At 43.5% G+C, this 121,896-nt stretch overlaps 2 protein-coding genes and 1 non-coding gene across 6 annotated transcripts; 2 read left to right on the top strand and 1 right to left on the bottom strand.

Moving 5' to 3' along the window:
* Nucleotides 1-3,053: 3,053 nt before the first annotated feature.
* On the top strand, nt 3,054-3,160 carry LOC133259958 (U6 spliceosomal RNA). Its single transcript, XR_009740622.1, has one exon. It is a non-coding gene; the product is annotated as a U6 spliceosomal RNA (small nuclear RNA).
* Nucleotides 3,161-8,672: 5,512 nt separating this feature from the next.
* On the top strand, nt 8,673-67,595 carry RASSF2 (Ras association domain family member 2). Of its 4 annotated transcripts, none has more exons than XM_061436585.1 (11): nt 8,673-8,975; nt 41,326-41,416; nt 42,852-42,927; nt 44,937-45,088; nt 48,612-48,700; nt 54,199-54,359; nt 57,881-57,982; nt 59,771-59,822; nt 60,313-60,434; nt 61,828-61,925; nt 63,089-67,595. In XM_061436585.1, the coding sequence occupies exons 2-11, from the start codon at nt 41,358-41,360 to the stop codon at nt 63,156-63,158; spliced, it is 981 nt and encodes a 326-aa protein (XP_061292569.1). In that variant the 5' UTR covers nt 8,673-8,975; nt 41,326-41,357; the 3' UTR covers nt 63,159-67,595. The 4 variants fall into 4 exon arrangements, with proteins under 4 accessions (XP_061292569.1, XP_061292572.1, XP_061292570.1 ...); XM_061436586.1 differs by lacking the exon at nt 8,673-8,975 and adding an exon at nt 17,057-17,261; XM_061436587.1 differs by lacking the exon at nt 8,673-8,975 and adding an exon at nt 17,093-17,112.
* A 40,272-nt stretch (nt 67,596-107,867) lies between these two features.
* On the bottom strand, nt 107,868-112,921 carry PRND (prion like protein doppel). Its single transcript, XM_061436582.1, has 2 exons — nt 112,824-112,921; nt 107,868-111,088 (listed from the first exon to the last, which is right to left on the bottom strand). Exon 2 carries the CDS (start codon nt 111,075-111,077, stop codon nt 110,541-110,543), a length of 537 nt encoding a protein of 178 aa, XP_061292566.1. The 5' UTR covers nt 111,078-111,088; nt 112,824-112,921; the 3' UTR covers nt 107,868-110,540.
* Between the last annotated feature and the right edge of the window lie 8,975 nt (nt 112,922-121,896).

Raw genomic sequence — 121,896 nt, 5'->3', positions numbered from 1 at the left:
AGAGCTTGCTCAAAATCATGTCAGTGATGCCATCCAATCCTCTCATCCTCTGTCATCCCCTTCTCCTCCCACCTTCAATCTTGCCCAGCCTTAGGGTCTTTTCCAGTGAGTCAGCTCTTCACATCAGGGGCCAAAGTATTAGAGTTTCAGCTTCAGCATCAGTCCTTCCAATGAATATTCAGGACTGATTTCCTTTAGAATGGACTGTTTGGATCTCCTTGCAGTCCAAGGGACTCTCAAGAGTCTTCTCCAACACCACAGTTCAAAAGCATCAATTTTTCAGCAGTCAGCTTTCTTTATAGTCCAACTCTCACATCCATACATGATTACTGGAAAAACCATATCTTTGACTAGACAGACATTTGTTGGCAGAGTAATGTCTCTGCTTTTTAATATGCTGACTAGGTTGGTCATATCTTTTCTTCCAAGGAGCAAGCATCTTTTAATTTTATGGTTGCAGTCACCATCTGCAGTGATTTTGGAGCCCCAAAATATAAAATTTCGGTTTCCATTGTTTCCCCATCTATTTGCCATGAAGTGATGGGACCAGATGCCATGATCTTAGTTTTTTGAATGTTGAGTTTTAAGCCAACTTTTTCACTTTCCTCTTTCACTTTCATCAAGAGGCTCTTTAGTTCTTCTTCGTTTTCTACCACAAAGGTGGTATCATCTGCATATCTGAGCTTACATATTTCTCCCAGCAATCTTGATTCCAGCTTGTGCTTCATCCAGCCTGGCATTTTGTATGATGTACTCTACATATGAGTTAAATAAGTAGGGTGACAATATACCCTTCCTAATAAAAGAAAGGTGGATTTATTTTATTTATTTTCTTTAATAAACTGTGGAAAATTCTTCAAGAGATGGGAATATCAGACCACCTGACCTGCCTCTTGAGAAACCTATATGCAGGTCAGGAAGCAACAGTTAAAACTGGACATGGAACAACAGACTGGTTCCAAATAGGAAAAGGAGTATGTCAAGGCTGTATACTGTCACCCTGCTTATTTAACTTCTATGCAGAGTACATCATGAGAAACGCTGGGCTGGAAGAAGCACAAGCTGGAATCAAGATTGTCAGGAGAAATATCAATAACCTCAGATATGCAGATGACACCACCCTTATGGCAGAAAGTGAAGAGGAACTAAAAAGCCTCTTGATGAAAGTGAAAGAGGAGAGTGAAAAGGTTGGCTTAAAGGTCAACATTCAGAAAACAAAGATCATGGCATCCAGTCCCATCACTTCATGGCAAATAGATGGGGAAACAGTGAAAACAGTGTCAGACTTTATTTTGGGGGGCTCCAAAATCACTGCAGATGGTGACTGCAGCCATGAAATTAAAAGATGCTTACTCCTTGGAAGGAAAGTTATGACCAGCCTAGATAGCATATTGAAAAGCAGAGACGTTACTTTGCCAACAAAGGTCCATCTAGTCAAGGCTATGGTTTTTCCAGTGGTCATGTATGGATGTGAGAGTTGGACTGTGAAGAAAGCTGAGCGCCAAAAAATTGATGTTTTTGAACTGTGGTGTTGGAGAAGACTCTTGAGAGTTCCTTGGACTGCAAGGAGATCCAACCAGCCCATTCTAAAGGAGATCAGCCCTGGGTGTTATTTGGAAGGAATGATGCTAAGGCTGAAACTCCAGTACTTTGGCCACCTCATGCGAAGAGTTGACTCATTGGAAAAGACTCTGATGCTGGGAGGGATTGAGGGCAGGAGGGAAAGGAGACAACAAGAGGATGAGATGGCTGGATGACATCACCGACTGAATGCACATGAGTTTGAGTGAACTCCAGGAGTTGGTGATGGACAGGGAGGCCTGGCGTGCTGCGATTCATGGGGTCGCAAAGAGTTGGACACGACTGAGAGACTGAACTAAACTGAACTGAACTGACTAGACGGACCTTTGTTGGCAAAGTAATGTCTCTGCCTTTGAATATGCTATCTAGGTTGGTCATAACTTTCCTTCCAAGGAGTAAGCATCTTTTAATTTCATGGCTGCGATCACCATCTGCAGTGATTTTGGAGCCCCCAGAAATAAAGTCAGCCACTGTTTCCACTGTTTCCCCATCTATTTGCCATGAAGTGATAAGACCAGATGCCATGATCTTTGTTTTTGAATGTTGAGCTTTAAGCCAACTTCACTCTCTCACTTTCATCAAGAGGGTCTTTTGTTCTTCTTCGCTTTCTGCCATAAAGGTGGTGTCATCTGCATATTTGAGGTTATTGATATTTCTCCTGGAAATCTTGATTCCAGTTTGTGCTTCTTCCAGCCCAGCATTTCTCATGAGGTACTCTGCATATAGGTATTTTAGATGCTATGGCGGATTCATTTTGATATTTGGCAAAACTAATACAATTATGTAAAGTTTAAAAATAAAATTAAAAAAAAAAAATAAAACTTCTTATCAGTGGATAAAGTAAACTCTTAATTAAGATAGTCCTTCCTCATGAAAGATAAACTTGTGGCGTTCAATGACAAAATCTTTGTTACTAAAATGTCCTTTAGTTCCTCCATTTATGAGAACAAATGGGATCACACTAACAGTCATAAATATAAATATTATCAGCTCACTCAGGCTTTGGCCATCTGACAATACCTCTGTATTGCTTTGGAAGGGGGTGTGTGTAGGAGGAGAGTTCCCCAGGTGCATCTCTCTCACAGGCTCATACATAATCCAGAGGACTCCAGACTTGTGTCCACTAATAACCCAGTCATGTCAGCCATGGATACTTTATCCTATTCTTTTTTTTTCTTTGTATTAAAGACTTTCATTTTTGGTGTTTCCTTTTTCCCCAGGTTTATTGAGGTATAATTGACATATGGATTTAAGGGGTACAGTGTGATGATTTGATGTATATATATATATTGTAAAATAATTACACCCATAAAGTTAGTTAACTAATCCATCACCTCACACAGTTACCTTTTTTAAAAAATTCCGCTACATTCTTTAACAGTTAGCTACTGCCATGTAACAAACTGAGGCAGGAGATAGATGGGCCCCAGGCTGAACAGTTTCTCCCCTGTGTATAGAAACTCTATAAGATAGTGCTCGCTTCGGCAGCACATATACTAAAATTGGAACGATACAGAGAAGATTAGCATGGCCCCTGCGCAAGGATGACACGCAAATTCGTGAAGCGTTCCATATTTTTAGATCAGTCTTATGGACTCTGTGGGAGAGGGAGAGGGTGGGGAGATTTGGGAGAATGGCATTGAAACATGTACAATATCATATATGAAACGAGTCGCCAGTCCAGGTTCGATGCAAGATACTGGATGCTTGGGGCTGGTGCACTGGGACGACCCAGAGGGAGGGTATGGGGAGGGAGGAGGGAGGAGGGTTCAGGATGGGGAACACAGGTATACCTGTGGCGGATTCATTTCGATGTTTGGCAAAACTAATACAATATTGTAAAGTTTAAAAATAAAATTAAAAAAAAAAAAAAAGGATGATGGAGGAGGCTGGGCCCTGCTCAGATAAGAGTAAAAGACAACATATTCTTCATTCTCCAAGTTAAGGAGACCTCCTGACTACACATGTGCCAGAAGACTCCTTGGAGGTCAGAAAGGGAAGGGGCAGCACATCATTGTAAGTGATGACAACCACCCATAAGCCTCTTCACTAGAATCCATCTTGACTAAGAGATAAACATGCACATATGAGAGGTTCTTGAAACATACCAACTGTGGCCTCAGAACCAGGCAAATCAAAATGATTGGCCAAAGGAAAACTGGAAGAAATTCCCCATAAAAGTTATTCAAATTGCCACTAGGGTGTGACTCAATGACACGAGTCTGCCCATGTGTCTATTCACACATACTGTACTCTTTTTCCTCCTTGTTTCACTATTTTCCATTTTTGTAGGAATTTTTTTTCAGCTGATCACTAGTCCAATGGCTAGGATTTGACACTCTCGGCACTGTGACCTGACCTCAATCCCTGGCCAGGAACTAAAGTTCTGCTTCGAGTTGCTGTAGGCTGAGGCCATCCAAGATCAAAACTGCCTCAAATTTAGTGACTTAGAATAACAACCATCTATTTACCTTATGCTTTTATTGGTTGGCTATTTGGGCTAGACTCAGCTGGGCTCCCCCATGCATCGGTGGTCAATTCTGGGTTGGGTAAGGGGCTTTAGTGATCTTGTTTGTAGTCTCCCATACATCTGGGGCCTTGGATGACTAGCTGGGCTGCCTTTTCTCTGGGACATTCTCCAGCCAGCTAATGCACGTTTATTCACATGGCAGAGCAATGTTCCAATAGAGCAGAACACTGCAAGGTTTCTTGAGGCCCAGGTTCTGAAGAGGTACAGTATGACTTCTGCCACATTCTAATGTATTGGCCAAAGCAAGCTGCAATGTCAACCCAGATTCAAGGTAGATAAGGAGACTCTACCTCTGTGAGAGGAACTGCCAAGTGTATGCAGAAAGAGGATACTTGTAATCATTCTGGCAATCCATCTACCACTTTCTGGGTAATGTTGTCAACATACCAAGATCTTGAATTTGAGAAGCTGAGTGTTAGAGTGTTGTTACCTTAAATATTACTTAGCAGCAGGATCCCCAAGCATGTCTGGTTGAGCCCCAGAGTATCCCTGAAGTTTATGACCCAATCTGTTCCTTTAAGTTATGACTTAGAGCCTCTTTTATCTTCTCAACCCCTCCCCTCACTATTTGTCGAGGGAATCAGGTTGGAGGCAAAGCTCAATGACAACCTCACCTCCTTTCTTTCAACTAAAGCTTTGTTACTGGGTCAAACTTGGTTTCTTCTTTCTCTAGAATGAAAATTATCTCCCAAGAGGGCCTTTTTTTCACCTCTCAAACAGATTTCTAGATAGCCCACTATGCTAGTGTGCCAGACATGTCCAGATGTATTAGGTGCCAGGGGCAGACCTCACTTAGGCTTCCCAATTTCTCTATTAACTCACTGGATCCTCCTTTGCAGATTCTCACCTCCTACATAGCATATGGAAAAAATGGAGTCTGATGTGATAAACAGTCCTGCTGGTCTCCTTAGTTTAAAAATTCTGAGTTATTCCTCTCTTTCCAGCTCTCTCCAAGGTGGATCTTTAGGGGATATTCTCTTCCCTTCTCAAGGCTAGTGCCTCAGCTCCCTTGACTGCCCTGCAGAGGGACTGCTTTGCACCATCCCTTGAAAGCAGAATGCTGAGAGGTGGTGTCCCCATTCATCAGTGTTTGGTTGGCAGATACCGCTAATATCTGCAGCTTGTATACCTCATGGTTTGGGTGCTCCATTCTCCTTCAGAGCTCTGCAGTGCTCCCTGTCTTCTCTAACCTTAACTCAGCCCTCACCAATGGTCCCTCTGAGTCCCCATCAGCTTCCAGGGTCAACTTGCCCTCTCCGAGTTGGGTCTTAGAGCAGATGTTTTGTGTCACCTTCCCGCAGCCCACTGTTCACTCCCAGCATAGCTAGGGTGGGCAGCTCCACGCACAGTAGTTCCTCCTACCTCAAGTGTCAACGGCAGTGGTTCTGGCTTTTCTACCTCAGATGTTTCCTTGAGATCAAAGATATTCACACAACCAGGAAGTAAGAAGAGGTAAACTTTCTTGGGAATAATCCTCAACTGTTGTGGAATGAGAGTCAGTGGATAAATTTCCAGCTGCCTGACCTTCAGAGAGAACAATTCTGAGGTGCATTTTAGAGTTGCTTAGAGGCCCCAAAGGAATGCAGGACCAGTTGTATATACTGTATTAACTTTTTCTCCTTGTTTGTCTCATGCCACTGCTTTCTGAGATCTACTCCTAAGTACATGACTTACACCCAAGTTCCTCACATTCTGCTTGAGGAAGCTCAAACTAAGATAGGTGCAACAGAAGGGCATGGTTCACCATTTAGCTTTCTTCTGAGGTCCCTGGTCCTTGGGAGCAGGTGAGAACTCTACATCAGTTCCATGCCATGCAGGAACTGTGGGTGACCCCAGAAAGCTAAACCCAGGCCCTCCCTTTGGGTAACATAAACAATCCACTAAGTTGACTTTAAAGAGGCTCCCCTCCACCCTCGGGTCAGTGTCTGAGAACCTTGGAGAAAGAAGGAGGCAGCCAGTGAGGTGATCTCCTCTATTTTATCCCCAGAACTCCCTTTGGTCCATCAACATATCTTCGCACTCTGGTTGAAATCACAAACAAAGAAGTTGTAGCATTTCCTACTGTCTATATCCCCTACTTCTCCTTCCCTTCCCCCAGAAAACAGTGCAATTGAAGAGTAGGCTCTGGACTTCCTGACTTCTCTGCATCTCCTGCTTTTCTTCCCAGGCACAAAGTAGAACTCTGATCTTGGTAGGCAAAGTCTGCCTCTTGAGATATTACAGGGGAAGATAGAACAATATTGAAAATCATTTTCTCCGACCATGCTTGATACTTCTGTCACTGTTTCGCTAAAGAGAAAAGGGAAATCAGCTTTGAGACTCCAAGCTCCTCAGTGACCTCCTTGCTCTTTAAATTTGTGCAGTCCCAATATGGTAGCTACTAACCACATGTCACTATTATGCACTTGAAATGTGACTAGTGGAACTGAATATTAAGTTTATGTAAGCTTAATTGTTAAAACAAATTTAAAAACTGATAATTGTTGGGAAATTTTAAGCATGTTGGAACAACTTGGGTACATGTGAATATACTTTTTTCAAGTGAAAGTTTCATAAAACCTTAATACAGATCAAGTATTTTTAAATTTTTATTTCAAAATTTAATCCTCAAGTTGAGAGTTTCTGAAAAGACCCTGATGCCTGGAAAGATTGAGGGTAGGAGGAGAAGGGGACAACAGAGGATGAGATGGTTGGATGGCATCACCAACTCAATGGACATGGGTTTGGGTGGACTCCAGGAGTTGGTGATGGACAGGGAGGCCTGGCATGCTGCGGTTCATGGGGTCGCAAAGAGTTGGATACAACTGAGTGAGTGAACTGAACTGAAGTGTAAATACATACCTGATTTCAACCTTAGTACAAAAATGGAATGTAAAATATTTTATGAATATCTTTATATTGTCTACACATTGAAATAGTAATATTTTGGTTATGTTGGTTTATATAAAATATATTATTAAAATTAATCTCACTTTTTTTGTTTTTTACTATTTTTAATGTGACTACAAGGTTTTAAATTGCATCTGTGGGCATGCGTTGTATTTCTACTGGAGGATGGCTCTAGAAATACTTTTCTGCTGCTTCTTTGAGGTCATGTGCCTCCTGGGGGTAGAAGTTTGCAAGAAAACATGAAAAATTATCTGGCTGCTTTCTTCAACAGGAGCGTAAGCCCCAGTGATGGAAGTGATGGCCACTCTTTGGCATATGTCTGGGGTGCAGGGAAGGCCAGTCTATGATGAAAGAGAAGAGTTGGCTTCTCAGAGAAGACCTTCTGGGTTACTGGAAGCCCTTCAAGTTCTGTATTTGCTTCTTATGGAGCTCTGCCTGTAATTTTGACCTTAATGTTGGAGGGAAATCCTCATGTCCTCAAAATACATTTCCCTGAAGGTGCTCCTATTACTTGCAAAGCAAAGAAGCTTACTGAGAATTAACTCCAAAGTTTGGGGGGTGGGGGAGGGGGGATTAATGATTGAGCTTTTGTGTTTTACAGCTCACTGGGAAGGAACCAGAAGAGTTTTTTCCTATAGAAAAAGTTCATCAGTGGTCTCCTTGTCCTGGGGTAGCTGACACAGTTTTCACCACTAACCTTCAGCTGCATTTTGGATTCAAAAGACTTTTGTGGCCAGCCTGGGAAGCAGATCACCATTTATAACATTGTTTCTAAGGGAAACACATTGCATGCACCAAACAATGAATTTATAAAGTGTGTCTGGCTTCCAGGAGGGATGAGCTGACCCAGCTGTACCCTGAGGTATAGTTTAACCCTTAGTCTCTGACACCAAAAGGCCTGGAGATCAACTTTACAGGGCTGGAGTATGTATGTTAGTCGCTCAATCGTCTCTGACTCTGCGACTCCATGGACTATAGCCCGTCAGGCTCCTTTGTCCATGGAATTCTCCAGGCAAGAATACTGGAGTGGGTTGCCATTCCCTTCTCCAGGGGATCTTCTTGACCCAGGGATAGAACCCAGGTCTCCTGCATTGCAGGAAGCCCATAGTATGTTTGTGGGGCTGGGGGAGAATTGCGATAAGGAGGGAACAGATAAAGCGCCCCTCATCTGGGGTACTCTAGGGATCCCTGTACACTGAGAGGCCATGGAGGCTCAGGGATGACTAAGAGGGGGAGGTGAGAGGAGGACAAAGAAACTTGGCCTGCATATTGCTGTCATGTGTGCCAGCCCGCGAAAGCCCGCGAAGTCCAAAGGGCCTTGCTCAGCTCAAACCCTTTCTGGAATAAGCAGGTGTTAGAAAAAATATCCCATATTCTCTGCTTGGGGAATCCAGGGCGCTCGACGAGGGCTTCGCGGGGAGTGGCTATCACGGTCCAGAGCGAGCCAAGGGCCAAGACTACATCCCTTTCGGAGGTTTTGGAGAATGCAGTGAGTGAGCCAGCTCATCCTCCCCACCCTCTTACTTCTACCCCTCCACCCCAGGCCGGAAGAGGCGCCTGCAGCCTGAGCCCTGACTCGCAGGAGGGAAGGAGGCGACGCGCAGCCACAGCTTTGTCTGGGAGGGAGGGGAGAAGCCCCGCCCCCAGGGGGCGGGGGGCCGCGAGAGGAGGGGGAAGAAGAAAGGCCAGGGAAGCAGGGTGGAGGGAGAGGTGGAGAGCTAGAGAAAAGAGTAAGGGAGGGCGGTCAGATCCGATAGAGGCAGATAAAGACAGAGGGGCAGGAGAGAGGACGAAAAAGGGCGGAGGGGGGCGGGGCGCCCGACCCCCAACTGCGCGGCTGCAGCAAGCTCTGCCGAGCTGCTAGGGAGCCTGGCCCGCCGACTGCTGAACGAGCTCCGCGGCCACCCCCGCCCCCCTACTTTCCAATTCCACGGTCCCCGCAGCGCGCGCGAGATGCAGCCGGTTCCGGACGCAGGCAAGGCGCGGGGCGCGGGCGGCTGGGAGCGAGGCTCCCGGAGCAAGTTGCGGGGCGCGAGGTGTGGCGCACTGGGCGGTCCTCTCTCCCCCGGCGGAAAGTTTTCTCGCAGTGTCCCCCGCTTCCTCCGTGTCAGCCCCTCAGTCCCTCAGCGCCTGTTCTCCTCTCTCCTTTCCCAGACGCTGGGGGTTCCAGGGCGTGCGGACTCCGCTGGGGCCGCGTGGGCGCGGAACCCCGGCCAGCCCGCCTCCTGAGGGACAGAGTGGTCCAGGCTCGTCCTTCCCCCTCGATTCCCTGGGGGGTTCTTCCTTCTCTCCGCGCCAAGGGCGGCGTCAGGAAGCCCTCCCTCGCCCCCCCCCACCCCCCCGCCTCGCCACCTTATTCCCGGGGTCCCCCGGGACTCCCTGGCGAGAAGTTGCCGGGCGGGCAGGTGCAGGGACGTCAGGCCCCGACAGCCCGGGGGCTTGGGTGGGTGGTGGTGTCCGATCCTAATCCGGTTCTCTTCTTCCCGACTGAACCGAGGGTTCCCTGGAGGCGAGTCCCAACCAACAGCGCCTGAGCCTCCCTTGGCCTTCAGAAGGGCGTTGGACGCCTAGGGCCCTGGGTCCTCCTTGTACTTCCCCTTTGCCGACTCTTGGCCTGCCTCCAGAGCCTGAGGTCGTTGAGAACCTCAGCTTTGCGTCCTCCCTCACTGAAGAGGCAAGTGCCTTGGGCCGACTCTGGCCACCACTGCATTTTGAGCGCCTGCATTGCACTCAGTTCCTAAGCTGGGAGAGCCCTAGGGACAGAGAGAGGCACAGTGGCCTGACAGGGAGACATGCGGCTCCATTTTATCCTGGGGCGCTCTTTGGGTCCTGAGTTGCTCACTGCACCTCTGCCCCTCAGTGACAGAAGGAGCTGAGGGCCAGGCTTCTGAACCCTGCGATGCACTTTATTCCCAGGTGTGTGGAATCTGGATCCCTAGAGCTTGTTCTCCCAGAGAACAGAGTTGTCTAGAGCTGGCCAAGTTCATAGTATGTACTTTACATGTGATGAGTGAATGTAGGCACCAATGAGCTGACAAATAACAATTCCTGTCACAGTTGATCTTGGTACAATGGGAAGAAAGAATTAGAAACAATGATTCTTTTAAACAGCTGTGAGACAGAACCAGGGGCCTTCTTTCCAGAGCATCTGGTTGAAGAATCTGGGGATGGATTTATTTTATTCATCAATCTACATTTACTTACTGGAAACTTTTTCTTCAGGTGGTCTGAAGAATTAAACCTCTTGTGGCTAAGCTATATTACATTGTTTGAGAAGAGGTTTTGTTTGTTTGTTTGCTTGTTTTTGTTGTTTTGTTTTAAACTTGTGTCCAAACTCAGTGTTTTAGGGACTAAAATTGAAGTCAGCCTGCGAGGTGCCCATTTGGGATGAGAGACTCGAGTAAGGCCATGAGTATGGGCAGCAACTGTGCTTTCTCCTCTGAACAGGTCAGCCTGATGCCTGGGAGCTGCAGCAATCCAGTGGGTCTCAAGGGGATGGAAGAGGGCCTCAAAGGATGGCTGAGCTCAGAGAGGCAGGGTAGCTTTAGAAAGAGGGTAGTTCTTGCCCTGGGGTAAGGATGTAGAGATGCCTGGGAGTCTGGGCTGGTTCAATTCAGGATTCCCTGGGCTAAGAAAGCTGGAAGGTGAATCCTGCTCCTCCTTCAGAAAAAGGGAGAGCAGAAGTGGAGTACTGAGTAGATCTTTGACATGCAACCTAAACACACCCCATGTTCCTCTGTCCTTGTTTTTATGCTGGTGAAATCCGGTTAGAATGATGAGGACACCTTTGGCGGACCTGGTTGAGAGAAGGCCAGGGGACCTGGAGCCCCTAGTCACATCCTTGTCCAGGGGAAGGTAATATGCCCTCTGCACCTGGCCGAGTAGGCCAGGGCCTGCGCAGTATCTGCCCCTGCTGTATTTCTAGCTGGCAGCATCCCCACCCTCCTGAGAGTGGTTTCACCCTGCTAGTCCACTTCTCTGGGGTTCATGCAGAGGTGGGACGAGATTATCAGAGAATCCCTTGGAGAGCTTGGGGAAACTGGACGATCCCGAGAGCAGTCTCAGGATTTGTCCACGTTCCTTTTCCTCTGCCCAGAGTGAGAAACTGGGAAGGTCTCAGCAGTGTTTTGGGGGATGGAACAAGACATCCAGTCTGTCTTCAAGCCATAGTTGCAATTTATAGGGTTTATAAAACTAGGGCAGTTGTCCTTTTCTGCACCTCCTCGCTCATCCCACTACTCATCACAATATGGTCCAGTTATTTATCCCAGTGACATACCGTGCTATTTAAACACTCCCTGCCTCTCCAGAAGAATTTTAAATAAATCCTTAAGGCTGGGTTAGCTACCACAGGCCCATGATTGCTGACTTCAATTGTTTGATTATTTGTGGGTTCCTATGGAGGACGTGGTGGGGGAGGGGATGGAGCGGGAGGCAGAGGGGAAGCAGAGCGCAGTAAACAGGAACATCCTCCAGATTCCATTGGCTAGGTGGCCAGGAGGTCATTTTTAATCATCCCTTGGATGGTAGACTCTGGAGCCTGTAATCAGAGGTTGATGCAGCTGCTCAAGGACGACTGCTTGAGGCTGTAGAATTCCTGTCCAAGGCAGCTGTGACTGAACTAGAGAAGGCAACCTCTCACTGAAGAAAGGGCAGGGAACGGGCATTTGGTTAATTCTTGTGGGATGAGCAAAGTGACTTAGAATGGCTTTTCCTAATCCTTATGTTGATAAAAATTAGCAAAAAGATACATTTTATTTCCTTGGACATATTACACCGAGGTCATTTGGCAAATACATTTACTTTTACCAGCATGGCACTTTGCCCATAGTCTTAGTTTGATTAACTGCTCCTTTCTATAATGAAAAAGGTATTGGATTTGGAGTTTGAATGACTTTCAGATTTTCTAGCTGCATAATCTTGGGCAATGGAATAGATGCTGTCAGCATCCATTCTGTGTTCCCTTGACCTCAACCAATGCTGTTGGGAGCAAGTGTATAAGTGCTCCAGCCCCCTCACTTCTCTGCTGGGGCAGCTTTGGGGCATATTCTATGCTGTCTTTCAGAGTTGCTTAGTAAGACCATTTCACAGTTGCTTATAATAATAACTGACTCCTGTCACTGGCTGCCTTCCCTTCCCTCTTTCACTTTCCCACTCCCTTTCTACTTGGACTTGAATCCTTGTCCTATGGTCAACCTCTGGGGGAACCAACCTAAGTCTTTAGTTTGTAGTTAAAAGTCATTTTAAGTCTTTGCCTCTCCATAGAGAATAGATCTTGCCAAAGGGGAGGAGTGCAGGAGAGGGTTGGATTAGGAGTTTGGGACCAGCAGATGAAAACTATTATATGTAGAATGGATAAACAACAAGGTCATATTGTGTACCACAGGGAAATATATTCAATATCCTGTAATAAACCATAACGGAAAAAATAAAAATAAACCTTGGTTCTGATAAAAAGTGGAAGATTCCTCCCACCCAGCAGGACCTGAAAAGCTTGGGGCCACGTTTCCAGTTACTTCCAATGTCACTGCATCCAGGAATTGTTCCCTGACTGTGCCCCATGGGAGTATAGCCCCCTCTTTTGCATTCTCATTCACATTTTGCCCATCCCTTTCTTCCTTGTTCCATTGTTGTCTCTCTCTCACCTTGTGCAATTTGAGAGCTGAGTCCTTGACTGATACTTCAGTAGCATCCTGCAAAATGCTTTTGACATCTTGGATTCCTTTTAAATATGGTTGAGTTAATAAAAAGTGAGAAGAAAAAAAAAAAGGCTCTGAGTCTCAGTTTCCCCAACTGAATGATGGAAATGATAACTGTCTCACTGTGATACGTGCTCAGACACAGCGAGCATCCGGCAAACGTTTGCTGGCTCTTTGAATAGTACAGGTGAGGCTGTGATGGATTTGGGAATGGGTATTGTGGTGGACCATGAAGAATTATGCTTTGGAGAGAGAGGCTCGAGAGCCAGTAGGAGCCAGCTCCAGCACACACCTGGCCTTGACTGGACTGGGATGTGATCAGTGTCTTAATTTCCGATTTTGTACACAGGTGAGGAGGATAAGAATTACCTAGGTAATTACTAGGAGAAGGCGATGGCAGCCCACTCCAGTACTCTTGCCTGGAAAATCCCATGGACGGAGGAGCCTGGTAGGCTGCTGTCGATGGGGTCGCAAAGAGCCAGACACAACTGAGCGACTTCACTTTCACTTTTCACTTTCATGCATTGGAGAAGGAAATGGCAACCCACTCCAGTGTTCTTGCCTGGAGAATCCCAGGGACGGGGGAGCCTGGTGGGCTGCCGTCTGTGGGGTCACACATAGTCAGACACGACTGAAGCAACTTAGCAGCAGCAGCAGGTAATTACTAGATAAAAAGAAATACTAGGTGTCGGAACTCCCCTGGCAGAGTCCAGTGGTTAAGACTCCACACTTCTAGTGCTTCCACTGCAGGGGGTGTGGGTTGGATCCTTGTTTGGGGAACTAAGATCCCAGAAGCCATGCAGCATGGCCCAAAATATTTTTAAAAAAAGAACTGTACTAGGTGTCAAAATTTGGGTATGTTCAACTGTGCCCTAAACTGACTGAATCATTGTGTATGAGACACTTATGGGGTTCAGTTAAAAATTATTGAAGTGTCTATGCTATGAGTTTTGGGGTGGAGCCTTGATTTCCTCTCCTCCAAGGGTAGAGATTAGATCATTCCACAGGTCCCTTCTAATCCCTGGTCTCCTCAAGAAGAGTCCATTGCAATCTCCTTCTGTCCATACAAAAAAAACCTTTAACAAAAGAAAACCTTTCATGTGTCTACACAGAGGTTACTCACCATGGGGCACCCAGCACTGGGCCATCCTAGAGTTTTAGTTTTACTATAGTCTTTCCTGCTGGCACAGGAGATTTCAGTGGAACCATCTCAGTAAATTTTGCTTTCCTTGTGTGCCAGTTTCACTTAATGACCTAGGCATGATATGTCCCCAGGAGGACTGGGGAGTGGGTAAAGAGGATATGGAAATGATACGCCCTTTCCTGAACCACTGTGCAAAGTTGTAGACACCCACATGGAATCCAGGAAAAGTTCATGTGGAAGAAGAGACTTCTATATGACAGAATTCAGCCTTCCTGGTTGGGTTTTACTCATAAGGCTCTATTGATAACCCTTCTGAGGGAGTCCCTGATTCAGCAATTCCACCCAGAGGAATTGGACACGTGCAGAAAAATAAGTGCATGAGCAATGTCCTGTGAAATATTGTTTATAATAATAATAAAACCAAAAATGGAGACTAAATGCCCCCAAATAGTAAATTTGTTAATCATGGTGTATCTCTACATTAAAATACCGTGTGATTATAAAATATTTAGGATATAGATATGTATCTGTTAACATGGGAAAATATACATTTGTAAAGAGTAGGTTACCAAACATTGTGCTGTTGTTGTTACTGTTCAGTCATCCAGTTGTGTCCAACTCCTTAACGACCCCATGGACTGTAGCCCACCAGGCTCTGTCCATGGGATTCCTCAGGCAAGAATTCTGAAATGGGTTGCCATTTTCCTCAATTGCCATTTCCAAACAATGTGCTGGTTTTGTAAGGTCCATTTATATTTGCCTCTGTAAGGGTATATGGAAAAATATTAACAGTGATTGTCGTTGACTGGTGGAATTTTGGAAGATTTTAATCTTACATTTTCTTATATTAAGTATTTTCAGTTTTTTATTGTATTTAAAATATGCACAATATAAAATTCACCTTTTTAACCATTTTTAAGTGTACGGGTCAGTGGCTGTCTTAGTCCGTTTGAGCTATGTTGTATAACAAATGCCACAGAATGAGTGACTTATAAAAAACAGAAACTTACTGCTCACAGTTCTGGAGGCTGGGAGTCAGATCAGGCTGTGAACATGGTCAGGTGAGGGTCCTCTTCAAGATCACAGACTTACTATTATACACTCCTGTGGCAGAAGCAGCTGGGGGTCTCTTTTAATCCCATTCATGGCTCTACCTTTGTGACCTAATTTACCTCCCAAAGCCCACCCCCCCCACCCCTGCCCCTAATGCCATCATAGGATTTCAGCATATGAGTTGGGAGAGGACACAAACACTCAGACCATAGCAATGGCATTGAGTGCATTCACTGTGTTGTATGACCATAGCCACTATTCATTTCCAGAACTTTTCCAGAGACTCTGTACCATTGAACACTAACTCTCCATTCATTCCCCTCACCCCAGCTGCTGGTAACTTCTGTTAACATCTTCTTGAGTTTGCCTACTCTAGGTTTCTTTTAAGAGTGGAATTGTACTGTAATTGTCCTTTTGTTGATCTTAATCTTTTTGCTTTTCTATATCTTTAAAATTAAAAAAAAAAAATCCGTTTTACTCGTATAAAAGAAGAAAAGGAACAAGGAAGCCCTGAAGAGAATTGTGGTATTTGGTCTCTTGCATTTTCATTTCAGACTGGGCCACAAGGACCTGGCCATCCTTGTTGCTTCTGCTGCCATCACCTGGGATGGGGGTCAAGGTCTGACCTCCATCTCAGCCAAGCAGAACAAAGGTGGACAGCCAGTGGGCATCACAACTAATCACATTTGGGACTTGCTGGTTGCTAGCAGCTGGGCCTTGGGCCCCAGGCCTCTACTACTAAATCATCATATCCCAGGGTTTTTTGTGTGTGGTGGTGGGACAGAGAGTGTGCTTGGGGTTTACTGTGCCTTAAACCTAACAGCTATCCTGTAGTGAGTAAGGTCCAAACCAGATGGAAGTTGGATTGTTGATACTATCTTACTTAAAGAATGAGAATGAGAGCCTCAGCCTTTCTATTTGAAACATCCTTTGTGTATTCCAGATCCTGTGGCTCAACTCAACTTACTAAATACCCACCATGGCACCTGTGGTGGCTGCTGAATGCTTTGTCCACAGGCAGGGTCAGCCTGCCTGGGATGCAGAGAAGACTTTAACTGGTGGAGTCCATGAGATCCTAAGTACTCTGGGAAAAGGGTAGTGGCCTCAGATAATCAGTGCCCTCTTCCTAAAGCTCCATGCAAGCTTTTATAGACATCTGGGCCAAGGATTGCTCTCTTGTGTGTATGGTGGGTTGTGTATTTGACAGGATAATCAGGGACATGGAGCAGAGGAGTGGAGGCAGGGGAGGTGGTATGTATGTGTGTTTCAGTCTGGTCTGAGGTGAGAGGACATCAGGAAGCGTCAGTCCCCAGAACCTGGGTACTAGGTTGCGTGATTGTATTCAGGGATCAAGGGAGTAGGTCAAGTGGCTTTGCTGTGGGATGCCTTGTTCTATGGAAAATGCTTTAAGTTCCTCATTAATCAAGCTCCCAGAGGAAACTGCCCGCCCTCCAGCAAGTTGCTGAGAAAATGTAGGTCTGGGAGGGACAGATGTACGTACTGTGCTCTCTGGAAATTACTTTACCTGGCTCTGTCTGTTTTCTCTCTGCCCAGCTGCTCTTTGAATCCCAGACAGTGAGGGGGAAGTGAAAAGACTTTACAGAAATGGCCTTTGAAGACCATTTTGAGAAGTTCAGTTTTTCATGGTGCTGATTTTTCTTTAGGTTAGTCAGCTGGTTGCAGGACAGGAGGAGGAGAGTGTGAGTGTGGTTTTGTGTAAAACTTCCCCTGAGCCTCCTGGAAATGTTCTGGAAACCCCTGGATGAGCTGTCTCTCCTGGGTCCAAGATCTGCTGTGTGAGGCTGAATTTCCCTGCCTGTCTATACTGTAGGGTGTTAAGGAGGTTAAGAAAGGGCTGCCCCCAGGGGGAGGCTCAGTACTCGCTGGACCCTCCTCTGCCTGCCCTTCCTACTGCTTCCAGGGGCAAGGAACCTGCCCATACCTGGGGGTGAAGGAAGCCAGCACTTGAGGCTTTTGCGTTTCCTATCCTGGCTCCGGGGAAGCAAGGAGGGGAAACCCTAAGATCTCTGCACACAAAGCTGAGTCTCAGTCAGTAGCACCAAAAAAGGGAAGGACCGCTGGGGTATCCTTAGGAAGGGGATGTGAGGTCAGAGATGAGTCTCAGAGAAGCACTCAGTAAACAGGAAGTGTGGCCAGAGAGAAACCTGTGCTTGTAGGAAGTGGGGCTTTGGCGGCCGCCTCCCAGCTTGGCCTGGGTAAGCCAGCACTCCCTGCCGAGCTGATGGCAAGTGGAGGCTCAGAGCACGAGGGGTGACACAGATCTTGGGCCCTCCCTGTGAGACAGGGCTCCACTTGAATCTTGTAATTATTGGGCTGGAGGAGAGCTTAATTTGCCCTTCGGAAGGTAGGACTTTAAATATCCCATAAAATAACCCTCGGTTTTGAGAAATGCAGGTCAAGGAATGTTTAGTCTTATTTGCCTCCACCAACTTCCCATTCTTTGCTCGTGCCAAGTCAGTTATATGGAATTTTGCACATCGTTGAGTTTTATCCTGTGAGGGGACACATCTTGGCAGAACCCCTTTGGGTGAAGGTGATGGAGGTGCTGCTTTAGGGAGGAAGAGGTGACTAGGCCCTTCCCTGGGGGCCTGTAGATATTGGAAGTTATCTTTCTAAGTCTTGTAGGTTCTCTGAGCTATAGTCAAAGTTCTTTACACACACACACACACACACACACTCTCCCTCTCTCTCCATACACTCTGTCATACACCCCTACCTACACATTCATTTGCACACTTACACTCTCCCTCACACCGATACTTACACATTTACACATGCATACTCTCTTACACATTTACACCTATACATTTCCTCACACATCTACACCTACACATTCACACACACAGAGCTTTTTCTGTATGGAGTTTTTGCTTCCTTTATGTCTTTTTGGTCCCATTCCAACACCCTGCTTATTTGACATGAAGCTAAGGGTCTTTGGGTTTCCTTCTAAATATGCATCCAGAAAGTCAAAAACTTGGGGATGTAGATGAGACTTCCCTATAAACAAGTAGTTGCTCACCTGGGCCTGTGAGGTGATTGTTTAGGAGAGCGGGATTGTGGGGGGCAGGGGGTGTGGTTGGTGGGGGGGGTTTGTTGTGACTCTCCAGATCACTCATCTGGGCCTGTGAGGTGATTGTTTAGGAGAGCGGGATTGTGGGGGGTGGGGGGGTGTGATTGTAGGGCGGAGGGGGGGTTTGTTGTGACTCTCCAGGTCACTCACCTGGCCACCTGCCTACTAGCATGGGAGTAGGAGACAGGTCTTCTTAGCAGGAAACAGACCATTTCCTCAGAGCTTCCACAGGCACACTGAAGAATTCAGACCAGTGTGCAAAAGGCCTGAGCAAGAAGGATCAATGCCCAAGCTGTCAGTGGAAGAAGCTGGGGCTTTTGCAGACCATGCTCCTGGCACGAGGGAGCCCACTTGACCACCTGCCGAATCTCATGTACTCGTCTGGCAGGTGTACCAGACAGAGGCTTCTCCGGGGATAGGAGTGAGGTTCCCTGTCAGCAGGGGCCTTGGAGCTATTGTTAGACCCCCAGGCATTTTCCAGAACGAGGAACAGACAGTTTGTGGGGCCCATGAATGTGAGGAATAGCTTGTTCTGTAGACAGAGGGTGAGATATGTCTGGGCATTCATGGCCCTGTGACGTTGCAAGTACCCAGGTCTCTGGGTGGGATCTCTATCTCCTGCAGGGTCTGCTTTTCCTGCAGGTTGTCTGCCAGGCCAGTCACTGACTCACCTGTCTTCCCCAGGACTCTGGGGCATTCTGTGGCCAGCAGCTGAAGCCAGCCTCCAGCTGCCTGTCCTACTTGGAGCCTCTCATGCCCAGTGCTTAGCCAAGGCACCAGAAAAGGAACACTGTTCATGTCAGCTCTGTGACCTGGGACAAGTCACACAACCTTCTGTTTCCTCATCTTTAAAGTGGGAAAGTCCTGGCTGTTCTTTTGAAGAAACGATGCTAAAGCTAAAACTCCAGTACCTTGGCCACCTCACGCGAAGAGTTGACTCATTGGAAAAGACCCTGATGCTGGGAGGGGTTGGGGGCAAGAGGAGAAGGGGACGACAGAGGATGAGATGGCTGGATGGCATCACTGACTCGATGGATGTGAGTTTGAGTGAACTCTGGGAGTTGGTGATGGACAGGGAGGCCTGGCGTGCTGTGATTCATGGGGTTGCAAAGAGTCGGACACGACTGAGCGACTGAACTGAACTGAACTGAACTGAAAGTGATAAAAATAAAGAGTTCTTTTAAGGAATAGGCGAAAGCTTTTAGAGTCTTGTTACCAGGAGCACCAGCAGCATTTGGAAGCTTGTTAGGGATATACCTTCTCAGACTCCATTCCAGAAGTGTTGAATCAGAAATTGGGGGGTGGGAGAAAAGGAATCTGTATTTAATGAGCCCTCTGGGGGATTCTTTGGAAGGAATGATGCTAAAGCTGAAACTCCAGTACTTTGGCCACCTCATGTGAAGAGTTGATTCATTGGAAAAGACTCTAATGCTGGGAGGGATTGGGGGCAGGAGGAGAAGGGGACGACAGAGGATGAGATGGCTGGATGGCATCACTGACTCGATGGACGTGAGTTTGAGTGAACTCAGGGAGTTGGTGATGGACAGGGAGGCCTGGCGTGCTGCGATTCATGGGGTCGCAAAGAGTCGGACACGACTGAGCGACTGAACTGAACTGGGGGATTCTGATATATATTTCTCTAGAATATGGCTGGGTCAGGTGATTTTTAGCTGAAAACTTCTTCACTGCAAGGCAGCTGTAGTAAATATAAGTTCTGTTTTGCATCAGACAGTCCTGAGTTTGAACTCCAGCTCTCTCTTCCTCACTGTGTGTCTTTGGACAAGTTATTAATACTTAACTTCTTTGTGCTTCGTTTGCTTCATGTGCAAAGTGAGACTATTAAGATTTCTTTCTACATGGGGTTGTTATGGACATTAAATGAGTCAAAACAGGTAATAGCTAGCCTGTAGTAAGCTTGCGTTTCTGTTAGTCATCTATTATTCACATTTGTTGTTTTATTATTAGCGTAGTAATATTGTTGTGATTGTTCTGTTCACTATTTGTGAGGAAAACGGGTGATCAGGGCTTCCTTTGACTAGTCTTCTGTTAGTTGTTTTTGCTGCCTGCCTCTGCATGAAAGTGCCATCCCTCCTCAGGCAGGACGCACCAACCTCTTAGTTATTTAGGTTGGTGCAAACATTTTTGTGGTTTTGGACTATAAATTTTTAAATTTAAATCATTGTAACTAGGTTCAAACACATCTTTATTAATCAAAATAGGTACCATTGCAATCACATTTTTGCCAATGAGAAATAAGTTTGTTTATTCCTGTAGCTTAAAAATCCCTGCTTTGGGATTCCACAAACTCTTGGAAAGCATTTTCTGTATGCTGTTGGTTGTGGAAGTATTTTCTCTGCAAAAAAGTGGTCAAGATGCTTGAAGAAGTGGTAGTTTGTTGCTGAGTGAAGTGAAGTGAAAGTTCCTCAGTCGTGTCCGACTCTTTGTGACCCCATGGACTGCAGCCTGCCAGGCTCCTCTGTCCGTGAGCTGGTGAGAGGGCAAGTGAATATGGCGGATGAGGCAAAACTTCACAGCCCAATTCGTTAAACTTTTGAAGCATTGGTTGTGCGACATGAATTTGGATATTGTGGTGGAAAAGAACTGGGCCCTTTCTGTTGACCAATGCCAGCGGCAGGCATGGCAGTTTTTGGTGTATATCATTGATTTGCTGAGCGTACTTCTCAGATGTTATGGTTTTACCAGGATTCAGAAAGCTATAGTGGATCAGACTGTCAACAGACCACCAAACAATGATCATGACCTTTTTTTGGTGTAAGGTTGGCTTTGGGAAGTGGTTTGAAGCATCTTCTCAGTCCAACTGCTGAGCTGGTCATCACGTTTTTGTCGCACGCCACAGTCCGATCAAGAAATGGTTTGTTGTTGTGTAGAATAAGAGATGACACTTTAAAGCGACAATTTTTTTGATTTGCAGTCAGCTTATGAGGCACCCACTTATTAAGCTTTTTCACCTTTCCAGTTTGCTTCAAATGTCAAATGACCATAGAACTGTCAATGCTGAGTTCTTCAGCAACTTCCCATGTGGTTCTAAGTTTCATTGATGGCTCTCAGTTGGTCATTGTCAACTTCTGATGGCCGGCCATTACATTCCTCATCTTCAAGGCTCTCATCTCCTTTACAAAACTTATTGAACCACCACCACACTGTTCATTAGGAGTTCCCAGGCCAAATGTGTTGTTGATGTTGCAAGTTAATAAGAAAATTGCTCGAATTTGCTTTTTGTCTAATGTCATTTCCATGATCTAAAATGAATATAAACAACAAGTAGTAAGTCATTAGCCAAAAATAAATAAATAAAGCAAGAAATATGCATTAAAATGATGCCATATAACCACATTTATTTAAGAATGCATTCCAGGATCAAACAGCAAATTTCAACAATACAAAAATTGCAGTTATTTTTGCACCAACTTACTACCTTCCCCTCTCCCTTTTCTCTAACTTCTAACATCTTTTTGGGTGCAGAGGGGCAAAGCTTTGTATTCGCAGTCATAATAAAGCTGAGGAAATGGAGTACATATACCCAGTACACTTGACCTTATCTCTCCTTTTTGTGCTGTTTAGTGCTCTTTTCTAGAGCAGAGTGACTGAGAGCCCTGTAGGTGGTTCCCTGGAGGCCTGGACACCAGGGGTGGGAAAGGAATGGAGGAGGCATGTGGGTTTGGCCAGAAAGTGGACCTTTTACTGAAGAAAGCAATGGAAGGGAAAGTATGCTGTTCCTTCCTAGGCAGTCCAGATTTTGCCATTGTCTAGGACAGGCTCAGGTGGCATCTCTTGTAATCTCTAGATCTTGGCAGGGCCCCAGGCCATAGCTCAAGTCTCCTTCCATATGTGGTGCAATAGGACTGGGGTTTCCTGTTTGCCATTGATACTTCTTCCTGCTGCCATCCTAGCGAGCTGAAGTGCAGAGGGGCAGCACTATCTCCTCTTTCACTGCTTGGTTATAAAGTGGAGTCCCTCTGGAGACCTGATGAAGCAGTGATCAATGCTCTAGTATAAAGCACCATGTCAGAGAGCTTTTTTCTCCAACCTTGGAGCTCCAGATTGTCCCCAGAGGGCAGGGCAGAGCAGGGTTCAGAAAAGGGGTAGAGAGAGGCCTCAAAAGGGGAAGCTGCAGGCCTCCAGTTGGTGTTTCATTTGCATCTGGGGCCTGTAGCTGACTTCCTGGTTTCTGTGGTGTGGTGCCCTGGTTTGCTGGATGGGGCCCCTTGCATCTGCTCTGTGCATCTTTTCTCATCCTTGGGGATGCTCTATGCGGTCCCCTCTCCCCTTTGAAGTTTGGTAATGGGAGGGGGGTGCAAAAGACAACTCATTTGTTTTTAGGAAATTCTTTTCCTTCCATTCTTGAAAGACTACTTTGAGATGCGTTTGGGGGTGTCCTCAGTTTATACAGCTCTATCTCCATCATATTTCATGGTGGCTCTCAGCCGTGGTTGTACATTGGCATGACGTGGGGAGGTTTTAAAAATGCTCATGCCTGGACCTCTTCCTGGAGGGTCTGAAGAAATTGGTCGGAGTTGCAGCCTCAACATCAGGAATTTCAAATCAACCCTCCTACCCCACTCCCTTGGCTTCCCACGTGGTGAGGTAGTAAGGAATCTGCCTGCCAGTGCAGGAGACACAGAAGATGTGGGTTGATCCCTAGATCAGGAAGATCCCTTGGAATAGAAAATGGCAACCCACTCTCGTATTCTTGCCTGGAAAATTCCACCGGCAGAGGAGTCTGCTGGGCTATAGTCAAGGGGGTCTCAGAGAGTCGGACACAACAGCACACACCAACATACCCCATTCCTACTCCAAGAGAGTCAGATGAGCACCCAGAATTAGAACCTCATAGAACCTCAGAGATGCTGTGTGTCTTGAGGTCAACTGTTACTCCTTTCCACCTAGGTTTCAGTTGAGGCCTTGCCAAGTGCATATCCTTCTCACTGGTCAGGGCATAGCTCCGTGGGGTTTGCCCCACTGGGAATGCTTTGTGGAATAAGCCCTCCCCTTTCCCAGCCTGTCTCCCTCTTCCAGTTATATCTTCTTAGAGACTGGGACTGCCTGGGTCCTATAAATTGGCTGTTGTTCCCTCACTCCCATCCTACCCGGGGAGCTGAGGTGGGAGTCAGGATGTGGGGCCTGACTCTGGTTCTGGAAACAGGAAGACAGAAACAAAGAAGCAAAGAAACCACTGAAGAGGTTCTTCGTCTCACTCTGGGCTTTCGTGCCGGGGGTTTCCCTGTTTCTGTTCTTTATTTGCCTTCTGGGACTTTCCAGTTGATCAATAAAATGAGAGACACTTGGTCTCTAGGCTGAATCAGAAGCTTTGTAGGGATTAGCCGCCTCCTGGCGATGCTCTGAAACCAGATTAGCTTCAGTGTGTTCTCTGGGCTCCCTGACAGAAAGGGAGTGAGGGCACAGGAATTTGGAGGAACCAAGAACCAAGAACAGACAAAGCTGTTCTTTTAAGACAATGTCGAATGCCTTTTCTACCTTCTTAAGCTTCCTAAGGATTTAATGCTTTCTCTTCTCATAGGAAGTTGAGCTGGTTAATTTCAAGGGCCTGGAGAGCCCCTTGTTTATTCTTGGGGAGTCTGGAAACACCTGTGAGTGGAGAGTCTGTGAAAAGAGAAAGGAAAAACTCCCTTGTGCAACAGCTACAGGGTAGCTGCAGGGTTTTTACTGGTCCAGGGCTCGGGCATCTGTCCCCGTTTCTGCAGCTCAGCCTTGCATTGCACCCATTGATGCTGGGTGGGCAGCTGTTTCCTCCCAGCTTGAGAGTGGGTGGAAGAAGGTGACAGAGCCAGGAGCTGTTTCAAGCCCTAACGTGGGGCATGTGTGGTGGTCGCTGCTGGTATCCACCCAATCTCCTTTATCTACCGCATGTTATAAGTGTGGACTATTGACAGGTCTCAGTTGCTCCCTAGTCTTGAGAACTGCTCTTCAGGGAATGCCTCGGCGCTCACCCCCTCCTCCCAGGGGTGACTCTCAGCCAATGACTGACTAGTGCCAGATACAAAGGCCTGGTCTGCCTCTCTTAGGGTGGGACAGTTCCATGAAGTTGTTCACACCCTAGAGCTCCCATGGGATCAGGCTGTGGCTAGGCTCCAGTTCCTTCCCCAGCCCAGTCTTGCTTCCCTCACTTCCTTACAGGTTTCTCCTGAAGTCACTTCCTCAATAACTCATGTGCACAAGAATCCTCTGCCTCTAGGAATTCCCTGACATAAAACAGCAGGCTAGCTTTCCTAGGGCTGACTGTTGAATCCATTGTTACCGAATAACTAATAATGAGAATGGGAATATTTTCAGGAGAGAGACACAGTGTGGGATCTGGGCCCCAAAGAGAGAAACCTCTAAGCTCAGGAGAAGAAAGAAACACTAAATGAGTGGTTTCTGTGTGGTGGTAAGTGCTGTGATGAAGGACGGGCTGAGGTGTGGGTGCCGTCCCCTCAACACTACCCAGGGATAGTGGGAACAGTTTGTAGGGGGAGGTGGTTTTGGCAGGGTTTAGGGAAGGTGTGAGTTTCCTTGGGTCTGAGAAGGAGGAGTACCCTCACAGAGCATGAAAAGCAGGCCCCAAAAGTTCTCTGTAGCTGGGATGTCATCATCTTCAGTAGCTTAGGAACCTTTGGTTTGTCAAGACATTGTCTTGGATCTTAGGGAAGATTGTGTCCTCAAGTTGTCCTGGGAGCAGGCAGGAAGGGTCTTCATGTGAGAAGTACTAGATTCTGCTGACAAGCTGCATGGCATCACACAGGTATTTAATGGAGCTGAGTAGAACCCAGAACATTCTGCTAGGGCATGAAGTGGTGCCAGAAGAGAGGACTGATTGGTTAGTGGCCTCAGCAAGTGTCCAGTGTCTAGGTGACTAGGAGGCTCATGTCCTGACTCTGCAAGCCCAATAGTATTCATGTCTCTAGACATTTTAGCAGATGCGCTTTATAGTTAATGGGGCTTCCCAGGTGATGCTAGTGGTAAAGAACCTGCCTGCCAATGCAGGAGACATAAGAGATGTGGGTTTGATCCCTGGGTTGGAAAGATCTTCTGAAGAAGGGCACTGCAACCCACTCCAGTGTTATTCCCTGTAGAATCTTATGGACAGAGGAGCCTGGCAGTTCATAGAGTTGCAAAGAGTCGGATACAACTGAAGCCACTTAGCACACACACATGCATGCATTCCATCTTTTAACGTTTTTCTAAAGAGAAGTTGTACTGATTTAGAATTCTTGAGGGCTAAGTGGTCGTGTTCACAGCGTGGGGGTTCAGTAGGTTTAAATATGTTTTAAATGTCAAAGATTATTTGTGTCAAATCTGCCCTTTCATTCCTGTCCCATGCTTTCTCTCTTCTCCTTTCTCTGTATGGGACTCAGTAAGCTGTTTCAGTTCTGTGCCTGAGATGCTGGCTGATGTGGGAAGCCCCCTCCTTCCCCTCTCTCTTACTTTCCCCTCTTCCAAGAGATGGTGAAGAGTTGTTCTGTATTCTCAAGGCAATGTGGAAGCAATGCTTGGAAATGATCCTTACAAGGCATTTTGGAGTCCAAAAGGGCTTCATAAATTCTTGTTAACAGAGAAGACAGAAGAATTGCAACTAGCTAGCTGAGCAGATCTCTCTCTTCAAGACTGTAGATACTGGTGGGCATCCTTGGCAAAAGTGTCCAATTGAATCCATATCCCAGCCCCATCAATCATCTTCCTCTGACTCTTCCTTGTATGAGAAGCAATATTCTGTTTAAGGAAGATTGGACTGAACTCTAAATTCTGGCCTTTTGTTTGCTCTGTGTTTGCCTTAAAGTGTAGGTAAATTTAGCTAGCTTTTTTTCCCCTCTTCTGCTGGCTGGGGGTAGCCAGTGATTTGTGGTGATGGTTGGAAAGTTTATGAAGACAGATGCAGATGTTATCCTTGAGACAGACAAAGAAGGGCTTGGGCCCTAAAATCAGTTATCTGCAATTTCAGTTCAACAATATGGTAGACTGTGTAAGTATTTTCCTAAAATTCCTAATCCAAGAAATGTAAAAGTCAAAACAAAAACGAAAAAGCAGGTGGGGAGAAGTCAGGCTGGAGACAAAGATTGGGCCAAATGAATCTCTGTGTGTGCTCCGTTGCGTGCAACTCTTTGTGACCCCATGGACTGTAGCCCGCCACGCTCCTCTTTCCATGGAATTTTCCAGGCAAGAATATTGCAGCAGGTTGACATTTCCTACTCCAGAGGATCTTTCCTACTCAGGGATCTAACCCACATCTCTTGCATCTCCTGCATTGGTATACCAGGCGAATTCTTTGCCACTGTGCCACCTCGGAAGCCTAGGTCAGACTTATAGTGATGGCCTTGTGAAATCACTCACTAGGGAGAGAGCGACTTAACTTTCGAGAATTCCCACATTTGGGCCATCAGACTACTTGATGGTTTTTATCAACCTGGTAAGTAAAAAAGTATGTATGGATGTGAGAGATGGAAAGAAGGCTGAACACCAAAGAATTAATGCTTTTGAGCTGTGGTGTTGGAGAAGACTCTTGAGAGTCCTTTGGACTGCAAGGATATCAAACCAGTCAACCCTAAAGGAAATCAACCCTGAGTGTTCATTGGAAAGGCTGATGCTGAAGCTCCAATACTTTGGCTACCTGATGAAAAGAACTGACTCACTGGAAAAGACCCTGATGCTTGGAAAGATTGAAGGCAGGAGGAGAAGGGGACAGCGGAGGATGAGATGGTTGGATCGCATCAGCAACATGAGTTTGAGCAAGCTCTGGGAGTTGGTGATGGACAGGGAAGCCTGGTGTGCTGCAGTCCATGGGGTTGCAAGGAGTCAGACACAACTGAGCAGCTGAACTGAACTGAATAGTGCTGGAGAGAGAGGACAGACATTGCAGAAGATAAACCAAGAATGGAAGGAAGAGAAGCAGCAATCAAAGCTAGTATAGGATAACATTTCCCTGGCTGGAGAAAGACGTGAATGTTCAGGATGAGGTCTGTCAATGGACAGGCACCACTAATCTGATTTCCACTCTATCTAAACTTAGGAACTGGCTCTGGCTGAGGTCCCTCATGACCTTATGTGGTAAATCAGAGACTGCTCTTTGTTTCTATTCCTTGGGTTCCCACCACCAGCTCCTGGCTCTGCTGATCACGGACTCCTTCCCTTGGTTTCCAAGATACTGTGTCTCCTCTTTTTCCTCCTCTTCCAGGGACTCTTTTTTTCCTGCCTATGCCTAACCTAGTGGGTTCATTGATCCCTGCCCTTGGCCCTGCCCTTTAGTCCTCCCTACTCTCTCCTTGGTGACCTTGCCACTCTCCTGACCTCCCTCCCCTCAGCAGGGCCAGGATTCCCTCCCTGGGAGCTCCACACTGGCTCTTTCCTGGGGCACAGACCTGGCAGGGTTTCCTGTCTTCAGCATCATAGGGTTCCGTGACCTGCCTCAGATTCGGCCCATATTCCTCACAGCAGTGTTTGTGACTGCATGGCTGCCTAGCAGCCCAGTGTAATGTGGGAATCTGGCCCTTTCCAAATCTTTTTACTGATGGAGTGTGACTTTTTTCTCTACCTCTTTAAACTCACTGGACACTGTTACTCCATCCCCACTGCCTGCTTCCCTGGGACAGGCCTCTCAATTGGTCCCTTTGCCTCTGTTTTCTTCCCTAATCCTATCTCAAAGTAAAGAGTAGAATGAGGTAATCATTCCAAAATTCAAATCAGATTACACCCTTCCCTTATAACTCCCCTTATTTTCCTGTTGCCACTGTAAAAAATGATCACAGACTTGATGGCTTAAAACAACAAAAATGTACTCTCTTACATTCTGGAGGCCAGAAGCCTGACATTGGTTTCAGTGGGCTGAAACCAAGGAGTTAGTAGGGTTGCCCTCCCTCTAGAGCCTTTGGGGAGGGGTGAGGGGGGAGGGTTAATTTCCTTGCCTTTTCTCGCTGTGTTCCTTGGCTAATGGTCCCTTTCTCCATCTTTCATCCAGAGTAGCATCTTCAAATATCTTTCTCTGTTGAGGCTGTCTGTAGCAGAATCTCCCTCTGACTTTCTTTTAAGGATACGTGTGATTATATTTAAGGTCCACTCAGGTAATCTAATTAGGCTTATATAAAGAAAGCTGAGCACTGAAGAATTGATGCTTTTGAACTGTGGTGTTGGAGAAGACTCTTGAGAGTCCCTTGGACTACAAGGAGATCCAACTAGTCCATCCTAAAGGAAATCAGTCCTGAGTATTCATTGAAAGGACTGATGCTGAAGCTGAAACTCCAATACTTTGGCCACCTGATGCGAAGAACTAACTCATTGGAAAAGAGCCTGATGCTGGGAAAGATTGAAGGCGGGAGGAGAAGGGATGACAGAGGATGAGATGGTTGGATAGAATCACCAACTCAATGGACCTGAGTTTGAGTCAACTCTGGGAGTTGGTGATGGACAGGGAGGCCTGGCCTGCTGAGTCCATGGGGTTGCAAAGAGTTGGACACGACTGAACAACTGAACTGAACTGATCTAGGTGGCCACCCACTCTGGTATTCTTGCCTGGAAAATTCCATGGACAGAGGACTATAGTGGGCTACAGTTCATGGGGTCATAAAGAGAGGGACATGACTGAGTGCACGTGTGCAGGTAATCTAGGATAGTCTTCCTGTTTCCAGATCCTTAATTTAATCACATCTGCAAAGTCCCTATCTTCATATAAAGTGACATGGACAGGTTCCAGGGATTAGGACCTAGATATCTTTGGTGGCCATTGTTCAGCCTACCACACACCCCATCCCATTGCACTTCAGAGTCCAAACTCCCTGACATGGTCAAGCTCCAGCATATGTACTACTGCGTCTTGGTGCATGCGCCTTCTGCCTGGACCACTCTGCCCTTCACCTTTGCCAGCTCCGTCTCGTCACTGAGGTCTCAGTTTAGAGTTCACTTCCTCCAGAAAGCACCTGGGACACCACGCAAGTCCAGATTAAGGGTGTTTCCTTGTCCTTTCCAGCTTCTAAAAGCCTTTCCCACATTTCTTCTGCTCACACCCTTCTTCCTCCAGCTTCAAAGCCAGCAGGAGTGCGTTGAATCTTTTTCACATTATGTCACTATAACACTGATTTTCTGCCTGGTTTTTCCATTTAAAGTTTTGTGGCAAAACATACATAAAATGTACCACTATAACCATTTGTAAGTGTACAGTTCAGTAGCATTAAGTACATTCACATGGTTGTGCAGCCATCATCACATTATCCATCCACGGAACTCTTCATCCTGCAAAATTAAAACTATACCCATTAAATATCAGTAGTAACTTGCTATTTCCCTTTCCCCAACCCCTGGCAACCACCATTCTACTTTCTTGTCTCTTTGGATTTGACCTAGGTACCTCATTTAAGCAAAATTATACAGTATTTGTCATTTTGTGACTAGATTATTTCACTTGGTGTAATGTCCCCATGGTTCATCCATGTTGTAACATATGACAGGGTATCGTTCATTTTTAAGTCTGAATTGTATAGATGTATTATTAATCTAGTCATCTGCTAATAGGTACCTGAATGGCTTTTGTTATAAATGCTATGAAGAACATGGGTGTACAAATATCATTTCAGGTCCTACTTTCAGTTCTCTGGGGTATGTACCCAGAGGTAGAATTGCTGGATTGTATGGCAGTTCTATTTTTAAGTTTTTGAGAAACTGCCATACTGTGTTTTTGTTTTGTTTTTTGTTTTTTATATAAATTTATTTATTTTAATTGGAGGTTAATTACTTTACGATATTGTATTGGTTTTGCCATACATCAACATGAATCCGCCACGGGTATACACGTGTTCCCCATCCTGAACCCCCTCCCACCTCCATCCCTGTACCATCCCTCTGGGTCATCCCAGGGCGCCAGCCCCAAGCAGGATAATTGCTTTACAACGTTGTGTTGGTTTCTCCCATTCAACAACATGCTGCTAAGTCACTTCAGTCGTGTCCGACCCTGTGCGACCCCATAGACGGCAGCCCACCAGGCTCCCCCGTCCCTGGAGTTCTCCAGGCAAGAACACTGGAGTAGGTTGCCATTCCTTCTCCAATGCATCAAAGTGAAAAGTGAAAGTCAAGCCGCTCAGCCGTGTCCAACTCTTAGCGGCCCCATGGACTGCAGCCCATCAGGCTCCTCCATCCATGGGATTTTCCAGGCAAGAGTACTGGAGTGGGAATGAATCAGCCATAAATATACATATGTCCCCTCCTTCTTGAACCTCCCTCTCTCCCACCCTCCATCTCATTCCACTCCTCTAGGTTGTCTCAGAGTACTAGGTTGAGCTCCCTGTGCTATGCAGCAACTTTCCAATAGCTATCCATTTTACATATGGTAATGTACATGTTTCATGGCTATTCTCTCAAACCCGTCCCACCCTTTCTTTTCCCCACTGCGTCCAGTCTGTTTTCTATGTCTACATCTCTGTTTCTACCCTGAAAATATATGTTCGTCAGTACCATTTTTCTAGATTCCATGTATGTGCATTAATATACAATATTTGTTTTTCTCTTTCTGACTTACTTCACTCAGTATAACAGGCTCTAGGTTCATCTACCTCAGTAGAACTAACTTAAATGTGTTCCTTTTTATGACTGAGTAATAATTCCTTGTATGTATCTACCAGCTTCTTTATCCATTTATCTATTGATGGACATCTAAGTTGCTTCCATGTCCTATCTAGTGTAAATAGTGCTGTAAGAAACATTGGGGGGTGTGTGTCTTTTTCAGTTAAGGTTTTCTCAGGGTATATGCCCCATAGTGGCATTGCTGGGTCATATGGTAGTTTTAGTCCTAGTTTTTTTTTGTTTTTTTTTTAAGGCATCTGCATACCATTCTCCACAGTGGCTATGTCAACATTCCCACCAACTATGCAAGAGGATTCCCTTTTCTCCACATATTCTCCAGGATTTATTGTTTGTAGATTTTTTTTGTTTTTTTTTGGTTTTTTTTGGATGATGGCCATTCTGACTGATGTGAGGTGATACCTCATTGTAGTTTTGATTTGCATTTCTCTAATAATGGGTGATATGCAGATGACACCACCCTTATGGCAGAAAGCAAAGAAGAACTAAAGAGCCTCTTGATGAAAGTGAAAGAGGAGAGTGAAAAAGTTGGCATAAAACTCAACATTCAGAAAACTAAGATCATGGCATCTGGACCCATCACTTCATGGCAAATAGATGGGGAAACAGTGGAAACGGTGACAGACTTCATTTTTTTCGGCTCCAAAATCACTGCAGATAGTGACTGCAGTCATGAAATTAAAAGACGTTTGCTACTTGGAAGAAAAATTATGACCAACCTAGACAGCATATTAAAAAGCAGAGACATTACTTTGCCAACAAAGGTCTGTCTAGTCAAAGCTGTGGTTTTTCCAGTAGTCATGTATGGATGTGAGAGTTGGAATATAAAGAAAGCTGAGTGCTATAGAATTGATACTTTTGAACTGTGGTGTTGGAGAAGACTCTTGAAAGTCCCTTGGTCTGCAAGGAGATCCAACCAGTCCATCCTAAAGGAAATCAGTCCTGAATATTCATTGGAAGGACTGATGCTGAAGCTGAAACTCCAATAATTTGGCCACCTGATATGAAGAACTGACTCATTAGAAAAGAGCCTAATGCTGGGAAAGACTGAAGAATCTTTCCCAGCATCAGGGAAATAGACGATGAGATGGTTGAGTGGCATCACCTACTCAATGGGCATGAGTTTGAGTCAACTCCGGGAGTTGGTGATGGACAGGGAGGCCTGGCATTCTGCAGTCTGCTGCTGCTGCTGCTAAGTCACTTCAGTCATGTCCGACTGTGTGCAACCCCATAGATGGAAGCCCACCAGGCTTCCCCGTCCCTGGGATTCTCCAGGCAATTAGGTTGCAAAGAGTCGGACATGACTGAGAGACTGAATTGAACTGAACTGAACTGAATAATGAGCAGTGTTGAGCATCTTGTGTTTGTTGACCATCTGTGTGTCTTCTTTGGAGAAATGTCTGTTTAGGTCTTCTGACCATTTTTTGATTGGGTTTGTTTTTCTGGTATTGAGCTGTATGAACTGCTTGTATATTTTGGAGATTATAACCTTTTGTCAGTTGTTTCATTTGCAATTATTTTCTGCCATTCTGAGGGTTGTCTTTTCAAAATTGTTCATAATTTCCTTTGCTGTGTAAAAACTTTAAAGTTTAATTAGGTCCCACTTGTTTATTTTTGTTTTTATTTCCATTACTCTAGGAGGCAGGTCAAAGAGAATATTGCTGTGATTTATGTCTGAATGTTCTGCCTATATTTTCCTCTTAAGAGTTTCATAGTTTCTAGCTTTACATTTAGATCTTTAATCTATTTTGAGTTTATTTTTGTGTATGTTATTAGGAAGTGTTCTAATTTCATTCTTTTACACATAGCTGTTCAGTTTTCCCAGCACCACTTATTGAAAGACTCTTTTCTCTGTTATATATTCTTGCCTCCTTTGTCAAAGATAAGTTGCCTATAGGTGCATGGGTTTATCTCTGGGCTTTCTATCTTGTTCCACTGATCTATATTTCTGTTTTTGTACCAGTACCATACTATCTTGATGACTGTAGGTTCGTAGTGTAGTCTGAAGTTAGGAAGGTTGATTCCTGCAGCTCTATTCTGCTTTTTCAAGATTGTTTTGGCTATTTGGGATCCTTTGTATTTCCATAGAAATTGTGAAGTTTTTTTGTTCTAGTTCTGCAAAAAAATGCAACTGGTAATTTGCTAGGGATTGCATTGAATATGCAGTTTGCTTAGGGTAGTATAGTCATTTTCACAATATTGATTCTTCCAATCCAGGAACATGATATATGTCTTTATTTGTTTGTGTCATTTTTGATTTCTTTCATTAGTGTCTTATAGTTTTCTGTGTACAGGGCTTTGGGCTTTCCAGGTGGCTCAGTGGTACAGAATCCACTTGCCAGTGCAGGAGGCACAGGAGACATGGGTTCAGTCCCTGGATTGGGAAGATCCTCTGGAACAGGAAATGCAACTGGCTCCAGTGTTCTTGCTTGCAATATTCCATGGACAGAGGAGCCTGGTGGGCTACAGTCTGTGGGGCTGCAGAGAGACAGATACCACTGAGAAACTGAGCCCACATACCCGTAGGTCTTTTGTCTGTTTAGGTAGGTTTATTCCTAGATATTTTATTTTTTGTTGTTGTTCCAGTGGTAAATGGGATTGTTTCCTAAATTTCTCTTTCTGATTTTTCATTCTTAGTGTATAGGAATGCAAGAGATTTCAGTGTATTAATTTTGTATCCTGAAACTTTAAGTAAATTCATTGATTAGCTCTAGTAATTTTCTGGTGGCATCTTCAGGGTTTTCTATGTATAGTATTGTGTCATCTACAAATAGTAAGAGTTTTACTTCTTTTTCAATCTGGATTGCTTTTATTTCTTTGTCTTCTCTGATTTAAATGGCTAGGACTTCTGAAACTATACTGAATAATAATGGTGAGAGTGGGCACCCTTGTCCTATTCATGATCTTAGAGAAAGTGCTTTCAGTTTTTCACCATTGAGAATAATGTTTGCTCTGGGTTTGTCATATATGGCCTTTATTATATTGAGGTATGTTCCTTCTATGCCCATTTTCTGCAGAGTTTCTTTTATCATAAATCAGCATTGAATTTTTTCAGGAGCTTTTTCTGCAGCTATTGAGATGATCATATGGTTTATATCTTTCAATTTGTTAATATGGTGTATCACTTTGATTGATTTGCATATACTGAAGAATTCTTGTACCCCTGGGATAAATCCCACTTGATCATGGTGTATGATCCTTTTAATGTGTTGTCAGATTTGTTTGCTAGTATTCTGTTCAGGATTTTTGCATCTATGTTCATCAGTGATATTAGCCTGTAATTTTCTTTTTATGTGACATCTTTACCTGGTTTTGGTATCAGGGTGATTGTGGCCTCATAGAATGAGTTTTGAGTTTTCCTCCCTCTGCAAGTTTTTTGGAATAATTTGAGAAGGATAGGTGTTAGCTCTTCTCTAAATGTTTGACAGAATTAAACTGTGAAGCCATTGACCCTGGGCTTTTGTTTGTTGGAATATTTTTGATCACAGTTTCGATTTCAGTGCTTGTGATTGGTCTGTTCGTGATTTATCTTTCTTCCTGGTTCAGTTTTGGAAGGTTGTACTTTTCTAAGAATTTGCCTGTTTCTTCCAGGTTATCCGTTTTATTGGCATAGAGTTGCTCATAGTAGTCTCTTATGACCCTTTCTATTTCTGCATTGTCTGTTGTAACTTCTTTTTCATTTTCAATTTTATTGATTTGAGTCTTCTTCCTTTTTCTCTTGATAAGTCTGGCTAATGGTTTACCAATGTTGTTAATCTTCTCAAAGAACCAGCTTTTAGTTTTATTGATCTTTGCTATTGTTTCCTTTGTTTCTTTTTCATTTATTTCTACTCTTATCTTTATAGTTTCTTCCTTCTACCAACTTTGGTGGATTTTGTGCTTTTTCATTTGCTTAGGTGTAAGGTAAGGTTGTTTATTGGATGTTTTTCTCATTTCTTGAGGTAAACTTGTATTGCTATCAACTTCCCTCTTGGAACTGCTTTCACCTCTTCCCATAGCTTTTAGGTCATTGTGTTTTCAGAAATTGCCATACTGTTTCCTATAGTGGCTGCACCATTTCACAGTCTCACTTGTGGTTCATAAGGGTTTCAATTTTCCTGCATCCTCACCAGCGCTTGTTGTCTCATGTCTTTATAATGATAGCCATTCTAACAGGTGTGAAATGATATCTCATTGTGGTTTTTTTTTATAATTTATCGAGGTATAGTTGATTTATAATGTCATATTTAATTATTGCTGTATAGTAAAGTGACTCAGTTGTACACATACATATTCTTTTTCATATTTTTTCCATCATAGTTTATCACAGAATGATGAATGTATTTCCCTGTGCTGTACAGTAGGACTTTATTGTTTATCCATCCTATATTTAGTAGGTTGCATAATCTGTGTTTCCCTGATTATTAGTGATATTGAGCATCCACAGTTAGAAACCTCTCAACAAAGGAAAGCCCAAGATCAAATGGTTTCACTGGTGAATTCTACCAAATGTCTAAAGAAGTGTTAATATTGATCCTTCTCAAATTCTTACAAAAAATTGAAGAGGATGGAACACTGTCAAACTCATTTTACAAGGCCAGATACCAAAGCCAGATAAAGACATTACAAAAAAAAAAAAAAAAAACAGCTACAAGCCAACTAATTGGAAAAGACCCTGATGCTGGGAAAGATTGAGGGCAGGAGGAGAAGAAGGTGACAGAGAATGAGATGGTTGGATGGGATCACTGACTCAATGGACATGAGTTTGAGCAAACTTTAGGAGATAGTGAAGGACAGGGAAGCCTGGCATGCTGCAGTCCATAGCGTCGCAAAAAGTCCAACACAACTGAGCGACTGAACAACAACCAAGGTCAAAATACTAGATGAATATGAATAGAAAAATTCTCAACAAAATACTGGCAAACTGAATTTCGACAGTGCATTAAAAGGATCATGCACGAATGGTCAAGTGAGATTTTCCCTTGGAATACAAGTATGGTTCAATATATACAAATCAATAAATGTAATTCTTGATTCAACTTATACATTTCTACTTGTTTATCTTGTTTAAAAAAAACCCAGCTCTTAGTTTCATTGACCTTTTCTATCATTTTCCCGGTTTCCATTTCATTTATTTCTGGTCTGATATTTGCTGTTTCCTTCTTTTTGCTAGTTGTAGACTTAGTTTTTTCTTTTTTAGTTCTTTAAGGTGTAAAATTAGATTGTTCATTAGAGATCTTTTTTTTTTTTTTTTAATGGAGGTATGTATTGCTATAAACTTCCCTCTTAGAGGTGCTTTTGGTGTATCTCATAACAGTGTGTTTGCTTCTGTTTCTATTTAAGATGTTTTTAAATTTCTTTTTTGTTTCTTCTTTGTCTCTTTGGTTTTTCAGGAGTGTGTTGTGTAATTTCCACGTATTTGTGAATTTTTCAGTTTTTTTCTACTATTGATTTTTAATTTAATACACTGTGGTTGGAAAAGATAGTATGATTTCAGCTTCTTAAATTGCTAAGATGTTTTGTGTGTAATTTACTTTGAAATGTATGAAAAATAAGATGAATTATTGAATGGATAAAGGGATGGACAGATGTGTGATAGTGTAAGAATAGTAAATGCTAAGGGTTCAGTTCAGTTTAATCACTCAGTTCTGTCCGACTCTTTGTGCCCCCGTGGACTGCAGCCTGCCAGGCTTCCCTGTCCATCACCAACTCCTGGAGCTTGCTCAAACTCATGTCTGTCGAGTTGGTGATGCCATCCAACCATCTCATCCTCTGTCGTCCCCTTCTCCTCCTGCTTTCAATCTTTCCCAGGCTCAGGGTCTTTTCCAATGAATCAGTTCTTCACATCAGGTGGCCAAAGTATTAGAGTTTCAACTTTAGCATCCGTCCTTCCAATGAATATTCAGGACTGATTTCCTTTAGGATGGACTGATTGGATCTTGCAGTCCAAGGAACTCTCAAGAGTCTTCTCCAACACCACAGTTCAAAAGCATCAATTCTTCAGTGCTCAGCTATCTTTATAGTCCAGCCCTTACATCCATACATGAATACTAGAAAAACCATAGCTTTGACTATTTGGACCTTTGTTGGCAAAGTAATGTCTCTGCTTTTTAATATGCTGTCTAGGTTGGTCATAGCTTTTCTTCCAAGGAGGAAGCATCTTTTAATTTCATGGTGGCAGTCACCATCTGCAGTGATTTTGGAGCCCCAAGAAATAAAGTCTCTCACTGTTTCCATTGTTTCCCCATCTATTTGCCATGAAGTGATGGGACCAGATGCCATGATCTTAGTTTTCTGAATCTTGTGTTTTAAGCCAACTTTTTCACTCTCCTCTTTCACGTTCATCAAGAGGCTCTTTAGTTCTTCTTCACTTTCTGCCATAAGGATGGTGTCATTTGCATATCTGAGGTTATTGATATTTCTCCCAGCAATCTTCATTCCAGCTTGTGCTTCATCCATCCCAGCATTTCATGTGATGTACTCTGCATATAAGTTAAATAAGCAGGGTGACAATATATGGCCTTGATGTACTCCTTTCCCAATTTGGGACCAGTCTGTTGTTCCATGTCCAATTCTAACTGTTGCTTTTTGACCTGCATACAGATTTCTCAGGAAACAGGTAAAGTGGTCCGGTATTCGCATCTCTTGAAGAATTTTCCACAATTTGTTGTGATCTACACAGTCAAAGGCTTTGGCGTAATCAATAAAGCAGAAGTAGATGTTTTTCTGGAACTCTCTTGCTTTTTCTATAATCCAATGGATGTTGGCAATTTGATCTCTGGTTCCTCTGCCTTTTCTAAATCCAGCTTGAACATCTGGAAGTTCACAGTTCATGTACTGTTGAAGCCTGGCTTGGAGAATTTTGAGCATTGCTTTGCAGGCATGTGAAATGACTGCAATTGTGTAGTAGATGCAACATTCTTTGGGATTGGAATGAAAACTGACCTTCCAGTCCTGTGGCCACTGCTGAGTCTTCCAAATTTGCTGGCATATTGAGTGCAGAACTTCAACAGCATCGTCTTTTAAGATTTGAAATAGCTCAACTGGAATTCCATCACCTCCACTAGCTTTGTTCTTGCTACTGCTTCCTAAGGCCTACTTGAGTTTGCATTCCAGAATGTCTGGCTCTTGGTGAGTGATCACACCACCATGGTTATCTGTGTCATGAAGATCTTTTTTGTATAGTTCTTTTGTGTATTCTTGCCACCTCTTCTTAATATCTTCTCTTCTGTTAGGTCCATACCATTTCTGTCCTTTATCGAGCCCATCTTTGCATGAAATGTTCCCTTGGTATCTCTAATTTTCTTGAAGAGATCTCTGGTCTTTTGCATTCTATTGTTTTCCTCTATTTCTTTGCATTGATCACTGAGGAAGGCTTTCTTATCTCTCCTTGCTATTCTTTGGAACTCTGCATTCAGATGCTTATATCTTTCCTTTACTCTGTGCCTTGCACTTCTCTTCTTTTCTCAGCTATTTGTAAGGACTCCTCAGACAACCATTTTGAATTTCTTTTTCTTGGGGATGGTTTTGATCACTGCCTCCTGTACAATGTACAATGTAATGAACCTCCGTTCATAGTTCTTCAGGCACTCTATCAGATCTAATCCCTTCAATCTATTTGTCACTTCCACTGTATAATCATAAGTGATTTGATTTAGGTCACACCTGAATGGTCTAGTGGTTTTCCCTAATTTCTTCAATTTAAATGTGAATTTAGCAATAAGGAGTTCATAATCTGACCCACAGTCAGCTCCCGGTCTTGTTTATGCTGACTGTAAACAGCTTCTTCATCTTCAGTTGCAAAGAATATAATCAATTTGATTTCGGTATTGACCATCTGGTGATATCCATGTGTAGAGTCCTCTCTTGTGTTGTTGGAAGAGGGTGTTTGCTATGATGAGTTGTGTTCTCTTGGCAAAACTGTTATCCTTTGCCCTGCTTCATTTTGTATTTCAAGGCCAAACTTGCCTGTTACTCCAGGTATCTCTTACCTTTGTACTTCTGCATTCCAGTCCCCTATGATGAAAAGGACATCTTCTTTTTGTGAAAAATAAGATGAATTATTGAATGGATAAAGAGATGGACAGATGTGTTATAATGTAAGGATAGTAAATGTTAAGGATAGACTAGCCAAAATTATATTGGTATTCCTTGTCTTCTTAAATTTCGTTTCTGAAAAATTTCAGAATAAAATACTTGAGAAAAATTCTAATAATACTGTTACCTGAGAGAGCTGGCCTTTCATTCACTTACATATACGTATGCCAAAAGTTCTCAACTGGGGGCAGATTAGTTCCCAGGGGACAGTGGTAATGTCCTGAGACGTTTTTGATCGTCATGACTGGGGGCCATGCTGCTGGCATCTGGTGGGTAAGGGCGAAGGATACTGCTAAACATGTTTCGATGCACAGCACAGCCCTCACAACAAAGACTGACCTAGCCCCCAAAGTCAATAGTGCTGAGGTTGAAAAACCCTAATATTTATATATATATCCATTCAGATGAATGTATGTTGTTCTTGTTCAGTCGTTCAGTCGTGTCTGACTTTTTGCAACCCCATGGATCATAGCACGCCAGGCTTCCCTGTCCTTCACCAACCCCTGGAGCTTGCTCATACTCATGTCCATTGAGTCAGTGTGCCATCCAACCATCTCATCCTCTGTCGTCCCCTTCTCCTCCTGCCTTCAATCTTTCCCAGCCTCAGGGTCTTTTCTAATGAGTTGGCTGTTTGCATCATGTAGCCAAAGTATTGGAGCTTCACATCAGTCCTTCCAGTGAATATTCAAGACTGATTTCCTTTATTATTGACTGGTTTGATCTTGCAATCCAAGGGATTCTCAAGAGTCTTCTTCAACATCACAGCTCAAAAACATCTGTTCTTCAGCATTCAGCCTTCTTTATGGTCCACCTCTCACATCCACACATGACTACTGGAAAAACCATATCTTTGACTAGATGGACCTTTGCTGGCAAAATAATGTTTCTGCTTTTTAATATGCTCTCTAGGTTTGTCATAGGTTTTCTTCCAAGGAGCAAGCATCTTTTAATTTCGTGGCTGCAGTCACCACCTGCAGTGATTTTGGAGCCCAAGAAAATAAAGTCTGTCACTGTTTCCACTTTGTCCCCATCTATTTGCCTTGAGGTGATGGGACCAGATGCCATGATCTTCATTTATTGAATATTGAGTTTTAAGTCAACTTTTTCACTCTCCTCTTTCACCTTCATCAAGAAGCTCTTTAATTCCTTTTCTCTTTCTGCCATTAGGGTGATGTCATCTGCATATCTGAGCTTATTGATATTTCTCCCGGCAATCTTCATTCCAGCTTGTGCTTCATCCAGCCCAGCATTTTGCATGATGTACTCTGCATAGAAGTTAAATAAGCAGGGTAACAATATACAGCCTTGATGTACTCCTTTCTCAATTTTGAGCCAGTCCATTGTTCCATGTCTGGTTCTACCTGTTCCTTCTTGACCTGCCTACAGGTTTCTCAGGAGGTTGGTAAGGTGATCTGGTATTCCCATCTCTTTAAGAATTTTCTACAGCGGTTGTGAGCCACACAGTCATAGGCTTTAGCGTAGTCTTTGAAGCACAAATAGATGTTTTTCTAAAGTTCTCTTGCTTTTACTATGATGCAGCAGATGTTGGCAATTTGGTCTCTGATTCCTCTTCCTTTTCTAAATCCACCTTGTACATCTGGAAGTTCTTGGTTCACGTACTGTTAAAGTCTGGCATGGAGAATTTTGAGCGTTACTTTGCTGGCATGCAACAAAGTAATGTGTATATATGTGCATATTGTATGCTTGCATGCATGCCTGCTCAGTCACATCATGGAGCTTTGCGGCCCCATGGACTGTAGCCTGCCTGGCTCCTCTGTCTATGGGATTTCCCAGGCAAGAATACTGGATTGGGTTGCCATTTCCTCCTTCAGGGGATCTTCTTGACCCTGGGATCCAACTCACATCTCCTCCTGTGTCTCCTGCATTGGCAGGTGAATTCTTTATCACTAAGGTAACTACCCTTGAAAGTATAATTGCTCAGTTTTGTCCAACTCTTTGAGACTCCTTGGATTGTAGCCTGCCAGGCTCCGGTGTCTATGGAATTCTCTAGGCAAGAATACTGGAGTGGATTGCCATTTCCTTCTCCAAGGAATCTTCCCAACCCAGGGATCGAACCTGGGTCTCCAACATTGCAGGCAGATTCTTTACCATCTGAGCCACAAGGGGAGCCTTACATGTATATTAAACAAAATTGGACTCATAGTTTTATAACTTTGTTTTCATAATGTATTGTCATTTTCTCAGGTAATTAAATTGCCTTTCATATTGTCATGTTTTAATGATGATGTATATGCTGTGATTTATTGTGCCCATTTTTCTTTGGGCATTCTTTTAGGTTGTTTACCAATCTTCAGTATATCTCAGTACTATCAACCTTCCTTTTCAGACAAATCTCTATTCTGTGTAGTGAAGTTCTCTTCAGGAAGATTCATTCCTTCAAATCAGCTTGGGTGCCAGCATCGTCTGTGGCTGTGGCTTGGGCATTTGTTTTGGGGCTGTGCCTGGATTGTCATCTTTTGTTTGGGTTTTTTTCTCAGAAGCTCTGGCAAGCAGAGGCAGCAGCCAACAGTGTGGCATCTCCCTGGCCCTTTGTCAGTGCTGGGCTGCTCAAGCTATGTATCTGGGGCAGGGACAAAGAACCATGTGCTCCCACCCCCTGGACCATGTTCTGCTGACTTCTTAAAGACCCAACTGGACATTAACTGCTATCTTCTTTCAAATATAGGCCTCTTCTTCTGATGAAAAGAGAAAGAAAGAATGGACTACCATCACCAAACTTCCCTAGTCCCGTGTGGACAAGATAAATACATTTCCAAGTAAGATTTTTTGTTATGGTATTGTCCTTGCAGTGGCCGGTCCCATGTGGAGGGAAGCCACTGGCAGAGGAGCCTCCTCTGTACACGAGAGGAGCTCATGTGTGTGAGAAGGAGAAAGCAGCTGCGTGTGGACTAGTGAGAGCATCAAGCAAGTTTGCTGCTATAGATGAAGAACATGCCCCCAGAGCCTGGCCATAGGGAGTGAAGTTAAGGGGGTCAAGACATGGTACCTTTAGAGGCTCGGAAGAGTTGATGTCCTGGAGAGTTTCTAGGAGGAGGAGTTGGTTGTGACAGCCCCAAATCTTTACACTGAATGACTGGACTTAAAGTGACAGAACGCCCTTGCCTCTTGCCTGAGAAGAGGCAGAAGCATACTTCAGTCTCCGCAAGCTCCTCCCTCCTCCCAGGCCTCCCTGCATTCACTTTCGGATAAAACTTGATCAGAGCATTTTCAGGTTTGACAGCTCTCACTCTGATCACAAAGGGCGTCATATGCTCTCTCTTCCATGTTTAGTATTGACAGCTATGGTCCCAGGGGAACAACTTGGAAACCAGTATTTAGAGGCCTTGTAAGGTTTTTAAAAAATGTTTTTATGAACTAAAAGCACGTAGGATAAAGAGACAAAAGCACCTCTTGAAGGAGAGTAGAAAAGTACATTAGAAGAGTAATGCAGAATATTACATTAGGGGTTCCCATGTGGTTCAACAGTAAATAATCTGCCTGCAATGCAGGAGACATGGGTTCAATACCTGGATTGGGAGAATCCCCTGGAGAAAGGAATAGCACCCCATTTCAGTATTCTTGCCTGGGGAATCCCACGAACAGAGGAGCCTGGTGACTATAGTCCATGGGGTTGTAAAGACTTGGATACAACTTAGCGACTAAACAACAAAGGTATGTCAATGAAGCCTAAGTCAATGGGGCCCAGAGCTCTCCCTTTTAACTTCCTGAAATCCTTGGAGTTTCTGAGTCTCATGAAGGTCTGTAGTGAATGTCCTCTTCTCACAGCATTTGTGAGAGAGGAAAGTCTGTGGAGAGGCTAAAGAAACCTTGTGTGTGGGCTTTAAAGTGCATTCGCTTCTATGAATCTGTGGTTTAACAAGGCCTGTGTATTTAGCTTGGGTTTGAGAAATGTAGTGAGAGCTGCTAACCATTGTCAGCAGACCAGACCTCCTTGGTTTTCTGGAGTTGCTCCTTACATTAAGTCTGTTCTAGGTAGTATTTACTCTTGATCTTGATCCTGGGAAAGTTTGTGATGGAAGACTGGTGGTTCTACACACCATGGGTGTGTGTATTTGTGTGTATGTACACATGTAGACAAACACCCCAACTGGAGTGACTGAAGGCCAGATTAGAGGTGAAAAAAAGAGGGAGTAATTGCATTATAAGTGATTTTAGCTGAGATTGTGACACCTTTTGTATTTTTCTCATAAGGAATGAACTTCTTCTGCATTTGAAGACCTACAACTTGTACTACGAAGGCCAAAATTTGCAGCTCCGACATCGTGAGGTAAGGAGTCACAGGGAAGGTCTTGGGGCTCCTCCCCTAGTGGCCAGCCCAGTCTTCGTCTCCATGTCTTCTGGGTCTCCATGTCTCCATGTCACCCTAACCAAGAGGGTCTCTGCCTCTTTTGCCACAGTGAGTAGCCTCTCAATGTTAGTGATGTTATTGGGAGTCCCTAGAGTTCTTTGGAAGTACACCCCGGGCCCAGATTTTTTCTAAAAAGAATGAGTTTTCTGTTTTGGAGATATTCCTGTGGCTGGACTAATACTAGCCTCAGAAGGAGGACCCTCCAAAAGGATGCTTTCATGAAATGGCTATTTCAGATGGTACTCAAGCAACCTTTTTCCTCTTGGGCAATTCAGGAGCCTCACCCTGTCCTCTGTGTTGCCACATCTGGCCCATGTGCTGTTGCAGCAATCTGGACAAGTTACATAAGCTTTGGGTGGTAACTCTTGGCTTTTCCCCACAACTGCAGCAGCCTTCCTAGAATGCCTTCTTAGCATGTCTTTTGTTATCCATATGTCTTTCCTCAGCGCCCTTCCTGAGTCTAAGTTTACTCACCCTGTATCCATTCTGTAGAGCCTGTTTCGGGTAGATGGTGAATTATATGGGAGCCTGGCAGAGTAATTTATACTCAAGTGTTCTTGGCTGATAAGAAGGTACATGTAATACCCTTCTAAACACATTTTCAGCTTATCAAGCCATATTGATTTAATCTGTAGAAACAGATATCAGATGGTAGAATTTCAGCTACTAAGGCAGGCTGGTTGGGGATAGTATGTAGTGGTTTTTTGTATGTTCCTCACACTACACCACTTAGGCAAAGTCCTACTTTGGGTTAAATTCTGCCCTCTAATCATGTGGTATAAAGTATTGATGCCAGCCTTGACCGCTTAGAAGACCATACATGTAACCTGTGCTTAAATAATGCTTTTCTCCTTAAGATCCCCAAACACCCTAAAGTTGTTCCACACCTCTCCTGCCTTCTTTTATTACCCCCTCCCTCTCTAAGGATGATCCTGGGACCCGGATTGGTTGTTCACTGAACATGTGTCATCTTTCATGGGGCTTGTCCTGAAGATGTGGCCATAGCCCAGACCTTAGTCTTGACCCTGCTTATAAAACATGGGTTCAAAAGGTTTTGCTGAGATTCTAGAAAGAAGACCTGACTCTTTAGGCACTGTCCTCAAACCTTCTACTAATTAGTGGCTGGATCAGTAGCAAGATTTTGGTCCTTAAACAGCTTTTCTGAGGTATGTCCTGTAGATGACTCAAGGGGTATGGTGATTCCTGAGATCCATCTCTTTGGGATAAAACATCAGGTATTTTTAGAAGGCCTTCACATTTAAATTCTTATCAATTAACAACCCTTGAGTATAAATTTGGAATTCTTGCAGAATTTATTCACCTCTTGGAGAGTTATTATGTAGCACATTAGTTAATTATTGGCTCTCGGAAGTTCTGCTGTTAAGAAATCTGATAACACAGCATCTCCCAACTCACAAGATCACTTGATACTCTTTTTAAGGTAACAGTTCATCTGCCAGATGAGCTAGTATTCTGTTGAACAAACTTGAGGAAATGTTACTTTAAATCATCAACCAGTGGGTCAGATTGCTAAACGTTATAATGAAAGACACATCACTTTCTATAGTAGGGGAGGGGAAAAATAGCTAATTCAAGGTTTTAGCTCTTGCTTCTGTTAGCGTAATTTAAGAATAGCAGGCTATTTTCTCACATACTTTAAGAAATATATTTATTGTTCTTTAAAGTCATTAGTATAAAAAACAACAAAGAAACCATTGTTAGAATTTGCACATGTCTATGAATTTTGAGGCAATGTGTGCTGACCTCCGAGCTCAGCTTGAGAGCCTGGAGAGTGTCTTGGAGCTGAGGTGTGACTATAACTTGGGTGCACCTACCTGAGCACATCAAGAAAACTGTCATTTACCACAAACAACATGGTGCTGGCTTCTTTGGGACTTTTCTGGACTTATCCAATTGCTTTGTGGCAGGAGGAAGATGAGTTTATTGTGGAGGGGCTGCTGAACATCTCCTGGGGACTGCGCCGGCCCATTCGTCTACAGATGCAGGATGACAATGAACGCATTCGACCTCCTCCATCCTCTTCCTCTTGGCACTCTGGCTGTAACTTGGGGGCTCAGGGGTGAGTAAAGAGAGATAGGACTGGGGGTTGACCAGAGGTATCTGGGGATTGCATGTGTTCTCAAGCTGGTAAATGCTACCTACTTCCAGCAAGCCTTGATCCAAGCTCCCATTCCCACTCCCCCCTGCTCTAGACTTGGAATGAGGAGAAAGGGTCATATGTTGGTGTTACTGGGCTTCCAGACCTGTCATAACAATCAATGAATGAGTGAGGAAGGGAGATGCTGAGTCCAAGAGGAGAAGCACTAAGGCTTGAGTGAGCAGCGTGCCATCGCTCATGGAGACCCTACCTCTCTAAGGGGCATTGTAGTGGTTAGCCAGGCTCAGTCTGAAGATTTCTGACAGGACACCCAATACCCCAGCATCCTCCCCACTGGGACCACTCCTCACAGAATGACCCCACCCCAGAGTCATTTAGGGCTCAAAACTCTGTCCAAAGCTCTCTGTGTCTTAGAGGAACCTGGAAGTGGGGAAAGAATGTCAGGCCCTGACCAAGCCAGCGAAGCAAGCTCTGCTTCCTTGGCTATACCTGGAGTTGGGTGGTGGTGTGATGGTCTGGGAGGTCCCCTCTCCTGTGTTCCCACTAGAAGGTCTGTGAAGACTAAGCCTGTTCCTTCCTTAGCCAAATGAGTAGCTCTGTACATCTAGCAAGGCACACCCTCTTTACTGTTTTGTGTGTGTGTGTGTGTGTGTGTGTGTGGCTGTGTTGGGTCTTCTTGTGGTGCATGAGCTCTTCATTGCTGCATGCAGGCTTTCTCTAGCTAAAATGCACAGGCTTCTCATTGACGTGGCTTCTCCTGGCAGAGCACAGGCTCTAGGGTGTGTGGGCTTCAGTAGTTGTGATGCACAGGCTTAGTTGTCCTGCAGCATGAGGAATCTTAGTTCCCAAACCAGGGATTGAACCCATGTCCTCTCCGTTGGCGGGCAGATTCTTAACCATTGGACCACCAGGGAAATCCCTACTATCTGGGATTTCAGTTTTTAGGATAAAGTGACAACCCTTTGCTCCATCCTAAAATTTGCTAATGCTGACTGCCTTGGGGCCAGAGCATGATGGAATGCACCAAGATCCCAGCCAAAACCACAGTGATGTTTTTTTTCTGTTTTAAATGAGAACCAAGCCCTCTCTGTTGGCCCCATTGAACATTTTGTTCAACTCCACAGCCAAATCTATTCTTGGCTGAATTTAAGAGAAAGCTACAATGTTGCCCAAAGCCTGTAGCTGATCTGGTTTATTTCCAAGGGAATTTAAGGAGGAAAATCTTTGCTTGTACCATCAGTGTTGGGGGTGCGGGGTATAGGGGGAGCCGCGGAGAGGTCCAGTCAAGGTTCTTTGGTTTCATTGAACTTTGCAGTTTCATACTCTGCTTTGCTTTCGGCATTCTCACTGTATTTGGTTTCAAGCAGGCCAAACCCATTCCATAGCACCAGCCTAGCCCGTGGAGTATTACATTTCGTTCCCTAAGTGAGATGGTTTTTAAAATTCCATTTGACCATGTGGCCTTTGGCTGGCCTACTCCAGCGTCTTTCAGGCTGTACGCTTGTTTCTTTTCCCTTCCTAATGGCATCAAGCTGGTCTTGGTTGCTTCTTGAAACCTGCAAATACTTTAACAGAGTTTTCAGGAATGATAAATAATGTTATTCCAGTGCCTGCTATAGTAAAGTGAATGCCTGGACCACTGTTTTAAGAAGGATGCTGACTTTGGAGGAGAATGGATACATGTATATATATGATTGAGTCCCTTCGCTGTTTACCTGAAACTATCACAATATTATTAATTGGCTATACCCCAATACAAAATAAAAAGTTGTGGGTTTTTTTTGTTTGTTTGTTTTTTAAACATGCTGAGACCAGTTTCTGCTTGGGCAATAAAGAGGGTTTCAGACTAGGGAGTGGGCAGTGGCTGCTGTGGGTGCCAAGTATACACCATTCCTGAGAGGCTCTGATTTCATTCTGGGGCTCAGATTATAACTATACAACAGGTAGTTCTTCAGATTTTCAATATTCAATTGTCTTTCCTTAAAATTATCATCCCTGGCGGTCCAGTGATTAGGACTCCATATTCTCACTGCAGAGGGCTCAGGTTCAGTCCCTGGCCAGGGAACTAAGATCCCACAAGCCACATGATGTGGCAAAAAACAAAAAAATGTCATCCCTGGACTGTAAGTCCTATGTCTGCTGAGTCATAGTATTACCAAACCAAATTTGCGTCTGCTCACCTACATGCAGTAAAGCCAATTTACTGACATGAGGTTATGGTGAAGGAAGGTGCTGCATTTATTGCAAGTCCAAGCAAGGAGTATAGGCAGCTCATGCTCAAAAGACCTGAACTCTTTGATGGCTTTCAGGGAAGAGTTTTTAAAGGCAAGGTGAGGGAGACTGTTGCAGGGTGGTAGATGCTCTTCTCATTAATTTGGTGGTGAGGTAATTAGGTGGTACTTCAGGAGTCAACATCATCTGGTTCCAGCTGGTTTGGGATTTACCTGCTTGTGGTCAGAAGGCAGTTAACTTCATATACCTGGTGGAGGAGTCAGTATCTGCAAAACAACTCCTGGATATGGCTCAGGATATTATCTATAGCCCCTGAGGAGGAACTAAAGGTTCTTGAATTGTTTTATGGCTAAACTATTATTTTTTTGTCTTGCTTAGCTGTTTTCCTTTGTTTCTGCATTTTCTCACTTCTCTGATTATGTTTTGTTTTGTTTTTGTTTTTTTTTGGAACTCAGGGAAGGCCTAGAAGGCTAAAGCTTTTTAACAAGAAGAAGAGGATGCAGGGGTCTGTTCCTCGGAAGTCCCCATAGGGTCTTGATTGGTTTCACCAGGGCAGCTACATTCTTCTCACCATGGGAAGGTCTTAATTGGTCAAATATGATTCTCCTTTCTAGCCAAATCCTCTGTTGATTTTGGGTGTGTTTCTCTGAGCTGCTTCCATTGTCCTTCTGAGCTTTGGGAAGTTATTTCCCAGTTATCAGGGCAATTCCAGGTCTCAACTCAGATTGCCTGCGTGTGACCCTGTCTCCAGCAACCCTGAGCACACGGCCATCAGTGCCACTTCTATAGTTATTCTGACTCTCAGAGCAACCAACCTATTACTTTCCATTCCTGTTAGATTCCAGAAGAAATTTCTGAGTAATTCCTCCAACATAAATGGGTCTGTACTAGAATCTTGTCCTTAAAAAAATGACCATTATTAGGGTTTTCTAAATAAGGCATAGACTTTGTGGGTGCTTAGAAACCCAGCACAGGTACCACACAGGTATTATTGTTGTTCTCTGTCCTGGGCTTGACGTTGCTACAAATGCTGGGAGCAAGCACTTTCTCCCTCCAGAATTCACCTTCCTTGCTCAGTGCTTGGCTCAGGAGCTGGGCCAGCCTCATGAGGCCTTCAGCACAGCCTACAGTGTCCTTCATCACCTACTGCATGGTGATCCCCAGAAGTATTCCCTTTGTGTGAGTGGGTTGGGGTGGGACTGAGGGAGTTCCTCTGCAGGGGCTGAACCTTTTGTTTGTTTTTGCTTCCCAGTACCATCCTGAAGCCCCTCACCATGCCCAACATTCCGATCTCAGAGGTGGATGCCCTGCCTGAGAGCGATCAGACACTGAGCCCCACAGGTACATGCATGGTGGGAGGATCCTCCAGTAGGGGCCAACTGTGTGAAGACTGATGTGATGAATGTTGTATACTGTTACTTATTTTTTGGAAATATAAAATTCACATAGTTTGAGATTCAAAACTTATTAAGAAAAAAGAATTGAAAGTTTCACATCTCATCCACCCCCTGATTTTCCCTCCCTAGAAGCAATCTGAAGGCTTTCTTCCCAAGATACTCTTTGCAAACACAAGGAAATACACACCAACAAAGCTTAATGTTTGGATGTCATTTTTTTCTTTCCTTTTCTTCTATAAGTGGCAGCATTTTGCACATCCCATTTCTGTTAGTTTGTCTTGAGGATTGTTCCATACAAACCCAGAAAGAACCTCTGCATTCTTTACAGCTCTGCAGTATTTAATTGTATGAATAAATAATTTAATCACTTCCTATTGATAAACATTTAAGTCATTTCTAGTCTTTAGACAAACAAAAGTGTAGACAATGTCCTTGTACATGTCTCATTTCACACATTTGTGTCTGTAGAATTCTTTCAAATTAAGTTTCTAGGTCTGAGGCTGTGTGCATTTGTAATTTTGATAGATATTATCAGTTCATAATATCTTGCAAGTCCTTATATCATGCTTATCCTGTGCCTGACACTGTTCTAAGTGCTTTCAATTAATCAACTTATTTAAACCCATACCACAATCTTGTGAGGTGGATGCTATTATTAACCCCTTCTATAGGTGATGTAGCTGAGGCACAGAGAGGTTAGGGATATATGGTGTCAGGAAGGAAGACATTTTTCTCTACCTGTTACCGAGTCCAAGCTCATTCTGCTCCACCACACAACAGGCCAATAACCTGAAAGCTGAGGTGCTGAGGCAAAGAATATGAATTGGAAAGCCATAGACTGAGAAGATGGCAAAGTAGTGTCTCCAAAAAACCCATATTATCAGGGTCTGGATTCCAGTTTCTTTTGTAGAACAGAGAAGGAGAGAAGGTGAGGACATAAAGTAAAAAGGCCATTTATCTTGTAATATAGGAGAAGATGTGTTAAATTAATCTTTTCTGCAACCATTCACTGGTGGGTAGGGTCAGATTGTCTCCCTGTGAACTGAACAAAGCCACTTTAGCTTAACAGTTAGACAGAGGGGCAGAGTTCCTTGAGGCAGGCCATTATGTATTATTATAATAATAATAAAAAAAAAAAGGTAAAGTCCAACATGGAATCAAAATTGGCTTTTCCCTATTATAATCCCCCACTGTCAATGTCTGTTCCACAATCTTGTGGAAGGGGGTGATGACCATTCTAACTGCTTCATCAGATGGACCTATCTGGGAGTGTTCACCATTGGTGCCAGTGTTCCAAATGTTGAGATTTGTCTTCTTTTGTTCCCCTTTGGAAAGTGTCTTCTTTGTACTTGTAGACTTAAAAATATTCACAGTCTAAAAGTTGAGAGTTATGTTTTATTCAGCAAGAATTTTTTAGGACTTCAAACCCAGGAGGCAGCATCTCAAGTTAAGGAATTCCGTGCTACATATGGGAAGATACAAGAGTCTGGGCTCACTGAAATCATTCTTTTGATACACTTCTCAGTTAACTAAGGACCTGTATCCTCTATTCTCACGTTCTGACTTTCCTCAGGGCTCACCATAGGGAGTAGCCACAATCTGATGGCTGCAAATGGCAAATAGTCCTTCCTTCTTGAGTTCCCTCAGGGCTCATCAGCTCACACTGGAGAGCTGCAAGTGCTGATGACTGATCTCCTCTTGGTTAGGAATTTGGCCAACATTTGGGAAACATTTCATAATCAAACTTTGTCCCCTGGTGCTGGCTAGGAGGCTCATCCAAGATCAGGCGAGCATTCTTGATATGCCACTCCAGGTGCTAAATTTTTGGTTAGGCCCTGTCAATAATTAAAGATTATCCAGATCTTCTGTCTAATTATGATCCAAGAGACATTCTCCCTTGTTACTTCTTCCCATACCTAGAATCACACTATTACAATTACTTTATGTAATAAATGTGGTCTGTTTCTCAAGATGTTTAGCCATAGAAGTTTTGTTGGAGGCCTGGTTACACACGGTACCGTAAGAGATGATAATCTTGTAAAAAAGACGATATAAGTGATGCAGCTAGTAACATTGACAAAGGCTTAATGCCGCAGGGAGACACAGAGCACAAACAACTTGGAAACAAAGAACAAACTAAAGTGATGATTAGCATAGCTAGTTGTAGTGTTAGTCGCTCAGTCATGTCCGACTTTTTGTGACCCCATGGACTGTAGCTCGCTAGTCTCCTGTCCAGGGAATTCTCCAGGCAAGAATTCTGGAGTGAGTAGCGATTCCCTCCTCCAGGGAATCTTCCCAACGCAGGGATCTAACCTGGGTCTCCTGTACTCCAGGCAGATTCTTTACCATCTGAGGTACCAGGGAGTCCAATTGCAATAAAATATCAAGTCCACAGGAGAGCCAGCTGGGGCCTCCAAATTTTGGCAGGATCAGATAGAAAATGATAAATATTTCAGCTTTGTTTGCAAAGGTATACTTTGTCAGCTTATTGTAAGTCATACCATGAAAGCTTTTTTTTTTTAATTAAAGCTAGTATATTTCTCAAAGTCATAAAATTATAAACCATATTCATCAGTCCATGTACAAAACTTAAAATTGCCTAGTTAAAGATTTGAGTAAAATGCAGTTAGCAGGAAACTTGGTTATTTCTGTGACATATAACATTTTAGATAATGTATCAGGACATATCAGCTGTTAGGGATTCCACATAAATTTTGGAATATCTACATTAGTGGCATTTATCCATACACTATAACCTAAGGTTCTTCTCCAACCATTTGACAAGAATTTTGAAGTAATTTAACATATCAAATAAACTTAGTTTGACCTTCCTCTTTGAAATGTCTCAAAGATGTTCTTTTAAAGTATCTCAGAGTCAGCTGGAGCCTAAAAAAGCTTTAGTCAGATTTTGATATTTGGGAAAGTTTGTTAAAAATATCAAAAAGGTTTTAAAACACAGGAGGATCATAGGTCACTGTGAAACAATATTTATTCATTTAACCAAAGTCTCAAAATGATTAAAAGAAAGCAAATATGGATCACCTAAGGGCCCAGAAACTCATACAACCTGTAATCAAAAATGAGCACTTCTAACAGAAAGAGATATATCAAATTCCAGCCCTATATTAGTTTACGTAACAAAATCCATTTACCTAGTCAACTTCAGTCTAAATTTAGTTAATCCTGACCTTGTATAAAACTTTCTCAGTAAAATGTAATTTCATGCCTCATACCTTCTTCTCCTGTTTTCTTATTAACTGGGTCTTTTTTAACATTATAACTGGATCTTCACTGCTGCATGCAGGCTTTCTCTAGTTGCAGTGTGGGATGGTAGGGGGTGGTGGTGGCTACTCCCTGTTGTGTGTGGGCTTCTCAATGTGCTAACTTCTCTTGTTGCAGAGCCAGGCTTTAGGTGTGCAGGCCCAGTAGTTGTGGAGCACAGGCTTAATTGCTCTGCAGAACATGGGATCTTCTGGGACCAAGGATCAAACCCCTGTCCCTTGCATTGGCAGGGACATGGACCATCAAGGAAGTCCCTCCTCATGCCTTCCTAACCTCCTCACACATTCTACCATACTGAAATGTTTTATTGTCTTCAGTAGCTTTAATTATATATTTAAATTAGAATTCCTAACAATCTTAATTTCTAGTGAAAACCAAGAGACAAATAATAGTTACCAAAATATGGAGAAACTATTTCAGATGATTTTTAGCTAAAGTTAGCAAGTTATTTTTTCTTGCTGACAAATTTGCAACAGGTATAACAAAATTTCCTTTAACCTCTATTAAAACTAGGTACAGTGAAAGACTGCTGCTTAATGTTGATGGCTCAAAGACATATCTATATTAATTAGATCAACAAACATTAACATAAGATATTAATTTAATACTAAATACTTTCCTGTTCACTGAACCTAAAACTAATTTAGCTTAATTTCCTTTGTATTTAGAATTGTTTGGTTTGTAAGCACTTACTTTTCTTGAAGGCAACTTAAACAGAGCTCTTTTATGAATTAACCTTAACAATGATATCCAAAGACACTTACTGAGATATACACATATCCACACAAACACAATAAGAAATATTATACTTTATTTTCCAAACTTAGTCGTATCAGATATCACAATACAGAACTCACTAGTTTGTAAATAACAGAATAAGAAAAAATTAAAAAGGCTTCTTCCTTTTTTACTAATATTTATGGAAAACAAGTCAAGTTCTAAATTACTTTACCCTTTTTTCAAAATTTGCATTTTAAAGAGATGGCAGAGATGAGGAGACCAGATAGGACATTTGCATCTCAAAGATACAGGGAAATTTCTCCTAAGATGACTTTGTTTCCCCTTTGTTTAATACTTGCCAGCCTTTTACGGGGTGGTATTTGGGGACTTCAGAGGGGAGGAAGGCAATTCACACGGAAATGGAAAAGCAATGGTTGGTAAACAGATGTTTGCTTGGCCCTGAAAAGACAGTATGACATGGGGTGAACTTTGATCTCTGTTTCCTTTACCACATTTAGTCCATATTCTTTGTAGATATCTCTGATTGTAGCTCTAGTCCTATAATAGGCCTGCTATCTTAAATCCTTCAGACAGTTAGGGGAAAAATCAGTTTCTTCCTGAGTCTTTTTGGCTAAAAACTTATTACAACCTAAAAATTAAGAATTTTAGGGAATTTTTAGGACTTCAAGCCTGGGAGGCTGCATCTCAAGGAACCCAGTCTGAGAGAGCTGCTGCAAAGAATCCAGTGGTGGGCAGCTAAGATATATAGGAGTTTTGCAACAAAGGACAGGTGATCAGAAGATAATTGTTAATTTTAAAAACCCAGATAGTTCAAGTTAAGGAATTTAGTGCTTTTCTATGTAGGGGAAAATGCAAGAGTCTGGGCTCAGTGAAATCATTCTTTTAATATGCACCTCAGCTATCTGAGGCAAATATCCTGTGTTTTCACTTCCTGAATTTCTTCAGGGGTCACCGTAGGGAGTGGCTGCAGTCTGGTGGCTGCTAACTGGCAGGTATTCTTTCCTTCCTGAGTTCTCTCAGGACTTACCAGCTCACCATCAGCTATGACTGCAGTTGCTGATGACGGTGATAGCCTTTGTTTACTGATATGGCAGGTATTGTTCCATTTATCAGTCTTTTGGGTCTTGATTATTTTCAGCATACCAGTGACATTTGGGGGCGGCAAATTTTGCTACAATGGCAGTGGTAGAGCTGGGGTTTGAACCTGGGAGTCTGGCTCTGAAGTCTGTGCTCTAAACTTTGTCACTGTATTGCTTTTTGGTAAATTATGTATCATGTTTTTTCCCCAGCAAGAAATACTGTTTTTATAAAATATATTTTTGGGGAAGTTGTAGGTACTGTAGCATTGGTCAAGAAGTTACTGTAACTGCCACATCCCAGGTCCAGGCAGACAGAGCTCATTTCCTCTTTCCATCTCAGACTCCAGGGGCCTGAAGTCCCTACAGGAAGACACCCCACAGTTGATGCGTACACGCAGTGATGTTGGGGTACGTCGTCGTGGCAATGTGAGGACACCCAGTGACCAGCGGCGAATCAGACGCCACCGCTTCTCTATCAACGGCCATTTCTACAACCACAAGGTAGGGGAGGCAGGGTAGCACGGGGCAAGGGGTAGCCCTAGTGGGAGCAAGAGCCCTTCCTGGGCAACTGCCACATCAGGTCTACAGACACCTGGGAAACCACTCAGTCTTTGGCTTGTGGGTAGGCTGCTGGCTCTGTTAGAGATCAGGAGCCCCCCCAGATGGTGGTGGTGTGGGAAAAACTGTGAGAAGATGGTTGTGTCCTAGGTCTTGGGTGAGTCCTTTGGGATGGGCCACCAAATGAGGGTCCTTGGCTTCACACAATTCAAGAGTGAGCCACAGTAGAGTGAAGGCAGGTTTACTCAGAGAGCTACACATTCTTCCATAGACAGAGTGTGGGCTGTCTCAGAAGGGGGAGGTGGACCTAGGGCATGGGGTCACCTGAGAAAGTGAGAGCAGTGCTGGGAGAAACACACTCCACAGAGAGTGTAGCCCTGGGAGATACACGTTCCACAGACAGAATGTAGGCCATCTCAAAAGGAGAGTGGTGGCCCCAGGGCAATGGGTCATCTGGGAATGTGAGAGCAGCCCTGGGCTATGGGGTTGGTTAGTTTTTATGGGGTGGATAATTTCCTAGTGGGAGGAATATTCTGACTATCTTGAAGAAGGGGTGGGGATTTCCATGAATTGGGGTACCACCCACTTTTTGGCCTCTTATGGTTGACCTCAGAACTGTCATGGCACCTGTGAGTGGGTCATTTAGATGCTAATGCATTACAATGATGCATATGGAGGTGAAGGTCTGCTGCTGCTGCTGCTGCTAAGTCGCTTCAGTCGTATCCGACTCTGTGCGACCCCATAGACGGCAGCCCACCAGGCTCCCTCGTCCCTGGGATTCTCCAGGCAAGAACATTGGAGTGGGTTGCCATTTCCTTCTCCAGTGCATAAAAGTGAAAGGTGAAAGTGAAGTCTCTGAGTCATGTCTGACTCTTGGAGACCCCATGGACTGCAGCCTACCAGGCTCCTCCGTCCATGGGATTTTCCAGGCAAGAGTACTGGAGTGGGTTGCCATTGCCTTCTCCAGGTGAAGGTCTACTGGAAGTCAAATCTGCTGACGTCTTGGGCCAACCAGTTTTTGTGGGATCCTGTTCACAATGGCTGTGCTGTTCTTTTAATGGTTGTGCCCTGCCCCTTTGTTCCTGTCTCAGTGAGTGAGATGTGAGATGACCCATAGACAGCCCTCATCAGAATCACCCCCTTTACCCCCAATCCACATGTTACTCTCTTTCTGCACCATGTGCCTCCAGCTACTATGTGGCCTGACTTCTCTGTGAGTTAAAGGGCTGCCCTGAAATAGAGCTGCAGGATTCAGGTTGATCTCATGTGGCCTGAGCCTATGGCATCTTGAAGCAGGGTTTTGGTTTCTGGTTAGAGATTGAGATCAGACAGCAGCAGGAAAATTGCTGAATCCTAGCCACTAGACCACCAGGGACCAGTGGCCAGTGACAAAGTTGGCCCATCAACTGTGTAGAAATGAATTTCCACCTACAGGCAGAAAGGAGTGAAGCAAGTAAAGTGTTTATTAGGAAGAAAGAGTACAGTATGTGTGGATAGACACCCTGGAGGGCTCAGAGAGAGAAGTTCACACCCTCACAGTAGTTTGAATCACTTTTATGGCGCATTTCTTCTAGATTTCCTTCGATCAGTCATCTTGGTTTGCCTGGTTCTGAGTCAGTATTTGATATATCTCAGGGTCCTCCCCTGTGTGCATGCACATCTCTTATTCAAGATGGATTTGATCTAGGAGAGGCACCCAGTGAACAGTAGCATGAAGTGAAATCTTAATTCCCTGCCCAGGAACTGAACCTGGATAGCCTGGATGAAAACCAGGAATCCTAGCCACCAGACCAGCGAGGGCTTGAGGCTGGAAGCTATTTTTCCCTGGCTCTTGCTCCTAGTGAAAAAATGCATGTATCATGGAGGCAAAAACTGTAAATGCAAGTACAGAGTTTATTATTAGAGACATAGCACAACAAACATGTGGGAGAGCGCACAGAGAAACAGTTTGTTTAGATGAGAAAGAAGCAAGGCAGAGACACACACCTGGAGAGAAAGGGTGTGGGTGTCCTCCCTAATGAGGAGGAGCATACTTAAGAGGTGTTTAATATAGGGCAGTCCTTTTGGGTCTTTGTCTTCCACCTGGCCAACCATCTTGTTTTGCCACCCTGGCTAATTTGTCTCAAGACCTTCCTCCTACGTGCATATGTACATTTCAGACAAGATAGATTTTGAAGGAAAGCATCCTGGGAGAAGCAAGACTCATCATGGCCTGGCATTGTCCCCTGACTTTTGACCCCCAAGGAGCCTTTATGCACATGTGCAGTGTCTCCTTTGCCTCAAAGATGGGAAATATATGGCCTCCTTATCCTTTATTCAAATAAGATTTAGCCCATCTCTGTTCCTGTCATGACTATTATCTTAAGGTAAATAGATAGGAGACAAAGCCTATCCATTTACCCTGTTTCTGTTATTCCCTTTGGAGAGCAAACATATCTAACCTGGAGCCCACCTATCTCCTGTCTCGGGAAATATGAACAGGAGGCTAATTGTAAGTGTCCAGCCTGAAGCCCACTTTTTCCTGCCCATGAAATGCAAACCTGAGACCAGTTGTAAATGCCTAGCCTGTGGTCCATCTAGCTCCTGCCTCAGATTCTAGTGAAAAGGCCTTGTGGGTAGTTGACATCATACCCCCTCCCTCTTTGACCTCCAAGGAGCCTTTTTGTGCATGTGCAATTGGGAAGGTCTCCTTAACTTCCCTGGTAACTCAGATGGTAAAGCATCTGCCTGCAATGCGGGAGGCACGGGTTCAGTCTCTGGGTTGGGAAGATCACCTGGAGAAGGAAATGGCAACCCACTCCAGTATTCTTGCCTGGAGAATCTCATGGACAGAGGAGCCTGGTGGGCTACAGTCCGTGGGGTCGCAAGGAGTCAGACACGACTGAGTGACTTCACTTTCTTTTTTCTTTCCTTAATTTCAAGATTGAAGGTCTTTTATCTCTTATCTGGGCAGAGCCCAGCCTTCTCCATCATCTTGCTTTTATGGAGTTTCTACTATTAAGGCATTTCTACTCACGGGGAGAAACTGTTCAGCCTGGGGCCCATCTGTCTCCCACCTCAAGACCCCAAGCTAGCTTCAGTCTTGCTGTTTGGCTTTAATCTGGCCCTAGAAACAATTGCATCATGGAAGAATGATCACAGACTTCCTCCTGTTGAAGTTGTAGTGGAAGGTGCTTTATGTGTGTTTTGTTTGGATGGAGGGCCTTCCTTATCTGTTCCTCTTTCCCTCCCCAGGCCTGCAAATTGGCAGCTCAGATCCCTCCAGCCTGCTGTGGTGGGGTGGGTGCAAGTTCCTGAGCTAGACAAAACACAGGGCTCTTTGTTGACCTAAAGCCTGATACTTCTAGGTTGTCAGGGGCAGGGGACTCTCAGGAAGCACAGATTGAGTGCCATTGTCCTTGTCCCTTGGGTTGTAGTGCCCCATTCTTGTACACCTGCTCTGAGTCAGACTCTTCTGTTGACAGACATCAGTGTTCACGCCAGCCTATGGCTCCATCACCAATGTCCGCATCAACAGCACCATGACGACTCCACAGGTCCTGAAGTTGCTGCTCAACAAATTTAAGGCAAGTTCTCTCCGCTGGCTGTCTCAGACAGTGATGTGTGTGCCTTGGGACCCCCAGAGGTATAGGGGCGGGAGCTATGGAGAGTGTGTGTTGCCAGGGTAGGAGGGCACTGGGCAGAGAAGGTTTAGGTTCTTTAGATCCCATAAAATCAGCATCACCTGGGAGCTTGTTGGAAAAGCAGGTTTTCAGGTCCCTCTCTCCCCTGAATCAGGCCCACTGGAATGGGAACTCAGAGAGGAGGCCAGGGAACCTGTTCAACAAGGCTTACAGGGATTCTGATACCACTGAAGCCTGGGAAGCACCAGCCCTCAGGTCCTTCTCCACCAGAGAAGGACCCCAGACCTGATGACTGGATCAGGGCTCCATGTTCATATTGACTTCTGTGCATTTAGGGAAGCTACTTTAAAATATCAGTCTTTAATAGATGTGAAAATTATAGTGCATGGTGTTTTTAAAGTCTTGTTACTCTGTGTTTTCCACCATCACCTTCTAAGTCTTTTGGAAACCAGGTATTCTGATTTTTATAGAAGCCAGTGTCTCCTAGTGATTTAAGGCATGGGCTCTGGGTTTGAATCTCCACCCATCATCTGCTGGTTGGATGAGTTGGACAAGTGACTTAAAATCCCTGTGCTTCTGCCTCCCCATCTGTAAAATGAGGTTGGGAGCACCCATTGCTGGTGTCAACAGAAAAAATATTGCTCAACCTGAAAGTTGAGAGCTATGTATTTTTCCTTTTTAAACAAAATCTTGACGTTTGTCTTGGAGTATAGCCGATTAACAACGTTGTTAACAGCTTCAGGTGAACAGCGAAGGGACTGAGTCACGCATGCACATGTATCCATTTCCCTCAAACCCTCCTCCCCTCGAGGCTGCTACATAACATTGAGCAGAGTACCCTGTGCTATACAGTAGGTCCTTGGTGATTATCCATTTTACATACAGCAGTGTGTACATGTCCATTCCAAACTCCCTAACTATTCCTCCCCGCAGGCAACTGTAAGTTCATTCTCTAAGTCTGTGAGTGAGAGCTGTGTTTTATTTGGCGGATATTCTTAGGACTTCAAGCCCTGGAGGCAGCATCTCAAGTAATCCTGAGAAAATTGCTCCGAGGAGACAAGGAGGGAGCTAGAATACATAGTTTTCCAACAAAGGGCAAGTAGTCTGAATGTCAAAAGATTATTGTGAATTAAAGGAAAACCAGATATCTCAAGTTCAGGAATTTAGTGTTTTTCTAGGTATGGGAAGATGCAAGTGTCTGGGCTCCCTGAAGTCGTTCTTTGGATATGCACCTCAGCTATTGGGCCAGTGTTCAGTCTTTTCCCATCCTAAGTTTCCTCTGGGTCACGTGTGGAGTCGCTATAGTCCAATGGCTGCTAGTTGGCAAGTACTTTTTGATCCCTTCCTGAGTCCTTGTCAGGACTCACTGGCTCACCATTGGAGGTGCCTGCAATCGCTGATGACTGTAACATCTTTTGTTTACTGATATGCCAGGCAGTATTTTACTTCTCACTGGATTTTCATGAGTATTAGATGAATTAAAACATGTAGAGTTTGTTAGAACTGTGTCTAGCATGGTGCAATAAATATTAGCTCTTATTATCTATTATTATTAATAAACTTACTTACCTGCCCCATATCCTCATCACTTTTAATACTGTAGATAAACAGTCCTCCCCTCAAAAGAGCCTATCATTTATTTAGCTTTGCAGCGTTCAAGAAGAAATGGCCACAGTTTAGATGTGTAAATATATGCTTTTAGTGAGTATCTTTTGCTCCTTCCCGATTCAGATTGAGAACTCGGCAGAGGAGTTTGCACTGTATGTGGTCCATACCAGCGGTGGTAAGTATAAAGAACACAAGGTGCTTAAAACTTTTAATTAACTCAAAATAGCAAGTTAAAAACAGAATCTCTCCCTCATTTGCTTAGTTCTTGGTTTTGGAAACCTCCAAATGTTGTTTGTCTTCAAGGCGGGTGGGCTCCCTGGGTAAGTTCACTGGGGAATGCCATATATGGTCAGCAAACAAACCCTAAAACCTAACTGCCTATAAAAAAAGAACTGGATTTTCTCAAAGCACAGAGAAAACTATTTTCTCCAATGCAGCATCTTCCAAAAGGCTTGAGGCATGGAAATATTGCCGAGGGGTAGGGGAGCGGCAGCGGTTGCTTTGAACAATACCTGTTGAATCTCTCATTTACAAATCAGTTTCCTGACTTGTATGGCCGCATCTCCTAAGGTGTCGGGTCCATTTGAACCCCTGAGTTGACAGCTACTTATAGTGAGAAAGACCTCAGGCAACTCAGAGCTGCTCTTGGCTGTGTGTGGTTCCAGAGAAACAGAAGCTGAAGAACACGGATTATCCTCTAATTGCCCGGATCCTCCAAGGCCCATGTGAGCAGGTCTCCAAAGTGTTCCTGATGGAGAAGGACCAGGTGGAGGAAGTTACCTATGATGTGAGTCCCTTTTCAGTCCAATATCTGTCCCAGGAGGGTAGGGGGTGGGTTGGATAAATGATAACTGGGTTATAGCTTGGTTTTTTTGCCCAACTTTGTTGCTATTTCTCAATACTAGGTTTTCTTGAATGGTAATGATCTTGGGGCCAAGGAAAATTAATGTAGAGGCTAGGCTGAGGGTGTGTCCTGTGATAATTAATTGAAAGAATGCTCAGGCACAAAATGATTTCCATAGAAGGAATAAATTTATTCAGGCTTTTTGGTATACTTAAGGGCTGAAAAGTTTCTGCAAACCTTTTCTAAGCAATTTCAAGTTAGCTGAGATTTTACCTTGAGCATTAGTCTGCTTTTGCTATAGTAACAAACATTCCCAAATCTTAGTCACTTAAAACAGCAAACATTTACTTTGTTGATCAGGATTTTGCAGGCTGGTAGCAGTCATTCTGCTCTAGATGTGGGTTGACTTCAGGTGGCTCAATGGTAAAGAAGTTGCCTGCAGTGCAGGAGACCCAGGCTCAATACCTGGGTTGGGGAGATCCCCTGGAGAAGGACATGGCAACCCATTCCAGTACTCTTGCCTGGAGAATTCCATGAACAGAAGAGCCTGGTAGGCTACAGTTCACAGGGTCACAAAGAATAGGACACGACTGAGTGACTTTCACTTTCACTACATTGTATGGCCAAGGGTTCAGAGGCAGTGGCTACTTAGGTATGCTTCCTATGGCAGATGGCTGGAGTGCAAGAAACCATGTAAGCTCATTTAAAGCCCCCACTTGGATTTGACATATGTCACATCCACATACATGTTCCATTGGCCAAAGCAAGTTGCATAGCTGAGCCCAACATTAACAGGGTGAAGAAATATACTTCTTGCATAGAGAAGAGCTGATAGAGCAGGGTAAAAACTCGGGTGAGGACGGAAGAGTGGCTGGTGGGGGCCACTCTCTCACTTACAGCTTCTCAGGAGGAAGTTCACATTTGGATACCTGTTTGAGACTTGAGGCACAAATCATCATTCTGAACATGGTTCCTTAAATTCTTTTAGGGAAGATCAGAGAGGTTTATTGAATATTATGAGTTCCAGTCTTCTCTGCATGACTGAGTCAAGAGAAAGTGCTTTTCTGTGTTTGACATTACCTCTCGTGGTATTGAATACATGAGATAAAAATGAGAAGTCATGAGATAATGTATTAAATATCATGTAGATAAAGCGATCTTTATCATGGACTCTGCCCACCTTGAGAAGAATAACACTTGGTTCCTGTCTTTGAGGAAATCCTGAATTAGCACAGAAACAGATTTCCCAAGCCTTTGTGCCATGAGAGAGATGCCCAAAAAAGTTGGAATAGTGCTGATAGGGTCTTACACCCCAGACTTACTTTTTCCTCCTCAGGTGGCTCAGTATATAAAGTTCGAGATGCCTGTCCTTAAAAGCTTCATTCAGAAGCTCCAAGAGGAAGAAGATAGGGAAGTCAAGAAGCTGATGCGCAAGTAAGCATGGCCCCTGGGGTGGCTGGTTGGATTCTCCTGAGGCCTCAATGAGAGAAGGCTCTGCTCTGGAGCCCTGCAGGGGCTATGTGAGCTGCTGCCAGGATCTGGGTCTTATGGACTTTGTTCAGGGGACTTCCTGTTGACAATGCCATATGTCAGGTGGGGACATGAAACTTGTATTGATGTGTTCGTCTTTCTGCTTCTTGTTCAACTTCTCATTTTGATATGGGACATAAAAATATTCCAAGGATTTTAGGAAGGTTGTCTCGGTAATGGAAATTCATCTGAGCAGAGTACTTCTAAAATCCCTTCCTTGTATCTTTCCTCCTTTTTTTTTTTTTAAACATCTCTTCTGGAAATTGCATTTGAGTTGAAAAGTCCAGTACTAAAACTTTGTTCTAGGAAGGATTTTGTTATTTTTTTTGTCATATTTAGTTACAAAGTAGATTGCATTTCACAGAGATGGCAGAACAATTGAGGTTTTCTTGCCACTAGAGAATAAAGTCAATGCTTCATTTATTGTGTTGGTGATAAGTAGTATGATAGCAATTAACATTTATTGAGCACTTACTATGCCAAACTTTAAATATAGTTTTTGCTGTGTAGTGCAAAGCCATGTTCACTCTGTATAACAGTGTCCACTCCAGTATCTGAATTGCCATAATTCAGGAAAGGTATAAAAAACAGTACTTATCAATAAGCCATGGACCTCCATGCCTGGTAGTTACTATATCCTCTTTGGCAAAATGCAGACACTGATATTAGGTTGAACCATATGAAGTTGCCATTTTTGCAGGCTCCTCCAAATGGTAAAAATAATGGCAATTTCCTGTGGTCCAGCCTAGTTGAGGATTAGATGATCCTCTGTGTATAGTGCCTTAAGCATATTAAGCACTCAGTGAAGGGAACCTTATTACTGTTCATGTTATTTCACCTTCTCATTCTTTGTCAGATTTTCTAATAATTATAATAGTTTGAGGTGAGCCTCTTCAGCCCTTTCATCCTGTTGTAATGAACACAAGTAATGAGGTGGTTCAAGAGTGGGCCAGTAAGAGAAGCAAAGGGGTGACACATTTGGCCCTGCTGTGGCCCAAGCGGTGGGGGAGGGCCCCGAGAGGGAGCGTGTTGCTTTCCGCTCTCCGCTGCAGCTCTTCTTTCCCCAGGTACACTGTGCTCCGCCTGATGATTCGGCAGAGGCTGGAGGAGATAGCTGAGACCCCAGCAACAATCTGAGCCACTAGAAGAAGGGGATCCAGATGCTGCAGAGGCCATTGTGGCCCAGAGAAGACTCACAGGAAGCTGGATGCCTTCCACGGAAACATTTAAAAGCAAATCTTGCCAGCTTTCAAACCACAGTGGAGAAGCCAGCAACTCCCTGTCCTTTCTTTCCCTGCTCCTTTCCTTCACTCACGAGGACTTTCAATTTTTATTATAAGGAGGACCCAAAATGTGTGTGCACACGTGTGTGCTCAGATGGTACACATCCACATGCCTACATGATAAATTCATGTAGTTTCATCCACATGCAGTTCAGTTCCAAGCAACCAGCACTAGGGCTTGAGGCTGGCAGATATGCTGCTTGTAGGCAGGAAAACCAGAGGAGTCACCGCCAATCTGAGGGGTTTTAGACTGAAGAAAAGATTTCTCCTCTCAAGTGCCAGGGAGCAACTATACATGTCTGCTCAACTTTAGAAGGAAAAGAAGGCCTAGCAAACTCACCGTCTGGGGCATTTATGTGTTAATAGGAGCTTCCCTGGTAGCTCAGCTGGTAAAGAATCCACCTGCAATGCAGGAGACCCTGGTTCGATTTCTGGGTTGGGAAGATCTCCTGGCGAAGGGACAGGCTACCCACTCCAGTATTCTTGGGCTTCCCTGGTGGCTCAGATGATAAAGAATCCACCTGCAATACAGGAGACCAGGGTTTGTTCCCTGGGTTGGGAAGATTCTTGGAGAAGGGAATGGCTACCCACTCCATTATTCCTGCCTGGAGAATTCCATGGACAGAGGAGCCTGGTGGGCTACAGTCCATGGAGTTGCAAAGAGTCGGACAAGACTGAGCGACTTTCACTTTCACTGTGTTAATAGATAGTCCCTCTGTATACCTAGAAGGATCTGTGAGTCTGAGATCCTTGGAAATAAATTAACAAACCATGCCCTCAAGGCAGGTCTGATGAAAAGAAAAACTATCAGTGGGGTAGATGCAATAAGCCCACAGGTTTTTACACTGGAAACTTTGATTGTTCTAAGTAACAAGGACGTGTCTGTCTGGATGCCAGTAAAGAATGGACTCTGCCTTGGCCCTTGCCACCCTGGCTACCTCTCAGAGATAAGGGGAGCCTGATGTTTCTCTCAGCATGCCAAGCTGTTGACCCCAATTCTTTGGTGCCTCCTGAGTTGAAAGAAATGTCCTATGAAAAAGGTCTCACTCATTTGTATAAGGTGCTGACTGGCTGGCGAGGCTAGCGCCTAGTCTTGGGTGGCTGGGAAATTTCCCCTCCTTAGGGAAATGTGAAGACTTCTTGTAGAATGACAGGTGCCTGTAAGTTCAGTCCATTTGCACACAATCAAGGAGTCTTCCTGCACTTGGAGCTGAAGTCCTATGTTTGAAGTCAAGCCTTTAAACTTTCCAGCCACTATATTCTTGCAAGTTGCTCTCACCTTGTATGTGGAAATGGACTCTTAGGAATGAAGACTTCTGCTATTTACCAAGTATGGGGTTCAGAGATGCCTTTTGGACTGCCCTGTGATGGTGCATAGTTAGGATGGAGCTTCTCTCTCAGCTTCTCTGAGCAGCTACCTGGGTGATCTTTAGAGACTCCAGTGGAGGGGAAAGGGCAAGAAGAGTCTGTCCCTTGGAGCCCCCATTGGGAAGATTGACAAGTAGCTCAGCCCCAGTACAGCTGATACTGTTTGAAGAGGGTTAGATGGATGGTTGGAACAGGGTGCTGGCTGTGGAGGTCAACCAAGCAGGGCCAGAAGCTCCTAACAGCAGGAGTCTGAGCCTTGTTGGGGTAGAGCTCCCCATCTCTCCTCTACCTCCTCTCTGAAGATTTGGAGAGCTGGGCAGTTGAGGAAAGAAGAGCCACTGATCTGTGCCTGCAAGGAAAGTGGACCTTTGCAGCAGAGTTCTTCCTGCCCTGGGCACCCTTGCCCCCATCTGCCACTGTGGCTTCCAAGAAAGACCTCTTTAGATGACTTACAGCTGTGGTTTCATTGTTGACTTTCAAGAAGATGGTATGCTGCCACCTGTCATTTTGCTAGGGGTCTCTTAGCAAGCTTACTGCCTCTCTGGGGATATCCACCAGCCTTGTGCAGGGTGGACTGGAATTCAGGAGGGCCTTAGCCTCCTCAGTGGGCTTCTGCAAAACGCACAGAAAATAATAGGGGCCCAGGGAGAGGCTTCCTCTGTTATAGATGGGAAAGAACAGTTTTGTGAATACAAACATACTTCCTGAATTTTGCGTTTGAGAAATGACTTGGAAAACTTTTTTTCTGGTTATTTTTATTTTGAACATTCAAAGCCTTTGTTGGCCCCAATAATCTTCTTTGAATGGCTTGGGAAAAATTTTTCCACAACGTAAATTACTAATGACTAACTTTTATTGGACAGCTGTTTTGGTTTATCAAAGTTCTCTTTAATTTGCACTAACATTATGATAGTGTTAAACATGGAAATGTTGCCAAATGTCAGTTTGCCAGGTCACTTTCTGAGAAAGTGATACTGGGGTAGGCTTGGTTTTTTTTTTAAAGATTGGGGATTGGGGTGGAATTAAGGGAAATCTCTTACATGATACATTCCACTTAATGCAGACCCCACTTTTCCATTTTGGCTCGCCCTGTTTAGAAATCATTTCTCATGTACTAATAACCCAGTCAGGAATTTTGGAAAGATTCTTTGAAACAGAGACACTGCTGTGATGCAGAGCTGTATTTTCTCACTGGTATCACATGGCCTTGCAGCTTTGAACTCCTGGGCAGATTTGTGTGCATTTATGTAAGTGTGTGCAATGAACCTGAAACCGTGTGATGAACAAAGGGCCAGTTTATAGGTTTTTTTCCCTCACTTGTGAAAAGCGACATAGCCTCATCCGACTTAATCTTTTTCCCGGAGCTTATGTTATAAGGTGATCAAATGAAGGAAAAACTTGAGTTTATCTGATTGGTGATAATGGGATCCAGTCCCCCAGGTGATGTTGGAATTAAGCACAAGGTAACATTCTTAGTAATCACATTAGTGAGAATGTGAGGAGTTAAATTTTAGGGGGAGGGGGAGGGGTTACCTTCAGGAAGAACTGAAAAGCACAAAATAGGCTTGACTCTGCAAACTGGTGAGGAATGCATACTGACCTCCGGGCTTTTGGATTTTAACTCTGAGTTGAGGCTGAGGTGGGAGAATCTGAGATTAGCCATCCCTGTGACAAATGCTGAGCCCTGAGGTTGAGGTTTTGGCCTGAGACTTCAAGGAATAATATAATTCACCTTTCCCTCCTTTCTACCAGAAACAAAACAAGACACTGTCCTAGAGACCTCCAGATAATGATATTTTGTCATCTATGTAGATAAGACTTTAGGACATAAAGACCAAAAAATAAAAAAGTCACTCAAAACACAAACCTTGTTCTCTGATGCAAAAATGTCTTGGCCAGAATTCTTTGGAGTTTGGGCAGTTATTTCAGGGTTAGGAGATTGGAAGGAGAGATGGATCACAGAAGGGGAAGAAGCTCTCAAAGAAAAGAGATTCTCTCTTTAAAAAACAAAACTGTTTCAAAGCTCTGTAGGACAGAGAACACGGTGCCATAGGTACATCTCCAAGAGAAATTTCTGTATGAACAAAGGAATTCCACAGGTGGCCCTACTAGTAATGAACCTGCCTGCCAGTGCAGGAGATCTCAGAGACACGGATTCAATCCCTAGGTCAGGAAGATCCCCTGGAGAAAGGCATGGCAACCCACTCCAATATTGTTGCCTGGAGAATCATGGACAGAGCAGCTGGCAGGCTATGGTTCATAAGGGTCGCACAGAGTCGGATAGGACTGAAGCAACTTAACACACCAGCATAGCACCCAAACCAAGACGTGAAGGTCTAGGTAGGAGGCAGAGATCTCCTTGAGCACCGATGCAGCAGTACAGATTCTCTAGTCAAGTCTCTACTTAAATTGTTTTACACAAAGTCTTCTTGTTGGAGGCAGATGAGATGAGAAATGATCTAGAGAGGTAAAAATAGACAAATGTGGCACCCTTTCTTTCTGAGGGAATTGACAGCATTTACCCTGTCACGGGAGGTTACGGCTCACCTGTGTTGTAGCCAAGCACTAGACATGGACAAGCTGTAAAGGGAGAAGCTCAGTTTACCTGTGGAGCCTCCCCAGCAGATTGCAGACCTGTTTTCCAAGCTGCTGGTTTCTGGTGTATAACTGCTAGTGTTTCTTAAGGGTTTCCCCATTTGATTTAGCTTTGTGAAGTATCTTTTATCTTAATCATAACTTGCTTTTCAAACAATGGTACATGACCTGGTTCAATGTTTGGTTCTGAATTTATAAACTGATGTGTTTAGATATCTTAATGTAACTTGACAAGTCCTCAGTAGGGAGCTGTGAATTTCTGTAACATTTTGATATGTTTTAAAGCACCTGACCTAGATCTTGTTGAATAAAGCACTCTCAAAAAGAATTTTCTGGTGGACGAGTATGTATGTCTGCTGCATTATAGGAGGGCTGGGGATGGGAATGTGAAGGTGCATCTGGGAGAGGCTTTGATTTTCTTCCTTCAGAGTTTATGGTTTGAATGTGTTCAGACTTGGTTCCAGTTTTCCAAATAGAAAGTACAATTAGAATATTCCTTAGGAATCTTGAGTTCAGGCCCCTGGTGGAACCAAGAATTATAGGAATAGCTGGGGACAACTGTTCAATGAGGCTGGATTTTTGTCCTAACTCTACCCTGGGTTTTGGGGGGCCAATTCATTGAACCTTCTTCTAGGACTTGTTTCCTCATCTGTAAATGGTCAAACCACTGTCTCGGGTTGGGGACCTGGGTTTATCTCTGTTGGTGGCAGCCCCCCAGAGGTTGCCAAACCTAAGACCTACCAATTAGGGCCCAAGTTCCATCAGATGATATGGGGGAAGGGATATGGTTAATTTTATGCACAACTTGGCTAGATCATGGCACCCAGATATTGGTCAAACACTAGTCTGAGTACTGCTGTGATGATATTTTTAGACGGGATCAACCAGGTGGCACAAATGGTAAAGAACCCAACTGCCATGCAGGAGCCATAAGAGAAGCAGCTTTGATCCTGGGTTGGCAAGATCCCCTGGAGGAGGGCACAGCAACCCACCCCAGTATTCTTGTCTGGAAAATCCCGTGGACAGAGGAGCCTGGCGGGCTACAGTCCATACGGTCACAAAGAGTCAGACATGACAGAAGTGACTTGGCATGCACGCAACATTGAAATCAATAGACTGAGTAAAGCAGATCACCGTCTATAATGTGAGTAGGCCTCATCCAATCAACTGAAGGCCTTAACAGAAAAACACTGAGGGAGAGGGAGAGGGAATTCTGCCTCCAGTCTGCCTTTGGACTACAGCTGCAACACTGGCTCTTCCCTGACCTCCAGACTGCCAGCCTACCCTTGAGATTTTGGATTCCTCGTCTCCCACAATTGCATGAGTCAATTCTTTAAAGTAATACACTCTCTCTCTCTCTCTCTCTATATATATATGTATATGTACATATCTATATATGTATCTATCTATATATATATCTTCATCCTGCTGGTTCTGTTTCTCTGCAGAACTCTAACACAGAGAGAGGTTGTGTAGTTGGTTTACAACATTTAAATATAAGATTGACAGTTGTCCTTCTAAGATATCTGGTCATGGAGCATAAAGAATGATCAGCATAATTTGGCCTCTAGAAAAAGATAACAACCAAGACTATATTTTTATCAGTGCCTCTGATCAATGCTTGTATATTTAGAGTTTTCACTCCAAGCAGCAGCTTTTTAGGTGCTGAATTAATTAAACTGAGTGAAATAGATGAGCAGACAGCTAACACATATAAAGCAGTGAGGTTTTTGTACTGTACAGTATGTGGATGTAGGCAACATAAACAAAAGATAAATGGTCCTTTTGGGGTCCTACTAAGACCTCAAGTCAGGCAGTAAAATTTATAGAAGTTAGAGTGCCCGAAGTCACCCAACAAATACTAATAGCTGCTGCCAAAGGAGTTGGTAGTTTCTGTCTTGCTTTATGAAAACAGATGTTATGAAATAATTTGTTGGTATCTATTTTATGTAATGAAGCTATTACTAACTGGAGTTTGCTCTGAGAGCAAGACTTTACTGTAAAGTTCTGAATAAATTTAAGTAGGTTTTCCTGGAACACTTAGATGCAAGCAAACCTACTGAAAATTGAACATGGGTAAAAACTGGCAGTGCTCTTTTTGTTTTAAAACCAAACAAAATAGGAGGTGGAGGGAATGCAGGGGAAAAAAGAGGCAACCAAACAAAGTAAAATTTTTTACTTATTATTTAAGTATGTAGTTGTATTGGAGAAGGCAATGGCACCCCACTCCAGTACTCTTGCCTGGAAAATCCCATGAATGGAGGAGCCTGGTAGGCTGCAGTCCATGGGGTCGCTAAGAGTCGGGCATGACCGAGCGACTTCACTTTCACCTTTCACTTTCATGCATTGGAGAAGGAAATGGCAACCCACTCCAGTGTTCTTGCCTGGAGAATCTCAGGGACGGGGAAGCCTGGTGGGCTGCCGTCTACGGGGTCACACAGAGTCGGACACGACTGAAGCGACTTAGCAGCAGCAGCAGCAGTAGTTGTACAACTATGTAAGTTAACTTTATCATAATAGTAACTTATAAATGTGTATTTTATAAATACATAAGTTTAGCAATTTTGAAACTATGGGCTCATTGGTAGGGGCTGTAAGTCCTGGTTGCTCAGGACAACTCCAACTTATGTCTGTTACTCTAGTGTAATTATCAATAGCACCCCCTTTTTTTCTCAAAATGTCCCAGTGTGGGTGATAAATATGGTCACTGTGTGCATTGGCCAAAAAGCAGCTTATCACAATTTTAATATGTAAGATGTTTAAGAAAAGTCATAAATTAGAGTCTAAATGTTAAATTTAAACTTTAGAGTAGTGCTGAAATCTAAACCCATGTTTTGGTGGAAGGCAGACTATAACATGGATATTTTATTTATCACTATTTTGATACTGCTGATTTAAATGTTAAGTTGTAAAATTGAACACAATTCAAATTCAAACTCGTGACTTTCAATGTCACCCTAACTGTGTCTGCAGAACCATTTAAGGGATCAGGAATGCTACTGAGAGAAACCTGGGCTCCCAGAGTGTGCATGCCAAGTCACTTCAGGCGTGTGACCTTATGGACTGTAGCCCTCCAGGTTTCTCTGTCCATGGGATTCTCCAGGCAAGAATACTGGAGAGGGTTGCCATGCCCTCCTGAAGGGGATCTTCCTGACCCAGGGATCGAGCCTGTGTTTCTTATGTCTCCTGCACTGGCAGGTGGATTCTTTACCACTAAGGCCACCTGGGAAGCCCCTCCCAGAGTGTAGTTGGTACCAAAGTTTGGATCAAAGGAACAGGACAAGCATGGGTTGTCTTATTAATGTAAATAATTATGTCTTAGAGATGTCTGAAGTGTAATTTCAGGAACAAACTGCTGATGAGAACTCCCACACATATTGAATGTCTGGACTGTAAAAAGCCTGGAATCCAAAATGACCCCAAGGAAAGATTTTTAAAGGCAAGGGACATATTTACAGAAATGTAATGAGTTAAATTGTTAAAGTTCCTTGTCCAAATTTTGGCAATAGCAAGAGTCATCACAAAAATTAATATTAGTAGTCTCACCAGAATCCTTTAGTTAACTAACCTCAGTCACATCCAACACTTTGTGATCCCATGGACTGCAGCCTGCCAGGCTCCTCTTTTCATGGAATTCTCCAGGCAAGAATACTAGAGTGTGTAGCCTTTCCTTTCTCCAGGGGATCTTCCCAATCCAGGGATCCAAACTGGGTCTCCTAAATTGCAGGCAGATTCTTTACCATCTGAGCCACCAGGGAAGCCCCTTAGTTAACTCAGCAGAAAGAACAAACTACAACATCCATGACCCACTGAAAGAAAACAAGTAGAAGCTGAATTTAAAATGATCATAATAGGACTTCTCTGGTGGCCCAATGCAGGGGACATGGCTTCTATCCTCGGTCCACAAAGATTACACAAGGCAACTGAGCCCCTGTGCTGGTTCACAAATCACACTCTGAACAAGGCGAGAAGCCACATAAACCCAGGATCCTAAGAAAACTAAAACTACCCTACATTCTAAAATACCCTCAAAGATCCTAAACAAAACTAAACCCTAAATCCCAAACAACACAAAACATCCTCAAGTTTCTTAAATGATGCTCAAAATCTTAAGCCCCAAATTACCTAAACTAACTCAAACAACTCTACATGACCTAAGGATCATAATAGACTCTAAAAATTCTTAAGCTTCATACCTCCCTAAAGCGCCTTAAAAAATTCACATTTGCTTTAAATCTATTTTAATGAATTTAAATCTATTTTAATAGATCCAAACCCTTTCAGTCCAAAAGGCCATTAAAAAAACCCCAAGAAATCCTAAATATGCTTATATTCTAGATTCCCTAAACAATTCTAATTGATCCAAAATTATCCTGTGCTTGCTAAGTCACTTCAGTCATGTCTGACTCTTAGTGAGTCCATAGTACTATAGCCTGGCAGGCTCCTCTGTCCATGGGATTTTCTAGGTAATACCGAGGTGGGTTGCCATGCCCTCCTCCAGGGTATCTTCCCGACCCAGGGATGCAAACCCGTGTCTCCTGTGTCTCCTGCATTGCAGGTGGATTCTTTACCACTGAGCTACCAGGGAAGCCCCTTTGTAAGTGCTTGCTGATAGGATACAACCCATCCTCCTCATCTAGGAACCTGGATGCCCCAGGGCCCTAAAAGGTGGGGAGGCTGCAGAACATCCCTCTCTCCTGAGCAGGGGAGTGCCTCTTCTCTACAAGGAAAGTCTTGTAGGCGTCTGGTTGCATGGCCGACCAAAGGCCCAAGTGGTCCTTTTCACATCAGTGACTCCATACTGGCTACACATTCTGGCATCTTCAAACCAATGACTTGGTCAGCTTTGACAGGTCCTGTCAAGAGCTAATGCTCTATCTCTTGCCCATTTGGAGCTTCTGTTAGGACCAGCAAGGTCATTTTGCTCAGGTTCAAATTAATGAAGTGCCTTAAATGTCTGCTTTTGACATTATCACTAGATGACACACAATTGTGTTTTAGTTTGGATTCAAACTTAGTTTGGGAGTTGATTCCGCAGCCGAGGTGGAATAGGAAAGTGTGATAGGAAAGGGAAGGAAAGGAAGGAAGCCAATATACGGTTTGTTATTAAGTTACCACTTGGGCAACTGCAGCTCAATCCTACTGAAGACCTTTGGCAACACTGTAGAGTGCACCTCAGAGTTCCCCCACTGCAGGGCGAGACAGCCGGGATATTTAAATACCAACCTTCATCAGGCAATGGTAGAGGGCTGCTCTTGGGGGAGGAGGGAGCCATTCATTCCCTAAGCACATCAGCTTGCAGTGTACACAGGGAGCACAGACTCTGGTGGCCAAAGAACACAGGTGCTGGCTGTTAATGATCAGGTGTGTGTACACAGAAACAAGTGACATGAACACTATCTCCTACATGAAGTCATTGTATCTGTATATGTTAAAAGCAACAATTTGTTCGATGTAAATATTAAAGCTATTCCACAGCACAGGTTTGTAAACTTGTTTCTTCATTCTCCATCTTACAATTTCCTGGATGTCCTAAAAAGAAAGGCTTTTCTCCTTCACTCCAGGAATTTATCTAGGGTCCATATTCCACCATAATTTCTTCCTTTCAAAATCTTTAAGCACATTTGCAAGGATCTTTTTTCCATATAAGATAACATTTATAGGTTCCAGGGATCAGGACCTTATATTTTGGGCATCATTTTTCAATCTACGGAACTATGGAAAGCCTGAGCTACTTTGGAAACAGTGAAGTTAGACACAAATGTTGCCCGTAGTTGGTTACATGATCCTGTTTAGCAGATTAGAAAATGTATAACTTTGAAGCCTGGAATAACGCCCAGTCACGAGAAACAAAGTCCAAGAGAAACAAGGTCAAAGCAGGGCTGACCCCAGACCTCCAACTCCTGGATCCATACTTCCTGAAGCTCATTCCCTTCTTCTAGGCCATCTCAAAGCTACCATATAATTGTCAGTAAAAGCAATTAGTGACCTAAGGAAGCTTTGGTTCTTTTGCTTTGTCATTCATTTAACACTGGAATCAATTAAGATCCCAGACAGAGAAAGATGAGAAAGAGGGTGTTTTTTGGAAAGACAGTGTGTCTCAGGGGAGGAGCCCTTCTCTATGTAAGCCTGAATGACATGCTGAAATTGCCCCTCTATTTTCTTGCTCCTGCCCAGAAGTTAGTTCCAACTTATTTCACTTTGGTGAGATCGCTTCCATTCTCAGATGACAACAGATGGCCCCATCTCAGATATCCAGCTTAGCTTTTCTTTCTCCAAGTCATTTAGATGTTTGGGGTGGCAGCTTTCAGTTGGTTTTCTTCATTCTGAGAGTGCATAGCTGACAACCCAAAGGTATCTACCAGACAGAAACAATGAGGAGTGCAGGCATTTTGGGGACACACTGCTGATATTTCAGTCACGTGACCATATGAGAGAAACCCTTTGCCTTACAGACTTGTGGATTAATTTATGCACCATATGGACCAACCAGGCACCTGTATCCTAGAACACTGGACTTCCCAGGCTGTGTCTACAAGATGGCTGCTGGACTCCTAGGAGTGGGCATACAGGGAGCTCAGGTCAGTGGTTGGGCAGTGCCCTTCCTGCTGATGGCATTCGACCTTGTCCCTATTCTTCTGACTCACTTTTCAACTGTGTTCCTGGGGCTCATTTCAGGAGGCATATATTGGTGCCCATTTGTGGAATACTCCAGGCCTTGGAGCCCTCCAGGTGAACCTGGATCTTTCTGACTCCTCTACGTCCTGCCCATCCCCTGCTGTACTTTCCATCTGTGGGCATAATGCCTACCCTGGACAGCTTGGACCCCTGTTGCTTGTCTGCTGTCCAGGCCACTAATGTTAGTTCTCAGGTGTTTCTTGACTTCACTGCTTCCTCCTCCCTCTTCTGTAGACTCTGCCTGGAGACGGCCTGGGGCTTACCAGGCTCAGGAGCTCTCTTTCCTCCATTTCCTCTCATTCCTCCCAGAGACTTCCAACTGCACTTAGAATGAACTCCTACACAGACCTTCAAGGCCTCCTCAGCAGCCCCTGGCTATGTCCTCAACCTCATCTCACACACCTGCTCTTCTGCTCCCTTTGCTCATGCTTTCCTCCTCGTGCCACCAAACACATTCTCAACTTGGGCTGTTGAACACACAGGTTTCTCCTCCTGAAGTATCTCAGCGGCATGGTTACCATGGCTAACTAGTTCATTCTTATTCTAGCTCATTCTCATTTTTCAAGTCTCAACTCAGATGTCCCCTCTGCAAAGAGGCCATCCTGATCACCCTAGTAATGTCTTCCTTCTCCAGTCACTCTTTTCATTATTTAAGAAGGTTTTTTATTAAGATAAATTCTACTTATTAAAGATAAAATGTTCCTATCTTAAAAGTACAGCATAAAGAATTTTGACAAAGGTATACATCCATTTGAGGGTAGCAATACCCCAATCAAGATCCAAGTCAATGGAAATGAGTTTGAGCAAACTCTGGGAGATAGGGAAAGATGGTGAAGATGGGTGCTGCAGTCCATGGGGTTGCAAAGAGTCGGCCACGAATTGGCAACTGAACAACAACTCCAATCAGGACACAACCTTTCCCCCGTGCTTTGTTATCATACTGTTTCGTCAGCTTCACTCTGTAGGACATTTCTTACTTGTTTGTTGTCTGCCTCCGCCTCTAAAATGGAAGCTCCTGGAAACCAGAGATCTCCTCTGTTGCCTTCGCTGCTGTATTCCTAATGATCAAAACATTCTTCTCTGTGGCACAGAATGGAATTAATCAATGATGTTTTCAATTGATATGAGCATGGAGTCCCGCCTTCTAATGCTGCAAACTCACCCACGGTATTCTGTGGGATTTGGCATTGCCCTTTCTTTGGTGGAAAGGAATATAAGATGCTGGTACCAAAAAAAAAAAAAAAAAAAAAAGGTGCAGGCACTGCTGGAGTGACTAACACTCTTAGTCTCTGTCTTTGCCAGAGTGACCCTCAGAGCTCTTTCCTCTAACTCGCACTCTGCTTCAGCGCTGTCACATTCTGCATCTGCCCAGCCTCAGAGGCCACCTTGGAGAGTCAAGGTTAGGGTCCCACATGCAGTCCCAAAGCCAAAAGTCATTCGTGTTAACCTCAGAAGTTTGGATGATGCCTGAGTGTGTGGGTTAGAGGATTTCTTTTCTTTTTTTTTTTTTTTAAGCAGAATATCCTAACAGGCGTTTCCCAGGCCAGGCTCCTCTGTCCGTGGAATTCTCCAGGCAAGAATACTGAAGTGAGTTGTTGTTGTTCAGTCACTCAGTCGTGTCCTACTCTTTGCAACCCCATGGACTGCAGAACACCAGGCTTCCCCTTCACTGTCTCCTGGAGTTTGCTCAAACTCATGTCCATTGAGTTGATGATGCCATTCGACCATTTCCTCCTCTGTTGCTCCCTTCTCCTCCTGCCCTCAATCTTTCCCAGAATCAGGGTCCTTCCCCATGAGTTGGCTCTTTGCATCAGGTGGCCAAAGTATTGGAGCTTTAGCATCAGTCCTTCCAATGAACCTCAGGGTTCATTTCCTTTAGCATTGACTGGTTTGATCTCCTTGCTGTCTAAGGGACTCTCAAGAGTCTTCTCCCACACCACAGTTCAAAAGCATCAATTCTTCGGCACTCAGCCTTCTTTATGGTTCAACTGTTACATCCATACACGATTACTGAAAAAACCATAGGTTTGACTATATAGACCTTCGCTGGCAAAATGACATTTCTGCTTTTTAATATGCTGCCTAGGTTTGTCATAGCTTTTCTTCCAAGGAGCAAGTGTCTTTTAATTTTATGGCTGTAGTCACCATCTGTAGTGATTTTGGAGCCCAAGAAAATAAAGTTTGTCACAGTTTCCATTTTTTCCCCATCTATTTGCCATGAAGGGATGGGACTGGATGCCATCATGTTCATTTTTTGAATGTTGAGTTTTAAGCCAGCTATTTCACTCTTGTCTTTCACCTTCATCAAGAAGCTCTTTAGTTCTTCTTTGCTTTTGGCTCTTAGGGTGATATCATCTGCATATCTGAAGTTGTTATTTCTCCTGGGAATCTTGATTTCAGCTTGTGAGTCACCCAGCCCTGTATTTAGCATGATGTACCCTGCCCAGAAGTTAAATAACCAGGGTGACAATATATAGCCTTGTCAGAGTCTTTTCCCAATTTTAAGCCTGTCCACTGTTCCATATCCGGTTCTGACTGTTGCTTCTTCTCCTGCATACAGGTTTCTCAGGAGCCAAGTAGGGTGGTCTGGTACTCCCATCTCTTGAAGCCTGACATACTGCAGTCCATAGGATCACAAAGAGTTGGACACAACTGAGTTTGAACTGAACACAGTCAAAGACTTCAGTGTAATTAATGAAGCAGATGCTTTTCTGGAATTCTCTTGCTTTTTCTACTATCCAGTGGATGTTGGCAATTTGATATCTGGTTCTCTGCCTTTTCTAAACCCAGCTTGTACATGTGGAAGTTCTTGGTTCATGTACTACTGAAGCCTAGCTTGAAGGATTTTGGGCATTACCTTGCTAACATGTGAAATGAGTGCAGTTGTATGGTAGTTTGAACATTTTCTGGAGTGGGTAACTATTTCCTTCTCTGGGGATCTTCCCCACCCTTGGCGTCAAACTCAGGTTTCCCCCATTGCCGGTAGATTCTTTACTGTCTAAGCCACCAGGGAAGCCCCTGAAATCATTAAAAAAGATCTTTTAAAAATCTATCTCCAGGAGGTGGTAGATGTGGAGGCAGCAGGTGAGGGCAATGCCCCCTTGTTTTACCTTCTAGCTTTGGAACTCCCTGAGAATTGCATGGTCATTGCCCCATCCGGGTATTAACAGAGATTAACACCCAGGCTTTTCGTCCTCCCAGGCCTAGCGCTGAGAAGGATTTGGAATTAAGACAGGCCCATCTTTCAAACTGGATGAGTCTGATGGCTAAGGAGCAAAGCAAACTCGGCAGAAAGGCGTTCAGGTCGTGAGTGCCGTCAACAGGTCTGGCGCTTGCTGATCAGGGCCGGCTTATGTTTTATGTTTATGGTTTATGGCGCCCCTTGGTGGTCCAGACGCCGTGTTACATCTACTTCCACACCTGAGTAGAGGCTTCCAAAGTGAGGTAGGACAAGCCTATAACCTCCATTTTAATTGAAATAATTGAATTTTTAAAATTCTTAAAATAGTGACACTTTGTGCCGTTTCTTGGTTTGTATGTCAGCTCCGTAGCTTGCTGCACAAGTAAAGCAGAAGGGACACCCTGAGAGTACGTGAGAGCTTCATGCCTTGAAGAGGCTGCTGGTGACACCCTCCCTGGGCTCAGTGTTTGGGACATCAAAGCTTTTGACACATCCTGGTGTGTTTTGATGCTTTCTGAGCCAGACTGCTCTGGTTCGAATCCTCACTCTGCTATTTTGAGCCCTGGCTTACTCACTTCTACTTTCTTCATCATTTGAATGGGAATAATATTAAGGCCCATCTCATGGTGATACTACGGGAATTCAACATCTTTAGAACATTTAGAAAAGTGCCTTGGTAAGGATGGTATATTACTATTTGTTTTACTGAGCACATGTGCTTGCTAAGTCACTTTAGTCATGTCCGACTCTGTGACGCTATGGACTGTAGCCTGCCATGCTCCTCTTTCCGTGGGATTCTTCAGGTAAGAATACTGGAGTGGGTTGCTGATGCCCTTCTCTAGTTTTACTGAAGCCCTCACCAAAAAAATCTAAAAAGCTTAAAAAAAAAAATCACTGCAATAAATAAATAAATAAATCAGATAGTATGAATAATGCAAGTGCAAGAGGTCACTAACATTAGTATTTAAAGGTATTTTTAAAGTATTTAAGAGCACAAAAAACCTAAAAGGCTTAAAATTACTGCCAAAAAGCATAGATCTAAGATAATATGAATAATGAAAGTGCAAGAGGCCACTAACAATATTCAAAAGTACACTTATGTAATTTACAAATAAGAGTTAGCATATATTAAGAACGCTCACTGAGTGTATATCTAATCAGAAAAATTTTAGAATCCACTGGTTCTGAGCCTGGGTGGAAACACATGATTCCAGTGGAAATGTTGGCTTCACCCAATGTATCTTCCCCAGTTTTGCCCTTTGGGGTGGCAAAGGCTTTAGTGTCATGTTTCATATGAAGATACTGAAGCACAGAGAGGTCAGCGACCTTATCCCGAGTTGCTTGGTGTGATCACCAGCTGAGCTAAGCCTCTTCACTCCAAGGAGCTGGTGTTCACACATGCCTAGATGCTCTTCATGACTTTTAACGTCTTGTGGACCTCATTCTTCACAAGAGGTGCAAAGGGAAGCCCATCAACCTCTGCAACTCACTCTCTACCTCTGCCCGCTCCCACTTACTTCTCTGAAGAATAATTAAGTTTGAGACCAGAGGAGTCTGGGGCTGGGCTCTGCTCTGAACTTTATTGGTTCTGCCATGTCCGGGGTGGAAAATACCTTGCATGGTCTTTGTCCTGGTCAGGGCCACTTTCACGGGCTTTCTCTGCCATTTGGACCACGAGGTGGCTCTTGTGGTTTTCAGGCCATGTCCAGAGCTGCTGACAAGTAGTGTGTAGTTGTACATGAGTAATAAAGAACTCCATCATAAGAAAAGCTTGTGTCCAAGGCCATCTCCAGCCAGAGGTATTTCTGAAAAGCCGAAAATCATGATGATTTTATAGGATATTGTTTGGATTTCAGCATACATTTCTGGTTCAGGAGTTCATTCACATGTATAAAGGACTGGTTGAACATCTGTCACATGCGTGACACTGTTCTGGGTGAAGATACATAAGACAGATAAAGGCCTTGCTTCCTCAGAGCTTATGTTCTAGCAGAGAAGGGAGAAACAAAAACATGACTTTGGGCTTAAACATGAGACTTGCTTTGGCCAATGGAATGTATGTGTGGTTGAACCACGCTGACTCTATTTTGTCAGTCCCATCTTAGGCCCACATCATAACCCCCACCCCTTTCTGTGTGACTGAGCTTCAGCCTACTCTCAAGGAATGTGCCCAAGCCAAATAAGTTGCCTATCATCTTTCAACCTTGCGTTCATCTGGTATGAAAACTGGAAGAATGCGTTTTGCTGATGCAGATGGTAAATGGTCATAAGACCCCCAGGGAGAAGAAAAAGTCCCAATTCCTGTCATTGCTGACTTGCTTCTTGCTTGGTAGTCAGATTCTGTTTTTAGATTCAGGCTCTTTTTTTTATTTTTATTTTTTAATTTTATTTTATTTTTAAACTTTACATAATTGTATTAGTTTTGCCAAATATCAAAATGAATCCGCCACAGGTATACAGGTATAGATTCAGGCTCTTTAAATCCCTATATACCCATTTTGGTTTTGGTCAATGATTCCTGTATAATGTTACAAACCTCCATAGTTCACATAGTTCTTTAGGCACTCTGTCTACCAGACCTAATTCCTTGAATCTTTTCATCACCTCCACTGTATAATCATAAGGGATTTGATTTAGATTGTACCTCAATGGCCAAGTGGTTTTCCCTGCTTTCTTTAATTTAAGCCTGTATTTTGAGGTAAGGGCTTCCTGGGTGGCTCAGTAGTTAAAAAAAAAGAATCTGCCTGCAAATGCAGGAGCCTCAGGAGATGAGAGTTCTAACCCTGGGTGGGGAAGATCCCCTGGAGGAGGAAATGGCAACCCACTCCAGTATTCTTGCCCAAAGGATTCCATGGACAGACCATGGGGTCGCAAAGAGTCGGACACTACTGAGTGACTTACACTTTGCAATAAGGAGCTCATGATTTGAGCTATGGTCAGCTCCCTCTCTTGTTTATGCTGACTATATAGAGCTTCTCCATCTTCAGCTGCAAAAAATATCATCAGTCTGATTTCGGTATTGACCATTAGTGATGTCCATGTGTAGAGTTTCTCTTGTGTTGTTGGCAAAGGGTGTTTGCTATGACCAGTGTGTTCTCTTAACAAAACTTTATTAGCCTTTGTCCTGCTTCATTTTGTACTCCAAGGCGAAACTTGCCTGTTATTCCAGGTATCTCTTGACTTCCTACTTTTGCATTCCAATCCCCTATGATGAAAAAGACATCTTTTTTGGGTGTTAGTTCTAGAAGGTCTTGTAAGTCTTCATAGAACTGGTAACTTCAGCTTCTTCAGCATTAGTGTTTGGGGCATAGACTTGGATGTTGAATGGTTTGCCTTGGAAATAACAGAGATCTTTTTGTTGTTTTTGAGATTGCACCTAGGTATTGAATTTTGGACTCTTTTGTTGACTATGAAGGCTACTCCATTTATTCTAAAGGATTCTTACCCACAGTAGTAGATATAATGGTCATCTGAATTATATTCGCCCATTCCAGTCCATTTTACTTCACTGATTCCTAAGATACCTATTTTCACTCTTGCCATCTCCTGCTTGACCATGTCCAAATTACCTTGATTCACGGACCTAACATCCCAGCTTCCTATGCAATATTGTTCTTTACAGCATCAGACTTTACTTTCACCACCAGACATGTCCACAACTGAGCATCATTCCCACTTCAGCCCAGCTATGTCATTCTTTCTGAAGTTATTAGTATTTGCCCTCTGGTCTTCCCTAGTAAGCATACTGGACACTTTCTGACTTGGGGGACTCATCTTCCTGTGTCATATCTTTTTGCCTTTCATACTTTTCATGGGGTTCTCCCAAGAATACTGGAGCAGTTTGCCATTCCCTCCTCCCATGGACCATGTTATGTTAGAACTGTCCACTATGAGCCATCTGTCTTGGGTAGCCCTACATGACATTCATTACTTAATTGAGTTATGCAAGCCCCTTCACTATGACAAGGCTGTGATTCAAGAAGCAGTTTGTAACACTGTACAGGAGTCAGTGACCAAAACCATCCCAAAGAAAAAGAAATTCAAGATAAAGTGGTTGTCTGAGGAGGCCTTACAAATAGCTGAGGAAAGAAGATATGCAAAAAGCAAGGGAGACAGGGAAAGGTATACCCAACTGAATGCAGAGTTCCAGAGAATAGCAAGGAGAGATAAGCCTTCTTCAATGAACAGTGCAAAGAAATAGAGGAAAACAATAGAATGGGAAAGACTAGAGATCTCTTCAGGAAAATTGGAGATAAAAAGGGAACATTTCATGTAAGGATGGGCACAGTAAAGGACGGAAGGGATAAGAACTTAACAGAAGCAGAAGAGATTAAGAAGAGGTGGCAAGAATATACAGAGCTATACAGAAAAAGTCTGGAAACCATATTGGTGTGGTCATTTACTGAGAGCCAGACATCCTGGAATGTGAAGTAAAGTGGGCCTTAGGAAGCATTACTATGAACAAAGCTAGTGGAGATGATGGGATTCCAGCTGAGCTATTTCATCCTAAAATATGATGCTGTTAAAATGCTGCACTCAAATGCCAGCAAATTTGGAAAGCTCAGCAGTTGCCAGAGGACAATCAGTTTTCATTCCAGTTCCAAAGAAGGGCAGTGCCATTTTGTCAGGTTCACACCACCGTACAATTGCGCTCATTTCACATGCTAGCAAGATTATGCTCAAAATCCTTTAAACTAGCAGTCCCTGAACCAAGAACTTTCAGATATACAAGCAGGATTTAGAAAAGGCAGAGGAACCAGAGATCAAATTGCCAATATTAGTTGGATATTAGAGAAAGCAAGGGAGTTCCAGAAAGACATCTGTTTCTGCTTCACTGACTACACTAAAACCTTTGACTCTGTGGATCACAACAAACTGGAAAATTCTTAAAAAGATGGAAGTACCAGACCACTTACCTGTCTCCTGAGAAACCTGTACGCAGGTCAAGAAGCAGCCATTAGAACCAGACACAGAACAATGGAGTAGTTCAAAATTGGGAAAAGAGTACCACAAGGTTGTATATTGTCACCCTGTTTATTTAACTTCTATGCAGAGTACATCAGAGAAGGCAATGGCAACCCACTCCAGTACTCTTGCCTGGAAAATCCCATGGATGGAGGAGCCTGGTAGGCTGCAGTCCATGGGGTTGCAAAGATTTGGACACAACTGAGCAACTTCACTTTCACTTTTCACTTTCATGCATTGGAGGAGGAAATGGCAACCCACTCCAGTGTTCTTGCCTAGAGAAGCCCAGGGATGGCGGAGCCGGGTGGGCTGCCATCTATGGGGTCACACAGAGTCGGACACGACTGAAGCGACTTAGCAGCAGCAACAGAGTACATCATGCTAAATGCTGGACTGGATGAATTACAAGCTGGAATCAAGGTTACTGAGAGAAATATCAATAACCTCAGATATGCAGATGATATCGCTCTAACGGCAGAAAGTGATGAGGGTGAAAGACGAGCGTGAAAAAGCTGGCTTGAAACTCAGGTTTCAAAAAACTAAGGCCATGGCATCTGGTCCCATCACTTCATGGCAAATAGTAGGTGAAAAGGTGGAAATAGTGACAGACTTTGCTTTCTTGATTTCCAAAATCACTGCAGATGGTAACTGCAGCCATGAAATTAAAAGACGCTTGCTGAAGGAAAGCTATGACAAACCTAGACAGCATATTAAAAAGCAGAGACATCAATTGACATCAAAAGTCTGATAGTCAAAGCTATAGTTTTTCCAGTAATCATGTATGGATGTGAGAGTTTAACCATAAAGAAGATTGAGTGCTGAAGAATTGATGCTTTTGAATTGTGGGGCTGGAGAAGACTTTTGAGAGTCCCCTGGACAGCAAGGCGATCAAACCAGTCAATCCAAAGGAAATCAACTCTGAATATTCATTGGAAGGACTGATTCTGAAGCTGAAGGTGCAATACTTTGGCCACCTGATGCAAAGAGTCAACTCATTGGAAAAGACCATGATGCTGGGAAAGATTGAAGGCAAAAGGAGAAAAGGGCAGCAGAAGATGAGATGGTTATATAGCATTATTGATTCAGTGGACATGAATTTGAGTAAACTCCAGGAGACAGTGAAGGACAGGGAAGCCCTGTGTGTTGCAGTCCATGGGGTCACAAAGAGTCAGACAACTTAGCAACTGAACAGCAACATAGCCTTTTTGGCATATTGGAGTGCAGCAGCAAATGTCTCTGGATCATCTGCCCAATCCTGCCTATAGATAAGTTACCAAAAATAAACTTCATAATTTCACTTTATGAATTTGCCTGCTTTGTTTTGCTGTCTCAAAGTTCCTTCTCAATTCACAGGATATTATTCTAAATCTCTGTTTCTGATGATAGAGATGGTGTGTCAATTCTGAGCATAGGTCTTAGGAGATCTTACACATTTCTGCTTACTCTACTGCTCCTCCACCATTGCTGTGAAAAAAACATACGTGTCTGGTTCTAGCAGGATGATGAGAGACATGTGGAGCTGAGATGCTCCCCCAAGCAACCTATAGCCCTGCCCTGAGAAACAGAGCTGTGCCCAGCTGAGCCCAGCCAACCTGCAGATGTGAGTGATAATATAGGATTGTGATTTTAAGCCATGGAGTTTTGAGATGGTTTGTTACACCGCAATAGCTGACTGATACAGGTGCTCTGAAGGGAAAAATAAGCTGAGATGAAGAAGCACCCGAAGGAACATACTTAGGCAGGATGGTATGGAAAATTCTGGAATGGAGCTAATACTTAGGCTGAGACCTGAAGGTTGAGAAGAAGCTCCCCACATGATAGTGAGAGAGGAGTATGAGGAAACAAAGTTCCTGAGGCTGGAAATAACTTGTGTTTTAGCAGAAGACCTGGGTGGCTGAAGCAGAGTTATTCCAGGAAAAGGGGCAGATGAAGCTAGAGGGAGGTACAGAGCTTTGCAGGCCAGTATAAAGTGTTTAAATTTTATTCTCAGTACAGTGGGAAGATTTGAAAAGGTTTTAAGGAGGAGAGGGAGAGAGAAGAAGAAGAAGAAAAGAGGAAGGGAGAAGAGGAAGGAGGGGAGGAGATGAGAAGAGAGGAGAGAGAGTTGCTTTTATGGTTTTAATTGTCCATCTTTGTCCTTGTGCAAACAGAAGCAAGAATGCCAGTTGGGGGACTGTTGAAGATATCCAGGTGAGATAATGGCAGAGCCTGGGCCAGGTGGTGACATTGGCAGTACTGAGAAATGAGTGGGTTAATACTGGGTTTTAGAATAGATTTCATAGGACCAAGCCTTCTGGTTTGGGGTATGATGGAGAACTATCATCAGTGACTAATTCCCCACCCCTAAAAAACTATTCCTGGAAATCCAGAGGGAAAAAAAAGAAGATAGATGATGGGTATGTCCATGGCATTTGAGTAAGAGTGTAGAGGTAATAGAAGCAGTGTAGTAACTAATATCTGTTGGGCATTTACTATTTTCTATATACTTCCCTAAGCTTTTGACATCTTACACCAACCTATGAGGTAGGTCTTTATCTCCACTTTACAAATGAAACAGAGATACCATGAGGGTCAGTGACTTGTTCAAGGGCACACATAGCTGGTAAGAGGAGCACAGCGATCTGGGGTTTGGCACAATCTCTCTTTTGGCTACACTCCAGGGGAGGATCCCAGGAAAAAGGTGTTGGACTTTGCAAGTCTTTCAGAGATCCCTCATTCAGATCTAAGCAATGTCCCCCATGTGGTGAAAAGCTCTTTTGTCTTCTGAGGTCTATACCTAAGACTAGAGCTGACACCTGGTCTTTGAAGACTGGTAAAGTCTGCAGGGTTTTCAGGATTGATTAGCCATTCTGTAGTGGGCAGAGGGAGACATGCTGGATGCAAATCTGGTTGAGCTGATCCTCCTGGACTCCCAGCAGCTCCAGCCCCACCAGTTCATTCAGTATCTTAAGAAGATGCCCCGATGAGGCAGGAAACTCCTTCAAAGTAACTGCAAGCCCTTCTCAGTAAAAGAGCCCAATCTACCTGTCAGCCAAGCCTGATCGAGGACCCATGTGAACTGGAAATGCCTAAATTAGGGGAAGAGTGTGCCTTGAACATTGTTCTCTTCTCTGAGAGGATTTGATAAATGGAAATAGAGAGGAAGTCAGGGCACCGAGCAGGGAGTGGTGACAGGGATTGATTCTATGACCTATAAGCTGAACACAAGATTGTTGACACCAGGCTCTCCAAACCTCTTGGCAGGGCACCTGGGACCAGAAAGGCCGTCTGCACCTGGTTCTGCTTTGGGTGGAGACTGTCAGTGTGGAGCCAGGTGGAGTCTCCTGCCCGCACACCAGGGCCATGACCTTCACTTGAAGACTCCAGCAGCAAGAGATGATTCTCCAGCCTTGTTGATGAAAATTTTTAAATGCGAAAATTTACTTTATTTCTTTCTGGCTGTGCTGTGTCTTCGTTGCTGTATATGGCTTTTCTCTAGTTTCAGAGGCGGGGGCTGCTCTCCAGGTGTGGTGCTCGGGCTTCTCGTTGCAGTGGCTTCTCTTGTTCCGGAGCATGAGCTCTAGGTGCACAGGCTTCAGTGGTTGTGGCCAACAGACTTAGTTGCCCCATGGCATGTGGGGTCTTCCTGGACCAGGGATGGAGCTGCTGTCACTCGCATTGCAAGGTAGATGCTTAACCACTGGGCAACCAGGGAAGCCCCTAAAATGTATTAAAAGGAGGCAACAGGGGGACTTCCCTGGTGGTCCGGTGACAAAGACTCCATGCTCCCAATGCAGGGGCCCAGGTCTGATGCCTGTTCAGGGATCCCGCATGCCGCAATGAAGAGCATACTCAAACTAAAGGTCCCGTGTGCTGCAGCTAAGACCCAGAGCAGCCAAATAAATAAAGGAAGCAAAGAGACATGGAGGTTAAAGTATGACCTTTGAACCTAGACTGATGAAGTAGGTCCCTGGCTCACTACCAGTCATGCCTAATCGCTAAGCTTCAGTCTCCCCTTCTGTAAAATGGCGGTAATTATAGAGCCTGTCTAATATGGCTGTGAGGGTTAAACAAGCCATAGGAATACAGCTTGGTGCATACTAACCATAATTTGATTTGTATGTCTTCATTTTACATGTTAAAGCTTTTTATTCAAATTGTCATGGATTAGTAGAAGCAATGGAGGAGGCAATGGCACTCCACTCCAGTACTCAAATTGTCATGGATTAGTAGAAGCAATGGAGAAGGCAATGGCACTCCACTCCAGTACTCTCACCTGGAAAATCCCATGGATGGAGGAGCCTGGTAGGCTGCAGTCCATGGGGTCACTAAGAGTTGGACACGACTGAGTGACTTCACTTTGACTTTTCCCTTTCATGCATTGGAGAAGGAAATGGCAACCCACTCCAGTGTTCTTGCCTGGAGAATCCCAGGGATGGGGGAGCCTGGTGCGCTGCCGTCTATGGGGTCGCACAGAGTCGGACATGACTGAAGCGACTCAGCAGCAGCAGCAGCAGCAGTAGAAGCAAGTAAAATGCATAAGAGGATGGGTGGATACAAGAGAAATTGTGTAATTTAATTAAGACCTAAAATAAACAACCAAAATCAGTTTTCCATATATCTACTCCTTAAGCTCCCAAGTGGAGAAGGCAGTAGCCACTTGCCCCAGGCCCTGTGCTTTCCCTGGAGAAACAGCAGACGTCCAGGGTTTTTTGTTTTGTTTTGTTTTTTTGCCTCACCTCTTGAGATCTTAGTACACCAAACAGGGATTGAACCCTGGCCCTCCACAGTGAAAGACAGAGTCCTAACCACTGGACTGCCAGGGAATTTCCACTCAAGGGTTCTTTTGGGGTTTTCCCTTCTTCTCCATTCCAGGGCTTTACCCTCATCAGCATCATTAGCACCACCCTACAAGGAGACACTAATTGCAGAGGAACTGCTTGAAGCCTTTCAGGCCCTCTTCTTGGGTAGCCTCCTCAGTGTTGGGTTGCTAGCTTTAAACTCTCTAGAAGAAATCAATCAATGCCTCAATCTTGGTCCTTCAGTATTTTCATCCTTATAGAATCTGGAATTGGAGGGGGCAATGGCACCCCACTCCAGTACTCCTGCCTGGAAAATCCCATGGATGGAGGAGCCTAGTGGGCTGCAGTCCATGGGGTTGCTAAGAGTCGGACATGACTGAGCGACTTCACTTTCACTTTTCACTTTCATGCACTGGAGAAGGAAATGGCAACCCACTCCAGTGTTCTTGCCTGGAGAATCCCAGGGACGGTGGAGCCTGATGGGCTGCGGTCTATGGGGTCGCACAGAGTTGGACACGACTGAAGCGACTTAGCAGCAGCAGCAGCATCAGGGGCTCATCTGGTGGGTCCCTCAGGGAGGCAGGAGAGCTGCAATGGGAGCCCCAGGTTTGGGGATGACTCCCCACCAGTGTCCTGGCCCTCCCCCTTCACTAGAGCCCCTTCTCTGCCTCCCATGCAACCTCTTTCCTGTACCCATCAGATCCCAGCTGTGCCCTCTGGGCTGCCGAGGGCCCAGATAGTTCCTCCGGATCCTTAGTCTTATTCTCAGGCTTCCCTGGGGATGGAAAGGTAGCCCTTGGAGCCAGGGTCCAGGCATCCAAGTTCTCAGGCCCAAACTGAGGAAGGAAAAGTGGTCCTACACTTCCTGTGTGTGTTTCCCCCTCCCCAGCCCCCACCTCCAAAGGCGGGCACCAGCCTCAGCCCCTTAACACAGAGGACCAGCCACTTACTTTGCCAGGGCCCAGTGTAAAATGATGATATGGGCCCTTGTTAAAAATTATTGAAATTTTCTAATGTACAAACTTCCAATTGTAAAATTAGTCCTAGCAATGTGATGTGACTAGCTTATAATACTGTATTGTACATTTGAAAGTTGCTAAGAATGAAATTCCCCTCATGGTTTATTTATTTTATAACTGGAGGTTTGTACCTTTTGATCCCCTTCACACATTTTACACCCATTCCCCCTTCTTCTGATAATGACCAATCTGTTCTCTGATCGTGAGCTTGTCCTTTTTTTTTTAAGTTTAAAATTTTTAAATTTCACTTATTTACCTTTGGCTGTGCTGAGTCTTCATTGCTGCACACGGCTTTCTCTGGTTGCAGCAAGTGGGGCTGCTCTTCGTTTCTGTGCACAGGGTCTCGTTGTGGTGACTTGTCTTGTTGCAGCGTGCGGGCTCAGTGGTTGTGGTGCATGAGCTTAGTTGTCTCTTGACATGTGGGATCTTCCTGGACCAGGGATTGAACCTGTGTCTCCTGCATTGGCAGGTGGATTCTTAACCAATGGGCCATCAGGGAGTCCCTTGTTTTTTAATTCCACATGTAAGTGCGATCATAAGGTATTTGTCTTTCTCTGCCTGTTTCACTTAGCATAATGTCCTCAAGGTCTGTCCATGTTATCTCAAATGGCAAGATTTAATTCATTTTTATGAATGAACACTAAGAGTGAAGATCTTAGACATTCTCATCCCCCCAAAAAACTGTAGCTATGTGGGGTGATGGATGTTAACTAGACTTATTGTGGGGATCATTTTACAATATATACAAATATCAAATCATTGTATTATACTCCTGAAAACAATATAATTGACTTTTATATCTCACGTTAAAAAAAAAAGAATTTCAAAGCAGTGATAGCAGAGCATTGAATCAAGCATAGGGCCCTTCTGACGGCTGCACAGTCCACATGCCCATGAAGCTGACCCTGGTGACAGAGGTGTGCTCTGCTTATTGCATTTTCCTGGGACTTCTGAAGCTATTTATCTCTGTTTTGCTTTTCCTTGGAGATATAAGCCACATAGTCTAAAATTCATTCCTTCAAAGTGTACAAATAGTTCAGTGATTTACAGTATATTTGTGAAGCTATGCAACCATCACCACTATCTAATTCCAGAACATTTTCATCACCTTGAAAAGAAACCCCATGCCTACTAACAGTCACTCCCCATTCTTCCTTCCCACAGCACCTGGATATCATCAATACACTTTCTGCCTTTATGGATTCCCATAGTCTGGACATTTCATATAAATGGAATCATATAGTTAGGTGGACTTTTGTGTCTGGTTTCTTTCATTTAGCATAATATTTTAAAGATTCATTCATTTTTATTCCCTTTTATGGCTGAATAATATTCCATTATAAGGATAGACCACATTTTATGTATCATTTGTTTGTTTTAATATTTCTTTTTGAAAATTGATCTCTGCATGATGCAGTGAGTACAAATAATTATCCCATAGTCAAAGATTCACATACTTCCTCCTTTTTCAGTTCAGTTCAGTTGCTCAGTCATGTCCTACTCTTTGCGACCCCATGAACCGCAGCATGCCAGGCCTTCCTGTCCATCACTGACTCCTGGAGTCCCCCCAAACCCATGTCCATTGAGTCGGTGATTTCATCCAACCATTTCATCCTCTGTCGTTTCCTTCTCCTCCTGCCCTCAATCTTTCCCAGCATCAGAGTCTTTTCAAAGGAGTCAGCTCTTTGCATCAGGTGGCCAAAGTATTGGAGTTTCAGCTTCAACATCAGTCCTTCCAATGTACACCCAGGACTGATTTCCTTTAGGATGGACTGGTTGGATCTCCTTGCAGTCCAAGGGACTCTCAAGAGTCTTCTCCAACACCACAGTTCAAAAGCATCAATTCTTCGGTGCTCAGCTTTCTTTATAGTCCAACTCTCACATCTATACATGACCATTGGAAAAACCATGAACTTAAAATGAAAATTCAAGCATCTTAAGTGTGCACTTGATTAGTTTTTACCTGTGTCTATACCTGAGTAACCACCATCCAGATGCAGATATAGAGCATCTCTTCCTCCCATTAGGCTGTTTCAAGCCTCCTCCAAGGGACCTCCCGCACCTACAAAGCGGCTATGCCAATTTCTACCATCTTAATTTTGCCTATCCTTGAACTTCGTAGACATGGAACCGTACGTTAAGTATTTTTTTGCATCTGACTTCTTTTGCTCAGCAAGAAGTCAGTGAGATTCGTTCACATTATATGTGGCAATAGTTCTTTTTGGTTGCTGTACCATTTAACTATTCCATTTAGCAATACTATCCATGGACATTCGGGTTGTTTCCAATTTGTAACTACTCTGATAAAACTGCCATGACCACTTTTGTCATTTGGTGACCAGAAAGCCTCACTTCTGTTGTGTATTTTCCAAGAAGTGAAACTGTTAGGCCTTAAAACAGGTGCATGTTCAGCTTGAATAGATTCTGTCCAAGAGTTTTCCAGCATGGATCGTGCCAGTTCCACTGACAGTCTAGTTGCTCTTTCTCGTCATTGACATTCAATAATGTCAGTCATTCTAGTACGTGATAGTATCTCATCGTAGTTTTAATTTGCATTTTCCTGATGACGAATGAGATCGAATGCCTTCTTATGTCCTTGTTGGCCATGGGATAGCCACCCATCACTTTTTTTTCATTTAACACTTTTGAATCATATTTTTCCTTAGAGTCTGACAAAAGGATGGCAAAGAGATAATGCCTTTTTTTTCCTCTGTGTGTGCTTATTTATTTACTTTTGGCTGCACTGGGTCTTTGCTGCTTTTCACAGGTTTTCTCCAGCTGCGGCAAGCAGGGGCTACGCTTCGCAGTAGTGAGCGGGCTTCTCATTGCGGTGGCTTTTCCTGTTGTGCACAGTCTCTAGGCGCATGGGTTTCAGTATTTGCAGCATGTGGGCCCAGCATGTGGTGCATGGGCTTAGTTGCTCCATGGCGTGTGGAATCTTCCCAGACCAGAGACAGAATGTCCCTTGCATTGGCAGGTGGATTCTTATCTGCTGTGCCACCAGGGAAGTCCGGGATAGTGCCTTTATTTCCTCTGAGTTTTCTTAAAAATTCACTCATGTTAATTCATATTTAATTACACAAGTTTATATGAATGCATTTTCATTGTTTCCTCACAGCCTTGCTAAGAGTGTCTATCATCAGTCCTCTAAATTGATGAGGGAAAAACTATCTTATCAATAATTTAATGTAATGTGCATTTCTGTGATTGTTATGAATTAAGTATTTTTTCTTGTGTTTATTGGCCACTTGTATTTCTTTTGTTTGCCTTTTCATATCCTTCATCAATTTTCCTATCATCCTGTCTATCTTTTCCTCATTGATTATGGAAGTTGTTTCTATAATCCATATAATCCATAATAATCTGTAAAATCTGTTATCTGTCATATATTGCAAATACTTTTTTTGCTGCTTGTATTTTTTCAAGACTTGATTGTTTAGAAAAGTTTTACATTTACAGAAAAGTTGAGAAGACAGTTGCCATCTAACGCATACCCAATGTCCTCTATTATTAACATCTTACATTAATGTGGTACTTTTATTACAACTAATGAGCCAATATTGAAGCATTATTTAGTTGTCTGTTTTTTTAGGCTTCTCTTGGCTGTGACAGTTTCTCAGAATTTTCTTGTTTTTAACCATCTTGATGGCTTTGAAGAGTACTGGTCAGATATTTTGTAGAATGTACCTCTATTGAGTTTGTCTTTATGTTTCTCTCATAATTAGACTTGAGTTATGAATTTTGGAGAGGAAGACCACAGAGGCAAAATGCCATTTCCTTCACATCATGTCAGTAGTACATACTATCAACCTGATTTATCATTGTTGATGTTGACTGTAATCACCTGGCTGAGGTGACATTTATCAGGTTTCTCCCTATGAAGTTACATTTCCCATCTTTCCATACTGTCATCTTTGGAAAGATATCACTAATGCAGCTCACACTTAAGGAGTGAAGGTTAAGCTCCAGTCTCTTGAGGGCAGAGTATCTGCATAAATTATTTGAAATTCTTCTACCTAGGAGATCTGTCTCTTCCCCACTATATATTATGTATTCAATCATTTATATTAGCATAGATTCATGGGCATTTATTTTGTTCACATTATAATCCAATATTATTTTTTTGTTGTTGCTCAAGTTGTCTTAACCTTGGCCCCTGGGAGCTCTTTCAGTGCTCCTGTATCAGACAAATCTGTATATTATCACTGTGCTTATTTAACTTCTATGCAGAGTACATCAGGTGAAATGCCAGATTGGATGAATAACAAGCTGGAATCAAGATTGCTGGGAGAAATATCAACAACCTCAGATATGATGATGATACCATTCTAATGGCAGAAAGTGATGAGGTACTAAAGAACCTCTTGGTTAAGGTTAAAGAAGAGAGTGAAAAAGCTGGCTTGAAACTCAATATTAAAAAAAAAAACAAAAAAAAACTAAGATCATGGCATCTTGTCCCGTAGTGTTGAAAGTGTTAGTTGCTCATTTGTGTTCAACTCTTTGTGACCCCATGGACTGTTGCCCACCAGGCTCCTCTATCTATGGAATTCTCCAGTCAAGAATCCTGGAGTGGGTAGCCATTTTCTTCTCCAGGGAATCTTTCCGACCCAAGGATCCAACCCAGGTCCCCTGCATTACCAGCAGATTCTTTACTATCTGAGTCACCAGGGAAGCCCTAACTTCATGGCAGATAGAAGGGGGAAAGGGTGGAAGCAGTGACAGACTTTATTTTCTTGGGCTCCAAAAATCACTGTGGATGGTAACTGCAAACATGAAATTAAAAGAAATTTGCTCCTTGGAAGGAAAGCTGCAACAAACCTAGACCGTGTATTAAAAGCAGAGACATCACTTTGCCAACAAAGGTCCATATAGTCAAAGCTACGGTTTGTCCAGTAGTCGTGTACAGATGTGAGAGTTGGACCGTAAAGAAGGCTGAGTGCCAAAGAATTGATGCTTTCAAATTGTGGTGTTGGAGAAGACTCTTGAGACACCCTTGGACTGCAAGGAAATCAAACTTGTCAATTCTAAATGAAATCAACTCTGAATATTCATTGGAAGGACCGATGTTAAAGCTGAAGCTCCAATACTTTGGCCATCTGATGTGAAGAGCCGATTCACTGGAAAAGACCTTGATGCTGGGAAAGACTGAAGGCAAAAGGAGAAGGGGGCCTCAGAGAATGAGATGGTTAGATAGCATCACTGACTCAATGGATATGAATCTGAGCAAACTTCGGGAGATAGTAGAAGACAGAGGATGTGGTCCACTGAAGAAGGGTATGGCAGACTGCTTCAGCATTCTTGCCTTGAGAATCCCATGAGCAGTATGAAAAGGCAAAAAGATATGACACCGAAGGATGACACCCCACCCCCCCCCGACTCCCCAGGATGGTAGGCGCCCAATATGCTGCTGTGGAAAGTCAGAGAAATACCTCCAGATTGAATGAAGAGGCTGAGCCAAAGTGGAAATGATGCCCAGTCATGGATGTGTCTGATGGTGAAAGTAAAGTCCAATTCTGTAAAGAGCAATATTGCATAGGAACCTGGAATTCTAGGTTCATGAATCAAGGTAAATTGGAAGTGGTCAGACAGGAGATGGCAAGAGTGAACATCAACATTTTAGGAATCAGGGAACTAAAATGGATGGAAATGGGCAAAATTTAATTCAGATGACCACTCTATCTACTAGTGTGGGCAAGAATCCCTTAGAAGAAATGCAGTAGCCCTCATAGTCAAACAGAATCCGAAATGCAGTACTTGGGTGCAATATCAAAAACAACAGAATGATCTCGGTTTGTTTCCAAGGCAAACCATTCAGCATCACAGTAATCCCAGTCTATGCCCCAACCACTAATGCCAAGTAAGCTGAAGTTGACCAGTTCTATGAAGACCTACAAAACCTTCTAGAACTAACACTCAAAAAAGATGTCTTTTTCATCATAGGGGACTGAAATCCAAAAGTAGGAAGTCAAGAAATACCTGGAATAACAGGCAAGTTTGGCCTTGGAGTACAAAATGAAGCAGGGCAAAGGCTAACAGAGTTTTGCCAAGAGAATGCACTGGTCTTAGCAAACACCCTTTTCCAACAACGCAAGAGACAGCTCTACACATGGACATCACCAGATGGTCAACACCGAAATCAGATTGATGATATTCTTTGCAGCCAAAGATGGAGAAGCTCTATACAGTCAGCATAAACAAGACCGGGAGCTGACTGTGGTTCAGATCATCAGCTCCTTATTGCAAAATTCAGACTTAAATTGAAGAAAGTAGGGAAAACCATTAGGCCATTGAGATATGATCTAAATTAAATCCCTTATGATTCTACAGTAGAAGTGACAAATAGAGTCAATGGATTAGATATGATAGTCAGAGTGCCTAAAGAACTATGGATGGAGGCTTGTAACATTGTACAGGAGGTGGTGACCAAAACCATCTCCAAGAAAAAGAAATGAAACAAGGCAAAATAGTTGTTGGAGGAGGCCTTACAAATAGCTGAGAAAAGAAGAGAAGTGAAAAGTCATAGGAGGAAGGAAAAAATATAGCCAACTGAATGCAGAGTTCCAAAGAATAGAAAGGAGAGATAAGAAAGCCTTCTTTAGTGAACACTGCAAAGAAATAGAGGAAAACAATAGAATGGGAAAGACTAGAGATCTCTTCAAGAAAATTAGAGATACAAGGGAGCATATCATGCAAAGATGGGCACAATAAAGGACAGAAATGGTAAGGACCTAACAGAAGCAGAAGATATTAAAAAGAGGTGGGAAGAATACACAGAAGAACTATACAAAAAAAGTTTTAATGACCTGGATAGCCACGATAGTGTTGTCAGTCACCTAGAGCCAGACATCCTGGAATGTGAAGTAAAGTGGGCCTTAGGAAGCATTACTAAGGAGGTGGAGGTGATGGAATTCCAGCTGAGTTTTTTCAAATCCTAAAAGATGATGCTGTGAAGGTGCTGCATTCAATATGCCAGCAAACTTGGAAAACTCGGCAGTGGCCATAGGACTTGAAAAGGTCAGTTTTCATTTCAATCCCAAAGAAGGACGATGCCAACAAAGGTTCCAACTGTGACACAATTGCTCTCATTTCACTCACTAGCAAGGTAATTCTCAAAATCCTTCAAGCTAGATATCAACAGTACCTGAACCAAGAACTTCCAGATGTACATGCTGGATTTAGAAAAGGCAGAGGAACCAGAGGTCAAATTGCCAGCATCTGTTGGATTGTTGAGAAAGCAAGGGAATCCCATAGAAACATCTGCTTCTGCTTCACTGACTACACTAAAGCCTTTGACTGTGTGGATCACAAGAAACTATGGAAAATTCTTAAAGAGGTGGGAATATCAGACTACCTTACCTGCCTCCTGAGAATCCTGTATGTAGGTAAAGAAGCAACAGTTAGAACCAGACATGGAACAGTGGGCTGGATCAAATTTGGGAAAGGAGTATGTCAAGGCTGTATATCATCAACCTGCTTATTCAACTTCTATGCAGAGTAGATCATGCAAAATGCTGGGCTAGATGAATCACAAGATGGAACCAAGATTTCTGGGAGAAATATCAATAACCTCAGTTATGCAGATAATACCACCTTAAAGGCATAAAGTAAAGAGAAACTAAAGAATCTCTTGATGAAGGTGAAAGAGGAGAGTGAAAAAGCTGGCTTAAAACTCAATATTCAAAAAATGAAGATCATGGAATCTGATCCAATCACTTCATGGCAAATAGGTGGGGAGAAAAGTGCAACACTGACAGACTTTATTTTCTTGGGCTCCAAAATCACTGCAGATGGTGACTGCAGCCATGAAATTAAAAGGCACTTGCTCCTTGGAAGGAAAGCTATGACAGACCTAGACAGACTATTAAAAAGCAGAGACATCAATTGCCATCAAAGGTTTGTATAGTCAAAGCTATGGTTTTTCCAGTAATCATGTACGCATGTGAGAGTTGGACCATAAAGAAGGCTGAGCACTGAAGAATTGACGCTTTCAAATTCTGGTGCTGGAGAAGACTCTTGAGAGTCCTTTGGACAACAAAGAGATCAAATCAGTCAATACTAAAGGAAATCAGTCCTGAATGTTCATTGGAAGGACGGATACTGAAGGTGAATCTCCAATACTTTGGCCACCTGATGCAAAGAGCCGACTTACTGGAAAAGACCCTGAAGCTGGGAAAGATTGAAGGCGGGAGAAGAGGATGATAGAGAATTAAATGGTTGGATGGCATCAGTGACTCAATGGACATGAATTTGAGCAAATTCCAAGAGATAGTGAAGGATAGGAAGCATGGCGTTCTGCAGTTCACGGGGTCAAAAGAGCCGACTTACTGGAAAAGACCCTGAAGCTGGGAAAGATTGAAGGCGGGAGAAGAGGATGATAGAGAATTAAATGGTTGGATGGCATCAGTGACTCAATGGACATGAATTTGAGCAAATTCCAAGAGATAGTGAAGGATAGGAAGCATGGCGTTCTGCAGTTCACGGGGTCAAAAGAGCCGACTTACTGGAAAAGACCCTGAAGCTGGGAAAGATTGAAGGCAGGAGGAGAAGAGGATGATAGAGAATTAAATGATTGGATGGCATCAGTGACTCAATGGACATGAGTTTGAGCAAACTCCAGGAGATAGTGAAGGATAGGAAGCATGGCGTCCTGCAGTTCATGGGGTCACAAAGAGTCAGACACAACTGAGTGACTGAACAACAACAAAAATTCTGGTGCTTTCAAGACAAAGGGATGGTGGAAGGAAAGAGATTCAGGGGAGGTGAAATTCCTGAGACAGACATGTAGAGAGGCATTTAGGACCCCACTGTGAGGGTTCTAGTCCCTGCAGATATCTGACAAGACTGGGTCAGCAGTTGTGTAGAGGAACGCAAGGTTATCAAAACTTATCATTGGATTTGGAGACACTCACACTCTGCTATTAGAGATACACATGTCAATAAATAATTGACAAAACCACAAAACCACAAGGAGTTTGGTTATCTTACCCAGAATCTTAAGACAGGTCTTATCTGAGGTGGTTCTGAGATGTGAGTAGGAATTCTGCAGAGGGTAGTAGAGGGCTTGAGAGGGCTGGGCAATATGGTTGTGTTGTAAAGCATGGGTTACGGAAGGTGAGCTTAGAGAACAAAAAAGGACCATGTCGTGAAGGACCTTGTGCACTTTGTTGAGGTACCATGACCTTCTTCTGTGCAAGGCAGAATGCTCTTAAAGGGATTTGAATAGATTTGAAGGACCTTTAAAAACAAAGAATCTACCATTCTTTGTTGGATCCAAAATAGATTGTAGATATCACTTCATTCTGCTTTCCTTAAAGAATCTGAAGTGTTTACAACATGGATTGTTTCTGATACACCTGAAGAATGTTCTTAAAAACCTGCCATATCCTTTTTCAACAATTTTGTACTTTGTCTTTTGTGTGTGTGTGGTGCAGTCTTGAGTACCTGAACTTTTGTGTGAGTGGGAAAGCAAAGAAATTCATCCTGTATATCTTTGAGCCACTTACATATATTGTTGCTATGACGCTGACAGAGATATACAAAGTTCTTTTAAGACATGACAGACTCTCCTAAGTGGGTGTGGGAGTAGTAGAAAGTAGGAAACTGGGTTTCCAGGGGCAAGACAGAATAATTCACTCATTCACTCATTCAACTGATGCACTCAGTTCTGTGCTAGGTGCTGTGTGGGACACAAAAGGAGCAGAAACGTCAACTCTTATCCCTGAGGAATCCATATTTGACTTGGGAATACATGGAAGAAGAAGGAATTGTCAGTAAAATAAGACAGTAAGGTCTGATCTGTAGAGATGTGTCAAAGACATTTCAGTGAGATACAGGAAATCTTTGTGGATTCACAGTGTTGCTAGTTTTTAAGTGATAGACATAAATGGGGGGAGTGCAACCAGGGAGAATTCCATGCTTGAGGTAGGGCCATGTACACATGGATGATCTCATGTTGGAAGCCCTCAGGATAAGCACCCCAATCCAGGAACCTGAGGCCATAAACAGAATCTTTGCTGGCATACATAGGAATTGCCCAGCAGACCAACACTCCCACACACGCCCAGAGATCCTACTGCTTCTTGTCTTGGTTTGTGCAGCTAAAGCAAAGTGCCATAGACTAGGCGGTTTATAAACAACACAACTTTACTTCTCAGAGTTCTGAGTCTGAGAAATCCAGGATAAAGGCATTGGGAGATTTGATGTCTGCTGGTGTCAGAGGCAATTCCTGGTTTTTAGACAGCTGTCTTCCCTCTGTATCCTCACACAGAGGAGGAAGGAAGGAGTTCTCAGGGGCCTCCTTTGTAAGGGAAGCCCTCTCCCTTCCCCTCCATTCACTCCCTTTCCTGACAGCTCAGTTGGTAAAGAATCCACCTGCAATGCAAGAGACCTGGATTTGATCCCTGGGTTGGGAAGATCCCCTGGAGAAGGGAAAGGCTACCCACTCCAGTATTCTGGCCTGGAGAATTCCATGGACTGTATAAGTCCATGGGGTTGCAAGAGTTGGACATGACTGAGCGACTTTCACTTACTCCCTCACTCACTCACTCATTCCTTTGTTAGGGTGAAGCCTTTATAACCCATTCATCTCTCAAAGGCTCCACTTCCTAATATTATCACATTAGGGAGGGTAGGATTTTGACATATGAAGTTTGGGGAGACACACGCATTCAGTCTATTGCACATCTCATTCCCCACCTCCAAGCACTTGGGCCTTGCAAATTTGGGCCAAATGAGACAGTAGACTCTGGAACTAATAGCTGTATCTTCATTACCTTTAACACCCACTCAAGATGAGGTGATAAATCACCTCTTTCCTAAAGGATCTCCATAATTAGAAGTTGAAGCTACTCTTATATTTTTCAGTGCTTGCTGCTAAGTCAGTTCAGTCATGTCCGACTCTGTGCGACCCCATAGACGGCAGCCCACCAGGCTCCCCCGTCCCTGGGATTCTCCAGGCAAGAACACTGGAGTGGGTTGCCATTTCCTTCTCCGGTGCATAAAAGTTCTTAGATAGATGTATATTCTTTTGCTAAACAAAAGTATCTTCCCCCTCAGACATCTGCCCTAGTTTTTATGTGATTGTCCACTCACTTGTTGATGGACATTTAAGTTTCCTCCAGGTTTGGGCTATGGGCTATTCTGAAGAGAGCTGCTATTGACATTTGAAATATGCAAGTGTTTTTTGAGGACATATGTTTTCATTTCTCTTGTATATATATACCTAGGAGTGGAATTGCTGGGTCAATATGTTGAACTATTAGAAACTTCCCAGCAGTTTATCAAAGTGGTTGAACAATTTTTCACTCTCAGCAGCAGGGTAAGAAAGCTGGGAGTGGGTTTTGATGTGCTTCCCAGGTGGTGCTAGTGGTAAAGAACCCACATGCCAATGCAGGAGATGTAAGAGATCAGATCAGGTTCAATCTCTGGGTTAGGAAGATCCCCTGGAGGAGGGCATGTTAACCTACTCTAGTATTCTTACCTGGTGAACTCCATGGGCAGAGAAACCTGGCAGGCTGCAGTTCATAGGGTCACAAAGAATCAGACACAACTGAAGCAACTTAGCACACACATACTCCCACCTAATCTTGGGTCTCAGAACTTCCCTGGTGGTCCAGTGGCTAGGACTCTGCACTCCTAATGCCAGCGGGGCACAAGTTTGATCCCTGGTCAGGGAACTAGATTCCTCGTGCTATAGCTAAGGGTTTGAGTGCCGCAACTAAAAAAAATCCCGTGTGTCACAATGAAGACCTGACATAGCCAAATAAATGAATAAAAATATATTTTTAAAAAAATCCTTCAGATCTCAGCAAAAATATTAACCCTCAATTTTAATACCCAGTTCCCCTTTACTCATGTGAAATTGATTAGCCATATTCATTGTTTAAATCTGTTTCCAATATTGACCTATGCTAAGCTAACTGTGGTCTCTATCACTGTAGCCCCAAGGCCAAGCACACAGGAGTAGCTCAGTAAATGTTTGTTTCCTAACAGATTGGCCAGTGGGTGGAGTCCAGTTGTCTGGCAGCTTAGCTGCTCTTCTTTTGGTCTGCACATAAGGTTATGTCCTGTTTTCTAGTGATCATCCTCTTTCATTTCTAGCCACTCCCCTCTTAGAGTTATACCAAGCTGTCTGTGGTGCCCTTGTCACCACTTTCTAGCCCTTTAAGTCATTGGGCATGCTCTTTCTTCTTAGTAGGAGCACCCTTCCGTGTTCCATTGTCTTACTTTCTCATGACCTCTACCTAAATCTCATCTCTAATCTCCCCAGGAGCAGCTAATCTGCTCTACTTTAAGCCTCCATAGCAGCCTCCCTAGCCCCTTTGAGCCTATGAAGTTTCCCCATCACTGTGACTGTGAACATTTCAAAGCAATATATCCTAAGATTTTGGGAATCTCATTATAGCACAGGTTTCCCCCATAGAATTCAGTAAAGATTAATTAGAAAGAATAAATGACCACCCTCTGGGGACAGCTATTTTTAAAACTAGTGAAATAAACTCTACCCCTAAATGAAATGACTCTGTAGTATAATAAGACTGTGACAGAAGGCATAAAGTTGCCTGAATCTTGTTTAGACTGGCATCCGGATACATGAGAAGATGTACTAGAGTGAGAACATTTCTGGGGGTTCCAGCATTTACCCTGGGAGGAGAGACATGCAAGGCAGGTGGTGAGGACAAGGGAATGAGACAGGGGAGGACAGGCAGGTTCAAGATGGAACACCCCAGACTCACCATGTGCCAGACTTAATCTTTTCCCTTTGCAGTTCTGGTTGCCTGCAGCCCATTCCCTGCCCAGCAACTAGAGTCATATTTCTAAATGGAAGCCTGAGGCAGTATTCAAGCTTGATACAGTATTCCTAATACTCTTCACTGCTTGCCCTTACCTACACTCTTCTCAAAGCATAGTCCATGGACCAGTGGTGTTGCCTCACTGGGATCTGCTACAGCTGCAGAATTTTGAGCCCACCCACCCAAACCTGCTGAAGCAGAGCCTGCATTTTACCAAAATTCCCAGTAAAGCTTAAGAAAGTGCTGCCCTGTAGGACCAACAGAATGAAGGAACATTGTCGGTCTTGCCCTTCTCGTTTTCTAGCCTTATGGCATCACTGTTCACCACATGCCTCCACATCTCTATTGAACTGAACAACTTTGCAACTCCTTGAATGTACCTTGGTGGTTTTGATTTGTTTTTTGTGATAATACTGCACTTCCCTATCTTCTTCACCTAGGTATACCCATTCATCTTTTCAGACTTGCCCTCTCTGGAAACCTTTCTTGCTAGTGCCCATGGGTAGACAGAACTTTCCCATACTGCTCAGTCATTACCCACTTCCTCAACAGACTGAGACCTGGAAGGCAGCAGTGGCAATTATTTCACTGTGGTATCTGCAGAGCCCTGGGGATGGTCAGGCATGTGATAGAGAGTCAGTAAAGATCTATTGCTAACTGATCCTAAACTCCAGTGGAGGCCCAGGTGCCATCTCTCTTCTGCTCTGGACCAGCTCTTCCCAAGCCCACGTGCCACTGGGGGTCCATCTGCATGTGAGGAGAGAGATCTAGAAGGCAATCCTCAATCATCTACAGCCCTCAACTTGAAATGACTTCATCTCTGACTTGAGAGGGTTACAAAATTGCCTATGGAATGAATTAATATTTCATTAATTTATAATGTAAAGTTTATAAATTTAAATTAGTTGTCCTGGAACCAGTCACAAATGACTATGACATCTCTTCTCCCTCCACAGTCAACTGCTAGTTTGAGACTAGCCAGGTATACTAATCATGTTTTTGAAAAATTCTGCATATTTTGATGTTTTGATATCCTAAAAATACTTTTCTGGCTGGGGAAAGACTGCCCTCTCAGGACCAGCCAATTTTTAAAGATAGCAAAGGCTTAGCTGAGAGAAGTGGAGCCTTCTCTCTCTCAGACCTGCGCATTCCTACTTTAAAGAGTTGGGAACCAGAAAACTAGAGAGCAGCAATATAAGCTCAAAGTCCCCTGAAATTATTCAGGCTAGCCAATCCTAAGATGTTTACTGTATCCTGTTTTGCCCTTCCTGAGGAAACCCCAATCAAAGTTTCTGACTTGGGCTCTCCCTTTGCTCTTGCTTCTGTTTCCTAACCAGTCTGGTGTTCGTTCTGTGACCCTTTGGTGCTGGCAAGGTGTGTCTCTCATTTCTAGGGGAATTGTGATCCATGACATTGACTTCTTGCTGTTGTCACTCAGTCATCTTCATAAATTAAGACCAGGGCACAGAACACCAGGTCACTATTGGTAAATGGTACAACCCATTTACCCAACTCCCAGAGAGCTGGCCTAGCAGTTTATCTGTGGTTGTACATGTATGTGCTTGTGCCACCAGAAAGTAAAGACGCAATAGCAGGGATATTGCCTTACTTGCCCACCATTATAGCTCCAGCACAGAGTGGACCGACACATAGTAGTAACTCAACAAATGTTTGTTGAAGGAAGGCATGCCCAAGATAAGGCATGAAAGGACATTAGCTAAAATGGCGAATATAATTTAGGAGCTGAGCTAGTGCCCAGTGGAAAATTACCTGTAATTCTAAGTAAAAGCCATCTGCTAAGGCAGAGGGCCAACGGCCTTGAAATATAGATGTGGGAACTCCACAGACAGGGTCAGGTCCTGTCCTGAGAGAGAGTCTGGCCGCTGGGGTTATGGAGACTCCATCTGCACAGGTCAGTCTCTTAGCTGAGAGCAAGCAGTTCACTGACCACACTAAGATTGAAATTCCGGATGGGACATTTTAGAACCTGCTCTGATGACAATAAGCCCAGAAAAGCCCATTAAGTGTGAGTGGGGTGGGGGGTGCTCTCTCCACTTTGGCTGTGCTATGTAGGCCAAAATCTGAGGGAAACCCACCAACTCTTTGCCTCTTGCTCATCTCTATTTTATTTTTCTTCAGGGGAGCAGAAGTGATGATGATGTTTGGTTTAGGCACAAAGAAGGATAGATAAAATGAGTTTTACAAGATGCTAAAAGAGTTCTGGAACAGTTCCAATGTGTGTGTGCTGGGGCATGGGTTGGATATCCCCACACATCTGAGCAATTCTCCAACACCAACTGGGTGTTTTGGACATAATTCAGCTGAATTTTGACAGTATCTGCCTGGATATCATGTCAGATCCCACAGATTAAGGGTTCATCCTATAAGACTGTCTGCTCTCCACCCCCATTTCAGATACAAGTCCCAAGTCCAGGATGTCATCTGTGCTTCTGACTGACTAACAATAGATCTGAGTTTCCAAAGACCTACTCCTTGAACTCAACTTATTTACCTAAGTGGCTCATGATATTAAAAAGCAAATACATCACTTTGCCAACAAAGGTCTGTATAGTCAAAGCTATGGCTTTTCCAGTAGTCATGTATGGATGTGAGAGTTGGACCATAAAGGTTGAGCGCTGAAGAACTGATGCTTTTGAATTGTGGTGCTGGAGAAGACTCTGAGAGTCTCTTGGACAGCAAGGAGATCAAATAAGTCAATCTTAAAAGAAATCAACCCTGAATATTCATTGGAAGGACTAACGCTGAAGCTAAAGCTCCAATACTTTGGCCACCTGATGCGAAGAGCCAGCCCATTGGAAAAGACCCTGATGCTGGGAAAGACTGAGGGCAGAGGAGGATGGGCAGCAGAGGATGAGATAGACTCAATGGACATGAATTCGAACAAACTCCAGGAGATAGTGAAGTACAGGGAAAACTGGTGTGCTGCAGTCCATGGGGTTGCAGAGTTAGACATGTCTTAGCAACTGAAAAACAACAAAATGGCTCACAGAACTCAGAAAAACATTTTACTTGCTAGATTAACAGTTTATTACAAACAATATGACTCAAAAACAGCCAGATGGAAGAGATGTGTAGGACAAGGGATGGGGAAGGGTGTGGAGTGTTCCTGCCCCTCTAAGTGCATCACAGTCCTTACATCTCCACATGCTCACTACTGGGAAGCTCCAAACCCATCCTTGGGGGTTTTTATGGAGGATTCATTACATAGGGTATGTTGATTAAATCACTGGCATTTGGTCATTAATTCAACCTCCAGCACCCTCCTCTCCCCAGAAATTAGGGGTTGGGACTGAAACCTCCAAACCTTAATTCATGGTTGTTCCCCCTGGCAACCAGTCCCCATCCTTGGGTGCTCTCCAAAAGTCACTACATTAATATAAATCCAGTAGTTGTAGAAAGGCACTTGTCATTAATATCAAGACAACTTTGTGGCTCTCAAGTGATTTTAGGAACTAGGGGAAAGGACCAAATATTATGACAAAATTGTTCTAATCCCATTGGAAATTTTTCTAGTCACTTAGGAAGTTCCAATGTTTTAGGGATCTGTGAACGAGTAACCATGGATGAAGACCAAATATATATGAGAAATGTATTTGGTCATCTGAATGACCAGAAAATGACTAAATATATTGATACAAAAGAGGCAACAGGCCCCAAATGTACTAAGCATGTGTCACTAAATTGAGATTTAATACCTAAATTGATTACAATTTCAACCTTTCCCCAGAGTGGAATCTTAAGCCAGTCAATCTGGAATTACTTGGTGAAATGAAGTGAAAGTCGCTCAGTCACGTCTCACTCTTTGCAATCCCATGGACTATACAGTCCATGGAATTCTCTAGGCCAGAATTCTGGAGTGGATAGCTTTTCCCTTCTCCAGGGTATCTTCCCACCCCAGGGATCGAACCTAGGTCTCCCACATTGCAGGTGGATTGTTTACCAGCTGAGTAACCAGGGAAGCCCAAGAATACTGGAGTGGGTAGCCTATCCCTTCTCCAGAAGATCTTCCTGGCCCAGGAATTGAACCAGGGTCTCCAGCATTGCAGGTGGTTTCTCACCAACTGAGCTATCAGGGAAGCACCACGAATTACCTAGTAATCACTAGTAATATAATCTGCCTGTTAGGCCCCTGCTGTCCCTTAAAGAAAGGCAGCCTTGCCACAAACAGTCCATTCTTTGCTGGTTACTTCCTTTTTCCACCCCACTTCTGTCTATAGAAGCCTTCCATGGAGAAGGAAATGGCAACCCACTCCAGTATTCTTGCCTGGGAAATCCTATGGACCGAGGAGCCTGATAGGCTACAGTCCATACGGTCACAAACAGTTGGACACAACCTAGCGACTAAACAAGTCACTGTATAAAAATTTTGTATATTAAAAAATAAAAAAATATAAAAGTCTTCCATTTCGTACCGGTCTTTGGAGCTCCTTTCTATCTGCTAGCTTGGATACTGCCTGATTCAAATTGATTTTTGCTCAAATAAACTCAAAATTTTAAACATACTTCAGTTTATCTTTTAATAACATATTTCTATTAAATCACAGCACTGCAGATGTTATAAAGCTCTATCATTTTGTTCTTGAGTGGCAAGTAAACTTGAGTCAAAACAGCCAGTTAAAAAAATTAGAAACCCGAATTATGGATTTAGAAATTCAAGGAGAAATTCAAATGTTCAAGGAGAACACAACTACAGGTCCTGCCTAACCAGGACCCTTCCCTGGATCCCTTCCCTCTGCTTAGTCCTTGAACATCTCTTTCCTTGATGTTGAACCTTGTTGATTGAGCCTAGAGCCTTGTTGGATGCTGATGTCACCTCTGATGAGCCTTAAGCGAGTAATTCTTCCTGTGGATAGTATCGACTGAAAAAAAAATGTTTAACATGAAAGTTGTGAGTTAAGTTTTATTTAGGGCAAAATGAGGACTACAGCCCAGGAGACAGCATCGCAGAGAGCTCTGAGGAACTGCTCCAAAGACACAGTGGGGGAGGCCGGTATATAGGTGAACTGGTGAATGTATGCCGTCAAGCACATGTCTTGGCAGAAGTTTGCTGCTAGTCATGAGGAACAGATGTCACCATTAATGATTTTAGAGCTTTTCTAGATATGAGGAGATGGAAGAATTGGGGCTCATAAAATCTTCCAAAAATACCTAACTATTTGAAGGCCTGTTCTGCCAGTTTCTCCCAGAGCGTAGAGTGCCTCATTCCTGGTCTCCCTCCTGAACTCCTTTCAGTGTGTGTTGAAGATCAACGACTGCAGCCGCTAGAGAGTTAATCCTTGTAGAGGCAGATGGCAAGTCACAATTTTTAGCTAACAGCAGTTCCCCTGCCCCCGCCCCAAATCTTTCACCCTCACACCTCCATCTATTCAGGGACACCAGCTGTGTTAGGTCCTCTGGTCCTGATTTGTTTCCAGCTTCCTCGAGTTCCTTTCTGGCCTTCTGCCAACTTCCCTGTACAATTTAAGGCCAAGCCTATGGGAGTTAAAACAATTTGTATTGTTTAAGAAGGCAATGCTTTCCTACAAAAAGATGTGGAAATTCCAAGGGAAGATCAGGGAGGGGTGGGTGGGGGTTGAGTGGATGAATGAAGATAAGAAATTCAGATGGAAGCATCTTGGGGATTCAGGAACATTCAGGTATTGGAGGATAACCTTTTTCTGGGTGGTCAGCTTTGGCCTGGATGCAGCTGCCAGGAAGATCCTTTTGGGAGTAGGGTGATCAGTCTGAGGCCTCTCATGGGTACAGGTGAAGGCTCCCAATTGGCCAAGGGAAACAGCTGAGTCTGTTTTTCTGGAGCAGGTTTTTGATGGGATCGGCTAAGAGATGTCAAAGATATATCATCTTATTTACATGTTGCAGGTGTCTGTTTTTCCCAGTAGTATAGGAGTCTGGCTCCCTTCTCTTCTACCTGTGAGGCTGGGTGCCCAACTGAAACAGGGACTTCTATGGACAGTGAGGATAAGATAAGGACAAGCCCTCTGCTGTGCCTGACTGCATGGCCTTCTGGCAGAAAAAGTGGACATGCAGCCACTGACCTGAGCTAGGATTATCAGAGGTCTGCTCTTCAATTGAGCAGCACCTGAGCTTTCAGTTGGGAAAACAAAAAAGCCATCATGCCACATCTGTGTAAGTTTTCTTGATTACTCGCCTGGCATATGTAGTCTGCCCATGTGTTATCACTACCCGCATATAGGCACGTGGGCCCCACTGTCAGCATTTCAAGTGGAGACCCTGGCAGACTCCAGAGTGTGCCACATAGCAACATGTGGGTATTAATATCTTAGGGCATCTTTGTCCAGCCATATACAGCACATGCAGAAAAGATAGAGATGAAAGATGTGACCAAACTGGAAGTGCCAAGTTAAGGCCAGGGGTCCACTTCCCAAAGTCAGTCGCTTGTTATCAGAAAGCTTGAGGTAGAGAGTAGGGGCAACTCAAGACAAACTCATGGCCACTACCTGGGACACACCTCGTTAGGACCAGAGGGTGGGGTTTCTCAACATTGCCAGTCATATCCTAAGCCAGGTGGGGTGTGAGGGCTCCGGGAAGATGCTGATTGTCTGCCCAGACAGCTCAGAGGAAAGGAGAAGCATGGGCTGTTTACACTGCGTGTTTGATTTCTGCTTCTTTTGATTTTTACGACCTGGAGAGCATTCTTGCTGGGATGCAGATACTTTTATTTCCTATTTTACTGAAGATCAATAAAAAGGCCAAGACCAAACATCACACTGTGCTTCTTCTGCCAGTTAGGGAGTGTGGAGTTGTGCAAACAAACCACCCTCTGAGCAGAAGCCCCCACACACTCTGGCTTTCCAGATGTTTTGGGCCGCGGACTAGGTGTAGGATGGAAACTGCTAACAGTTTTACAATTTTCAAATAGTCTTTATGCTCAGAAATTAGTTGGGAAGATTTAGGTGCATTGTGTGCAAAGTAGAAAAGATGCTCAAGCACCATTTGGAGAAAAGGAAGTTGCTGTAACTTAAATGACATAGAGACTTTTAAAGTTAGCACAGTATACTGCAGGGGGTAGCATGAGAATTGCTCCAGCTATTTAGGAACATAATCTAGTCATGTCTAGAAAAATTTAAATTATACATAGCTTTGTTCTGGAAATGTTGCATGTATAAATCTACTCCACAGAAATAAAAGTAACAGATTGCAAAGTTGTCTGTACATTGATGTTTATTGTTTGCAGTGGCAAAAAACCGAATGAAGGTCCATCAACAAGGAAACGATTAAATCAATCAGGGTCTGGTCCATGGTATAGAATATCATGCCACATCCTAAAGGACAAGTTAACTAACTAGGTGGCTGTTGCACTAGGGTGAAGGTGATAACACAGTGAGACAAATTGCAGAAGAATAAATGCGAGTTCTATGATTACAGTATTTTTAAAAAGTGATCAAACAAATAACTCTCTATATGAGTACAATGAAAGCATGGAGGCTACATCTCAGGCAGGAAGGAGAGTGGGTTGGGGAAGGCAGCAGGAGGCAAAAACCCCTAAATCATAGAAAAATGAAAAAAGCATAGAACAAAGTTGAGCAAAAATTTAGAATATAAATGATCACTTAAATTATCATTGCAAATATGTACATTTGTATATGCAAATGGTAAGGACTAGGAGGTTATAGGGCAAAATGAGAACACTGACAATCAGATGCTGGAACTGTGGGCAATGTTTGGTTTTGGATTTCTGTTGTAATTTTAGTGTCATTTTTACAATAAACGTATTTTTAAAATGAATGCTTAGAAGGGACAAGAAATCAATGGTTGGTGAAATTATTCACTTTTAAAATGACTCCATCAAGAATAATTCAGAAATCCTTCACAATGTCTTATACATAGTAGGCACTTGACCGACCTTTGCTAAAGTGAAAAACTAGACTCACAAAGCCTTGACTGGATCTCATAATTCATAAACATGAGCAAGGATGTTCAAATACATATGGAATCAATTTAAAGTTCCAATAATAAATTTGACATTTAAATCACTATATACCAATCTACTACACACCCACTTAAATCTGGTTTCTGGAACTATTAATGAAATGAGGAAAGACAGGAATTATAGAAAACGTACTACATCACGGCTGAGTGTTTTCACATAAGAAGTGAAGTCATTTTACTTACGAGGCTGTGTGTGCCCTTATAATTAAACTCAGGAGAGCCAGGACTTGAAATTTTAACATCAGCCTATAGGTACTTTGTTGTTATTGCTATTGTTATTATTAAAATAGTGACATGTAGGAAATAACCTGTATGTGTTCTGGACTTTAGTCTTAGTTTCTGATCTAGAACTCACCAGGACTGTGGAAGATGAGCATAGTGCCATCAGCATGAAAGCCACAGAGGTGGGAGTTCCTCAGGAACTCCTGCATAGGAGCTCCCTGAGCTGTCAGGGCAGGGAGGCAGGTATCCCTCATACCCAGGGGAAGGTGCTGGGCTGTCTGGCCTCCAAGTCCTCCACTGACTTTCTATGTAAAAACCTTCCAACTGTATCCTTGAGAAGAACACTGATTAGCAGTGGAGATCAGAACAAAAGGTACCATTATCAACAGTCACATTTTAGAATACTTTGGATAAAATTGCCTGACAATGCACATTTTTTCACCAATTGATAATATTCAGCAACTTTTATCACCAAATATGTTTCAACAACTCCTGAGGGTGGGGGCTGGGTACTCTGAGCATATCCTCAGAGAGCCTCTGGGGGCATCTTTTAGAGTATTAGATTCATTATTTTTATTTAAACTGTATTGATATTTTGTAATATAAATGTAGTTTAACTAATGATAATTCCTAATTATGGCATGTATGAATTCATTACTTGATCTTCTTAAAGATATACTTTATTTTTAACCTTTCTACTGAGGAATTGTGTTTTTGAAGCTGTAAGTGGTTCGTGGAAATGATGGCCCCTCACCAAAGTGGCAGTAAGAGAATGACCGGAGATTGTATGGAGCACCTGTATAAAGGGGATATATTTAAAGATGCATGTATACCTAAAAACATGCACACAGGGTTGGAGGAACATTAGAAAGGAAATTCATCATTTAGAAATAGTTTCTTAAATACATTAACTGCTTCAGAGATGCAAGTAGCAAATACTTATACTTCTTGTGAAAAAACATCTTTGTGCCATAGATCTAGACTACTCCAGGAATCAAGATGGTAATACTTCCTTACTAGGCAATATGGACATTTGTCTAGATTTTATTTATATTTTAGCTTAATTTCCTTTATTATACCTTACTTTAATTAAACTAATTAATTAAATTCCATGTAATAAATTATCAAAAACATGGCCATCAGCATCAGTAATTTCGTATTTCCAAAAGTATAACCGTACAGAGCAGGAAATCTGGGTTAGATAAACCAGGGTTGAATTATGGCTGATACTTTCTGTTTTACTTCTTGGAGCCTCAATTTTCTCATCTATACCAAGAGAATAACACCTATTACACCTACCTTAGAGAGTTGTCAGGAAGCATTATGAAGTGCTTGGTATGGTCCCTGGCACATTCTTTTATCTGCTTACCAAACATTTATTGCATAATATGGTGGGCCAGATGCTACACCAGAGTTGAGAATGCAATGATGAACAAGCCAACTTTAGGTAGAGCCTGGAGAGGATTGATACCCACACATTTATCAAATATAATCAAGCACCTGAGTGAATACTTGGGAGTGCTATTTAAAGCACTGAAGAATCAATCACTGCTCTTTGGTACCTTCAGAACACGTGGGGTTTGGGGTTAGAGGAGAAGAACTGAAATAACTTGCTTATGGTTTGCTTGCCTATTGATCTCTGTGGCTGCCAACCTGCCTGCAAGCTTATTTCACAATAAACCAAATGAAAACCAGCAGGCAGAGCATCATGGGCTGGTCCAGAGTGACCCTAAGTCCTGCTCCCCTTTCCAACCAAAAGTCACAGTGCTTGGTGGAGCAGAGCTCCCTGATCAGCTGCCACAGGACCCGCTGGTAAAGCTTGTTGTCTTGTTTCTCACGGGACAGTTCCTCTTGATTCGCCGCCTGGGTGGCATTAATGCAGCTGGTGATAAACTTTTCCTTGGTGACATTGGCCTTGGAGCAGCCGTTGTAATGGATGCCGTCAGGAAACTGCCAATAGTTGGCCTCATAGTACCTATTGCCCTCCACTCCAAAGTCGATATCCAGCTTTCGGCCTTGCTTGATGAAGGCCCCTGGGCGGATTTCCGCAGTGCGGGCCTCCGTGACCTGGGAGGTACTTGGCAAGACCTTCCGGTTCCACTTGATTCTGTGCTTTATGCCTCTCGCCTTGACTAAGCAGAGTTGGCTAAAGAGCAGGATACATACAATGGCCAACCAGCATCCACCCAGATGTTTCCTCATTGTGTCGGGATCTGCAACAGAAAAGGCTGGAGCAGTTAACTTCCTCAGTGGAGTTCTGAGTCTCCATGTCCCCTCCTGTGTGTAGGAGATTCTTTGGGAGGAATGTCATTCTTGCACCCTTTACATTTTTCCTGAAACATAACTGTTTTCCCAGTCTTGGTCTGCATAGGGTTAAGTCAAAACCAAGTTTCTTGCTCTGGCCTGGAATTACACCATTCAGGATAGTGATCTTGGTTTTCTCAGACAGATCAGAAGTTGCAACAGGCAATTTGATTATTCATGGATATCTTTTCTAATCACACCCTGGGGAGAGTGGGGTCCCACCCTCTTCCCTCAACCAGCTTCTTATTGCATGTACCATGCCAGCTGCTGACATTGCCTAACTTAATTCTCACATGGGGTAGGTATGTTATTATCCTCACTTTATAAAAGTTGTATTGGGTTTCAGAAGTTAAGTAATTTGCCCGAGGCCACACAACAGCAGGGAATGGAGGGCGGATTTGAATCCAGCCCTGTGATGCTTTTCCCAGGTACCCAAGGGCCATGTCCCATTACCCTTTTGAGCTGCTGAAGGGGATGGTGCTTTTGAGTTACTGGGCATAAGGTTAAGTGAATAGCAGCTCCGATGGCCCCTCAGTTAAGTGAACAGCAGGGCCTATGAAGAATTTCAGAGGAAATGAAATAAGAGGAAGGACAAGAGGGCTTGGGGAAGCACCAAGAGTCAGGCTGGCCCCAGGATATCTGAAAGACTGCTGATGACCTCAGGAAATATCCCTCCCCCTTAAGGCCCCCAGTCTGGTAGTTAGTCACAACTAGTTCCTGAAACTACAATAGCTATTGTGGAACTCCATCTCTTAAGGTCAAATATTCAGGGCATTCAGCACCTGGACCTTTGTCCATGTGGATCAGGAATACACAGAGAGTTACAATAGCAGAGCCTGCTTAGACCGACCGTCTTCTAGAAGATTTCCTGAGTTCACCAGTGCCAGAGCTGAAGGAGGTTGAAAAGTTTATCTTGCTTAGGCCCTAATATACCCTCCCTGCAGTATTCCTTAAAATGATTAGTACTTCTTTGTTTGAAATGTTCAACTCTAGTGTGACACAGGTTCTTATGCAGAAAAATAGGCAAGATGCAACCTAACTGCATGCACATCCACGCTTCTCTGGACTCCTGCAAAGAGGCCTTTGCTGACCTCTCTTTACATGCAGACATCACCTAGTCACTGTCCCAGGGTGGGCATGAGTGTGCCAGGCAGCAGCCTGAGCACCCAGCCTTCCAGCATCCCACTTATCATTGCCCACCAATCACAGTGAGCGCAGACAAGCTTTCTCCAAAGGGATCCAAGTGTGAAGAAAACATTCATTAATCTCCTAAACCTATTTCATCAGCCCATACCCCTTGGTAGGAGAAGCCTTAAATAAGAATAATGGCATAAATTATGCATGCATCAAATTAAAAAATAAAAGCATAGAGACCTTGAGAAATAAATTAGTCTTCAGAGGCAAGGGCTTAAAAACAAAAGAAAATCCTAACCAGCCAACCCTTAAGCTAGCATTTTATTATAGCACCAAAACATAGACAGGAACCCCAGTGATGTTTGAATCTTCTCTCAAGTGTCCCCAGACTTGGGACCCATCCCAGGAGGTGAGAGTCAAGAAATCACTGCATGGTTTGTAGTGGTATTAAAAATAAACAGCCCTGGCCACAGAAATGGTTATCACACATAAACTCTGCTCCCCACATACCTTAGGGTCTCTCTGATGCACCTCTGGAGCCACGGGCACCCTGTCCTCTTGTGCACCTTCTGCACATACTCCTGGACCTGCCCAGCTATGTAGGAGCTGCAGGGGGAGGTGCATTCCTGCTGCTTTCCAAATATGGGAGCCTTTCTCTCCTGGCAGGACCAATCAGGGGTTCCCAAGTACTTCTATGCCTTGAGACGGATGGGCCCTTTCATTACTCTTTACTAATAAACACCAGTAAACACCATGTGAAGAAGTTGGTGAAGTCCAGAAAGACATGAGAGGTGCCTTTTATTTATCTTATTTATTAAAAATATTTTAAACTTACTATTTCTGTTTGATTAAGGAGGATATAAATGAACAGTTAGATGAAGAGGTATACAGGGCATGTCTGGAAGGTTTCCAAGCACAAGAGTTCCCGTGAGTGTGGGGTTACATCACTCTTCCTGAATATGAATTCACCAACCTTTCCAGGTTGAAACTCTGAAACCCATGCCAGAATCAGGTGACAAACCAAATATTATAATGAAAGATGTTCCTCTCACCCCTATCACTCAGGAAGTTACAGGGTTTTAGAAGCTCTGAGCCAGGAACTGGGGATGAAGATCAAACATATATTTCTTACTATATCAGAATGTCACAGCTGTACAGATAAGTGGCTGTATCTGTTCAAGGAGTCTGGTTAGGGCTATTTTAAGACTGATATTTGGAGAGGTGACTTTTAGATTGAAAAGAAAAAATGTTAGAAGGAAAATGCTTTTCCTTCAACATTTATAAGAAGGTGTTTTATTTATTTAATTTTTAATGTTATTTATTTTCTTTTTTAACACCAAAAACATTTTGTATTGGGGTATTAATTATGTTATTACCATATGTTCTATAATTATTAGTTGTGTTATTAACAATGTTCTGTAACTTTGAGCAGAGTTCCATGTGCTATACAATAGGCCTTGGTTGTTTATCTATTTTAAATATAGCAGTGTGTACATGACCTTCCCAAAGTCCCTACCTATCCCTTCCCCCCAGCAACCATAAGCTTCTAAGTCTGTGAGTCTATAAGAGGGCGCTTTAAACAAGCCTTGTTGGTTATGCATACTGTCCTTCACCTAAAGACCAGTTTCAGAAGCCAAGGGGCCTTTGCTAGGCAGCCTCTGTGGGAAGGATCAGGTTGGGAAGTGGGTGAGATACCCATTGAACCTCGTGACCCACAGCCTGGACCTACAGGGAATGGGGGAGCTTCTTCAGAGTAGCTTCCTTGGAAAGCAGGGCTAATGTTGGGTGGAAGACAAATGAGAGCACTTGCCAGAACTTTGGGTTGCTAGGAATGGTTAAACCAATCAATTATTCCAAAGGCCAATGAGTTGAATATTTATAGAAACCCAAGGGACAGAGACAAAGGAAGATGAAACCCACACGGTTCAAAGATGGTGTGGGTTGAGAGTGGGTTTCCTCAGAGTGCCTCTCTCTAGTTGTGCCCAAGCCTAGCAGGGAGAGACCTGGGAGATCTGCCTCATATGGTACAAGGGGTTGTGCATGGTTATCAGGTGAACACACAGAAGGGACTTAAGTGTTCCTGTTACAGTCATTACTGCAACACCAAATCAAAAGTGACTTCTGGAGGTGAGACCGGAATGAGATTTACCTGTAAATAGAATACCATTTTCACCCTGAATATGACCCTATCAATGGTCCCCCAAATTCACTTCAAAGCCCTTTTTTGAACCATATTAAGTAGTTTCTTCTGGAATGACCAGCAGATGATGCCAGAAGAGTTTACAAAGACATTTCACCCTGGAGGTGGAAAACCCCAAATCAAATGCTGTCCCTGCAGGGCTTCTGCGCTAGGTGGATTTTTGGCTTCCACATGGACTTTTCTTTCTTCTCTGCTTCTGCCTTTAAATTTTATTCATTTTTCCTCTCTTAAAAAAAGATCTTTTTCATTTTCTTTCTAGAATCATAGATATTTTGGTTTTGTGGACATATGCACACACACACATTATCAGTAGTGGAAAATTAGCATAAACTATTTGTGAAATGCAGAAGAGAGGAAGAAAAAGACTTAATATTTCACTATCCAGAGACAAATGTCAGTACATGTTTGTTCAACATAATAGATGCTTAGGGTAATAATTAGGTTTGGGATGTTTAGAGCTGGAAAGGACTCAAACTCCTCTAGTCCAGCTCCTTCACACTATAATGTCATGGGGCCCAGATAGTCCCAAGGTCACCCACCCAGGAGGCTGTGTTGCCCCTGCGGGCCCATTGCCCTGTTCTGAACTCTGTGTTCTGTCCACCCTGCCTGTCCCCATCTGGCGAAACCACCTCCAGGGCCCCTCCCCTCCAGGCCTTCCGCTTCTTTCTTTTCCCTTGGGGAGGACTTTGCCCAGAGGGTTGTGGGAGGTTGGTTTAGAGATGATGAGGCTGCAGATTCCTCTTGTCAGCGAACAAAAGGCTGTTCTTGGAGGCACAGAGGAGTGTAGAGGGCTGTGAAACGTTTGAGAAGATTGGAGGAGCCCTGGAAGCTGCAAATGAAGCAAGAAAACTGTTAACCAGATGCAGAGAGTGCAGAACTGCTCTGATCCTGCCCCACACCCAGCAGATGAACAAACAGACAAGGAATTAGTGAGAGAACATTAGTTTCTTCAAATGAGCTGAAAGGCCAGGGCTGGGTGAATTGTGTCTTCCAGCCTTGAAAATTATATTAAGACAATAATAGAATTTTGATCATTTTTGAGAAACCCTGGAGAATGAGACTGATTCCACCGAGTTGGGTGCTCCAGGACACAAAGACTGTGATGTATTTCTCTGCAACATTGTTGTCAGCCAAAATCTGGGCTTTCTCTGCCCACCAAAGCTGAATAAAAAATGCGGAGACAGAGTTTGAAGGTAATATAAAGTTGACTTTAATTCTCAGCCAGTGGCGAGAGGTACGCAGTAGGCTCATGCCTCAAGACTTTGCTCCCCACTCTATGGGGAGTCTAGGGGTTTATATAAGATGAGGGATTGCAGTTAGAAGTCAACGATGAGGAACAAAGGTGTTAGGATCTTGCCAAAAATAGTCATAGGCTGGCAGCAGTAACCCAGTAATTGAGTCCGGCAGCTCTGTGGCTCTGTGGCCTTCCTTCTCATATGTAACTACACGGGGAAAGGAGTGTTATAAGGGTAAGCAAAGGATAATAGGTGCGAAATGTAATTCCTGCAGAATTAGGGGGCTGAAAAGCAAACTTAGTTGCAGACATGCAGAGTTAGGAGCAGTTAAAATTAAAAAGAAACTAGGAATGTTCAGGCCTGCTCACTGTTCTGTTTGTGTTGTTCTCAGGAAAGGGAAAGAAAAAACTCTTTCCTCTTTTTCCTTTTCACTGAAACAATATGAATAATTAAAAATTATGTGGATTAAAAAAAAAAAAAGCAAAACAGGGAAAGACTGAGTTTTAGAATGCATGAAGGGATCATTATTAGATCAATTCTATGTTTGTTAGATCTTGGACCTTTTTGAAAACATTTAGAAATAAATAAAGTGATCATTAAGATAGAAGATGCCATGGCAAAATCACTGTATACAGAAAGGTTGGTGTGTGGGAAGATTACTGACCATATCTTGGCTTCTTGAAATTTATCAAGTGTCTGTTATGTGGGAGAGCATAGAGATGAATAAGGCAGCTAAAGTAGCTCATGACCTAATGATAAAGAATTGAAATGTGTTTTGGAAAAAAATACTTATTAGATAGCTGTGTAGTTGTCTAAACAACCATACTCAATATTTTCTTTTTATTGAAGTCTACACACAGGGGGCTTCCCTGGTATCTCAGCTGGTAAAGAATCCACCTGCAGTGCAGGAGACCCTGGTTCGATTCCTGGGTCGGGAAGATCCACTGGAGAAGGGATAGGCTACCCACTCCAGTATTCTTGGGCTTCCCTGGTGACTCAGCTGGTAAAGAATCCACCTGCAATACGGGAGACCTGGGTTTGTTCTCTGGGTTGGGATGATCTCCTGGAGAAGGGAACGGCTACCCACTCCAGTATTCTGGCCTGGAGAATTCCATGGATTATACAGTCCATGGGGTAGCAAAGAGTCAGATACATCTGAGCAACTTTCACTTTCAGTTTAATACACACAGAAAGCTAAACATATCCTAAGTATACAGCATTGTGTAATCTTACAAACTGAATACACCCATGTAATGAGCACCAAGATTAATGAGATGAATATGACAAAGTCCAAAGCCTTTTATCTTCCCATCCGGTCACTGCCCCTTCCCTATACTGACCACTGTGCTGACTCCTTATACCACAAATTGCTTTTGCCTGCTTTTGTACTTCATATAAGTAGAATTATTGCAAAGAGCTGGACATGACTGAGCACACACGAGTGTGAAAAACATGCTCATAAGTAAGAAAATAGGGAACTATTGAAGATTTAGAACAGGGGTAACAGCATGAACTCTGTGTTTTAAGTTGATCCAGAAAGGACTGGAGTGTGAAGGCAGATGGGCTTTAGGAAGCATTGCTACAAACAAAGCTAGTGGAGGCGATGGAATTCCAGCCGAGCTATTTCAAGATGCTGTCCAAGTGCTGCACTCAACATGTCAGCAAATTTGGAAAGTTCAGCAGGCCACAGAACTGGAAAAGGTCAGTTTTCATTCCAAAGCCAAAGAAGGGATATGCTAAAGAATGTTCAAACTACCTTACAGCTGCATTCATTTCACATGCTAGGAAGGTTATGCTCAAAAACCTTCAAGCTAGGCTTCAGTAGACAAGCTGGGCTTAGAAAAGGCAGAGGAACCAGAGATCAAATTGTGGACATTCATTGGATCATAGAGAAAGCAAGAGAATTCCAGAAAAACATCTACTTCTGCTTCATTGACCACACTAAAGCCTTTGACTGTGTGGGTCACAACAAACTGTGGACAATTCTTAAAGAGATAGGAGTACTAGATTACCTTACCTGTCTTCTGATAAACCTGTATAAGCAACAGTTAGAACTGGACATGGAACAACTGACTGGTTCCAAACTGGGAAAGGAGTACGACAAGGCTATATATTGTCACCCTGCTTATTTAACTTCTATGCAGAGTACATCATGCGAAATGCCAGGCTGGATGAAGCACAAGCTAGAATCAAGATTGCCAGGAGAAATATCAACAACCCCAGATACGCTGATGATACCACTCTAATGGGAGAAAGTGAAGAGCCTCTTGATGAGGAAGAAGAGAGTGAAAAAGCTGGCTTGAAACTCAACATTCAAAAAACTAAGATCACGGCATCCGGTCCCATCAGTTCACGGCAAATAGAAGGGGAAAATGTGGAAGAAATGACATATTTTATTTTCTTGGCTTCCAAAAATCACTGCAGTGATTTTTAGTGACTGCAGACATGAAATTAAAAAACACTTGCCCCTTGGAAGAAAAGCTGTGACAAACCTAGACAGCATAGTAAAAACCAGAGACACCACTTTACCGACAAAGGTCTGTATAGTCAAAGCTATGGTTTTTTCAGTAGTCATGTATAGATGTGAGAATTTGACCATAAAGAAGGTTGAGTACTGAAGAATTGATGTTTTGAATTGTGGTGCTGGAGAAGACTCTTGAGAGTCCCTTGGACAGCGAGGACATCAAACCTGTCAATCCTAAAGGAAATCAACCCTGAATATTCATTGGAAGGACTGATGCTGAAGCTCCAATACATTGATTACCCTATGTGAAGAACTGATTCATTGGAAAATACTCTGATGCTAGGAAAGATTGGAGGCAAAAGGAGAAGGGGGTGACAGAGGAGGAGATGGTTGGATGGCATCATTGACTCAAGGGACGTGAACCTGAGCAAACTCTGGGAGATAGTGAAAGACAGGGAAGCATGGCATGCTACAGTCTATGGGGTCACAAAGAATCGGATATGGTTTTGTGATTAACAAACAACAGCAACAGAAAATACTGGAGTGGGAAACAGCTGAAACTTCTAACCGAAGATTCAAAGAAGGGCAGAGAATGCCGGAAGAGGATACCATGTTGAAGTTCCTCGTTTAGTTTCCCACCACTTTTCTAATGTCTCTTATGTTTTTGTAAAGCATAATATTTAAAGCATAATTTGATCTGTGGTTTTCTTCTCTCCCTAATATGCAGGGAAATGTCCAAAAAGAGGAAGTCTACCCCAGAAATCCAGCCCTTCACTTCCCCTGGATTTCTTTCATACTTTTACCTGGAACAGGTGAGAGGGATCATCATTGTGTCAGGGTAATGAAAATTTCATTTATCCACAGTGCCCCTCATTTTCAGGGGAAGCCTTAGGGATGCTGCCAAGACAGCTAGTGTGAACTCAAGACCTGGGTTTTAATTCCACTGTGCCATTCTCTGCCTTTAGTGACTTCAGTTATCATCAGAGGAGAGCTTAGCCTTCTTTGTCATGTAAGTAGCTTTTTTGTCTCAGAAAACAGACAATATATTTACTGAGCATCCGTGGGGCAGGTGGAAGTTCACCCTGAGAGTCAGCTTTCACAACTGTGTAAGAGGTATCACTCATTGTCCCCCACCAGTCAGTCAGTCAGTTCAGTCGCTCAGTTGTGTCAGACTCTTTGCGACCCCATGAATCGCAGCATGCCAGGCCTCCCTGTCCATCACCAACTCCCAGAGTTCACTCAAACTCACGTCCATCGAGTCGGTGATGCCATCCAGCCATCTCATCCTCTGTCATCCCCTTGTCCTCCTGCCCCCAATCCCTCCCAGCATCAGAGTCTTTTCCAATGAGTTAGCTCTTCGCATGAGGTGGCCAAAGTACTGGAGTTTCAGCTTTAGCATCATTCCTTCCAAAGAACACCTAGGGCTGCTCTCCTTTAAAATGGACTGGCTGGATCTCCTTGCAGTCCAAGGGACTCTCAAGAGTCTTCTCCAACACCACAGTTCAAAAACATCAATTTTTCAACGCTCAGCTTTCTTCACAGTCCAACTCTCACATCCATACATGACCACTAGAAAAACCATAGCCTTGACTAGACGGACCTTGGTTGGCAAAGTAATGTCTCTGCTTTTCAATATGCTGCCTAGGTTGGTCATAACTTTCCTTCCAAGGAGTAAGCGTCTTTTAATTTCATGGCTACAATCACCATCTGCAGTGATTTTGGAGCCCCCAAAAATAAAGTCTGACACTGTTTCCACTGTTTCCCCATCTATTTCCCATGAAGTGATGGGACCAGATGCCATGATCTTCGTTTTCTGAATGTTGAGCTTTAAGCCAACTTGTTCACTCTCCTCTTTCACTTTCATCAAGAGGCTTTTTAGTTCCTCTTTACTTTCTGTCATAAGGGTGGTGTCATCTGCATATCTGAGGTTATTGATATTTCTCCCGGCAATCTTGATTCCAGCTTGTGCTTCTTCCAGCCCAGAGTTTCTCATGATGTACTCTGCATATCAGTTAAATAAGCAGGGTGACAATATACAGCCTTGACATACTCTTTTTCCTATTTGGAACCAGTCTGTTGTTCCATGTCCAGTTCTAACTGTTGCTTCCTGACCTGCATACAGATTTCTCAAGAGGCAGGTCAGGTGCTTGGTATTCCCATCCTTTCAGAATTTTCCACAGTTTATTGTGATCCACACAGTCAAAGGCTTTGGCATAGTCAATAAGGCAGAAATAGATGTTTTTCTGGAACTCTCTTGCTTTTTCCATGATCCAGTGGATGTTGGTAATTTGATCTCTGGTTCCTCTGCCTTTTCTAAAACCAGCTTGAACATCAGGAAGTTCACAGTTCACATATTGCTGAAGCCTGGCTTTGGGAATTTTGAGCATTACTTTACTAGCGTGTGAGATGAGTGCAATTGTGCGGTAGTTTGAGCATTCTTTGGCATTTCCTTTCTTTGGGATTGGAATGAAAACTGACCTTTCCAGTCCTGTGGCCACTGCTGAGTTTTCCATATTTGCTGGGGCTTATCAAACATTGCTTGGTGCTGTTGGAATCACAGAGTTCAATACAAATCTTACAAATCTCTCATCTGAAATACAAAAAGATTTGTATTCAGTTCTATGATTCCAACAGTGTCAAGTAATGTCCACGGGGCCACATGTCCATGAGGCCACAAAAGGGTCAGATATGACTTAGCTACTAAATAACAAAACAAGCTAAGCTCTAAATGCAGCTTTGAGTGCATGGGCATGTGTTAGCCTGTTAATTACTGGCCTGTTAGAAATACTAATGAAGGATTTACTAATATGAAGATATCTAACAAAGGCTGAACGACAGAACATTTCCAAATAGGAAAAGGAGTATGTCAAGGCTGTATATTGTCACCCTGCTTATTTAACTGATATGCAGAATACATCATGAGAAACTCTGGGCTGGAAGAAGCACAAGCTGGAATTAAGATTGCCAGGAGAAATATCAATAACCTCAGATATGCAGATGACACCACCCTTATGACAGAAAGTGAAGAGGAACTAAAAAGCCTCTTGATGAAAGTGAAAGAGGAGAGTGAAAAAGTTGGCTTAAAGCTCAACATTCAGAAAACGAAGATCATGGCATCTGGTCCCATCACTTCATGGGAAATAGATGGGGAAACAGTGGAAACAGTGTCAGACTTTATTTTTCTGGGCTCCAAAATCACTGCAGATGGTGATTGCAGCCATGAAATTAAAAGACGCTTACTCCTTGGAAGGAAAGTTATGACCAACCTAGGTAGCATATTGAAAAGCAGAGACATTACTTTGCCAACCAAGGTCCGTTTGGTCAAGGCTATGGTTTTTCTAGTGGTCATGTATGGATGTGAGAGTTGGACTGTGAAGAAAGCTGAGCACTGAAGAATTGATGCTTTTGAACTGTGGTGTTGGAGAAGACTCTTGAGAGTCCCTTGGACTGCATGGAGATCCAACCAGTCCATCCTAAAGGAGATCAGTCCTGGATGTTCATTGGAAGGACTGATGCTAAAGCTGAAACTCCAGTACTTTGGCCACCTCCTGCAAAGAGCTGACTCATTGGAAAAGACTCTGATGCTGGGAAGGATTGGGGAAGGGGGAGAAGGGGATGACAGAGAATGAGATGGCTGGATGGCATCACTGACTCGATGGATGTGAGTTTGGGTAAACTCCGGGA

The sequence above is a fragment of the Bos javanicus genome, chromosome 13, assembly GCF_032452875.1.
Source record: "Bos javanicus breed banteng chromosome 13, ARS-OSU_banteng_1.0, whole genome shotgun sequence".
Taxonomy (NCBI): Eukaryota; Metazoa; Chordata; class Mammalia; order Artiodactyla; family Bovidae; genus Bos; species Bos javanicus.
Note: the sequence above shows the minus strand (reverse complement) of the source record. Positions and strands in the feature narration are given on the sequence as shown.

Excerpts from the sequence above, each read along its gene's own strand:
- RASSF2 (XM_061436585.1), top strand. The coding sequence starts at position 41,358 with ATGGACTACCATCACCAAACTTCCCTAGTCCCGTGTGGACAAGATAAA. Across the intron at positions 60,435-61,827 it reads TGGAGGAAGTTACCTATGAT|GTGGCTCAGTATATAAAGTT; the intron begins GTGAGTCCCTTT and ends TTTCCTCCTCAG. Across the intron at positions 61,926-63,088 it reads GTCAAGAAGCTGATGCGCAA|GTACACTGTGCTCCGCCTGA; the intron begins GTAAGCATGGCC and ends TTCTTTCCCCAG.
- PRND (XM_061436582.1), bottom strand. The coding sequence starts at position 111,077 with ATGAGGAAACATCTGGGTGGATGCTGGTTGGCCATTGTATGTATCCTG.